At 46.3% G+C, this 144,179-nt stretch overlaps 2 protein-coding genes across 3 annotated transcripts; one reads left to right on the top strand and one right to left on the bottom strand.

Annotated features, from left to right (window-relative positions):
* Positions 1–50,122: 50,122 nt before the first annotated feature.
* On the top strand, positions 50,123–62,961 carry LOC8027782 (gastrula zinc finger protein XlCGF26.1). 2 transcript variants are annotated; one of them, XM_029972118.4, is made up of 3 exons: positions 50,123–50,530; positions 56,825–57,381; positions 58,101–62,961. In XM_029972118.4, the coding sequence occupies exons 2-3, from the start codon at positions 56,862–56,864 to the stop codon at positions 59,252–59,254; spliced, it is 1,674 nt and encodes a 557-aa protein (XP_029827978.1). In that variant the 5' UTR covers positions 50,123–50,530; positions 56,825–56,861; the 3' UTR covers positions 59,255–62,961. The 2 variants fall into 2 exon arrangements, with proteins under 2 accessions (XP_029827978.1, XP_029827977.1); XM_029972117.4 differs by lacking the exon at positions 50,123–50,530 and adding an exon at positions 56,516–56,585.
* A 2,207-nt stretch (positions 62,962–65,168) lies between these two features.
* LOC115313181 (nicastrin) lies at positions 65,169–119,576 on the bottom strand. The gene is made up of 15 exons (XM_029972116.4): positions 119,492–119,576; positions 119,072–119,185; positions 118,603–118,726; positions 110,203–110,324; positions 104,835–104,983; positions 104,397–104,541; positions 99,229–99,335; positions 98,066–98,227; positions 95,841–96,062; positions 87,232–87,410; positions 86,348–86,513; positions 84,529–84,613; positions 77,108–77,265; positions 70,131–70,236; positions 65,169–68,793 (listed from the first exon to the last, which is right to left on the bottom strand). Exons 1-15 carry the CDS (start codon positions 119,550–119,552, stop codon positions 68,588–68,590), a joined length of 2,106 nt encoding a protein of 701 aa, XP_029827976.2. The 5' UTR covers positions 119,553–119,576; the 3' UTR covers positions 65,169–68,587.
* Positions 119,577–144,179: the final 24,603 nt, after the last annotated feature.

The following is a 144,179-nucleotide window of genomic DNA, read 5'->3' as shown; positions in this document are numbered from 1 at the left end:
GAGAAACCAAAACGACAGCAATGACCGGGGCACCGAGACAATCGTAATTCACTCAAAAGAGTTATGGTAGATCTTTCCTATAGTTCCGATACTCCCGACAACGATACGATGTGTGCGCGAGGGTGGCAGCGGAGTATCGGGTATCGTTATCGGAGTTATCAGAACGATCTACCAAAACTCTATTGTTCCGTCACATAGTTACTTCTTGCTTACTGCTTGCCACGTCTTGTCAACACCACCTATGCTGTTCTGCGGCGCCATTCGGAGGGTAAAGCATTCGTATAAATAAGCCTGTATCAAGTTCCATCGAATAGTTTAGATACGTGTTTTAGGTGGTGCATTGATTATAATAAAATATCGTGATTGTAGCCTTTGAAAAAAAAAGAAAAAATTCATACGTGCGGGAGGAGAACAGAAGCCACATGTCGGTTTGACGTTGCTACTCACGTACACGGAGTTCTCGAGAAAAGAAAAGCGTGTTTTTTTAATCCGGGTAAATGAACTAGGTAACGCAGAAAGCTCAAACTTCGTAATTATGTGACGCTATGGGTTAGGATAAAACGCGGAAGTTTGAGAAGATGCACATTACCTGGTTGAAAAGATAATCGAGAAAAGAATATTGCTTTATGAGACGAAGTTCACCTAATTTTATTATCGTCAAACATGAGAGGACATTGTGGACGCCAGGAACACCTCTTTTAGTGGGGAAAAAAAACTTATGCGGGAAAGAAAATAGTGTTTCCTCTCATCTTAATATTTTTTTTACTTAAATAGCTAATCTAATGGCGCCCACAATGTCATTTCTTCTTTTGACGATGGATTAGGTGGACGTCGGCTCATATAGCAACCTCGTTTTTCTCGGGTATCTTTTGATCCTTTTGAACATCATGTTAATAAACTTTCACGTTCTATCCGAACCACTGGCGTCACATTCTCACGAAGTTCGAGCTTTCAGTGGTGCATAATTCATTTACCCCGGGCCGAAAAACATGGTTCTCCTTTCTTGGCAATTTCCTGTATATGGTGGAACACACGCTCAGTCTGCTGCTGGGCCTGCTCTAGGCTGTTAATCTCTCAAGAAGCGTTGAAGTTTTAATATATTTTCTTCTTCACCAACCGAGGGCCAGCGGGGGAGGGGGGGGGTGGGGGGGGGGGCGGGGGGGGGGGGCTCATATGGGACACGAATACTACGGAAGCGTTCGCATGAAACTTGCGTTCAGTCAGTCAGAAATTATAGAACGCGACTCCCAGCCGAATGCTCTTGCACACCACTCGCGTCCAATCTGTGACCCGCGCTAACCCTTGGTAGGTGAAGTACGAAATTCCCGGCCTCCCATCTGCACCCCGTTCATTCCTAAGCTGACGGTTTGGTGCCGGCTACGCACGTCGATGGACCAGTCATACGCCCATCTTTTGCCACGTGATCACGCTCTCGACCACGCCCACGTGCAGAAAGCGGGCTCAGGTGACGAGAAAGAGAGACGTTTGATCTGGTCCGGCGTGCGCGTAGCTCCCACCGCACTGTCAGCTTTTGAATGCTACCGTTGTGTCGTTCGGATGTCGTCAGCGACACGTGTATACTGTGGCCGGTGTCAGGTCAAAAGTGGAGTGGGAGCTCCTCCCACCTCTTACCACTTAAGCAGAGCGAAGGCTGGAGAAGAGGCCGCCTCCTCTTTAGCGTTCGTTCTGCTAAAGTGGAAACAGGTGGGAGGAGCTTCCATTCCACTCTTAACCTGTCCTCGAATAGAGCTAGATGCTGTTGACTGTTTACGACGAACTCTACTGTTGTACCGGAGACTCCGTCATTGCTGTCGTTTTGTCGCTGGGAACGCAACCAACGCAACTGTCTGCAATATTTTAACTTTTTTAATAACTACCACTTAGAATCCTTCCCTGGCATTCATAACCTATAAAATAATCGTTGTTTTGCAATACAATGGCATAAGCAGGAGAAAAAAGACATCGAGAAAAACGAGCAGCACTCACTCCCTCAGCTCGCAGCTAGAGACAAGAGGCCACGTGATCTGGAGCCGGTATGGCCGCCAATGTAGCCACGCGCTTGGGGTTGCCGAGGCACAAAGCACGCGCTGAGCTGCACATATTGCGAAGGTTCGGCTATGCCCGTCATCGCAGCGATTGGATACGAGCCACTACAGCCGAATGAATGTGGAGGTATATCGATTGTCCACGAGCCCGAATTGAATGATCACGCTATGCTCGGGTTCACTATATAAGCCGCATTCAAAATTTTCACCACTGGTATCCCCAAGCCTGATGACAAAATCCCGGGGATCGCAATTTCGACAACGCTAGCAATGCAGTCCCTAGAACTTCATCATCAAGTTTTTCTTTTTTTTTCTATTTTAAAAAAGAGGTTGAAAAAAAAAGTGAAAGCCGCTTACAACTCCGTGTAACGCCGGAATTAGAGCGCAGCTCTTGAGGAGGAGGGAGGGAAGGGGCGCTGGGGGGGGGGGGGGTTAGACTAACCAGGGGGGGTCACGTGACCTTGGGGGTCACGTGACCCCCAATGCCGATGATGTCGACTCTGGCGTCACTGATGAATGTCATCAGTGACGATGACGATGCGGGTACCGATGACGTCATTAGTGACGTCACTGATGACTTCACCAGTGATGATGACGATGACGATGCGAATGTCGGTGACGTCATCAGTGACGTCCGCTGACGACGTCATCAGTGATGATGACGATGACGATGCGGATGCCGGTGACGACATCAGTGACGTCACTGATGGCGTCATCAGTGATTATGACGATGCGGATGTCGGTAACGTCACCGGCATCCACATCGTCATCGTCATCATCACTGATGACGTCACCGGCATCCACATCGTCATCGTCATCACCACTGATGACGTCACCCGGGCATCCACATCGTCATCGTCATCATCACTGATGACGTCACCGGCATCCGCATCGTCATCGTCATCATCACTGATGACGTCATCATCACTGATGACGTCACCACCATCCATATCGTCATCGTCATCATCACTGATGACGTCACCGGCATCCACAATCGTCATCGTCACTGATGACGTCATCATCACTGATGACGTCACCGGCATCCACATCGTCATCGTCATCATCACTGATGACGTCACCGGCATCCGCATCGTCATCGTCATCATCACTGATGATGACGTCATCAGTGATGATGACGATGTGGATGCCGGGTGACGTCATCAGTGTCGATGACGTCATCGGGGGGTCACGCGACATCGGCGGGGGTCACGTGACCTCGGGGGGGTCACGTGACCTCGAGGAGGGGGTCACGTGACCTTAGGGGGAGTCATGTGACCTCGAGGAGGGGGTCACGTGACTTCGGGGGGTCACGTGACCTCGGGGGGTTCACGTGCCCCCCACGAAGTCACGTGACCCCGGTGGGGGGCTCGCGCGGTGCATTATGGGACATTCCCCATGATGCACCGCGCGGTTACGCCCGACGGCGACGCCGACGCCGCTCAAGCCGGAAACGGGCCCCTAAGAGCTGCGCCCTAAAAAAGAAACGTACAATTCTACCCTTAAAATTAGGTGGCAAATAAACAAAAAAACTTTCAGCCTTTGCACTCTGGTGAAGAAGGAAGACCAGCAAAGCTGTACTATGGTGGGAATGAAAGTAATGGCCCGCCGCGAGTCGGGAAGCCAGAGTGGGAAGGCTGGAAAGGTTGCCGCCGTCGTCAGTAGCCGTCCGGAGTGTTGTGTCCACATTTATTTGCTGGCGGTCATGATCCTGGGAAAACTAACCCTAACAACTCTGCTGTAAAAAAAAAAAAAAAAAAAAAAAAAAAAAAATTTTTTTTGTCAGTGGCGTTGAGTGCGAGCATGCCTGAGTGCTACAGAGTAATCTCATTACTCGAGATTACACGAGACGAAAGGTATTTGGTCTTTACTTCAAAAAGTAAACGTTACCTCTCCGATTACTTCAGATTTTCCAAACGACAGATTTTTTTTTTACTTTTATAAAACGAATATTTCGTACCGTGCACGATTTGATTAGAATCGCGAAATTTTAAACTGCTCATCTTCTTAATCCACCAACCTTGGCAAACCATCCTGCAGTCGGAGATTTCGTTCGAGTGTTCCTTGACAGGAAACTTAGGCGAACAAAGGGCGCCATTCGAAAGAACAAAGGGAAATCTTAACGGTTACAAGTAATTGCAGTACTTCCGAAAATAATCAAATTACTGTTGATTTTTTTTTAATAAATGTAATGAAATGATTACAAAATTACTGCAAAAAGTATAATCGATCACGAAAGTTTTAATTACTTGCAATGAGTACCGTACAAGTTCGCTGCGAAGCCTCTCGTATTTCTCCTATATTCACCACCATTTCCGAAAAAAAAACTGATCCACCCCCGATTACATCTAAGGCAACGCATACCAGTAAAGAAAAAACACTGTATAATGGAATAAAAAGGGCATCATGAAAGACTGTGTTAAAATCTACTTGAACTTTACTTTCAAAGTACATTATATTTAAACGACTTCAAGTACATTGCGGCTGTTGTACTTCAATTTACTTCAGGTACATAACCTCTCTTTTACTTTGTACTTTACTTCTGGTACTTTTTACATGTACTCGGCCCAACACTGGAATTGTTGCACACTGACTAGACACAAAGACACCAAAGAACTCCTAAGTCTAAACCAGTACCAGATGACGTTGAAGTGGAATGTAGATCAAAATTTCAAACCTTGGCAGTTTTTTGTTGTTTTTTTTGGGTGTGTGTTAGCTATTGTTTTGGGTTTCTACAGCTTCCAATAAAGGGTACGCTTTTGAAAGCGGTCCCTTGAACCTGGTCCTAGAAGTCAATCTACTTAAAGGCGCCGTGCGACGATGTTTAAGCGTACGCAGTAACTCTCTTCAACATCCTAGTGACTCAGCATTTTTTTCCAGGCGATTAGCCCTGGAAAAGTCTATGCTCGCACGTAACGCCACTAACCGAAAACTTCTTTATCGGTCGTGCAAACTTAAAAAAAAAGAAAAAAAGCGGACGTTTCTTTTCAATTTTTTTTCTTCGAAAAACTTAATGCCGAAGTCGTGGGTATCGCATTGTTAATGCTGTCAACAATGCGATCCCCATGAATCTGTCATCAAGCTTTGCGATCTGCGCGGAGACAATAGAAAGTATTCACTGGCGGCCATATCCGTGTGCGCTGCTGCTGAGCGCGTGCTGACGGCGAGCTTCCGCAGTCCTTTTGGAGCGTGCATTTAGCACCATCAAGGTTGCCGGTCTTAGCAGGGCTATAATGTGAGCTCGTTCTGAGCATCCGCTCGAAACATCGCCCTCAATATGGCGTCCAGTGAATACGTCCTATATTTCAATGCGGCTCATACAGTGAAAGAACACTGCGTAATCATTCGATTTAAATTCGTGACAATCGCTGCGAAGACGGGAATAGCCAAATCCGAGCAACGGATGGAGCTCAGCGCGTGCTCTGCGCTTGCCATCCCCAGCACGTGGTTATGATAAATACAGGCGGCATTTAACTAAAAGGAGTATTCACTAAGCGCCATATTTGTGGGTGCTGTCTAGAGCGCATGCTCAGAACGAGGCCACATCAATAGGCTGCTAAGACCGGCAATCTTGAGGGTGCGAAATGCACGTTACAAAAGAACTGTGGAAGCTCGCCATTAGCACGCCGCTCAGCAGTCGCGCACACAGCTATGGCCGCCAGTGATACTTCCTATACGTGGGCGCTTATTCTGGTTGCAAGTTGAGGAAGTGAACGCTGCTCGTTTTTTCTCGATTTCTTTCTCCAACTGCCATTGCGCAAAAAAAAAAGAAAAGATCTTGTGTTTTATAGACGTTTTGCCTATGCGCTAGATTACAGCCGCCATTGCTGACCTTCTCTTGTCTTACCCAGATGCCGTGCCAGTGAAGCGCGCGTTAACGAGCTTCTACAAAGGCGAATGCTGGGGAGAAGGACGCAGTAGAATCTAAAATGGCAATATTAAACTAACTGCCCTGCTGTGGTCGTGATAAAGTGAAGTAAACGTAATAAAAGGAAACAGAAAATTTAAAAAAGTTAATCTCAGACGAGTTGGTCTAAGTCATACATGATTATTGAAACCTGAAACTGTGGTTTGAAAAACGGAACACTCGTGAAGAAGGGAGAAAAAGGAGACATACGACTCCTTTGTCTTCCTCCTTCACGAGTGTTCTTTCTTTTTTTTTTCAGATCACAGTCTGAGGTTTCAATTATCATGAAAAAATTGAAAGTCGGTTATGGCGTCTATAGGTTATGAATGGCAAAAAAATAATTCGAAGTTACGGAAAGTGCAAATACTGTTGCATCGCTTCTTTAAAAATAGCACAGCCTTCCAGGAAAGTGCTACAAGCTGATTAATTCAGAGCGCAAAGATACCCTACTAAGAACTGTGAGTGTGCGGCAAAAGATCCGTCAGTTACTGTACCTCCATGTTGGGAGATGTCTTGACATCTTCGTGCACGATTTGCCAGACGGCCTCCAGGGCCCTTGAGATGGAAAGGACGTTGTCGTACGCAGCCAGGCTCACTTTGGAGTTGGGTGGGAAAACACGCTCCTGGAAGCACTTCTGTTGTGCCTCCATCGACTCTGTTTTCACGTCCCTCCAGTCCCCACCACCGTGATAGCCCACAGACTCGAAGAGGGCACTGGCCAAGAGCACGCCTGTCGTAGCGTAGTTCACAAACGGCTCCGCACCGGTGTAAAAACATGGGCGGATGAAGGTTGGAAGCCGATATGTATACCGAGTTCTCGTCCGAAAAGTAGGCTATTTTGGAAATGCCGTCTGCGTGCTGGCCCCGTTCTCGTTTCTTTACGATCCTTCTGATCTGAATCATCCTGAAATATTCCTGAGCCTTCAGCACGTTCAGGAACAAGTTTGATCCCATCTTGGGTACAGCGATCTCTGGAAAGACGTTCGCGAACGCCAAGTGCACATCGATGCTGTTGATTTTCGCGCTCAGTGCCTCTGTGCCGACCATTGCCGCCACCGTATTTCGAATCCCGGCTCGCATCTCGCCGGCTTCGGTGACGGTCGTCGCGTTTCGGACGACATTCACAATGGCCAGGTTTCGAAGTTCGGCAAAACCACCGGACATAAGTTTGCAAATTGTAACGCCCTTCTCGCTAGAGCCCCTTGGAAGCAGTAGGAATTGTTCCATGCTTCGGCCGATGACGTGCACCAACAGATAAGTAACCGCTTGTTTGCGTCTTCTGAAGAGCTGTCCGATGACCTCCCGCAGCGCGGCGGCACTCACTGCCTGTATACCGGAGATGCCCGCGAAAGACAGCTGCGGCGAAAGTGCTTCTGACAACTCTGCGATCAGCTTTTCTTTGGTGATAGTGGCGGGGAAGCAAGAAACAAACTCGTCTATCGTCATTGTGCTCACGTTCGTTTCCGGGAATAGATTCGGGTCGGTGGCATCTGCCACGTCTAATACGTCTTGAAGCGCAATGAGGCTCTGGCTTTTGTGTAATCTGACCGTGTTCGTCCAATTAAGAATTTGGTCTGCAATGTAGTTGAAAAACGTGCTGCCTGTCTGGAGCTTGCTGAGAAAACGCACACCTAAATTTATCACCATTAAAGGACTGTTTAGGACGATGTTACCTTGCAGTATTGTGAAATTGACCGAAATGATACTGCGGGCATCATACACGATTGCGAGGCGGATTAGAAGTCGCGCAAGCTCTTCGTCGGTGGGATTTCTGTACAGCATTCCCAATATCGATGGCTGCTCGGCTTCCCATATGTTGAAGAACTCAGCAGCCTGTGTGGCCATCTGGTTGTTTTCATCCTGTAAAGGCAAATCAATGAACCGGATTGGGTTCTCCTGCGAGCACCAGTTCACAAGTAATTATGTTTGCACCGGGTGAGAAGTGTTTTTATTACCAGGTGTATACTTTTTGTGTGAAACACCAATATCGACATGACGCGTCACTATCGTGTTATATACTAAACGGTAGACTATGTAGCGTTTGACTCGTTCTCGGTCTTAATATGGCCGGTTAGCCGTCTCGGAGCCGCCGAGGCGCCAGCCTACGAAACCCCAGTTGGCCGGTTCAAATCGAGGCCGAGGTGCCAACATTCTGACAGAGGCTTATTGCAGAAAAGGCATTGAAGGGGGGGGGGGGGGGGGGGGGGGGGGGGGGGGGGGGGTTACCGGCATTTCTGATACACGTCACAATATTCCCGGATGGTCGATCTTCAGCACTCCGCTTGGGCGTGCCAGATGCCCTTCGTTGATCTATCACGTGAAGCCCCAAAATTTTACTTTTCATATCTGGTTTTGTTTCAGTTTACTTTTATGACTCGTTAGTTTGCAATAACATATGTTGAGAAACAGTGCAAAAGGGACAGGACACAAATTTAGAAGAAGGACACAGGACATACGCTGTCCTGTGTCCTTCTTCTACGTTGTGTCCTGTTCCTTTTACGCTGTTTCTCATTATGTCGTTCAACCAACCAGCCCAGCAAGGTATCTTGTTACAGTAAATTGAAATAACAATCGCCTTTCTTCTGCATGCATTCTGAACAAATACACCCTTTTAGCGCTGCGTTACTAACACAAAACGTGTTTAAATGCAGGAGGAAAGCGACGCGTGAGGTTTCGAAAATATGTAACAAGGACAAAATTTAAAAGAACACATAATCCATATATTGGAAAGTAATAACGATACATTCAAATGGAAGAAAATGTTGTACATCCCCCAGTAAAACTCTAATCAACGAACCAAGGGTGTGCACACTACACGATTGTGCCAAGGTAAAACTTGCTTTTTCATTGTTGAATTTTGAAACAGTGCACACACCTCATTAGAGCACATCAGCTATATGATCAAAAAAATTTTATGTTTATTTCGGGGGTGAACTCTGAATCTCAACATCTGCATGAGTGAATCAGATGCCTGCCCACATTGGAACAGGCGCGTGGGCTTTAAATAGAGGCTGCAACAAAATTCTAGAGCATATTTTAATGTCGAAATGTGGGGCAGGTTCTGTACACACCACGAATTTTTGGCTCGAAAAGACATCAAGATATTATTTAAAAGGGAAAAACCGAATATCGCTACGTCACTCCGAACTAAAAAACCGCGCCGTTTCGCGGAATTACGTCGCCAAGCTGCGTTCGAGCGAGCCCTGTCCAACCGGATCTCCCTTGTCTACCGCGGCTATTCAACTTTTGCGGGGAGCGGGGAGGGGCAAAATAAAAGGGCCAGGTTCTATAACGCGTTGACTGTACCAAGTGGTGCAGCTATAGCCACGCCAACCCCCAGGCAGCTTGGCCAGTTGACGTCACGTCTGCCGTGATGCATCTCGCTTTCTAATGGCCGATCTTCGAAGCTCATTGAAATCGGTTCTTTGGAACAAAAACCAGCCATTTGTTCAAAATAAAAGCGTACGATTGTCATTAGGAGATAGAGTTAATCATGCTTAATTCATGAACGTAAGATGTATATTTTAACGAGATACTTCAACGAAATTTACAATATTACCGTCGTGTTCAGCAATAGGTTGAATATGATCCACAATATACGTAATTGACAATAGCACGTTTTTATTTCGAGCCTGATGGCTGTATTTTTGGTTATAAACGGCCCACTTTGGCAAGCGCTCGGACAGCAGCCAGTGGAGAGCACGTGACATCCGGCGCAATCGTGACGTAGACTGTCTCGGGACAACCAAAGCTGCGGCGAAGCTGACGTCGACAGGATGTCCTAGCCGTTCCACCCAACGTTCCTTTGCAGCCACCGAAGCGGCCGAAGCACACCAGCGATCGGGCAACCGCAACTAACCCCAGAGCTGATTCGGTACGAAGTTTGATTGACGGGTTAATCTTCGATAATCTTAATAACTTCGATAACGAATCGTGCGGGATAGCACCAATAAACCCTTTGCCGAGTTACGCAAGCTTCAAGGATAATGCCGGGAAGGTAAAGGTACCCTCGCTGTCCATGCTGGCGTCCGCAGCAGTAAAGTACCAACTACATGTGAGCGACTCTTCCAAGCGACGCGACGAAGCGACGCGACAAGACCCGCTGTGGCTCGGTCGGTGGAAACCACACGCAAGCTACGCACCTTGCGGTAAGAAAATCGACGCTTCCGGCCGACGCGGGAAAACGAGCGATAAACAACAAAATAAAAAAGAAAGTTCAAAAGCAATCACAATCTGGACAGGATGCAACGGAACGACACATTCTGTACCAATTTTATTCGCGGGGCTCAGGTAAATACTTTTTCTTTAAAGTATTTTTATGTCGGACAGTCTTTTATCTACACTATAGCTATGAAGCTGATTTCGATTCCTCATATTTTCATGATGGGATAAGCCCGGTATCCGACGGATTGCCACCCGTGTTCAGTGATCGTGCGGCGGAGTTGATGTATATATTTGTTTGATATATACGTGTGCGCGGCAAAAAGCGAGATTCACAGCATTTCTTAGGGACCCCGACTGAACAATTCTTATTATATGGCCTCGCAGCGGCAATTTTCAGATGGGCGGATGAATGCATGCATGCTAACGGCTGCTTTCTTTCCTTCGCCAACGTGCTTACCCTCTGCAATTTCGTAACTATCACCAGGCGGTATCGGATATCGCTGTCCCACCTGTCCCCAGTTGTGTGAGCTAGTTGTACGTCATTCAGTTCTCCCTAGACAATTTCCACCAGTCATGCAATCTCCTCTTTGTTTTTAAAATGCATTCATCATCCACTCTTCCATTCTCGTTTGCAAACCCCAGCGCTCCGGACAAATCCGTCGCCTCCTCCCGGAGGGCGGGAGCGAGCCATGAGCACCTCAACACCACACGTTCTATTGTCTCGTCTTCCCGATACGCGGTGCACATACAACACACCGCGTATCGCTTTATTCATACTTTGTCCTATATGTCCTAGTCCTCAAAGCTCCTGTTTTAGCCTCGAGAAAGAACGAGCTCCCCCAGTTTTCGTGCCCTATACATAATTAACTCTCGGCTTATTCTACTTACTTTTTCACAGAGGCAGCCTGTTCTGCACCCGCACTTGACTCTGGTATTTGAAGTTTAGTTTTCGGGTTCGGATTTTTTTTTTTTCATTATATTGTTAAAAATTGTCATGTATACAAATGCTTATATACCATTCTCACCCATCGTGTATCCTCAGATGTGTCCAGGTTTTTTTTTGTTTTTTTTTCAAATTTTATTTTACGGGTCGCCTGGTGGTGTCCCACAATATCGAGACGTCCACATCTACCACAAAGCTCTCTACTAGCATTGATTGGTAATTTCCTTCTCTCCACTCGTCTCCTCTCCAGCTTTCGCTCTGCTAAGGTGGAAAGAGTGAGGACATTGTGGGAGGAGCTTGTCCTGCTAGTTTTAACTCGCTGGCGACCATAGCTGAGTGCGCGGCTGCTGAGCGCGTGCTGACGGCGAACATCCACAGCAGAGTGTCGTACCGAAATTGTCACCAGTTTGGTTCGGGGCACGGTTTTCGGTTCAGTTCCGGCCAGTTCAAGGGAGAAAATATAACGGTTCAAACCTGTTCGAACCACTACATTGATAATACATTTTCCGTGTTGTTCTAGCAATAGGCACTGGCTGCTGAAGCCTATCTGGCTGTTGAGGTTTATTATTAAAAAAAAATGCCAGTCAATTCAATTTCCAAATGAGCAATACTCTTGCTCATTTATATATATATATTTTTTTTTAAATAGAAGAAAGTATGCTCTACTTGACGTGGCAGCCTTAATATGTCACTTTCTGACGGTCTGCATGCGTAATCGTCACAGTTCCGCCACGCGCCCGTGTGCTTTGTTTTTGTCCAGCCCAGACACATAAAATTGCTGTTCATCACATAAAAGAGAAAATGACAGACTTGTATATATCTTAGAAGATATATGTGTGTGTGTGTGTGTGTGTGTGTGTGTGTGTGTGTGTGTGTGTGTGCGTGCGTGTGTGTGTGCGCGTGTGTGCGCGTGTGCGTGTGTGTGTGCGCGTGCGTGCGTGCGTGCGTGTGTGTGTGCGTGTGCGTGCGTGTGTGTGTGTGTGTGTGTGTGTGTGTGTGTGTGTGTGTGTGTGTGTGTGTGTGTGTGTGTGTGTGTGTGTTGTGTGTCAGGAACACAGTTATTTAACTCCGCTTCAAAATTAAAAATGTGTTTAAACCTGGACCGAAATCTAGAACTCACAAAACAAGGCCGGAAAGATAGACGGGGCGCTGCAAAACCCGAAAGCATCACTCACACAGCGATATCTCTAACGGTTGGCTGTATATTTCTGGAAAAGAGGTGCGCTATTGAACACAGCCGATGAGGCCGACGATATATGTATAATGTCATAATTGTTATTCCCTCTCATATTCGCTTCGTCTCCTCAAGCAACCCTCAAGCAACCCTCAAGCAGGTGAACCGAAGCGAGCAGAGAAGCCCAACGCCGCTTTCCCTCAGTCTCAACTGTTCCAGCAGGATCGTGACGTCACAGTCCTCGCTTGATCGCGCCCTTCTTTTCCAAAAATACGGCACTCCATTTGACACATCGATATATGAGTGATGTTTTGGACTTTGTGGCGTCCCGTTCAACGCTCCTGCGGGGTTATATTGCGAAATCGAAATTCCAGTTACCGTCCCTTTCTCGCTCTTTCAAATCCCTTATACACGTGCTTATCTAGGATAAAAACGTCAAAAAACATTTGCGGAGCATTTTTCAAACAATTTGGGAATGCATTTACTTCCAGCGTAGTTCTCTAGCATGATCGGCTCTTCATTTATGTTGTCAAATCTTTTGTTAATATTTAAATACATCTTCATTACCATCAATACATTTGACAATATGAAGTTCACATAACCGCTTGAGACCGACAGGGCAAGACGATACTCGAAAAAACACTTGCTGTTAAGTCGATCGGTGGAAACGTGCTTTCCTGCTCGCTCTTTGTCAGTGAGACACCAGGTTGCGGGGGTATGCCAAAAAGGACTTTGTGCTTATATTATATATAAATTCATCAAATGAATTTGATGCGCAATGCCTTACTGCAAAAATAAATAGAGAGATGTCATAATATTTCTATTCTATATAAATAGTGCTAAGGACAGAAGAACAATCTTATAATCCTAACATAAATTATATTTGGGCATCGGTTGCATGAACCCGAAACTTGGCGAAATAGTGCCTCGGAAGGCTGTTACATTCGGTTTTACGTGCACTTGTTTTGAGGCCTTCACTTTACAAGTTTGTGCTTTATCACTCAGTCATGCGCTCTAACATTTTATTAGGCTGCCGTATATCGTCGCGAGATAGGTAAATACACCGCACAACTCAATTTGGACATCTACTTTTGCTAGTGTTGCGAACATAGCATTTCACCAAAAAACAGCTGTTTAACGTAGTTTGTACGTGACGTCATCCCACTGTGTGCTGGTCATTGCGATTTGTTCCTCTTAAAAAAAAATCAAATACAAGTGTGGGAAACGCAAGCTGCAGAAGGTTCGCATTCAGTGCAGCTAGGCCATGTATTTGAGAGACAAATTATTCTGGCGAGGTGCAGCGTCTTGAGGAACGGCGTGAGCGTCTGGCAACGCGAAAACGCAATTTCTGAAGAGCAGTTTTGCAAACAAAGCAGTTTCTGGGGCCACGCTCTCTGGTCCATGTCGTAGATGCAAGACCGAGGAACGTACTACCTTTACAACACAGTATGTTTTTTGTATCCATTCCCCCTTCTTCTTTTTTTTTTTCGTTGCTCTTCTAGTCAATATTTTCAATTCCAAAGGTACGCTTGAACCACATCCGTTTGGGGGTGTTAATTCGACAATTATATTTGTGTCACCTGTTAACAGTAATTCTCCATTGCTCTGATTTTGGTTCCGAAAACTCTGAACTTTAAATAAAATAACGAGGTGGTTGAAGGTTAGGGAAGAACTTGAGAACGAAACTCCTGTGAGAGCGGCTGCCAACGTTCGGCTGCCCCTCTGAGGCCACTAGGATATTTCTTTCTATCTACCTTTCCTGCACATACTTGTAGCTCTATGTAACTTCGGATGAATAAGTCACATTCCTGTTTTCGGGGACAACTTTCTGAGGCAGTTCAGCAACAATGAAAACATGTTTGGGTGCCTCAATAATGTGTACATGTAAAATGAGTCGTGCAACAATTTTTGTTCTTTGATATAATACCGCCAAGAACTAATCCCTGACGTTGATAACTTGCGAAAACACTTATTAGTCTTCCTCTCCACGCAGTGGCAGACGCAGAAAAAAAGAATGGAAAGAAACAGCCTTCTCCTCCTCAACTCGCAAGTAGAACAAACGGTCACATGATCTGAAGCTAATTACATACAGTCAGTGTTCATCATGGTCATGCGCTGAGGTTGGCAAAGTATTGGCGACGTGAGCGACCGAAAGCGTCGCTGTGGTCGACCCACGGCAATTAGCCGAATGCTGACTCTGACGTCAGCAAAGGACGTTTCATCGACGGAAAATGTAAGAACTTCAATTTTGGCGGTGTTGGCAGTGTTGTTTTGAGAGTGCTATGTTTTCAGGCTTCCCCCATGCCCATCACAAACACCATCAAACTTGTCGTTCACAAGGTATTGACGTCACGAAAGGTAACCGAACGAGGGCGCCACTGAGACATCTCGCCGCTAATAGAGCATGGGCTGAGCTTCAGACATTGCCATCATCATTGATTGAACGCGAGCCATTGGCCGAATGTTTGGCGATGCTGATGGTCATGAACCCGAGCACTCGACTCGGGGTTATGACAGTCGGGTACGTCATGGTGCCACAAAACTCGCGGTGTGTAGTCGTGATGTCATGTGGCATCACGGTTTCAAGAACGCTAATAACACTAGTGACGTTCTCAATTTAAATCGACTTGACGCTGTGAGTCACGTGACTACGTCGCGTGACGGGCCACGTGTCGTGACATTACTTGACAGCCCTTCTTGGTGTCCCGTGATTACGTGACACGTGATTAATCAAAGTGCCAATACAAAAGCGCCACGAAAACCCACGATTTATTACAATTTTATCAACACAAAAATTTAGCTGCAATTTTTTTTATTCTCAAATATTTATTTTGTGATACTAACAAAAAAAGAAAAGAAATGAATTACCGTGAATTGTTCCTAACCGGTTACTGTTACTTTTTTTTATTATTTTCCGGTTCAGTTCTGGTTCAGTTCCGAGATGACTGCAAAGATTTAGGTTCGGTTTGGTTCGGCTCCGATTCAATACTCGAAACCGCAGTTCTTTTTCAACGTGCTTTCTACTCCATTAAGATTGCTTGTCTTATGGCCTCCTATAAATGTGAGCTCGTTCTGAGCATGTGCATTGAACAGCGCACTCAGATATGGCGTCCAGCAAATACCTCCTACAGGCGAAGTGCGCAACCGAAAGAGTCGCTGCGGTCGGCCTTCCACGATTGGCCGAATGCTGACCATGACGTCAGCAAAACATTTCTCATCGACGAAAATAAGATTAATGGAGGAACTTCAATTTTGACGGTGTTGGCAGTGTTGGTTTCAGAGTGCTATGATTTCAAGCTATTTCCATGCTCATTACAAGCACCATAGAACTTGTTGTTCGCAAGGCAAGGACGTCACAAGAGGGAGCCATACAAGTACAGTGCCTGACAGTGTACTAGAATACTTGGGTAGTGTTGGGAGCGGATCGGCTCGCCTGAGGCGAGTGGTATTGATCGCGAGATGTGTCGACACCGGCGCGTTACCAAGGAAGGTGTGCGCATGCGCGGCTGCAGGCGCGAAAACATAAATTTTTGGTGCCGCTTTGGTGGATTGCACATAGGATTTGTGATATAACAATGACCTGCGTGCGGTCGCACCGGGGCATCAATAGACCGATCTCACAGCTAGTTTGAGTACGCCACCGCTGCGGACATGCATCGTAGGTCTTTCTGCACGCGCAACAACCCTGCTGGACGTCTGCGCGTGTAGAGCACGAGGTGGCAAGAGCTGACTCGTGAACTGGCGTCTGCCTCCTACGAACTACAGTTACGGCGGCGTCACGCATGCGTGGAACGCTTGGTGAGATCTGTCTATTAAGCGTGTTTCACATGCCGCGGTTTTGTCCCTAGAGCGGCGCGATTTCTGCCGTCGCGGCGCTCTGGCCAGCACCAGCGGTTGAGCGGCACGAGCGCCGCGACGGCAGAAATCGCGCCGCTCTAGGGCCAAAATCGCTGCATGTGAAACACGCTTTACGCTGCGGCACGACCGTCGGCAACAGGATGCTTCAATGCATTGGACGGTACAAGCTGCATTACTTTGCCTTCACGTAAGCACAATTGCGGCTTTAAAGAAGCGGATTGCGAGTTGTTTCAGCGTAGAATTAGCTGCGACTTTCGGTTCGTCGGATGGTGAGCATTTTAAATGAAATGCCCATTTCCATTTCCTTGTTTGCAAAAGACCACTCATTAGATATTTGGCGGAAATATCTAAAACTCAAAATCCGTTTTCGTTTTGTTTTTGTTCTTTGTTTTTTGTTTGCTATTTTTTGTATGGTGGAATGAAACGGCACATAATAAAGCCTGAGACTATTTTAGTGTGTTTTTAAGTAACCCAGGTTAACTTCTGTGTTCTTTTCTGCCCGTCTTCTTCTTCTTGGCCTTAATCAGCTCACTTCACTTGCCACTCAGTATTGTCTTCATTTATGCGAAAAACCACCCAAGCGACGGTCACAGAAAGATGCGAATCTTATATTTTTTCATGGCTGCCACGACCATCCGAGGACCCGACGTTCACTAGTAAGAAATTACTTTTAATCCACCGAAACGATTCTTATCACGCCTTTTAACATTAGACAGTTCAAAAACTGAGACAACGTGGGCTGAACAAGTAATGCTTTATAAGATTCAATGAAGAAAACAAGCAAATATTTCACATTATTTAAAGCAGGAAACAACAGCACACGTAAATCAGGCAAGGTAAAAGTTGTAATAGCTTACAGCACGGCATTGCAATACATGGTTACAATGTGCAGCACATTGTCCTCTTGAGGGTAAACCATCTGAAACCCACACACTCAAAACAATACATCTAACCGACAGCTGTTTTCTGACAGCCAGGTAAGTCTCCCCTGAGCTGGGTATTCGAAGTCAAAGACCCATGGTTCGACAGGGGTCGTATTTATTTATTTATTTATCTGGTTCGCGCAGACATGCAGTGTGTTTTTGTTTTATTCTTTACAGAACTTTTAAGATTTTACGAAAAAGGAGGTGGCAGATACGTGGATGCCGTCTTTACTTATATCTGTAGGGCTCGGGGGACAATAAATGGGCGAATAGCCGTTAAAATTTTTAATAATTAACCAAAATCTGTTAGTGAACTCCTTTATAAACGGTCTAATTGGCCATGTTACAATTGCATTTTTAAAGGAAGTCAATATTAAAGGCTAACACAATTTCGACAATTCGCGAAAAGGCAACGAGGTTCGCGAAATTCATCGTTCAAAAAGTTTGCCTTTCTTAGCTTTGTTCAGAAACCGTGTTATGATAATGATACGTAGAATAGTGACGTAGTCGTCTTGAGGTGTGGCGCCGGTGCGTCCACCAAAGACACGCTGTCGAGATAGTGACGAGGGCACAGAAACAACTATGTCGCTCTTCTACGCATCATTATCAGCACAGCCTCATTCGCGCCTTCAGCGCGCAATTTTTGAATTAAGCGAAGGCAAAATTAAAACGATGAATACCTCAAAGCTCGTTGTTTGTTCGCGAGCTGTCTAAATTGGGTTGGTCTTTGATAATGGCTCACTTTATAGCTGCAATTGCAGCTTGGCTCATTAAGTTGCTCAATGAGAAGTTAATTAACATATTTGGTTAAGTAGTCAAAATAATGCAACGATTATTCACCCATGTAATGTCCGCCGAGATTTATGGATGTACAGTGCAGATGACATCCACGTATCTACTACCTTCGTTTAATTCATTCTGTAAAGTACTGTTACGAACAAAAAAAAAGATATCCAACATAAACATGGACTCAGAACATCGGACATGCCTAGGACGTAGCCATTTCTTTATTTTTTTTCCCCAATTATGGGAGTTAGAAGCTTTAAGTTGTTTGCTTTAAAACTCGGATAACAATATCTGATATTCCGCTGGCCCCCTTGCACTTGCAACGTATTGATATAGGTTAACGTTATCAGAGCATAAAGCTTTCTACAAAAGTTTCCTAATAAAACAAGTATAAAATGACAAGAATTAAAGGCCTCTCACTGCATAATCAGAAAATAGAATCAAGCCAAGAACAAAGACTATTCTTCGCATGCTTCGCTTTAACGCACGTAGCGACACTGAGTTCATTCCCTTGGTAAAACTATGGATCCGATAAACACTGGAAGGCTCGAAACGACAGGTAGCTCTTTCAGTTACCCTCTACTCGTGCGACCTTCGTGAGCTTCGAGTGTGCATGCGCCGCCAAAGTATGAGGAAAGGTCACAGGCGTGTGCTGAATACGCACCCAAGCTACGATGGAAGGTCACAAGAGTGTCCATGGAGGGTGGACATTCAAAGGATGACCTGCCGTTCTCAACGCTGTCAGTGACTATAATACCAAGAAAAAAGTAAACCACGAATGCTCAGCGCAGTCAACAGCCTGTCGAAGTTTGGCACTCACAATAGACGATGTCTAACGCTGTCACTATGATGTTCTCCTGTGCTTAAATAACCAGAGAAATTACTTTCAAGTGAATCGGTAAAAAAACAAGTGATTATTGTCCACTGGGCACAAAAACACCCTCGTGTTACAGCTTTGTAGTTCCCCACTTGCTCTGCCGCGGGCACTGAAACATCGGCTGATTGCATTCAATGCATTTATGCCTTTCAAAAGACTTTCAGGATGCTTTCTTGCAATGTGCACTGCATCACGATAAATCAACCTTGCATCGATCCCTTGCGTCACACACCCCTGTACGCTCTGCACTAAATCACGAAAAACCAACCAAGAATCAGTTCGCTGCATTATATTCTCAGGCTCAGCACTTCATTACGGTGCGCCAACCTTGCATCACTCTCTTGCATCACATGCCCATCCATGCTTTGACTGCATGAGTGTGCACCAACCTAGCATCACTTTCTTGCATCACATAGCCACGCTCTGCACTGCAGCATGACAGTCCACGAACCGAACACCACTTCCTTGCATCACATACTCAAGTTACGCACTACCTGACGCTGCGCCAAACTAGCATCGCTGTCCTGTATCGCATACTATGCGCCTTCCCATCGATGCCTTAGCAAAGGTTTCCTGGCACCTCGGTGGCTCCAAGGCGAGAGCGTCGGCCTACGGATCCCCATGTGGCGGGTTCGAATCCCGGCCGAGGTGCCCGCAATCTGACGGAGGCGTATTGCGGAGGAGGCGCTGTGTAACCGAACTTTCGGTTGCATCAAAAAATCCCCAGGTGGTCCAAATTAATCCTCAGTCCTCCGCTGGGGCGTGCCAGATGCCCGTCGTTGGTTTGGCACGTAAAACCCCCGAATTTGAATTGAATTGAAAAGGTTTCCTGACAGCTTAGAGACTCTATGGTATAGCCAAGTTAATAAAAATCTCACATCCCTTCTGAGAGGTTGTCACATTTAGACAAAAATGGTGGAAAGCAAACGCAAGCGCATAAAAATTAAGAAGAGTAGAAGGTGCAATATGTTAAAGAGTGCATGGCAAGTGAGAAGCAAGAAAAATACATAGTTACACAGCGTGGCAGAATGGCGCCTCTAGAAAACAAACCCTTTAAAGAGAATAGCTCATTATAATAAACGCCATAATGACAGTTTACTTCTGCCCGCCACATAAGTTTCGTCTGCGTTATGTCTTCAAAGCACAAAAATGGCAGAAAAGTGATTGGAAATATAAACATGAAATAGAGCATCTGACATGTCTGCAACAAAGTCATGTTCCTCCACTTGATTGTGAAAGCAAAGAAAAAGGGTGGAAAAATGACAGGAAATCAACCATGTCACTGCTTAGCAAAACGCAGAAGTGAGTCATGAACAACGACTAATCCTTGTGTGCGTCGCCTTTATGCGCCTGGCGGCACTGGATCTATGCGGAGGGCAAGTTCGTCTGCTCCTTGCGCAGGGGGTAGCGGTGACGTCAGAACGCCGGGCCCTGATTGGCTGATCGCGACCCCCTATCTGAGCGTCGTCTGCTCCTTTGCAACGTCGTCTGCTCGCAACGTCGTCTGCGTCTGTCTTACCTTTCCTGCGACTTTCGAAAGTGCAGAGGTTCACAAAACGATCTTACGCCAAAAATATGCGCAAGACAAAACTTGAGAACAAATTCGTATTCACGAAACGAAATTTTCGTAAGTTTTGCGCAGGTTACGACAAAATCCTACGACAGCTCCGAAGCTGTCTTACGCACTTCTTACGATCAAATTAGCATGGCCGACAGCGTCGCGGTCGCGACGACCAACGGACGTTTATTTTCCTACGTGCGCTTCTCAGCGTCCCGACTTCAAGCAGCAAGAAAAAAGTAAAAAGTACTTGAAACAGACCACGACGAACAAAAACGCTGGATCCGCAAACACCCGGGAAAAGCTCCAACCGCCACGATTCCACCAACAACGACCAAGCGAGCACGGCAGATAGGCCTAGCAGGCACTCCGACTTGGTGACCGTCTGTCCACGACCGGCTGGCGTGATGAATGGAATATGCTCGCGCGACCCTTGTGAACCCTTCCCGCCTTATACTTTGATCGCTGACCTCAATTTTAGATTAAGAGGTCAATCTCTTCCTCTTGTCATCTCCTTTCTTTCCGAGGCAACGGTGACTCTCGCCGGTGAAAAAGCGGTGAATCTCAGACAGACACAGGAAAGGTAAAGCAGCCGTCGCTTTGACTAGCAGACGTAAAGCAGACGCCGTTAAAGAGTGAGGAGTCTCGCCGCACACGAAAGGAGGGAAAAAGTATTTGGGAGGGAACTTGCGGACACTAACCATCCTCACTCTCCGTTCTTAGCAAACAAACCTCGGCGCCTCGGGACACCTCGCCAGTGAGTCTTTTGACTTCCCTCCTTGATGCGCGTCTGCTAGTTGTTAGACAAAAACAACGTACCGCTCGAGTTATTTCGTCTGCCCTCTCTGAAAGGCGAAGTCGAGCGAGTTCGACTTCCGAAAGTCGCAGAAAAGGTAAAGGCTCGTGCACACTCTTGCAACCGAGTACACTCTCAGAAAAAAGGGTACGTATAGTCCTCCCTTACGGGAGGAACGGTCTTGTAACCTATGTTCCTTTAGAAAAGGAGAAACCTTCGTCCCTGAAGCAGGGGAGCAAAGTTCCTCCGTCGCTTGCATCTCAATATGGCGGCCCCGAATCGAGCAAATCGAGCCCAATAAGGCTTAACGAGGACGCTACGTCTCTTGTACGGGACGAGAGCAGCAGCAAATGAAAGCGTAACACGAGCTTTCCGCAAACTGTGTTTATTTCCGAAGCCAGATTCCCCCCACAGGTACAGAAATCTGCGTTTCCAAAGCAGTTACTCAGTCTTCTCGTCGACAGCACTGCGATGTTAAACGGAGACAACCGATACCCAGTTACTTCGCGCACTTTGCGTCTTACCTTTGGTGTTCCTCGAGTCACAATTCCTTCGTCAACCGCACATCACGGAGAAGGGCAAACTCACTCCGCGAAACCAAAAGCCGCTCTCGGAAGAACGAACTCGAAGCCGCTGTTTATCGCGTAGCCAGCGTAGCGGCGTAGCGTGAAAGAAGGTTAAATCGCTAGCCACCAGATGGCGGGGTCAAGCAGAGTAATTGCAAGTAGCTAGGCTAGGTGGCGCTAAGTACCGCCCAATTCATGTTCTACAAAAAATTATTTGTTTCTCTTAGGCCACTACTGTGCTTGAGGACCCTCTACTATACACACGATACACACATGACACCCATACACTTATTACAAGCATCAGGTGAACATACATTAAGCACATGCACTGCACACACAAATATCAATACAACGGAACACCACACTAACCCGAACACTACACCCGTGCTCTGCGTTTCCGTCTTTTATACTGGTCGTTTTGAACGTGCGGAACTTTTCGGTGACTCCCTAAGCAATAAAAAATATTCCCAGCATGTTGATTTTTTCCCTGCAATGTCATACCTCTGAAAGTATTTCGAATGGCTCAGGGGTTGAATCTCTTATTAAAAAGTAAACGCTCAATCATGCCGTAATTATTTGAAAGCCAATAAATCAAGCCGCTCCAATGCGGTTCGAAGCCATGAGTTTGTTTCCCCACACGGCACGTCGTAGCTTGTATTTCTATTTGTTTTTCTATTTGTGCTGTTCGCGCAAAGCTGCAATTGCCGTTTGAATTAATCTCTGTAGAGCGGATATTCAGTCAGCTGGAAGTGATGCTTCACGGACTGAGAAATTGCTTTTCGATCAACTTGAATGCGGTCAAAGCCGCGACTTGCGGCAGGTTTAAGTGTACGGAACTACGCCGTGGCGAGCCCGAAAACTTCTAGCGCTCATCCCAGCGCGCCACGGAGGGTAGTTTCTCCAGCAACCGTAGTATAATGAAACAGCGAAATAAAGGGTAGCTTTTTTTTGTTCGATTTTACCTACTATTGTTTTTAATGCCGAAATTCCATACTGTAAATATACGTACTTCACGTCACGATTTCGTACTGTTCAGTCCTTGCCCCAGAGCGCAATCGCTGTCGGGGACGAGACCATTCCGACATTCACATTGGCCACTGTACGATAGGAGCTTCTACTGTTCAGACCAGCGTTCCAACATGACTATCCGCACGTTGATCGATTGCACGTAATCCCTCAAGTGGTATTAAACTTTTTAATGTAAAGCGGAATGTCAACCTGCGACACCCCGCCCCCTCCGATCACAACCCGACCAGCGGCATCAATGCCCAACAGTTTACGATCTCATCTTCTTGTTACACCACTGATACGCGAACACATGGTCACATCGGCGATAATTCCAGTCTTCTGTTCACAACCCAACACTGTCATCACCATGTTGCAGCTATGTTGCTGACACGCACAAACACAAAACCACGTTGAACGCCGGTTGCACTCGGCATCGGAAAACAGAACTGAACTCAGGGGGGAAGGCACCCAGGCAGCCGGCAGCAAAACCTGCCTGTCTTGGACGCAGTTCCTGCGGTTTCCATAACGTCGAAAACGTCGACACAGTTCCGCGTGCTTTCGCTACTGTAGTCTGTAGTGCTGCAGCCTGCAGTGGCTGTAGTTCCGTGCCGCGCGAGTCACGTAATCCGGAGACGGCCATCCCCCAGTGTACGTGGCGCTGCTGGCACTGCTCCGGAACTTCGCTGTTTCTAGCGGCTTCGTTTGCTCGTTTGATAAAATTAGTGATAAAAATGTCATTGCAACCGAAATGTTCTGGACGTTTAAACTGGAAGACGGAATTACAGGCGGCCTTCGCTGCTGCTGAAGCTCAATCAACTCAACAGCTATTTATTAAACAACGTGCGCGACCTGCTCGAAAAACGAAACCGAAAGACGATGAGTCGGGAGGGCGAAAGCTTTCTCCCGTCTGCCTGGAGAAGGAGAAAAACATTTCGTTCCTCCCCTTTTCTCGTGTCCGCTTGGGGGCGCGTCGGTAGAAGGGAGGAAGGCGCGGCGTTGCTACTTTTTTCCTCCATTTTTTCTTAGAGTGTACGACTGAGAGAGACAAGACCGGTTTTTAATCCTCTTGCGACTTCTTAGGACGGGGCGCGCTGCTGCGGAGCTGGTTCTAAGACGTCGTAAGAGGATTAAAAACCGGTCTGGTCTCTCTCGGTTGTACTCGGTTGCAAGAGTGTGAACGGACCTTAAAAGACAGACGCAGACGACGTTGCGAGCAGACGACGTTGCAAAGGAGCAGACGACGCTCAGATAGGGGGTCGCGATCAGCCAATCAGGGCTCGGCGTTCTGACGTCACCGCTACTTCCTTTCTCATGCGCAGAAGATGAAAATGAGCCCACTTGCGAGGCGTATAACGATGTTTTGTCAGGAAGTAAAGCCTAGTGTCAACATAAAGGTCGATCAATCGTGACGTGACAGCACTCAAATGGTCGGTGCAGCCAAGTATGGAGTTGGCACATCCAAGGAGCCTAGTGCGTCGCGATCGATGCCTTATGGGATCACGGAAAGAGCTTCGCTGTTCACCACTGGCGACAACAGGTCAGTTTCCCGAGCGAGCCCCGAACGCTTTGCAACGATGGGCTCTGGTGGACTTGCCTTCCGCTTTCTTTCCTCTCTTCCTGCGGGAGGGTCACCGCCCAGGTCCTGGGGTGCCCTTGGCGGCAGAGTCGGCATCGCGTCCGGCGTAAGAGAGGGGTGTCCACGAGGAATCCTCACTTCCTTTCCGCCGATTACGTGGACGCAGTCTCGAATGATGAATCAGGGCTCGAAGTGCAGTTTGCAGACAGCGCTTGTTTCTTCAAGACACTTGTCCGATCGTTCAGATTCTTTTCCCAAAGATCTCGTGTGACTCTGTCCTTTTTGAACGTACGAAAGAGACGCCGTTTTCACGCCTTTCACTCGGATGTAGCCCGATTGGCAGCCAGGTGTGCAACAAGAGTTCTGTCTCCATTTTGAGAACGGCATTTCGGCGCTACCTTTAAGCCTGGTTCACATGCAGCGATTTTGGCCCTAGAGCGGCGCGATATCTGCCGTCGCGACGCTATGGCCAGCACCAGCGGTTCAGCGGCACGAGCGCCGCAACGCCAGAAATCGCCATCCGCGAAATCAGAACACACAAGATTCAAAACATAATTCAATCGAACACGCGGAACTATGAAATCGTGGTCGGCTTATCAACGCGTGCACCGCTCAAAGTGAAAAAAAAAAAAAGCGATAGCGTCGTCGATTCTAAACGCAATTTACGCCGAACGTAGCGGGCTGCGCGATTTTTTCCGGGTAACCAGAGCCGTATATTGGGAAAGTTTGGCCAATAGGCGGAGCAAAGGCCTCCGTCAGCGCCGAATATTACCCCCGCGGTTGGAGCGTAAACTAAATATGTGACAACGCGTCGACCAATTAGCAAACCGCGACGTCACATTATTGGAAACGACACTTAAAGCGTAAAATAGAAGCGTTCAATCTCGCAGCAGAACGACGACGACGACGACGTTTAGATGGTGCCACACCGGACGTCGGCGGTGCCTCAATCTAAGCCCTGGGTCTCGGTACCTGGGATGCGGCAGCTTTTTGCTTTGACTGGGCTACCAGCTTGAAGCCTGATGCTTCGACCCCGTGAGAGACAGCACCATCATGCTCCTGGAGTTCCTTTGTGTAACCGTGCAACGATCGAACGGCAGGCTGCAGATACCCCGGCCCGCTGCTGACCCACCTCAACGAAATCTGGACATCTTCAAATTGGACTGGCATCCTCCGTAATAGCAACAATCCATCTCGTCGTCATCTTGCATGTATACACTCATCGCATTACCATGTTCTTTAGACGCGGCACCGCGGGCCTCTATGGAACGGGTTGTTGTCTTTCCGCGGTGCCGCCGCTTTCCAGAGCCCAAATAAAGATATCATTATTATTATTAAAACAGTGCAAAGGGTGGGGCGCGCGAGCGTCTTGAGACGCGGTTTGCTCGGCTGGGGTTGAGACGGTCCCGCACGGCTCGTGCGCTAGCTTTGTCAGTGCTTCTCTTCCCCCAGTCTCAGCTGAGACGCTAATTTTAGCAAGTCAGCCCTGGTTTGGACCGCGCATTCGTTTATTCTACCGTTGAATTTGGACGTTACGAAACCCCATAAGCGCCAAGTTTTCAGTCACCGAGAGTTATACCTTCTTTTCGAGCGACGCTAAAACGGCTTAAATTAGTCGTGTCACATATTTAGAGCTCACGACCACCGCAAGAGGTCGTTTCGAGGCCTGTGGTTGGCCCCGAGATGCTCGCCTATTCAAACCAATTTATGGCCAAACTCCCAATAAACGGCTCTGCGGGTACCTCAACTATAGCGCCGCCACAAAGTGTCAATACACGCGACCTCACGAGATCCCATTGCCGAGGTGCTCCGGTCCCAACACTATACGGTGTCACAAAAAAAAAAAAATTTACACGGTCTTTTTTACCGCAAAAATAAACTAGGCATCGCCGAACGCTCATTCTCCGCCCAAAGGTAGAGCTAGAAGTCACAACCAGATGCCAAAGTTTCAGCCCGATCCGATAACTTAATCAAAAGTTATAAGTTATTTTCTGAAAATTTCAATGGGAAAATGGAGCCCATTTTTGCTCGTTTTCGGTTTCTGGTGCCATAGAGTCCCATGTATTGGAAAACTCCGTCGGCCGCCATTTTCCCATTGAAATTTTCAGAAAATCACTTATAACTTTTGATTAAGTTATCGAATCCGGCTGAAACTTTGGGATCTGGTTGTGACCTCTAGCGCTACCTTCTGGCGGAGAATGAGCGTTCGGCGATGCCTAGTTAATTTTTGCGGTAAAAAAGACCGTGTAAATTTTCTTTTGTGACACCCTGTACTTAAGTATTCTAGTATACTTTAATACGAGGGCGCCACCAAAACAACTCGCCGCTAATAGATGAGTGCAAGCAAGTTAACTGGCCGCCGCCGTCCTCTGCTCGTGCGGACAAGCCGGTACAATTTCAAGCTTGTCAAAGCTATGTTCACGCGAAAGCTGTACGTGCTTGCACTCATGGGGCACCAGCCGGGGCGCCATGCTTGCGTCGCGATTGAAATAGAGAAAAAAAGAAACTCACGCCGCGCACCGTCACGGCGCAGGAATGATAGAGCCGGCCCAGCACCGCGTAGGAATCGGGTTGTCCCTCGAAATCCCCGACGTCGACAATGCGCCCCTGGTAGACCATGCTGTGGAGGGCCGAAAGGAGGCCGTCGTACGCCTGGTAGAAGACGTTGGGTATGCCGGGCCACTTGGAGCGCTCCGTGATTGTCTGGCACACAAAGTTGTACATGTCGTCGCATGGGCTGAAGCTGTAGTTGAGCAGCGGCTGGATCATGTCCAGAATGTCAGGACAGCAGAACGGCTTGCGAACGGTTTGCTTGTTCCCGGGCATGATGCTGATCAGGCTCCGAATTAGGATGAAAGCGATGCCCACGCACAGGAAAAACATAATTATCTGGGACACCTCGAACCTCCGGTCTTTCTTGGAGACGGCGGTGGAAAGCGGAGTCGGCTGGGGCGGCGGTGTTTCTGGCATCTTTCTGTCGATAGTGGATTGTACATGAACCTGGTTACTGTCGTTTTGCTGCAATATTTACTGGTTATCGAAAATAGATATATTGTAAGGAAGACAAAGTAGAGAGATAAAATGCGCCGGCTTTACTGGTCAAACCTCGGAGCTGTACTGCCCCACGAGCTCTAGCATGAGCCACGCATCGCCGGTGCAGGCAATGCGCGGTTGTGGATGATCAATGAGAATGTGGATGTTGATGTAATGGAGTTGAGCTGTTACAATATATCCCCCGTAGGGGAAGATGAGGGCCTCCTGACCATCCTCGAGGATGGTGATGGAGTTGCGCCATGGCGAAGGGTTTCATACGGCATACATAAACGCTTTGTAGCGCCCTGCAGCGCCGATCGGTTGACGGCTTTAGCGGGGTAATGGAGTAATTGACTAGGGATGCCTGGTGAACTACAGTGTATGGTTCAAGATACTTGTGGAGAAGCTTCTCAGAGAGTCCTGGCATACGCGCGGGTGTCCAAATCAAGACGAGGTCGCCTGGACGATGCATGACGGAAGTGCGATCTTCGTCGTAGCGCTGCGTTTGTTGTCGGTTGTCAATGGTGCGAAGGCGAGCGAATTGGCGGAATTGTTCGGCACGGTAGACTGTTTGTGCAACGAAAGAGTGTTGAGAGTTGCTGTTAGCGTAAACAAAAATGCTGTCCAAAGTGCAGGACATGTCCCGACCATAAACACGGAAGAACGGAGACAATCCCGTGGTCGATTGGATAGAAGTGATTTGTAGGCAACGGTAAGGAAGGAAAGAATGGAGCGCCAATGCTTACGGTCTTTGGAGATATACTTGCTAAGCATTTTCGGTAGGGTTCGATTAAAACGTTCGGTAAGACCGCTTGTTTATGGGTAGTAGGTGGATGTGAGTTTGTAAATAACTCTAGAAGTAACAAGGACCTCTTTTACGAGAGCGGGAAAAAACATCGTTTCATTGTCACTGAGGAGAAATCGTAAAGCATCATGGCGTAAAACTAAGTAGGTAAGGAAGGACTGTGCTATTTCTTGTGCAGTAGCTGAGATAACACGAGCCATCTCGACATACCTTGTAAGATGGCCTATGGCTACCATAATCCGATCCTGGCCAGCCGAACTTTTTGGTAGAGGTCCGTAGAGGTCCGTAGAGGTCCGCAGAGGTCGATACCGACTCGGTCGAAAGGCTTCTTCGGACAAGGCAGGGGCATCAACTGTCCAAATGATGCGTGTCGCAAAGTCTTGTAGTGTTGTCAACGCATGATTGCACATACCTCTCGATCGTCCAATAATATGGCGGGCCAGAAATAGCGGGACCGCAGACGAGCGTAGGTCTTGCAGGTCCCCAGGTGACCCGCTGTGGGATTGTTACGGAAAGCGGAGAGAACGGTACCTCGTACCTGTTTCGGGATTACAAGTAGGTGCCGCGCGCCGTCAGGAAGTTAACTCGGCTTGTAAAGAAGACCATTGAGAAGGACGAAGATGCGTAGTTCCCGGCAAACCTTGGTGTCTCGAGCTGGACAAGTGAGGTAGCGAATTATCTTAGCACTCCAAGGATCTTCTACTTGGGAAGATATGAGAGTGGCTGGGGTTAGGAAACTGACGCTAGGCAAATCGTCGCCGATGTCGTCGGTGCGAAAACTCAGTGAAGAGGGCAACGAGACAGTCTGTCAGCATCCCAGTGCTTCTTTTCATTTTTATGAACGACATTTAACTGTTATTCTTAAAGGTGGAAGATCGATCTGCCTAGACGACCAGACGTTTTTTATTGAACCTAACAAAATAGGGCGTGATAGTCCGTGACAATCGCAGAAGAGCGGTCGCACAATTAGGGTATGAACCGGCCGATGGCCCATACTACTCCCAAGAACTCTTGTTCTGTTACCGTTTGTTTTTGTTTTTTGTTTGTTTATTGTATGCTTGGTAAGGGTAGCATTTGCGTAATCATTGCTGTGAGGTTCATAACCAAAAAATATTTTCGCACCTTTTTTTTTTTTTTTTCAAGTTTGGTAAGGGTAGGACTTAAGCGTTGATGTGAGGTTCACGGCCGGAAGAATTTTTTTGCAGCAGTACAGCACCCAGCCCGGTTCTATTGGCACCCGTGTGAAGTACAGTTACTACATTATCGTCGAAGTGTCTCAGTAACGTATCAGAAGTCAACGCGTTTCGAAGGGCGTTGAACGACAATAGCCTATTGATATGGCACATTGGTGGGCAAAAGTTGATGCAATGTAGAAACAATATGTGCAGAGCCACAAATAAAACGACATAAACAAGACCATCAAGCCAAAAATTAAGCTGTTTTGTGTTAGCAGGGTTGGGGAACGAGGAGATGGCTTTAACTGTTTTAGGGGTCGGGTGGTGAGCCTTCATGGGGAACACGATGTCCTAGAACAGGGGTCGGTAACTTTTTTGTTACAGCGGGCCAAATCGCCGCAAAGCGGACACTGAGCGGGATGGAATGAGAAACGGAGAAGGGGGGAAGGGGAGGGGGGGGGTACTTATAAAAATGAAAGATTTCAAAAATCACATATTAAAAGTGATACGTAAAGATGTTATCTTGATTCAGGCACATGTATTGCTTACCAAGATGAACATATTCACATTTAAACTCTTAACCGAGAGCCGTGAAACATTTTGGAGGTCATCTGTCATTCGGGGAAAACAACGTTTGACTTCACAAATATTCATCTAGAAAACGTTTGCTCGCAGATATATACGTGCTGTAGCAAAAACTTCGATCAAGGCCTCTGTAAGATTTTGTAGATTTGAATAATCCAGGGAGGCCAGCGGAAAACTTAACAAAGTCGTTCGCTACAAATGCATTCTTCAGCTTATTGCCTGTTTGGGGACTAGCTGATCAGCGAATTCTATCTGGCAAATTTCTTGCTCCGCGGGCCGCCGGTTGTCGACAACTGTTCTAGAACCTTGACTCGGGTAGCTGTGAAAGCGCGTTTCAATGAATTGAGTTGTAAGCCCGCATTTGCGATCAAAACTTTTGACAACCGGACAAGGGGTTCTTCAAATGTGGAAAAAAAAATAATTGCATCATCAAGATAACAAAGGCATGTACGCTATTTTAAGCCACGGAAGATGAAGTCGATCATTCTTTCAAAAGTCGCCGGCGCGTTACAGAGGCCAAATGGCATGACGTTCAACACAAATAGAGCGTCGGGTGTCACGAACGCCGTTTTTGGTTTGTCTGATTTTTCTCCCTGAAGAGTTTCTAAGCCGTCGTTAATACTTGATATTGGGTAGCTGTTTTTTGAGCGACGTCGTTGAGTATGCGCTAATCTACACAAAAACGAACGGACCCATCTTTCTAACCAAAACAACAGCGGAAGACCAGGAACTCTTTGAGAGTGTTATGACATCTCGTTTCAACAATTATTTTACCTGTTTCTATCTTGCGCCTTCCCACATGAGCAATGCGCGAAGGTCGATGCCGTACAGGAGGAAAGGGGGGGGGGGGGGGGGGGGGAGGGGGGGCGTTGCCGGTATCTATTGAGGTAAACAAAGTGAGGCCTACCAAGAACGTTAGTCTCTGAGTCGAATGCGTTTCAGAATGACTGGATAAAACAAAGGAAAAGTGTTTTTTGATAGTCAGAAAGGGCAGGATAGTAGAGCCTAATTCAGTGGTGTTGCTGCTCGCTTTCTTCTTCAACAGGATGGTTGAGAGCAGGAATATCCGACAGGCTGAAATTTGTCGAAGGAGTGGCAATAGCAACCAACGCATACTGTGGAACTACGATGTCCAAGTTTTTAACGCTAACCGCTAACGTTAACGTTAGTGTTAACGTTAACCGTCGGTACAGAAAAGGCCAAAAGATGCCATACAAAAAGTAACGACAATACCGTTTTGCCGGGTGTCAGGAGCAGATTCCACAAGAGCATCTTCAGTGTAGGCGTGCTCAGGTGTAATGGACATAATCAGATATTCGTGATGGCACTGGTGTCTCTCCTTACAGTGCAACGTGGACTTGAATGTGTGTTAGGTGGTTCGCTAAAACTCTGTTTTTAAAAACAATTCGGACATGCCACAATCTGTAAAAGCATTGCTTGCGGCACGAAAATCCCAGCCAAAAATAGTATCCTTACTACATGAAAGCAAATTAATAAATTGAACGTGATGGTACTTGCCCTCAATATTGATGCGAGCTGTGCACATTGCTGAAGGAGAAAACATTCGTCCCGATGCACGTTTTAAGCGGATGCCGGTATATTGTGTGGACACTTTCTTGAGTTTGCGGAAAATATTTTGCCCCATGACTGAAACTGCGGCTCCCGTGTAAATTAATTACTTTAGAGGAAGACCCTCTACATTAATACAAATTTTATTTTGCGGTGGCGTAGGGGGACTTAAAACGATGGTCGAGGTCGAAGTTGCGCCACCGGGAACTGCACTTGCCAATTTTATCCAGAGAGTCGGGGGTCCCCGGTATGAGTGGGAGTCATAGGAGACAGAGAGCTCTCCCTTGGGGATGGTGATCTACGATTAGTGGATCGTGACTTGTTCCGTTATGGACGTTTTCCCACTCCCGGGAATGGTCAACGTAAATAAAAAGCGCGGCGAGGGGCTCAGTGTGATGAGGTGAAGTGGTCGCTGGGAGCTTTCTCTTGGACACGCCGACGGCAGTTCCGCTGGAAGTGCTCGGGATGCCGCAGTAGTAGCACACTGGACGGTTGTTGGCGAAAGCTGTTGGTCGATGATGGCCCCATTCAGGTACGAATTGAGGTGAGGGGGGGGGGGGGGGGGGGGTTGCATGACCCTGGTTATTCCAAGATGACTGCACAGGTGTACGTGAGGCGACCTCGGCATACGTTGGTCGAGATGGTGGCAGAAGCTGCATTGCTGCCACGACTCCTGCTTGGATTATTTCTTTGAGTAATGAGGACTCAGCAGGTCTGGCTTGAGAGGATGCCGTGATGGACATGATTTCTTCGCGCACGAACTCGCGGATGAGACTTCTAAAAAGCGATGCATCAGATACCTGCGTTGAGTACGACTGAGCGCGAGGGTTGCTATGGTAACAGCTGCGTCGGCTCCAACAAAACCGTTAAAACCCGTTTGGCCGATGCTAACACTGCGATGGTATGTACGTAGTTACTTGTGACCTTGAAAGGAGAGGATGTAACGCGACGGGTCTTCGTTTCTTGAAGTTCAAGTCACTCCTCCGAGGAATGTGTATTTGTGCTTGGTTTGATGACGAGAAGAACACGAAAGGCCTCTTCATCGATGCCATTTAGGAGGTGTTGTAGTTTGTCTGGTTCTGGCGTGTCTTTGTCGGCAAGCTTGACAAGGGGCAGAACATTCTCGATTCAAAAGGTGTAGGTTTCTCCTTCCTGTTGTACCAACTCAAGCTTACGTTCAGTGAAATGTTTGCGTGCCAACAGGCGCGTTTTTAATGTGGGTCAGGTGTCGAATTCGAGCACGTGGTTAATGATCCACGTCTGGGTGACGTTTGTGAGGTAGAAAATGACGTTAGATAGCTTCAGATGGCCGCATCAGCGGTTGTGACGGCTAGCTTGTTCGAAGGAGTCAATCCAGCCACCAACGTCGTCGTTTCCGACGCCAGCGAAAACGGTGGGGTCGCCTTGTCTGGATGTCACAGTCAAGGCCTGTGCTGGTGGAGTGGTCGCCATAGTGGCACATCGCTGCGCTGTTCGAGGAAACCACGGAGTTGGAATTTGCAGTGGTGACGGTTATGTTGCGTTTTCGAAGCCCCAGGATTTCAAATGAAAAGAGGGGTGACAAAGCAGAGCGATAAAAAGCGCCGGCTTTACTGGCCAAGCCCTAGAGCAATACTGCCCCGCGAGCTTGAGCATGAACCACGCATTGCCCGTGCAGGAGATGTGCGGTTGTAGATGGTAATGAGTAGAGCCACTAAATAAGCTACGCCTCAGAAAAAATTTACATTTACCCATTTTGGTGCTTAAAATCAAGGTTGACAGTTAGTTGAGGCTTTATCTGAGATTACTGGAAGCGCTTTTCCGTCCCCCACAAATGTTCAAACAGTTCGCGACAGAGCAAAGCAATATTACATGCTCTTCCTAACACCGAATCTAGTGCTGAGGAAGTCGCACTTTTGAGTAATGACAATCGGCAGTTGCGTCTGCTCTGTACCAAGCGCTAAGATGGCGGCGCGCACAACAATATCGGGGAACAGTGCCAATAACGTAACAAAAAAATATGAATAATAAACCAAAAATGAAAGACGTTTACAATTCTCCGTAATGCCGAATGAGAGCGCAGCTCTTCAGGAGGGGGGAGGGGTGGTACGGAGGGGAGGGTATGCCTGTGTTACGTCATGAGGGTAACGTCACACTTGCCGTCACCCTCATGACGTCACTATGGGAAACGTCCTATAATGCAACGTGCAGTTACGCCGACGGCAACGGTGACTGCGCTCAACCCAGAAACGGGCGCATAAGAGCTGCGCTCAAAAATAAAATTAAAGACGATGATGAAAATAATCCCTGGAGAAGGGGAACAAGAGGGACAAGGGATAAACGCAAATCTCCAAACGCAGCTAGGTGACTGGTGCGCGTCTGAAAAAATCCGCCTGGTCCGGGTATCGAACCCGGGACCTCTCCATTACAAGTTGAGCGCTCTACCAACTGAGCTAACCAGGGGTTAGACGTCAGTAGAGCAAACGGGTTTTTAACAGCTGCCACCAGTCTAACACCAACAAGGGTAAAGCTTGCAATTTAAGGTTATTACTATAATGCAATTAAATGCAAAGGTGCAAGCGAGCTGGACAAGAATGATGAAAATAATCCCTGGAAAAGGGGAACAAGAGGGACAAGGGACAAACACAAATCTCCAAACACAGCTAGGTGACCGGTGCGCGTCTGAAAAAATCCGCCTGGTCCGGGTATCGAACCCGGGACCTCTCTATTACAGGTGGAGCGCTCTATCAACTGGGCGAACCAGGGGTTAGTCGTCAGTAGAGCAAACGGGTTTTTAACAGCTGCCACCAGTCTAACACCAACAAGGGTAAAGCTTGCAATTTAAGGTTATTACTATAATGCAATTAAATGCAAAGGTGCAAGCGAGCTGGACAAGAATGATGAAAATAAGCCCTGGAGAAGGGGAACAAGAGGGACAAGGGACAAACACAAATCTCCAAACACAGCTAGGTGACTGGTGCGCGTCTGAAAAAGTCCGCCTGATCTGGGTATCGAACCCGGGACCTCTCCATTACAGGTGGAGCGCTCTACCAACTGAGCTAACCAGGGGTTAGACGTCAGTAGAGCAAACGGGTTTTTAACAGCTGCCACCAGTCTAACACCAACAAGGGTAAAGCTTGCAATTTAAAGTTATAATTATAATGCAATTAAATGCAAAGGTGCAAGCGAGCTGGACAAGAATGATGAAAATAATCCCTGGAGAAGGGGAACAAGAGGGACAAGGGACAAACACAAATCTCCAAACGCAGCTAGGTGACTGGTGCGCGTCTGAAAAAATCCGCCTGGTCCGGGTATCGAACCCGGGACCTCTCCATTACAGGTGGAGCGCTCTACCAACTGAGCTAACCAGGGGTTAGACGTCAGTAGAGCAAACGGGGTTTTAACAGCTGCCACCAGTCTAACACCAACAAGGGTAAAGCTTGCAATTTAAGGTTATTACTATAATGCAGTTAAATGCAAAGGTGCAAGCGAGCTGGACAAGAAAGACCTGTAAAGGAGAGGTCCCGGGTTCGATACACGGACCAGGCGGATTTTTTCAGACGCGCACCAGTCACCCAGCTGTGTTTGGAGATTTGTGTTTGTCCTCTGTCCCTCTTGTTTTCCTTCTCCAGGAATTATTTTCATCATTCTTGTCCAGCTCGCTTGCACCTATGCATTTGATTGCATTATAGTAAAAATTAAAGACGTTCACAAATCTGTAATGCGAAATTAGAGTGAAGCTCTGGGGGAGGAGAAGGGGAGGGTACCGAGGGGAAGGCATGCCCCTGCTCCTCTCCTCCTCCTCATCCTCCATCCCCTCCTCTCCCTCCTCCTCCAATTCAGTTTCCCCGCTAAATTTCACGGGGAAATGACGTCACATGACTTGGTGTCACGTCACCTGTGAACTTCAGTTTCTCCGCTAGATTTAGCGGGAAAATTGACGTCATGTTACCTCAACACTAATTCAATTCCTTGCTAAATTAAGCGGGGGATTGAATTGGTGCTGAGGTCCGGTGACGTCAATTTTCCCGCAAAATTTAGCGGACAACTGAATTACCCCGCTAAATAGGGAGTTTTCGTAGATCGTTTTCGCCGTTCCGTAACGCTCTTTGCAACCCGCTACAATACCCGCAACACTACAGTCAAGACCGTGGGCGCACAGGCGCAGTAACGTCTTCTTCATTGCGGAGGGCTTAGCGGAAGGGGAAACGCGGTCTACAAAAACCCCTAATTTAGCGGGGAATTGAATTGGTGCTCAGGTCACGTGACGTTCATTTTCCCGCTCTAGCGGAAAAACTGGATTTGTCTGCTAAATCTAGGGGTGATATACTGAATTTGTCCGCTAAATCTAGGGGAGATACTGAATTTCCCCGCTAAATTTAGAGGGGAATTGAACTGGTGTTGAGGTCACGGAACGTGAATTTTTTCGCTAAATTTAGCGCGGTTACGCCGACGCCGACGCCGCGAAACACGGAAACGGGCGTATAGCTACGAGCTGCGATCTAGAAAAGATAACACCAATTTAGGGGGAGTGTTGTATTCGTTAGCACTTCCTCTTGGCGAAGGGAAGGAAATATGCGAGCTTGACCCTTACCTCACTTTTCCCCTGAAAGTGCTAGGAGATTTGGCCGTGCGACTTGCGAGACACCAGGAAAAAAGATTACTGCTAAATCCTTCGGGATTTCTTAGTGCGAGTGCGAGGGGCCGGGCACGTGCATTCGAATGCATGAGCACGTGCTAGGCGTCAAACGAGCATGCTCACGTAGCTCGCGCAACATGCTCAAACCAAAAAAAAAAGCTCAAACCAACGGCCCAGAACAACGGTGTAAGAAAATACTCTTGCCCAAAACGTAGGCACCCTAGGCCAAACTGTGCTAGAGCTGGCCAGAGTGAGCTTTCTGCCCTTGCTAACACAAGTGTGAACGTGCAGGCACGCGCAACCAAAGCACAGCGCAATCGTTGGCTCTGAGGAAGCCAGTGAGCCCGCGCTAAAGGCGGAACTTCCAGTCAAAGAAATCGTCGAGAACAAAAATGGCGCCGTAGCAGTCAGTGCCACAAGCGCGTGCAGGGACACGTTCTTTCACGAGCTTCAGAACAAACAAGAAAACAATTACAGGAGGACGCTTAGAGGGACACTGACAGGGTATTTATGCTTGACGAGGTTTTTAGTTGTACGTGACATATGAGCGCCCAACTACCCAGAACAGAATGTGCCTCTCGAAATTCGGTTTCTTTCCGTCTGCAAACCGCCGATCGAGAACTGGCCGGTTTGAGTCACAACCATTCTCGTTTTCGTGGTCACGGGCCGTTTCTAAGGTTTAGACACAACCACCAAATTAAGTGGTGTGTCACTGAAGGCACTCATTCAATATTAAAATAGAAAAATAAATATGAAACCCTTTTTTTTTTTGGCTTCTAAAAAGCTGCCAATACGTTGATTGAAAAAAAAAAAATTGAAAAAGACACACAGAAAGTTTCACACAGAACCGGAAGTTCTAGTTCACGTACCGGAAGCAGTCTGTGCGTTCACTGCGAAATTCTCAACACGGCGTTGTATCGCGTATCGTAGGTAGAGTGCACTAGAAAGGACAAGTGGGGCCACCGGAGTGCTATTTCTGCACCTCCGCATGTAAAAAAAAAAAAATAATAATAATAATAAAACGGCTAATTTAAGTTACGTCGCTCGAAGCGCCCGAGAGGGCGCTTCGAGCGAAGTGGTTCCGATTAGCTGTTTTTTAATGCGAAAGCATTAACTGTCTCATGGAGCGAGCTGACGTCATCCGTTTGAAGCGCGAAAACGGCTCGTAGTTTCCGCCGCGATCCAAATAGGAGCGATTCGCCTTCGCGTCGACGGGGCTCCCATTGGCAGCTGCGCCATGGTGTCATGATGTGAACTGGACATAAAAGTACTAAAATATTAAAGTGGGCTAGTTGGATATGCATTTTCGAAATAAATAGCGCGAAGGTCCAGAACAAACTGACGGTACAAGCGCTATGAAAGAAAACGAAGACAACATCGCAGATGTGACGGCTCAGGCAAGCTCGTGCAGTGCGGTTTTGAGGTTGGACACGGAAGGAACGAACACAGCTCAATGCCGTGGGCCCCAGCAGTCAAGTAATGTCCCGGAGGGACGTCTGAGGCCTGTGGGGGCACCAACCAGGCTCGCCAGGGAACCCCCGCCGGCACCGAAAACTTGTGCAGACTCTGCCGCACAATGCCACTTTTGAAGCTGCCACACCTGTGAGGCAGCTCTTCAGGCAACATCTTGGAGTCATTCTTTTCGGAGCTGATCACGGGTGTTCACCACGAGCACTCACTACTCATTTCCAACTCCTCAATGTACAAAACAACTCATCTTGAAGTGCAGAACAGCGAGCGAAACAAGCATAACTGCAACGCAATCGCACGGAAACGGTACCCGCAACGCTGTCGTCTGCAGCGCATGGCCAAAAAAAAAAAAAAAAAACCCGGTCGTGTGTAGTTACGTGGCTTCCAGCACACTCTCCTCCTCCATATTCTTCCGAACTCCGTGCGCAGGTTCTGGTTTCGGTTTCGAGCGGTTGCGTTTCTTGACTTTATTAAAAATATACGGGATTTCGTAGCAAAATATTAATTGGGTAGTTTTCTGACACCATATTAAATCGCCTGTAATATTTTTTTCTTTTTTTTTTTTGTGGGGGTAAGTGTTTTTTTAAAACTGCTTACGTGTAGGAAGGCGATTGCATTATAGTCCCGCGCGTGAAATGTTTTCGAGTAATGTTTCTACACCTACTAAAGGCTTCGCGGCTTCCGTGACGAAGCACCTGCGTTGTCGTGCACATATCGAAAACAACGTCAAGGACGGCGTCTAGGAGGACGTCGAGGACGACGTATAGGACGACGTCCTAGAGATCGACGCCAAGTACGGCGTCTAGGACGACGTCGAGAACGACGTCAAGGACGGCGTTTAGGACGACGCCGAAGACGACCTCTCGGACGACCTCAAAAATGACGTCTAGGACGACGTCGAGGGTGACGTCAAGAAAGGTATCTAGGACAACGTCAAGGATGACGTCCTAGGGAAAGTCATCTACGGCCACGTTTGCCTGCGGAAGCCGCCGTAGATGTAGACGCTGCTGCCGATGTCGAGGCCATAGATCTAGACGCGGTCGCCTCACAGTCCATCGCACGAAGCACACAACGAGCACAGCTGAAGTCCGAAAAGCACCTTTTGCACACGGCGCTCCGGAGGTGACATGACGCTCCCGCCCTTGAGCTTGAGAGTGAGCGGCGCGTGCTTGATGACGTATTTTTATGACCATCTTTCGGGCGCAACGACGCCGTTTTTTCGCGAAATGGGACAAGTAATTAAGGCTTTTGCGTTAATAAGCGTTCGGAACAAAATGGCCAGACGTCACCACCCGCGCACCTTACGTTATTAGTTCGGTCGGGACTCGGCTACACGAGTACTTGTGTACACAAATGGAGGAATACAAGAATGCCCAACGCATCACACCCGCTTTAAACAAATCTCAAAAGTTAGTTGCGCATATTTAGGCACTGTAGATCAGCACGAAGGTGCAGTTAAATAAGTATTCGTTTTCTTCTCTTTCTTTATTTTTATATCAAAGAGCAGACTTGCTTCAATGAAAGGTAGAAGTAATAAAACAAAACTTTAGAAAAACCCAATATGCAGTTGAGCCTTTTTTTTTTTTTTTGCAAACGTCAAAAAAAAACATTGTTGTGGTCGTTTAAGACGTTTGAAATTCTGAAAAAAAAAAACTAATAAGGCAAAGAAATTAGTTAGCTCTCGTTCCATGTTTTGTCTAATAAAATGCTGTAATGGCCCACAGGAATGTTCCTTGTCTTTTTTCACTTTTAGTCTAAAAATACTTAACTGTATACTCGGAGCCATAAAAAAAATTGTTGTTCCCTACAGTAATGCATTTTGCTAAAGATAAATCTGTCCTTTGATATCCAAGCACACGAAGTTGAATTGTGAAAAATTTATTTAAAGTGGGATCGATTCTCTGGTCTGTCTGTCTATGCTGGAAAAAGCGATGAAGAAACTTCATCGTGACGTCGCCGGTGGGAGGAGCCTAATCTCAATCGGCGGCGAACTCAACTGGCAGGGAACTTCATCGCGGCGCGTTGATGACGTCGACGGAGAGTGGCGATTGAGTTGAAACTTCATCGGGATTTGTCCCCAAAATATGTGCCCAGAGGGAAATGCGCAACGCCGCATCGAAGGGTCTTGTAAAAGCAACATTTTTAACTTCTGAAAATGTATAATGCGGTACAATCTAAATATAATTACCGGTGTCAAGTCTAGGTCGCATGAATCATGTCTTTTTACGTAAGTGAAACAATTTAGATGATCGCAATGCGTGAGCTGCATCGCGATCGTGATGAATCGTCATGGCCGACGGTGGATGTCGCACGTAAAGTGCTCGTGTGTCTGTACGAAGATTTGCCTCACTTTTGGAATTTTTGCTGTCAAGTCGGGCTTTTTCACGTCGCGATTACCACTCGGCAGTCTGGTGGGGGACGTGAACCAAGTGTCCTCGCTGAACTCGAGAAGTAGGACAGAATCTTGGCCCATATGAGATAGGTTCCTCGCTAAGACACGGAAGAAGGCGCATGATTTCGAGGGCGGACGCGCCTCGTCCGTCGCCACACGGCATCTCGGCTGCAGTGTCGGTAAGTAAGTGCATGGCATCTCAATGGGCGGTTTTAGCGTACCGTTGCCGTAAGCAGCGAAATTGCTACTGGGAGCTCGCGCTGTAACTTTGAAGCATGCTTTTCAGCGCGCTTAAAGCCTTACCAGCCGTACCGTGGCCACCGCAGAACACGGTAACGGTCTCCTAAAACTTGCTACTTGTAGTAAACAGACACTGTGTTGTTTTTGGTCTTATTGACTTTGCACGAGTGTGCTGCCTCGTGATGTTTCTTTGAAAGCTCGGATCGTAGCGCTCGTGCTAACGAGTTAATTTCTCTAGAGCTGTGCATGAGGCACTCCGATACCTGAATTCTTAAGTGTAGGCAATGGGCATTACATCAACGCGGAACCAGAAAGGCTGCCAATTTGTTGTGCGTTAACTTGTGTTTGATTGGATAATGCAGGACTCATCTGCTGTGGCTAAAGGTGCTAGTGAGGACCTAGCACAGATGGCAGCTCCACCACCACCAAATGGTAGGTATAAAAAACAGTCTGGATTCATCTCCGTAAACGTGGTTTGCGCCTGTGTCAGGACATATATTATGCAGTGGTTTGCGCCTGTGTCAGGACATATATTATGCATGAGTGCCGTCGGTAGCCTCATGCTGGTGGCCATTGATGTTGTGGGGTTGCAGCTTTGCTACACTGTGATCATGGTGAACTGCGCTGGCTCCAGTGGCCCAAAGTGACAGCTTTTGTACCCATCTCAGCAATTGCACAAAAGTGTGAGCATGACCTGCACTGTGCATAACTATGTAGAAGATGCTGTCGTTAACCTATTGTGCCTGGTCGGTAGCTCCCAAGGTGACTGTAGGTCCAATCGTGTTGATGTTTTTAGCAAGGTGACACCTCAGCAAGACTTACAAAAACTTAAGTGTACACATGGTGCAAAGACAATCCACACATGGTTACTTGAGTTTTGTGTCGGACAAGACACAGATCCAATTAATGAGACTGTGTCAGGAAAAAGATGGTGCCTCCGGTCCTGTTTCCCGACAGCAACCTGCTTCCACCGAACATTCCCGGCAGCACCACATCTACCCACTGCCCTGAAATTGACAAGGGAATGACACTAAGACAAAACTGGCTCACCAATTTTAAAACCGGTGTCTGCTATTTATATAAAAGGTCCACTTCTAAAAATATTTGCTGCAAAGGGCTGTGGAAGCAGGACGCACCTGGCTGGGCATTGCCCGTCGAACTCGGCAAAATCATCGGCGTGCAGTTTTGTATACTTCTCTTCATTTTTTGCACTCAGGTATTCACGTCCTCCACCTTTGGCTAGATATCACAATCTGTCACAGTTGAGAGTAAGTAGCAGATGGTTCTCACCACCACACAGAGCAATATTTTCTGCGTACTGAACTGGACAAACACGGACAAACTTTGTCATCATCACTTGACGGTTTAAACTTCTGCCTAGGCTTAGCCCAAGTGCCTGCACTAGCACATATTTCCCCGCACGTCCCCGAGCAAGCGCGCCCGTGGCCGAATGGTCACGGGCGCGCTTGCTCAAGGTTTAAAATTAAGTCAAGGTCTAAAATTGGCTGGCAAGCATTTTTTGGAGAACCGTCGAAAGAAAACCTGTGTCATATGGCACTAATGAATTATTCCAGGCCAAGTTTCTTCGTCCTTGCTTTATTGAGTTACACCCAGAGCAGCTTGGGCTCACAGTCTTTGTTGTTTGCTCAATGCAATGCGGAAGAGCTGGACTTCCACAGCACCAAAAACATTGACGGGAACAACAGTTAACTTGTCCTTGGGAATCAGTTATGACAGACAGTTATAGCATAAAGGAAAGTGAATGCAAGACTCTTCTGTTTTCGCTCCTTTTCATTTTCGGACCTTGTGTTGTGTTTCGAAGTGAGTGATTTCCAACTTTTCGCTTTCCATTTTTCATGTGATGGACAGAGCAGGCCTGTCTGCTGCAAAGTAATTGGATCATGCTAGGTGCACATTGCTCAAGGCTGCTTGCTTCATAGGTTGCGTGTTGTACTGGAAGACCCACAGCATGAGTGTGCTGGTCTGAGCAGTTCCTTGGTTAGGAAGGTGCCTGCATAAACAAAATGTTTTTCAGGAGTCTCGCATTCTTGATATTTCCAGCACTGCATGAGAGTTCTAAAAGAAGGTAAAAGCAGTGGTATGCCATACGCAACTGCTCACCACACCCCTAGGATTCTCTTGTTCTATGTAATTTGTGTAACATAGTCTTTAAAAATGCTTGTTTTTATAAACATTCACCCTTTTCGTGTACTTTGTTTGCAGGCTGTGGAGGGACGAGCAGCTGCACATACCCAGCAGTCATCTTCACTGACCACACCCGTGCTGCCCCTCATGGGGGTGCAGAATTTCCATGCACAATAAAACATGCTCACTAAGCACCATTTTGCGTCTGTCATGATTTCAGTATAGTATGGAAAAAAGATTTGCAGCACTACCTTGGTCATACCCGACAAAATAGTCATACATCGAATACAAATTTTGGGTCAGGAAATCTCCGTGCAATTGTTTATGTGCCGGGACTCGTATCTCGACTTCAGATGTCGATGTATATTTTATATACAAGAACCAGAAATTTCACAATTAATGGTGACACGGTGGTGCAAGTTCAATCGTCCAGATACCAGCAACCACACTTAATTCTTCACCTTTTCTTCCTCTATGCTTGGAACAATATACTGTTATAGCCAGAATGCTTATGCAGTCAATGGGAAACAAGATGCCACCCATGAGGAGGCCCTCTTTTATTCTCTATTCTAATGGCTCGACGTTTCGCTTATGCGGTTTGCATTTTTTCAAGGTTACCCTGCCAAAAACATTGTGTTAAAAGCTTTTTCAGAAACATCAACTTGTTACAAACTTCCATTTTTAGGTGCCATACCAAAACTCCGGTTAAACTATCTTTTAGGTAGACCACTCTGCAGCCAAAGGGACTTACCATGTCTACTTGATTTTGCAAGTTACAAAGTATGACAAAACATTGCAAGCGGATACACACAAGTATATTTCGCAGATGTGACGAGAGACAAAGCTCGTAGTAGCCTCAACAGCTGCCAGGCTTCAAGTTTGAGCAGGGAGACCCTGGTAGGCAGCACATACTTGCAGAGGTGGTCACCTCTCAGACTTTCAGCACTGCACAGCGTGTCCTCTGTTGTCAAAGCTTACACCGTCCTCGGGGTCGGACTCTTGGGGCTCAAGGAAGAGGCCCCAAAATAGAGCTATACAAGCCCGCATTGCGCAGAAAGTCAAATGATGTTGCTGTGCCTAGCACCTTTGCAACCACCGAAACCTGCTTTTCAGTATCCTATTCACTGCTCTACGACAGAATCCTAAGCATTGCTTTTTGTTAAGCTTGGCCTCAGAACAGCAGAGCATCCATTCGGGTTGCGAGGAATGGGTGTGCAAGCATGGCTTCAGGGTTTTGTCGCTGTCACCTGCACACAACAGTGAGGCGGTATCTGACATGAATGTTTCATAACCTTTTCAGTTGTCCAAAAGCACATCAAGACTAGATAGAAATTCTATATGCTAATGCAGCCTCTACTTGGAGATAGTAGTTGCATAGCATCCCAAAAAGGCTGAAAATGTAATAACAAAAAAGTTGAAAAAAGAAAAAAGTGGAGATATTCCACTTATCTTGCACAATACCCAAAATTATGCCTTCAGAGCAAAGAGGTGTCAATTGAGTTTATAATCTTTTTATTTTCCTTTATATACAAAGGTGGGAGATGGGGCATATAATGACGAGGCGCCCTACCCGGTGTGGCAGAAAAGCAGCAGAAACGTTTCAGACAACACAAGCAAAGAACAAGATACTGTACCAGCTTGAACCTGCAATTGTAAAATGAAAACGTACACAACGTGCTGCAGCAGAACAATTTCCACATGTTGAGGCCCGAGACATTTGGATGATACACATGCAATCACGAGTAAGCTTGAATCCGTGCGACTATCTCACACGACACTCATCACGGTGAACGAGGCACCCGTTTTCTGCCGAGAGCTCTCGTGCAAGCGCATTGAGAAAATGTGTATTGAGCACTTACCGACAACACCGCTGAATTCGCATCGCTGAACTTCTTGGCCGTCGTCTTTCCGTCTTCACTTGGCGCGCGAAGCCCACCCACCTTCAGCCCCGGGTTATCGATTATCGCCTCTGTAGCATCCAAAGAATGCGAATCGCAGCACACCGACGCGCGGTGACGTCTTCGTCGCAGCAAAATGTGCCGCCAGCAACGCTCAAAGAGAGCACTTGCTGCTCGGCGGTCACCATATGGGGCCCCTCGCGACGCCGCCAAAGCTTCCACGGCAAATGTCAGCACCAGCCAGTGTCAGGCAGTATTCCCCGATTACGACCCTGACGAACCTTGAACGGCGAACACATAAAAACGTAGCGATAGTCCGCTTTGGTCCGCCCCGTCCGCGAGCTTGAACGTCGCCATCTTCATTGACTTTGGCAACTTTTGCTGCCCGACTACTACAAAGTTATCTCCATCGCCAAACTCAATCGTGACGACATTTTGACGTCACCGCGAACTTCATTATTTCACCAGCATAGCTCGAACTCCATCGGAATCCGTAGGGAAAAACTCAACCGCAACGTCACATCACGTGACCAAAAGGGGCAGCCAATCAGCGACCGATTGAGTTAACTTCATCGTTGAGTTTGCGATCTAGCATAGACAGACTGGGCGAACGCTGCGGATGCACGTGGGAAGACGTACACACACAAGTTTGAGTTACATTAATGTTTCGAGAAGAGGTTCTGTTATTATTTTCGCTTGAAATTTAACTTGAAGCCAGTCAGACAAAAACGTATATGTCAAATGACATCCTAAACTACTAGATGCTACAGTTCATTGGCTAAAGAGCCAAGGAATACATTGGGTACCAAGTTTCTTCTTTATTTTCTCACAAAAACTAGGAACGTGTGTCGATTAAGAAGTTTTATCCGATTAGTAGGTGACCTGGAATCGATTAGCCAGTTCCTAATATGGAGACGGGCAGAATTATTAAAGTTCTGCCAAATTATTATACACCTAGGGAACCCAGTTTGTTTATGATTCAGTACACGTTTGAGCGAAGTAATTTCATTTCAATTATTGGTTTGTTTGGCCCACTTCCAAATGCCAGAGACTGACGACAAAAGTAAATGCGAGGATAGAAAAGAAGACATATACCACCTTACAGGCGCTAATTAACTAGAAATATTTATTATTTCACTCTAATAGAAAAGTAAACTTTAGAAGAACAAGAAAGCAGTACGGAACACACAATATATGGAATATTCTCCAACGAGAAACTGCGCGGAAGAATGATTTCGTCTAAAATAGCAAGCTTTTAATAATAAGATTCTAGATACAACATTACCATTTGGTACTAGATGGTGTCACATATGGGGAGAACAGTTTTCTGGCAATAACGCTAAAGCTTCAGGAAGTATTTCTAAAAGCACGACCAGAGACAGAAACATAAACTATACGTATATATTTTAAGGTAATTGCGTTGGCACATTGATACTTTAAACCAATGTTATTGTAAAAAAAAACTATCTTCACACACCTGTCTAAAATCATGCCATTCGTGTAAGGCTAGTCAAATCATGAGGCACTAGAGAAAACCAGCCTTGCGCGTTAAGCCCTTATTTCGAACATTTTTCATTCAGGTTCCACTGGTTGAAAAGCATGCGGAAAGGGACTCAGCACATATATCGTGTCGCTGCACCGCAGTGTTCTTCCGCAGCATAAAGGCCATCTGCTTTCACCGCCTTCAGCATGGCAACGAACGCCGATTTTCCGAACGCTCTCTGCTTGCCACAGGTTTTGTAATGAGCAGCCGCAGACTGTCGCCGCGAAGTGGCGTGAACGCGAGCTGGGAAGGGGGGGGGGGGGGGGGGGGGGGGGGTAACACTCTTCTCAGTGATACCCACGCCGTCCAAAAAGGTTATTCGGCGTTCGTTGCCATATGGCGACGGCGATGGAAGCAGACGGCCTTTATGCTGCGGAAGAACGCTGTGGTGCAGCGTTACGAGGTGCGTGCTGAAGCGCTTCCCGCATGCTTTTCAATAGGCGGAACGCGAACAAAAAGAGTTCAAAATCAGGGCTTAAAGGGGTCCTGCAATCCTATTTAAGCGTCTATCTTTTCTTTCTTTCTTTCTTTTTTTTTTCTTTTTATATTTTTTTGCGGTTTCCACATCTTTTGTGGTTCGGGCAACTCATCGTGCATGGAGAGGACTACTAAGTATCAATGCGTCATATTTTAATCGGACGACGCGGAAGCCTCCTCCACCTACGGGGGCGCCCCGTGGTACCAAACGCGCGCGGCATGTGCATGACGGCATTGTGACGCTGTCGGTCCTGGCCAGTTCCTGCCTTACGACTAATCAGAGCCGCTAAAAGTGATTTTCTTTTCGAAATACAATATATAAGTGGCTCGAACCTTTTCCATTATTTATGATGGTAGCTTTTGCTCAGTATTTTAGATCAGAAAAGGAACAAAGGCTGTTTATAAAGCATGGAAACAAGAAATGACCCGTCGAATTACCAGCCACCAAGCGGTGGAAAAGGCGGCGCATACTAGAAAGGGTTAATGGGATCAGGCAGGGCCGTAACCAGGGGGAGGGTTAGGGGGTTCTGACCCCCCCCCCCCCCCCCGCAATTTTTTTCTGGGTACGGCCCTGGTCGGTGCACTTGCAGCCAGCCGATTTTAATCTCCACCTCTGCGCGCGCGCAGTGGCGCGCCGGTCGGCTACCGGGTACCAAACCGGGACCGGTTCTCCGGTTTGCTGTAACTCTCCATTATATGCCACCGATGCACATGATTCATAGGCGAAAATAAGACAATAGACACTTTCAAAATGGCCGCCGTTGTCCCCTAAACCCCCCCCCCCCCCCCCCCCCGAAATTTTTTTCTGGGTACGGCCCTGGGATCAGGCGCCGACGCGCGCCACGCATTGCTGTGAATCGGCGAGCGTAGAAATTTACCGGATGTACGCGGCGGCGCTGCGGTCGTATGGGCTGGAGGATCCGACCGGTTTCGAGCGTTCCAAAGGCCTTCGGCGGGCAGGTTTGGCCTGCGGTTCGGCCGTTTGGCGGTTTGGCAGCGTGAGGTAGCTCCCGTTCTGAACTGATCTGATCACCCGACTTGCCGACAAAGCAGAACTTGAACTGTGCCAATGCCTTGACCATGCCTGGGATGCCTGGAAAGTGCAGACATCGACGGTACAGATCTCTGCGAGCGGCTGATCTACCTATGCAGCCTGCTGTCCACTGGATGCAGTGCTCCCTAGGACGTCCTCCAGTTCATTCTGGACAACCATGTGTATACGTGATGACTTCCCCTATATGTGGGTATCATTGAGGATCCTCCTCACTTTGCCAGTGTCAGTGGCCACCGCTGAGAGGAGTTCCTCAAAATTAAAGCTTATTAATTGTTGTTGTTGTTCACGTTTTGTTTTTATTGATGCCCTCACCACCTTGATCTCAGATCATTTGTGGGAGGAGATGAGCGATGGGGATGATGTCAGATGAAAATATGTTAAAATAGATGGCGAATGCCTGCCTCCCGAATGAATTTCAGGAGGGACTGAAGCACTGCCTCTGTCTGCTTGTTCGCCGTCGGGACTCGTCTATTCTTGGAAGTTTGTAGGACGAAGCTGATGTGGTAGTCCGCGGATGACACTTCGGCGAATATGCTCTGTCGCTGTGCATCCCCAAACAAGGTGCTCCCCCCCCTCCCCCCCAGCGTAGCTTGCTGTCCGGACTTACACCGGTCGCACTCCCCTGTGACAACGGGTGGCGGGTCGTCTGGGTGTCCTCGTCGTCTTGTGAGGAAAGCTTATTAAGAAATACCTAAGATCAACCATGGCAAATGACAGGCTATCGTCATTGGCAATTTTGTTCATTGAAAACAGGATAGCGTCTAGCCTGGATATGTCGCAACGCGAGGCCGTTCCCTCTCCTTCTCGGAGGAACACGACGTCAACATTCCTGCCAAATGCGCCTCTTTTTTTTTTTTAAATACGGTCATCCGTTCGAGATATCGCTGAAATCTGGATTCCTCAAAACACGCATTTGCCGCGTGTTTTGGGGAATCCAGATTTCGGTTCAGCATCCCTTTAAGCCTTTCGTCCCACACTGCTGCAGCTGCTCTCGTGTGTGGTTCTTTTGACACTTATTTCCTTCTTCCCGTCGTTTTTCTGTCGTCACCACAGTCTCAAATAATTTTTTTTTTTTTTTTTTTTAATACTACGGCATTTACGAGGATTCGCGGAACAAGTCCTGCTACGGTTTGAGTGACATGTGCGGCAACTAGCCAACAATGACACTGATCGATTATCGATAGACCTCTCTCTCTCTCGACAGAGAAAGACTTCTTGGTGTTTGTATTTAAATGCTTTCGTGACGGATATTGTGGGTCGTATGGATACGATCGACAGATGAGAAACAACTTATTTACGGGTTTTCTTGGTCATGTAGGACGCGAATAAAATTTTGCAGTCGTTTTTTTTTTATTATTATTATTTTGGGATAGAATGGAATTTCGTTCTTCGTCGTTATCCGTGTGCTGGTACGTCGACATTTCTAAAAAGCGTGGTAATATTCTAGTTTTTACTGGAAGGTGAATAACAAATTTGTGTTATTATTGAAAGTGTGTTGTTTGTGCTTGTGTTTATTTATACTAATGTTATTTTATTGCCTTTACCGTGTTTATACTGGAATCTTAACTGTATTAAGGTAATAGTATTATGTATTGTATACAAAATAAGTTATATCTTGTTCTAGGGCAGCTCGAGCTTATAGGGAGAAGTAAATTAGTTGACTGTAAATAGTAAGTTTAGTACCCCTGCCCCACAGAAAAGTTAATATGTTTTCATTAAATGGTGTGGGCTTTAATTAGCTCGCAGTCTTGTCGACCCCATAAGGTCATTCGATCGAAATTACATTAATTTTGCCATATGGCCACGGTATAACGCAAGAATTCAGTGACTGCACGCTATAACATCGCTTACATGATCGTAAGTGACACTTGTCTAGCCGTGTCCGCGTTGACTACGCTACTTGATTTTTAACTGTGATCTGTTTTGCTGTGTCCGATCACTGCGTGTCTCGCCATTTTGTCGAAGTATTTCTGTATGAAATATGCATTCCTACAGCAATAATTGCGTGACTCAATGTTTTCGACTTAAAATAATCAAATTTTTCTATAGACGTCTTATACGCATACCTCGTGCCATTTCGTATCGATTATTTAGCGGTGTAATATTTTGCCCGTCTAATAAAATGTTTTCTAGACCCGTTGTTCTCTGGAGCTCTCATGTGAGCTAATAACACACGCGTATGTGACTAAAAGCGCGTTACAACGGCCGATCCACGCGCGTTGCCTTCGCTTCGACGCGCGCCCCCGATGGCCTTCCTTTGCGACGTCACAAGAAGAGCGCTACGGCCTTATTTCTAGGAGGCGTTGCTCCAGCACGCGCACGTTACGTTCCATTGCTCTTTTGGCTGCGCGTGTGCGTTTGGAGCTCACGACAGGCGGGACAATTGAAGGACCTTCCTGGCGTTGTTATTCTGCCATATTCTGTCAGTGGACGATCTATCATACAGTCCTACCGCTACCGGCACTGCCATACCAGCGCTCCCAAGGGCGCAAATGCACTCGATATAACAAGCGCATGCGCAGCTGGTGCATGGGAGCTGCGCCCTCGTGAGTTAGGTTTAGTGATGTTTAATCCAGCTGCCGGACGATGGAATAAATGTGTTTATTGGACGCCAATGCTGCTTTGTATGACTCTGCTACGTAAAAACCACGCTAGGTGTCACTAGCTACCACCTAACCACGTTCAAATCATTTGGGAGAATGAATAGATCTATGTGCGTCCCCAGAGCCATGTATCCATTTATCCACGGCATGTTGACGCGCTGACGATTTAATCAGTGATATCCAATTTTCTCTCGCTGTGAAATTATTTTTAACGTATCTAGTTTTTTATTTACTCCAAGTGATTAGACAAAGATCAAGCAACACTTTTTTACCGTTACGACGGATACAGCGCCACCAGAGAGGATGCGGGAAAGAAGAGCAAGAGAGGAAGAAAAACAGAAAATGTGAGTCAGCCTCTTTCTTTTTCTTCCCTGCTCCCTTTTTTTTTCCTTTTTGTCTTGCTGGAGGGATTCGGGCGTCAGGCGCATCGTCGCTTCTGTTTTTGCAGCGTCAGTAGTTATCCGGTTGGGTCTTTATTCGAGATTACGTTCCATTTTATTGGTTTACAAGACTGAGAGGCAATTTGAAACGACCACACAGCTGTTTTTTACTCCGTGGTTCGTGGGTATTTTCGAAATTTGTTTTTGTTAATACGCCACTGCGACAAAGGGAACGGTACGGAAATTGGGGAGTAGGGACTGAAAAACTCGTCTTTGCTGATTTTCAGTGTTGTCTTGAGAGCGAACGATAGGATGAAAACACACTCCGATCCGAGCATCCTGGATTTCCTGCTTTTACATCTGAGGTATGTATCTTTTCTTTGTCCGACCCTTCAAGGAATTTCTTGAGGTCGTTACGAGTCCACTTAGACCTGACATAGTGCTTTTGCCCGCTGGCATACCACGGGTTGGCTAACAATGGGCACCTTTATTGGCGATATTTCTGGGTTTGAAACTGTTTGATTATATGCTTCGCGAATCTTCAGCCAAATAAATAAGAGAGTAATATGAGTAACCGAATCACTGTATCCGCTGTAGCTGTACGGTATGAGAAAGCGCCTTTCCGGTAGTTTAAGAATATCACACGGACAGAATTATTGGGACATTTAGCGCTTAAATCACTTCGACTATTTGACACTTTGTTTGTCTTATTGTACTACTAAAGTGTAGACATGTATTAGTTATGCACATTTTGCTTGGTGGGAGAAACGAAAAGCCCTATCTTGAGGGTTTTTGAGAAAGCTTCCATTGGTGATCTACTGCTGTTTGTTATTGAAGCCGACTAAATCGCGTAAAGGGTGCGGTTTCTTTCTTCTTTTCTTTTTTTTTTTTTTCCCCAAGGGAGGAAAAGAAATTTATATCAGGCACCTGAGGAGGGGGGGGGGGGGGGGGGAAAGGAGGAGGAAGGGGAGGGGATGGGAAACCTGATGGTTTATATTTTGTGCATAGGAGTGAAAACAGTCATATTTACCTTTTACAAAGCACCAAGTTTTCATTTTTTCGACGGGTTAGAGAGAAAAGTTATAAAACCAGAAACATTGAATTGAATTTAGGTATGTGTGGTATGCTCAAGAAAAGCTAACAACGTCTATGCTGCATAAATCACTCCCGTCATTGACATTTGCTCTCTAGGCCAAAAAACTGCCACTTCCACTGAAATAGCCTGGCCCGGCATGCAAGCTTTCCCACCTCCCACTCATGATGTCTGTGTCTGATATAGCACAGGGATGTGAAACGTCCTTAAAGTTACTGCATCTCTACTGCTTCCAAATTGATACTGACATGAAAAGTAGGGATCTGTCATTTTTAGTTAAGAAATGGCCCTTTTGTTTGGCAACTGTATAAGTAGAGATTACTATCATTTTTTCTGTCTTTCAAACCGCATCTGCCTTGTGCTATTTGGCACAATGGCAGAGGCAGTTCGAGCTTTGCACATGTTTAAGTTCTGTAACCACTTGTACAATTCAAACTAGTGCCATTTGTGGTGACGGTTAACGTCCTTACGCAAGACCAGCAAAAAGACAGTTTAATTAGCTCAAACTGAGATCTCCACATCTTCTTTGCTCAGTCTTTGCTGCTTTGTACTGGTCAAGGACTAAAAGGAACACCATCACGTTACCCAATCGTCTCTTCGTTGTATGCATGAATTCCATTGCACTTGGTTACTAGCAATGTCCAGAAGCACGTCTCATACGATTTCTAACAATTGAATGGGGCTGGGTATGAGAACCTGATTGAGGAGCTCGTCATGTAACCTGCATGGCCTCCAAGCAAGTTGTGAAAGGACACAAACTAGCAGTATGAATTGGCTATTGGGCAGGAGTTTGAACAGTCATGCTCCTAGCAGTTCACTTCAGCTGTGTTGTCAAGAAACACAAATTGCTTGCTTGTTTTAGATGCAGCATTCAGCGTGGACTTGTGTTCAATCGGTGTAGCACCTACTGAACACTAGTCCTAGCCGAACACCGACACAGCATTTATATCTAGGCTGTGCCTTGTGCTCGATCGAGATAGGTGACAAAAAAATGCATCTAGTACAGAGGCTTTATGTTGGGTAAATTCTGAGCTGTGTGGCAAACAAGCTGTACGAGGCACCCCTTAGTTCAATTTTCTGCCAAGAGCATGTGACGGAACCAAGAGCGGGCAAAGGCAGGTGCGCACCCTGATGCAACTGTGGTACCCTTTCTTTCTCTCACTCCCTTTGTCGCCACTTTGTGGATGATATGGGAATGAATACGAGCACACAGCCATAAATTGTTTGGGCACGCTTCCTTTTCAGATTTTTGCAACTGGTCTATTGACTACCTTCTAGATGCGCTGACAACTTGCAGGGGTGCTTACAGCAACGTGGGATTGCAGTTTGCCTCTATAGTCAATTGGTGTAGGTTGTGCAGGAAGAAAAGCGAAATTTCATACAAAATACAGTTTACCTAGCTGAAACTGACCAAAACCATACTTTGGTTGATGCTAATTGAAGATTGCCTCAGTGATTTGGCTTTGCTCTGCATGAAGATGGTGGTTCTTCAACTGACCATGTCGGAAGATCTAATAAGAATGCTCAACACAAGCTGGTTAAGTATGTGTTAAATATAAATATGCCTTCTCTGGAATTTAAAACTGTTCAAGGTATACTGAGTTCTCCCAAAACATTTCCTTTAATTGCCTGGATAGGACATATGTCACAAAATAAGTATTCCCTAAAAAATGATATCCTTTTAACACAATATTTAGGTTGAGAGACGAATTTTGAGTTGGGACCAATTCCGAAATGTACTTCTATTTCAAGACGTCGACCCTAAAATAGAGGCCTAGTTGGAAATCGCTTAATTAAATCAATTGTGTGAAACACATATACAGCTAAAAGTTGTGTTTTCTTTTTTTTTCGGGGCAAGTTTATTTCTTGACATACGTACATGTCCTATCTAACTGCCTAAAATATAATTTTGGGGCAGTTCAGGATCTTTTTTATAAGGACAGTTTTTGTGTGCATTCAGTGCAGGTCCAATCTTCTTTCGACAGAAGATTCGCCGCTCAAAATCGGTTCAGACGGCTTATCAACCACGCTAAGTCAGATACAGCATCAGAAAGATAGTGTGAAGGGGAAAAGGACGGAACCTAGGAAAGTTGATGTGGGGAGGAGTGACCACCTTTCCACCAAATACTTTACTAGGAAAATACAGGACACTCTCCTCATTTGCATTTGACAGAACGACGGTCATGCCGTAAACCATCCCTGGTGGAAGGGTTTTTGGCAATGCCTCTTTCCGCCACCCCCCTCTCGCCGCCAGAGCATGTCAAGGTAACGCCTTGAGATGCAGTGCAGTTGATGGGGTTGCGGATGCGAAGACAGAACCGTTGCCGCCATCAAACGTGTTTCCACGGATCTTCGTTGTCGTCTTTTTCTACGTATTCTTGGGAAGTCTCCTGTATTCCCCTATACTTCGTTTCACCTTACGCTGTACCTCAGCGAAGGCTAGAAGCGCGAGCTCATAGCCTTCGCAGCTTACCTTTATGCGCGAGAGCTTTTGCCGCCCAGATCGACCCCAGAGCAAGGTGCTCGTGCTTGTAGCCTTCCCTGCGGTACATCATAAGGTGAAATAGAGTATAGTAAAGTATTTGTTTCCACAACATCTTTTCTCGTGCGCACCTTTACCTTTTTACCTCTCGCACGGTCTTTCTTATGTTGTATCTGACCATTGGCAACGTGTGCAAACTGCAGAGGCCGCTTCTCTACCTATCATCATCATCGTTTGTGGCATCACGGATAGGACAAACTGGGACAGACCATGCAGATCTTAAATCCCTCGGCTCGTCAGCTTGCTTCATGCTCTGTTTAGGTAACGCACAGCAAAGCCTGTTTCACGCATTGTGTTTATTTGGTGAAGGAATATTTGCAGTAGGGCATTTTACCAAAGGTTGAAACTGTGGCACGGGTAGTTGCGCTAACAAACACTTTTGGCACTGAGGTGTCGAAGTGCTGGGATGGTGGGTTGTTCTCTACCCCAGTACAAAAAGCTGGGTAATGAAAAAAGAATATCTAATGCTTTACCCCCATTACAACATCTACCATGGTGAATAGGGTATATTTTTTTAAATATGATTCGGGCAAAATAAGACTGAGAAACAAATGTTTCATTCAGAGAAATTTGAGAACCTCTCGCATGTGTCGTAAACACTTCAGTGAAAGCGACTCCGTGTATCCTGTTGGTTTCAATGTGTTCTCTGAGTGCTGGCCTCTTATTAGTTTCAAATTGATTCCTTTTTGAATTATGTAAACCAGTAGATAAACATTTTCTTAAAATAACTGGCACGAAGAAGCGGTGGCTAGCTTCTGAAGTCGTGTCAGTTGAATCCCTGCTTATCCATCCGGTCAATGCGAAACATGCGAGACCCCTCGCAATCGAGGTCCTCTAAGTCTGTAACTCTTCAGCGTCCCAAGAAATGAGATATACACCTACTATGAATTGCTACCGTTTGTATGTCATTTTGCGGACACGTGTATAATGTGTGATGCGCTTCTCAGTGAGCGGTTTTAACTTTGTAAACAATCCTTAGTAAAAATAAGATAGAACAAATCAATCAATCACCTGAATTTGCCACGCCATGTCCAACAATTTAAAATTTTTTGAAAATTTCTGCTTTTCTTTTGAGCAAAAGTTGCGATGTGACAAACTTCTTTGCCACATATTCAATGCGGGAGTTAAAGGAGCTGTGCAACGATATTCAATTGGAATGTTTTTCTCTCTACACGAGCTTACTGGCACAGCTGGGACTCAAGGATACTCATACGCAATGCCATTGGCCAAGAAACTCCTTTGTTGCGGTGTAATTTCAAGGACAAAAGCGGTCATTTTCATTCAATCTCTCCCTTGCAAAATTTGATGACGTAACTCGGGGATCGCAGTACACCCAAGTGACGATATTTGAATGCGGTTCATAGATTGGACCCGAGCATTGCGTGGGCACTCGACTTGGGCTCGTGACAATTGCTAGCTCGGGAAGCATTCGGGTTGTGACCCGTGTCCAATCACTGCAACGACGACAACAGCCGAGCCATAACAATGTCTGGAACTCAGCGCGTGTCCTGTGCTTTGCCAACCCCGGCGCGTGGCTATGATCAACACTGGCGGCATATAATCGGCTCTACATCACGTGGCCGCTTGTTCTGGCTGCGAGTTGAGGGGGTGAACGCTGCTCGTTTTTCTTAAATTTTTTTCTGGGACTTCTATTGCGTGGGGTGAAAACCGAACGCGTGTTTCATAGGTCATTAACGTCAGGGATCCGTTTTAAGCGGTATTTGTGCACAGTACAAAAATTGTTGCACAGCTCCTTTAAGCGACAGTTGCTGACGAGCATTTGCTGGTCAGCAACTTTTAGTTGCACTTGAATGGAAACGTCGGTATCGGCAAGCTCAATGTAGCTAAAACAAGTGTGCCACACTTTGCAGCACAACTGTGCGTGCGTGCACACAGTTAAGATGAAAGCACGTCATTTACTCTGGTGAATACAAAACCGTTTTCTACAAAAGACTCCGCAGATCCGAAAAAACAAGAATCGGAGAAGCAGGAAGCAGTGAATAGCCCCGATGCATTCCGCACGAGCTGTAATGTGAAGCTCCAGGCTTGTTTTTGAACATTTTGAAGTTTTTTTCATATAGAAAGCAACTATGAGGTGCTTTCTATTCATTAGAATGATCATTCACAGAACCGTCATTCACGTTTCTTTAATAAATAGACTGTTTTTAAATGGCATAGATGCAAACTAACATAGCCTCTCCGTGCTTTGACAGCGCGTCGTCCGCTCGCATCCAACCAGATCCGTTGCAGGAGGGCTCCCGCGAGGTGGTGCCGCCAAAGCATCTCGTTGCCAACAGAAAGAAAGATTTTACTCTGACACTAATCCTTTTCTTCTCAACTTCCTCTCCTTCATCTCTGCCCTGTGGTGGATCTTCAATAGCAGCGGGACATGCATGCAGATAATTTATGGCTTATACTTTGTGAAGCACATCCAGAGAGTTCCCAAGAAAATAGAACCTTGTTTTTCAGCCCGCTTAAATAAACTATGCATCACAGACATTTCTAACTCCGTGAAAATGTGGCGCTAGCAGTTGGAAAAGAACGCAAAAGTTGGAAAAAAATTCATATTGTGAATGCTTGTGGGATTTATATCAATAAAAAACACTTGGCAGCAAAAAAAAAAAAAAAAAGAGATTCTATTTGTTTGTTTGTTTTTCTGAAAAGTATGTTTCACTGAAATGGATGCTACAGGCACCCATAATGTTTCTCGTTTCAAAGACATTAGGCTTAGGTGAACGTTGGCTCGTGGAATAATTTTGTTTTTCTCAATGATCTTCGGAGCCAGGTAACGTTATGTTTCCAAACTTTGGCGTTCTATTCTAACCACTAGCGTCACATTCACACGGAGCTTGAGCTTTCTGCTATGCATAGCTTATTTACCAGGGCCGAAAGACACGGTTCTCATTTCTCAGGAACTCAATGTAGATCTCTGGTTAAAGCCATGAAAACATTATCTTTTTAACGCATATGCCTTGGCCACTTAAACTAATTCTGCCACCAACACACTTTTCTTTGGGCATCCAGGAAAAAGGTCAGACGCTTCTGTCCCCCCTAGCCCAGAATGGACAGCCGCTTCCAGCTGCCGCCTTCTCCTATCGAGCAGCTGAATGGTGACCAGGAAGAAAGCTACCTCTGTCCTCTGTGTCTGTACTCTACCACCAGTGCGGCAATCCTCTTTCGGCACCTCTTCATCCACACTGGTGTCAAGCCTTACTGTTGCTTCGAGTGCGGAGAGCGCTTTGCCATTCCCGAGACTCTGAGGAGCCACCTCGCTGTGAAGCACCCTCGAAAGCTTCCGCTCCACTGCGACCGGTGCCGAAGCAGCTTCCGCTTTCGCCTGGAGCTCTGTCAACACGAAGTACTGTCGTCTTTGGAGACCCTGCACTACTGCTACTACTGTGGAAAAGGTTTTCTGTCTGCTGTGGATGTTCTCCAGCATGCCCGGACACTACATTTGCCATCTCGCAAGCACGAATGCGACGTTTGTGGAAGGTTTTTCCCATCGTTCGAAAGCATCAGCATCCACAGCGTCTTTCATTTACGGCACAGCAGCACCGAACATCTGTTGCCTCCCTTTGCAGGTTAGTGCTCCAAGTGCATGCATTGTGGTGTGAGGCAGCAATGTCTGCATGGAAGTAAAAGGATAGTTTCTAAACACACATGGGTGCTACGCATTTACGTGAACCATGGGTATCACAATGCGGGGTTGCCCCGCTGCTGACTGCTAGTGATTATGACATGACACAATGTTCAGTAAATAAAGACCATTTAAATCTATTTACACCCTAGAGCAAGGGTCTCCAAACCCTAAACCACAAATGCCTTCCAACCGGCCTAAGGCTGCCCTCAGTCCTTCCAGTACGCCCTGTCCGCGACCCGCGTTCAGCGAGCCTGCTGCTACTGACACAAAAATAAGCATGTGTATAAAGATGGCGCCGCGATGCACGCCAAACGCGCACATAGCAGAAAAGACGAGAACTACTCATTTAGTATTTTTTTTTTTACTTTACGTTTTTATATTACGGCCCTCGGGACTGCGATCGACCCCCATCCAACTCCTTGGCCAAAAAGTTTGGAGACCCCTGCCCTAGAGTCTAGATGACTCATGTACAGAGGCTACGAAGCAAATCCTGCTGTGCTGCTTGCGTGCCATGTTAACTAGGTTTCAAAGCACTCTTAATGTGGCAGCACTTAAGAATATGATCCCTTTAGCATTGATCCACTCTCCCTGGCAATAGGGAACCCACTCAGGGAGCCAGTTCTACCACCTGGGCAACTACATCTTGTTTCGTGCGCGCAGGGTTCCGTAAGGGCACCAAGTTCCATCTGCGGCGCCGGCCTCATCGCTGCCCGAGCTGCCCCAAGCACTTCCTGCACCTGCGCTCCCTCAAGAGGCACCAGCAGAGTCACAGGCGGGAGGGCTCGGTCGCGTGCCGTGTGTGTGACCGCCCCTTCACGCTGCCCTGCTCGGTGCTGAACCACGCGCGAGAGCACGAGGAGGAGCTGCGCCTGTGCTCCGAGGAGCCCCTGCACGCCCTGGGGCTCCTGCCCACGGACCCGCCGCACGAGTGCGAGCTCTGCGGCAAGACCTACTCCACGAGCAACAGTCTGCGGGCCCACCGCAAGACGCACAGCAGTGACCGGCCACACAAGTGCGACGTGTGCCAGAAGCAGTTCCTGCGCTCCTATGACCTCAAGCGCCACCTGCGCATCCACACTGGCGAGCGCCCTTTTGTATGTGATGTCTGCGGACAGGGCTTCTTCCAGTCGTCCGCCATGCGGAACCACCTGCGCACCCACACCGGCGAGCGCCCCTTTTCTTGCGAAGTCTGCGGCAAGGACTTCACCCTGGCTTCCACGCTGCGTGGGCACATGAAGATCCACACGGGCGAGCGCCCCCACCGCTGCACCCTGTGCGCCAAGTCCTTCTCGCGCCCCTACGAGCTCAAGACGCATATGCGCATCCACACTGGGGAGAGGCCCTTCGCCTGCGGCACGTGCGGGCTGGGCTTTGCGCAGGCCTCCACGCTCCGGACGCACGTCAAGATCCACGAGCAGGGGACGGCCTCCTTTGCCTGCCGCCTGTGCGGGGAGGCCTTCGACAGGGCGACGGACCTCGAGCTCCACTCCAAAGTCCACACGGGGGAGCTGAGTCCGCAAGAGTCAGCCCAGCAGCTCCCGTTCCGCTGCAGCATCTGCTCAAAAACGTTCACGAGGCAGACCCACCTCAGGAACCACATGAAGCTGCACTTGGGGCCAGAGCCCTTCAAGTGCGAGGTGTGTGGACAGGCCTTTGCGCAGTTCTCGAGCCTCAAGAGCCACCTCAAGGCCCACATGGGCGAGCCCTCGTACTCCTGCTCGGCGTGCGGGCAACACTTCCTCCAGTTCTCGGCGCTCAAGGCGCACATGGTGCTGCACACCAGTGAGAAGGCCGTCGTGGCTGTTGGGGAGTAGGCTGGGTGGCTCGTGCGCATCTCTGTCTAGTCACCTTGTTTCGTTGGTTTTGCCTGAAAAGTAAGGATCATGGAGATGAGCAAAGCGTTTGCTGCGACAGGATCGAATGCTGTGCTTTTAATTACCAGCTTTCGATTATTGCGTAAAATAAATAACGCACCTTTTTTTTATTTTTTTTTTTTTACTTAGAAGTGCACAGTTTAACGAGCAACTGTGCAAAATTTGATGAGATTACTTGGTTTATGCTTATTTCCATTCCCGAGAGAGTTCTTTAAAATTTAAAATGATGCGGATGTTATGTAAATTGTGGATTGCCCGATTCAGATATACAAACCTTAGGAAAAGTGTTAGACTTTTCGAATGCCAGCATTACTCAGGGTACTTCATGTTAAAATGTGCTCATACGTGTCTCATTTCATTGTGTGCTTTTTGTTGGAAAATGGGGAAGAAGGGGTGAATGGCTGCAAACATCCCGAGACAATGAGCTCGAGGCACTCATTAACACAGTTTGCAAAGCTTGGGTTCAGAATGTCATCATAATAACTCTTGGCAAAGTAGCGGTTAATGCTTCTGGAAGTTTCTGTGAAGAGGCGACCATTCACCACTGATTGGACAGGTGTGTTACAAAAGAGAAACCTATTTACACTCTTGTGCTCCTTCTGTGTGCTGTTTTGTATTGTTACGTGGGTGCCCCCCTAGCAAACACTTGTGTAGACGTTTGTCAGTGTCTGTATCAGTTCCTAGTCAGGTGTCACTAGTGCAACTTTCTTTTGTGCTGTTGCTACATGTGCCAAATTTATGGCATCAAGGTTAAGAATACCGACCAAAGATACAGTTCTACCTCATGAAAGTTCCGAGAAACGTGTCCCTTTTGACGCTTTAGGAATATAGTTTGTAGTGCCAAATTTTGTTCTGTCCTGTGTCTCACCTGTGTTCTTGCATGACTGTCCTGCGTGAAGTGATATTTTGCTGCTTGTCCTAGTTGTGGTTATTGAAGTGTTCCATCATTATGAATCTGTGTTATTTACTCCCTCCTGCGTGTTAGAAAATGAGAAAGCTGCCTGAAAGTGTAATACCAGCAATGTTTGTAGTACTTAGCATATTCAGAGTCCTATTTCTTATGTTTACCGAAGAGCAGTTTTGTCATTCTTTCAATGTCTTTGGAGTGCACAATCCAGATATTTGATAAATGGACTATATCAAACAAAATAAGAAAACACAAAAAAAAAGTGTCAGGGCCGAGGTAGAAACCCTGATTTCCCGATTACTGTCTCTGCCCGAGATAATCCCGCTCAGTAGTTTTATTTTATTTCAGTGATGTGGTTTATTCAGCTGCATGTTTGGACTAAGTGTCTCTACACAAATTGTAACTGCAACCTACTTGCAAAATACTTTAGAAGATAAAATAATTGGTCCTTCCTCTTAGCTTGCATTAGCAGCTTTATAAATAGGCTGCAGTTTTTTCGGGCTTTATTTCTTTCCTCAGATTTGCCTCTTTTCGATGTCGGACAAAAGATTGGCATTTATTGGGGGCTTAAGACGTGACGCTGGCATGATGTCCCCCAACCTCCAGGGAGCACGTGTGCAAACCAAACACTTGGAACATGTCCCAGTACCAGTGCAGTCACTAGGGGGGGTTGATTTCTTCAGGTGCAGCGCTCTGGAGAGTGTAGGTGGGCAGTGAAGATGGGAAAGGAAGGAAGGGCAAGGCAGGCCATTGGCCTTGAGTGCTGCTGACACTGATGATGCCACTGCTCAGTACCGAAAAGAGAAGAAACGAGACAAACAAAAAGTCCTGATGAAAGCAGCAGCCTTCAGTGCAGGCTGTGTTCCAGGCCAACACCAGATATAGCTGCAAGTTCTTTTTTTTTTTTTTCCAAATTTTAATAAAATCGGCTTGGAATTTGGTCATTTTTTTTAGGTTTGTTGGTCTATAGTGAAAACATAAAGCCCTTTGTTTTCGTGTTTTGAACTTAAAAAAACAAAAAAACTTGGGGGATGGGGGAATAGGCAGCATTTTTCAAGCTCGAAATAGGGGAGAGATCGTATTTTTTATAAGCTATTACAAAATTTGGGCTTTTCGGGTTATATATCAATATCAATAATTGACTATCAAAAATATTGATCAGCTTTAGGACATGGAATTTTTGTTTGCACAAACAAGGCATTAATATGCAGATAGTCACATTAAAAGGTGATATAAGAGCTCACATGGCCATTTCAATCTGCAACAAATATTTGTTGACGTACATAATCATCTGCATGCACAGCATTTTTGGCCCGATAGTAGACTTGTCCAGTCTTCAGACATCTTGACCAAGAGAATGTTTACTCAACATCAAAGCTTCCATTTGCAATGCACATCATCATCAGTGTGGCAGTTGGTAGCCTGAGGTACTGCTCTCATCAAAATTGCCTTCCGAAAATAAAAATTAAAAATTCCCAGAGAGCATTACTTAATCTTTTGCGTTGGTTGTGTAATGAGTACTTTCAACAAGTTTCGTTATTGAGTTCCACATTTATACTATACCAAAAGTCAAAAATGGGAAATTTTCGTTCCAAATTGGGAGAAAAATGGGTTTAACACCATTTTTGGGAAAACATGTTTGTGGGGTGTATATATGGGGCAATTTCGGGTTTTACCCAGAAATGAAGGGCCCAGTTTATACTTGGTGAATACAAGAACCAGGTATGTTATGGCACTGGGAAGGTCAATATATTTTGGCACTTTCAGGCAGGTTAATTCATATTTTGAAAACGTTTGCTGGCTATTGTTCTTTTAATGGAATGGTGCCACAAAGAATGAATTTTACTGTATGAAATGTCCCAATATCTAGAAGCCAAAAACAATACCGCTATGTTTAGCAACTTGCTTGTTTGAACAGTCCAAGGTAATAGTCTGTATCTAATCTCAATCCTATGCTGCTCAACATAGCTGTATTGTTATTTCCTGTCCGTAACCGCATTTGTAAATATTTGTTTCTTTAACTCGCTGTCTTAGTAGTGAATCATTGTGCTTTGAAATCTAGATTGAGATGCTTGCTAGTATAGAACACCAAATAAGTCTGAAAGAGCAATTTCGTGTGTTAAGAGTCTCAGGGATCCATGCTTCAGTAAATGAGTTGGTGTCCGTCTGGTGGACTGCAAACAGTCCTATTATTCAACAGTTCCTATGAAGAAGCATGGAAAGTTGTCATTTGCCTCTGTTTGGGCACCCATGAACCTCAATGTAGATGGGTATTTTTCTTATAATAATGTCAAGTGTCACCTGCATCTCCCATTGGCTTCATGTCTAGAGTAATTGACTGTCATACTTTCATATTGTGTGTCATTTGTCACAATGCAGGTCTGTCATTTGGATCTACGTGGCCTTCATTACCATTTCTGAAAAATGACTCCAGTAACTGTGTACCATGGAAACAAACTCACATTTTCATGAAAAGTAATATATAAGTTTAATCTTGTGCACAAGTCTGATATTCTAGCTCTACATCTATAATTTTTGTTGCATAAAATTTTAAAGCTCCCATTTGTAGAAGCTGTTTATAGCTGTAACTTTGGTTGCTCTTGACATTCTGGTCAACCTGTCATTGCATGTAGAGAATTTATAAAGTGTGCATGCTTTGTATCATCTGTATAGGGACTGCATCTAAAGTATGTAAGCTTATTATTTGACATATGTATCTTCACCAAATAAAAGTCAGTTTGTGCTTATGTGACATGGGAAGTGAAGTTTCTGAGCAGAAATTGTGACCAGTAGTAGATATTTTGTGAACAATAATGGTCAAAGAGGACTTTTTTGTAAGAGTTTAGTTTTAATTTCAAAAAATGGCAAGTAAACAAAATTTAGGAAAGTAAGAAATTAACACACTTAACAGCATGCTGAAAAACATTTTGAATAACCAACGCATTGCAACTTAAGTAGTTTTGAACCAATGAAGGGCAACTGGCAGACCCCAGCAGAGGATGGAATTAACTGTGACCACCTGGGGGTTTTGGTGAACTATAATATCAGTTAATTTTTGAATAGCAGACAGTTGAGCAGACATTCCACTCAAATGTTGTAAGGCTTATTGCACTGTTACATCAAATAACACTATTATAAGCCAAATGCTCAAATGTTTTCAGGAAACATTGGAAAGATTTGAGCCTTTTTAATATATATGCCCACCAATCAGCTGCTAAATCAGCTATATTCTTGTAAGTACTGCAAGCTTCGATCAAGCAACTCATGAGCTCGTACAAACAGCTCGCTCAAACAGGAAGCTCTTCAGAAATGGCGCTGATAGCCTGTACAATGAACACTTGCAACATATAATAGAGCAAATATACGGAACATAGAGTTACTGAAGCTAGTAAACCATTTCCAGCTCAAATTACTTCACCTATACAAAACTAGAATGTTTACATACACTTTGTTCACAGGAATGTTAAGGTTAAAAGGTGATGAATTTAATTGTGGCTTTACAAGGGTCCATGGGTGCTCTACGGCCAAACCCAAAACATTGTGTTAATAGATTCTTGTAGAATGGCACTAAAACATTTTTTTTAAATATGTAGCAACTGAATCTATGTCCCCCACATTCTAAAAAATTAAAAAATACAATTTTAACTTTTTTTTTTAAGTAAAGGGTTGGTTGCAATATTTTTTGTCACATTTTTAATAAAGAAAACGCCACGCATCATTGAAATATTGGGTAGACAGAGTTATCACCATAAAGGCCTTAAAATCCACTTTAAAGCTCACTACAGTACACAATGTGATACTGCTGGTGCAAAGGAGTGACGGTCAGTTTTCTTTCTCTAAAAAATTGATCAACAGCCGTAAAAGTACTGGCGTGGTGGAAAATTGTCGTTCAGGTCCATGACCTTGGTAAAGTTTAGTGCCCATCAATAGTCAATAGATTGTTCCGATACCCGATACTCCGCCGACACTTTTGCGCATGAATCATATTGTTATCGGAGGTATCCAAAAAAGTACAATAACTTCCCAATACACCGAGTGAAACAAAAAACATTGATGTCGTGTTTGCACCAACAGTGTCGTGCAGTGTGCTCAAAATTGAGTCTCAACTTAGCTTCTTTCAAGATCTAAAAATAATAGTTCTTAATAGTGCCTATATAAAGTCAAACCAAGTATTATACTGAGGTTTCATAACATAAAGATGTGTTCTGAGGCATTTGTGGAATTTTAGCTTTCACAAATGCCTCAGAACACACTCACACTGATGTTTTTGACCTACAGGCTTCACAATTAGAATTACCACAAACGTAGGAACGTGCGCAAGTATTTCTAAGGCCGAACCACATGCAAGTGATTTAGCGAGCGACGAGACGAACGACAGCGACGAATATTTCTCTGTCGATCGTCGCGTTGCTTGTTTTTGCATTTCTAGAAAATGCCGCTCATCACCTTGGTCGCTTGCTTCCATTGCTTTCATGCGGTTTGCCTCGTTGCGTGACTGACCGAGCGACAACGAAGCGGGCCACCGTTGCTTGTCTCGTCACTCACCAAATCGCTTACAAGCAGCTTATACTTTAAGCCCCCAAGTAAGCTACATCTACAATATCTTTATATCTTAAGGGTAATATAAATTTCAATTTAAAAACACCAACATTTATGATAGAAAATACATGCTTGCTTCTGTTCACAGATCATATAAGCGACAATTTAGTGAGAAAATAAATGACATCTCATCTTAGCTTGTCTAAACTGTAACAATTTTAAAAGTATTACAAGATATGCTTGCATATATATATATACATTTTTTTTTTCAAGAATTCTGAAATTAGTAGGTTGATCAAATTACAAGCATTACAAATGTTTGAAAGCTCTCAGCAAGAAAATATGGCATCATAAATAAACTCGTAAAGCATTATTGAGCTTGCCAAAGAAATAATGCTGCATGCCAGCCTCAAGTAAACATTTTTCTTTATTCAGATGTCTCGTACTATGGTATTGAAGGGAGTTGTCCCAGAAACCAAGAAACCAAGATAAGCATATTGTCTTCAGGTAAGAAGTGATGAAGGGTGTATGTTTGTGCATTGAAAATGAGGACAAAAATGTTCACATTTTTCGATCATACATAAATCATTCCAATATTCAGGTTCTGTGCACTGTCATCTTTGTCTACTAGGCTGTGGAACTTGCTCCGAGCATGTGCAGTAACTCCCTTCCACCGAATATCGGATGTTATGCATGCGGTCACGGCCCAATGACTCTGCACTTTTTGCCTGGGTGACAAGCACTGAAAAGGTGCGCATACATCGTGAAAAACAACCCAAAACTTGCTAGAATTGCATTTAACTCAAGCAAAACTCAGCATCCGAGACTAGATTTTGTTAACTTAGAAGTAGTTGCTAGCAGTGAATAAAAAAGAAAGCACTTGATTCAACAGCAAGAATAATCTTGCCACAAGGTGATCAAAGGCATGCCTATAGACTTCTGTGAACAAGTGAACTGTTCTAGTTTAGACATTTTAGTGATAGCCCAAAAAACACTGTAAAAAAAAAAAGTATACAGCCATATAGAAAAATGTACATATACAGGAACTATAAAGTAAACAGATTTGGCAGAAATCTGCCTTCTGGATGGGTGAGAATTAAAGTCCTAAAAATGTAGCTCCAACCAAATCTTGGAAAGAAACCAGACATCTCAAAAACAGCTGGGTTTCTTCTTCAAGGGTGACTGAAAGCAGGCGGAGCTGCTTTCACCACTTTCACTCAAGGGTGACTGAAAGAATGCTGCTGCTACTCCGTGTGCTTTCAGTCACCCTTGAAGAAGAAACCCAGCTAGTTTTGAAACGTCAGGATTCATTCTGAGATTTGGTTGGAGCTTCATTATTCAGACTTTAGGAACTATAAACATTCATTAATGTAAAAAGAATCTTGCAGAATCTGCACGCTCCGGTCCAAAACACTGCAAACCCCTAAGACCAAGTTTTATTTGAAATGAAAAAAAGACCTAAGTACGCAGCACACACACTGATAATTATGAAATAAATATCACACTCTCACGGAATTCTGTCATACAGACAGACAATCATCTCAAGGTAAAGTTGTATAAAAAGGAGGAAATTGAAGCATACAGGTATGATACAGTTTATACAAATAAAATCAAAATTCATTGAAAAAAAAAAAAAGCATTTCAGAAAGTGCACAAGAAAAAGTACAGCAACCTTCCTAAAATGCAGCAGTCCCTGTTATAACCACTGTGCCTTATACAATGACGTAAAAGGACTCCGTTGGACGAGTTTCTTCATTCTTCGACATTGGCAATTGGTATCTCACACAAATCACAGTATTTTGGCAGACGAAGGCACTTTGTTGCCCAGTTCCCCTGCCACCACACACCACTGGTCTGCTGCTGCATAATACTAGCCTGCTGTTGCATTGCTCCAAGAAATGCACAGCTTTCAAGTAGACCTGTCCATATTCTGACCAGTGCTGAATGATTTCGGAGCAACCAGGAAGTAAGCTTTGAGCCAAAGCACGGCAGGAGAAAGAGCCTCCCAGCCCAAAAGCAGGCACACCTCTTGGCAACTTTACCAGCACTAACATCAATGTAAGAAACACTTCTGCATATGCCTGTGGCTAACACCACAGATGAATTTGAAGAACTGCAAACACAGGAGGTGAAGGAGAGAGGTGAACTGAAATGTACACATTTTGCTCCCCATAAAGCAAACAAATGGAGGAAGCAGTACCAAATCCTGGCAACGAGATGGAGTATTGACAGCAATACAACAGCTCGCTGCCACTACTCCAGTAAACAAAAATTGTGCAACGTGCATGTGAAATAGAAGCGTTCCTTTAGGTTCCTCGAAATAAAAGGCAGCTTAAATGAGAAGGGTGAACTGAGCAGGTTTGTAGGACACTAAAAGGGGGAAGAAAACAAGAATGGACAGACTGCTGCCAGCTAAAAACGTTGATTTGTAGTTGTAAACAGCATTGCCTAACCCACTCTAGTTTTCTTCCAGATTAGATTTCGAGCCTGTTTTCAATTGACTTATTTTCACTCCCAGTAAAGGACAACCAACATTCACTTTAAATTATAAAGTCTGCCAGTTCTAGGACGGCAAGTGCAATGCAAGACCTGTATGAGACCTAGAAAAACCTATACCATGCTTGAGAACAGTTGGGCGAGTCACTATTCTTACAAAGGACAAAGTCAGAAACTGGCCATGAATAGGTACAAACTACCCAGTAATCCAAAAGTGCAACTATCCAGAGTCATGGTTCTGTTATCTCGTATGTATAACTCTTCATTAAGAACTGCAGCCACGGGCAGTTTTTAGGACGGCGCAATGACAAAAGTAACAAAAGTGCCACCAACATATTTTTACTCAACCTCAGTGCTGTCGTGAACAAGTATGGCTCATGCACAGTCTTCAATTCCACACCTCTGAAAGTTGTGAAAGCAAACCCGAGCTCACCGCACGAAAATAAGGTGCAGGGTTTCCCCGTGGCTGTGGGCTGGTACTCACAACTTCCATAGAATGCCGATTGGAATTGAGGTGAGCCTGGCTTGCCCTGACAGTGAGAAGATTGACAGTGTCTTCAATACTAATGCAGTCGCTAAAGCATAATTTTAATTTTGACACCCTTACATTATTTTTTTTAGTTTAGTTTTAACCTTCAACAACCAAATATTCCACAATAAAGCACCTGCACAGGCCTACCCGAACATTCGGTACCGGCCCTCAAACTGGGCTCCGTATCGGTAGCAAACGACCTCTCCGAGCTTGGACTGGATGACCTGCCTACTCTGCAAGCGTGGTGGATGAGCAAACAGCCGTGCTATTCTTGTCTAATCAATCAACATCCAACAATGCTGTTCTTTGTTGCTCTCTATAAGTGTCGGTGAGAGCATTATGGAAAACTGTATCTTTCTTTTCCGGCCTAATGTACTGCAGTATCAAGCTCCAAAGGGACCCAGTAGGGGGGCACACTTTGACCGTCAAACTATGAATCGGGCCTCAAGAAGTAGGCCTGTGCAGTGCTCTAGTCCAGAAACCAGGAGACTCCACTCCCCATTATCTTCCATTTAGCGCAGGAAACCAATCATTGGATGCAACAATCGAATGTCCCGGCCGTTCATCAAGCATGGCAAAGGGAGAAGGAAAAGTGTACACAGAGAAGTTGCCAGAAAAGTGCTGCCCACCAGCCAGCGTCCCTAGCACCCCTTTCCAGAGAAAAACGGTGGAAATGGAGTGTTGCCCCAAGGCAAAGTCCCCCCGAGGGACCCTAGAGGGCGACCGGTGGGGGCAGAGAGGTGCCTGCGCCTTGGCCCCGGTTCAAGTCAACCAAAGTAATGTGATTTGTGTCGTGTCCCTAGATGCCCACCAGGGCGCGTGGCGTGAACAGTAGCGCCGCCTCCTTGTTCAGGCAGAAGACCACTCCGAGAGAGACGAGGAAGACAGCGATGCCCGCAGACAGAGTGGCTGCCTCCTGCTGCCAGCTGGGCATCAGGAATATCTGCAGGGAAATCTCCTCCCACACGCTCTCTGTCCACGTTGAGTAGTTGGTCGACCCCACATCTGCCAAGGGAAACGCATTTTCCATGAAATTAGGTGAGTGCTGCATGTTGAGCAACTCTACAGATACCACACTTTCTGAACTATACATGTTTAAAAGTTTAAATGCTACGCAATGCAGACTATACGAGGGTTTGTTTTTCTAGATCCTTCATTGTGACGATACAGGATGCATTTCATGATGATGATTCTTTCTATAAGATACAAGGTTTTTTGTGCATTAATAAAGCGGGCCTTTTCCAAAGTGTGCTGGGTAGGAAAGTATGTTTATGTGCTGAATATGCACCAGGCACAAACCATGCACAGGTTGCAGACTCCGTGCTGGGTGCAAACTACCAAAGTAAATTAGTTTTTTGCTTCTCTCGGTTAAAATTTGCCCCTGCAGACTACGCACCGGGCTCGGACTAGTCCATAAACTATGGTAAAGGAGGCCTTGCCAAAGAATTCAACATTTTGGCATCGGCTGTTCGGCACTGTGCACCATTTTGCTGAACAAGCAAAACATATTGGATGGGTTCGAGAAGTTTCTTGTGCAGGAGAAAGCGCGCCCGGGACCCAAAGATAAAAGATCAACAACTGCTTCGCGCACGTCAGATTTTCTCTCACGAGTATGCTTGCCAAGCAGGCGCACAATTTTCATAGCTGCAACAATCTTTGCAGGAGTGTGTGAAAACATGTTGGCAAAGCCATCGAGGGTAACTTTGATTTGATTGCGTTTGTCGATGCGGACATTCCCGTTGTTGCTCCTGCCACGGATGCCGCGATCAGACCTTGCGTGAGGGCCAGGGTAAACACAAAGCTACGTCGGAGAGGCACCTCGGGAAACACCAACGACTGCAGAGGCGCAAAACATCCTACGGCTGCTTCGACGCAAAGTGGAGTGCAGCATCCGTGACAGTGTTTTTGCAATGCCCGGAACAGTTCGAGGAGAACTGATGCCCGGATAAAATTATCGGCAAACTCCACTTAATTATTTTTTTTACTCGGTTAAGCTGCTGCAAGATGTTCATAACCAAGGTTTGCTTGATTAAATATACGGTCAGAATGTTCCGCAGTGTTCCCATCCACCTTCAAGGCTACTGGCTTTTTTTTTCTTCTTTTTTTTTGCTCTATCACTTTTATTGAATTATTGCTTATATAAAATTTTATTGCCATCCCGTTGACTTTGTTATAACAAGGGACTACTCCATTTGCTAAGCTGGTCCCACAGGGCACAATAATCAGCTGCATGAGAAAGTAGATAAGCGGGCCTTATTTTTAAACGGTGAGACTATTCCTTAAGTAAATAAAGTCGTCGCAAATTACTATCAAAACTCAACTTTTGGAAAATTAGTACAAACCTCCAATTTCAAAGGCAGGTGACCGGGCCATTGTCAACATGGTTATGGACTTGACGCAAATCCCCGATTGGTTTTCAGTTCCGTGCATCCAGTCATAGTGGTACGGCTGGAAAGACATAGTAGTTTGGAGCAAATATTAGGGTACACAATCTACTGCAGCTTGTCTGCGACGACACGCAAGACTATGAAACAAACAAAAAAAGAAATATAATGGAATATTTCAACGTTAAGACTTGTGTTCCTGTTATCCTCCATTCTTTTCAATCCTCAATCAACCGGAAGGACTAACTGGTTGTCCCTCTTGAAAAGAAATAGAGTCGACAGATGCAGAACTTGTCGTGTTTGTGTGCTTATTTGATCCATTTTAATTTGTTTTGCCTGTTCTGCCCATTTGACCTTTGGGGTAATTTATTGGGGGTGCCAACACAAACACTCGATGGATTCTGCATAAAGCGGCTTCATATGAAGTATCAAGGTAAGTTTAATTTTTTGCGAAAAATCCTCAAACGCCGCAGCTACACTTACGGGCAACCGCCATGTCGTAAATTGTTCAGTAACTGCAATGGGCAAAAAGTAAAAACTTTATGACAAATTGCTATGCAATTGTGTTGCGTGCAGGAAAACATTCTAGCATCACAAACGTTTAGCGATACTCTGAGTTTGCAGACTATGTTCACGGCATTCCTTATCAGATAGTTTAACACGTACCATGTGTACACTTAATAGTTGTTCCTAGAATGCAGCAATACTACCGCTGATCAGGCTGATAAACCTGCCGATCTTCTAGAGCCTTCCATACTCTCAAGCTCCTCTCCCTCAGTGCGCACACGTGGTTAAGCTCCTCCTTGCCTACCTCACTCCTCTCCCACCCATCAACCAATCGTTGTCGAGCCTCGTGGCCATGCTTTTATCTGGGCTTCATGAAATGCCGAACACCTAGCCAAAGAATGTCTCACAATAAAACGAGTGACAGGGTATCAGGTTGCTATCTGCCGGATGCAGAGCAGATGATCAGCAGGGCTTTCTCGCCGAATAGCACATCTCCATTCATGGCAGTGTATCATGACATGCTGGGAAGACACTCACTTAATAATCTAAATAAGGGGTTGGCAACCTACGGCCCACGAGGCAGTTTCATGTGGCTCCCAGCACGACACTAAAAAAGGGCCCCCACCTTGTCTTTTCCTCAAACAGACTTAAAGACCACACAACAATTTTGATCTCAAATGGGGTCAGACAGAAACACAGAGAACTTCCAATCGGCACTGTCCGGCATCCCCATATTTGTCCAGAGAAAGTCTTCACTTTCTTTTTGCTTTCTCTTTTCCTGGCCCGTCCCCCTCGCAACTTTTCGTCCGGCCCCCTCTGTGTCAGCTTCGTCACAAATCGAGCCACGCTTTTATCTGAGCTTCACGGAATGCCAAACACCTAGCCAAGGAATGTTTGACGTTATCAATTCAGTGCACTGCCTAGTAAGTTCCTCTATGGATTAATTAAATGGGCATGCCATAAATAACCAAAAACTACTGAAACCGTGTAACCTTACGAATAAGCACACTACAATGCCCTCTTTCACAGTTAGACACCTTTATAACGAACGCCTCTACTACAAAAACGCTCGTTTAACGAAATAGAATAAAGTCCCGGCCAATCTCTTATGTGCTTAAGGTATTTCTCTCACACATCAAAAAATTCCTGGATAAAAAATATTTGTCAAAGCAGTCACGTGGCCCCACGAAGCAAAAATTACCTGAATTACGAATTTTCTAGCTAAAAAGTAATCTATTTTACGTGAATTGTCGCTCTCAGGTGACACGCGTAGAAAATAGATACTGCGGCAGCGGCGATGCACCACCACCGCTACGCTGCCTTTGTCGCACCCCTCTGCCATCGTCACACCGCACGTTCTCAGATCCAAATACTTTGTTAATGTGCAATCTTGAGTCTAGATAGCGCTGCATGACTATATTGCTACAGAGAAAGCCTGTATGCAGCAACATAGTCAAGTAGTGCCATCTGGACACGAGGTTACACACTAACAAACTATTTAGACCTAAAACCGTGAATGCACGGCACAGCAGATGCGGCGCCATCTCCACCACGCACTTGTGCATACTTTTATTTACTTTGGTTTTCAATGCGCCCATCGGGCAATGCGCAGACTCGTTTTCTTGTTTAGCAAGCATGTCAGTGCATTTGGAAGGACTCATGAGAGCAAGGGTGTCTGGCCGATTTCATCTCAAATCGTAAAGGCAAAAAAAGCCAAACCCTTAGTTTAAATTAAAAAAATTTTTGTTGTAGGGAATTTGCTATCTACAGTAAAACCTCGTTATAACAAAATGGGATATAACAAACTAATGGATATAACAAAGCAATCATAATTCCCCTTGCTTGCTAATAGGGGAGAAATGGACATTGGCTATAACAAACTAATGGTTATAACGAAATAATTACGATCGCTCCTTCAACTTTGTTATAACGAGGTTTTACTGTATACTCATTTTCACCTCAAGAAAAAAGGATGTTTTGCGCATTGCTCATACGCCGGGCGAAGTAGTTCTTACAAGATTTGGTTGTCGGAGGAAGAAGCGATCCTTTTGGCATTTGAAACGTATACGTCTCGATTAGATAACATATATCTAATCTAAAATGCACCTAAATATATATGAATTCTCCTCGTAAAAGGGAAAATTAGTAATGCTCCGCGAGGAGCCGGACTTTTTTTACTTCGGTTCTTGAGGTGAAAACGGGTATAGAAGGAAGGTGAAAACTGCACATTTGTTGACTTTTTTGCTTTCGAAGTACGGAGTGCAGAAGCGAACGAGGTGGAAACAAATGTTTTTCCCGACAGTCAAAGGTTGCATGTTTGCCCCCCTCTTCTCCCTTGGTTTTCGTCTCTACGTTGTTTTTGTTTCTGTCTATAACTTTGTGGACACCATGAAAAGGTCTTAATGTAAAAAAACTTTTCTGGCCGTTTTAAATTTTTTAAAGGAAAATGTCAAGCTCGCCTCCTAAGCTAATCTTTTACAAATTTTGACAGGCTATCCGCGGCCTACGTTAAGTTATATTTATAATTTTTATGTCCATATAAACCACAAAAGAGGCTCTCATAAATATATTAAGCTCACCTAAAGAAGCGCAAAAAATACAAGAATGAGGAAGTCAAGAGACAAGAGCGCATTCGCAACTGGTTTATATTTGTGAAAACAATTATATATATAGCTTCGAACTAACGCAATCTCTCTCCTAAGTTCTGTTTAAGTTCTGTTAATGATGACATGACTGGGCTTGCTTTTTGACAATATCCCTGACAGTTCCCCGATTCTTACCGGTAATTAATATTTCCCTGACAATTCCCGGCTTTCCCGGTCGCTAGACACCCTGGTTATGTATACAGGCCGTGAATAAAGCCAGCTGTGGGCCTTTGCCCATCCGGCCCAGCTGAGATTGTCTGGTCCTGGTCTCTACATGGTGTCAGAAGTGATTCGCTAGGCTGCCTTCTATGGCAGCAGCCGCGGCGAAGTTCGGAGACTATGGCTACAGGCAAGCCGGCAGGAGCCGGGATGGGACCCATAACAGTGGGCGTGCCAAGCCTACGCCCACTGCTGCAGTTTGACTTCGGTAACCCCGGAGCATGGCGACAGTGGCGGCAGCTATTCAGACTACTGCTACGCATCAGGCCTCTAAGCCGCCAGTGACTGAGTTTGAGTGCCGACATTGCTGTATTGCATGGGACCCAAGGCATGCGACATTCTGAGCTCGCTGCAAGTGGAAGAGGCAGACTTCAGTGAATTCAACCACATTGCCAAGAAGTTTGACGGCTACTTCATCCATCCTGCCAACGAACTGTACGAGAGTTCATCGGCACGCCCAACAAGCCGGTGAGTCAGCCAACTCTTTTTCCCCAGTTCTGGGAAACTTTGTAAAAAAATGTAACTATCTTTCGCGCGAAGTGGAGGAGTGTTTGATACGGGACCGCTTCGTGGTTAGCCTTCGAGATGTCAAGTCGTTAGACAGGCCTTGTCGCAATCCAAGGTTGACACTCGAAGAGGCGCCGATTCAAGTCCCTCAGGCTGAAGATGCCAAGAGTGGTGGTGTGGAATCGTATAGGAGTTACAAATTCATTGAGCGTGTTCGAAGAAAATTCATACGTGTACTTTATGATCGCTACTTTTATTTAGACTATTACTACAGTCATGATAGAATATGCAGACTGATGAAACTGGATACATTGCATAACAGAAGAATGAGACATTGAAGTTTCTGCACAAGGTTGCGAATGAAATAATTGATCCATCTGTATTACTCAGTTGCATTTAATTACGTGTTCCTCGGATTTCATGCAGTATGCATTCAATGTTTTATCCTTCCGATTTGCACAAAACAGAACCCATGACACGGCTACAATTATTGTATAACCACTGTGAACAGATGGCTTCGAATAGTAGCTTTGATATTTTTGATAACGTGCATAGATTTAAAAATTCTGTTGATTATATTGTGTTGTTCTAAAGTTTCTCTTCCTATTCATAATTTCGTTCTGCTCTTACATACGTACCTGGGAAGCGCACCACTAAAAAGGCGTCATGCTGTTTGTGGGCCACTCAAAATAAATTAATAAATGAATGAATATCCTTCCAAAAGTGGACCAGGTCTTGTTACTTCTTGGTGAAGCTCCAGTTTTTTCGAAGCTGGACGCTACATCCAGTTTCCATAAAATGAAGTTGGCCAAAGACTGCCAGGAATTCATGCCATTTATAACCCCATTCGGGCGCTACTGTTTCCACCGGTTGCCCTTCGAGACTACGTCGATGCCAGTTTTTCCAACGCCAAATGAGTTACATTCTTGAAGGTTAAAACAGCATTGTCAACATGATAGACAATGTCCTCGTCTTCAGCCGGGATAGTGCGGAAGACAATCGCCGACTGGCGGAAGCTTTGGATCATTTGACGAGGGCAGGGCAGACCTTGAGCAAGGCCAAATGCAAGTTTGGCATCACAAGCGTCCGTTTCCTAGGCATGATAGTGAGCGGAAATGGAATTGCACCAGATCCGGAGAAGGTGGCAGCCGTGCAACGTATGGAACCGCCCGTCGACGTCGGCGATGTGCGCAGGATCTTGGCATGGTCAACCATGTGGAAAGGTTTCTGCCACATCTGTCTGACGTTACAGCTCCCATCCATGAGCTACTGAACAAACAGAGTGTTTGGCTCTGGGGTCCAAGTCAGCAAGCGACATTCCAGAGAGTGAAGGACATGATTTCAGACGTCTGCATGGCTAACTACAATCCACAGTAACCAACCATCATATCTGCAGATTCCAGCTCGTTTGATCTTGAGACAGTTTGGCTGCAGAACCAACCAATGGGCAAACGCTGAGTGGTGGCCTCCGCATTCCATGCACTCACGCCAACTGAGCAAAGGTATGGGCAAACCGAAAAAGAGGCCCTGGCGGTCATTTGGGCCGTACAATGCTTCGACGAGTATGTCAGAGGTCTACAATTTACTGCGGAGGCAGACCACCAGCCTTTGACAGCCCTACTGGGAGAAATCGACGTGGACTTTATAAGGAAGTCCCACGGACTTTGTTATAAAGGCGTTTGACCGTATAATCACTAAAATTTAGCATGATACATCTGCATACTCATCACTGCATGTTTGCGTGCCTTCTATTGTCCACCTTTTGAACTTACAATAAAGTGTGATTGACTCTCGGCAAATCAGTCGCATTATTCAAATTATCAGTTAGTTCTATGATTGAAAGCGGTCCCGACAATTGTATGTGTGATGCTGTGGAAAAATATTACATGAAATCAAAAGCTACATCTCTGGACCCAACTAGTTCAGAGGTTTATTTCACGTATTGTAAATGACTTGATTTTTGTGGGCTAACTGTTTCATAAATATTACTGAGCGTCGGTTTTGCGAATATTTGGCATACTCAAAATTTTGCAGTTTGGAGTGGCGTGATAAATTATTCGCAACCTGTTTCAAGTTACAAAATTAGGTCCTCACAAAAATTAAGTTGTTTACAGTATCTCTGAGGAAGTTTACAGTATCTCTGAGGAGTAGCTCTGGGAGAATAAAAACCTTGTGGTAAAAGTTATTTTTTCCAGACAAGAATCAGCCAAAAATAAAGTGTCGTAGCTATGTTTATGCTTTTCTTTATTACGCTAAATTTGAGGCTATGTTCAAAGCAAATATACCTATAAGTACCTAATCAGAAGTTCCTTCCAACGGAACTATAAGACCTAGTATTGGGCTAGTGTCTCACTGACTAAATATTGCATAGTGGGATATAAAAGAACTAGCACACAAGTGTAAGAAGCCAGAAATTCCTGTAATAAAATTTAGAAAATAAGAGCAGGCTATTTTTTCTTTCTACCAATTGGAAAGCTTACGGAATTTACCATGAGCCACTCAGGCCTGAAAAATTCCGGGTTCATCACGGCTGAATGCGGCTGAGTGACTCAACATGAGCACTGCATCGCAAATTGGCTTGTGCTTTAACTATTAATTCATTGGCAAATAGCATCTGCGATTGCGGCTAATCACTGCAGTGACCAAGATCGCCAAACTCTGACAATATCCAAAACACAGCACATGCTCTCAGCATTGCAAGCAGCTAGATGTGTTGCTATGACGAACACTGGTGGTACAAGCCGGCAAAAGAATGCAGGGCAGCTTATTTTCTCCAAGAACTGAGGAGGTTAATTCTGCTCGATTTTTTCCAGTGTTTCCTGTAACGGTTTATAGCGTGCATTTAGCAAACAAACGTTCCTCTTATGAATATCAGAGATTACACCTATATGATTTAGCGGAATCAATACAAGTTTCACAGCCCCTTTCAAGGACTTTTTGGCAGGCCCTAGCGCTGAAAGAGATTGAGTTACGCCCTGGGTGATGCGGGCATCCCTGGTTAACGCTAAACTCGCTTAATCTAGCAGCAGCATCTGGTAAACAGCAAACGATGCCCACCTTGTCCTTTTTTGCGGCTGCCGAGCAGTCGTCCTTGGTCACATTCTCCAGGTGCGTGCCCGTCAGGTAGGCCATGAGGAGGCGGGTGGCCGTGGTGGAAGGGTTCACATTACCGCCATTTGGATCCACACCCACGTACAGGGGGTAAGACCTGGCCACTGGAAAAAGGAGAGTCACTGTAAGGCTCTGAGGCCGGTGAGGAACAAAAGACAATAATAGCATCTAGCAAAGAGCTTGAAGTCTGACTTGCAAAGTATTTTCCAGCAGGACTGGAAATTTTTTCCTTTCATACGAATTTCAGCAGACAAGCTAATCCACAATGGACAGAAAAGGGGCATCTGGAGAAACTCAAAGGAGAGTCCCTTGATTCAGCTCACTTGAAAAAAGGGAAAGTACCTGTTTTCCAACTGAAAGTCAGTTTATAACTACAGTTACAACCTCACTGATAATTTCTCAGTTCATATGTCTTGCCAGCTGTTACATTCATGAATTCCAGCCCTGTTGAACACTCAAAGCAACGTCTGTATTTCCTGTTCGCTGCTTTTGCCTTCCTGGTTCTTCAGTCCAAGAAACTGCTATTTGACACAACCGGTGCGATGCGCTCAACTGCCCTCATGCTTTCTTGCCTCTCTGCACAATACCTCTTGCCCGTTCCTGCTTGAGCATGCATGACCTTGAACCAGACTTGGAAAAGATTGAGGCTCTCGCAACAGCTCATTTGTCTTTCTTTCTTTTTACTTGGAGCACATATGCACTTCTGAAATGCTCGGTAGCTTAGTTCCAGCAGCTGCACTAGTTTCATATCACCTGAGGTTCAGAGTTCACAACCATGCACCGTGCCACTGCACATGTCATGCTTGTAGTGTGCACACATCAAATTTCACTGCTTTGCACCAGCGCACACATGGAGTGTCACTGCTCTGTGTCGGCACTATAATAGAAGCAGTGGCTGATACGGAGCAGCATCCAAGTAAGGTTGATGGGTTCAGGATGCATATATATTGAAGTTAACACATTGGAATTTATGCACCCCTAGCACATAACTTTTGACGTATTTACTTGCATAACGAAAGCACTCGCATAATGAATGCACCCCCCCTATAAGTACCAATATTTTGACTTTTTTTTTTCCCCCTCGCGTAATCAACGCACCTCCAATTTTCGGCTCCGCGAGTCTGGAATTGCGTCCAATTTAGCTAGTTACCAAGCCAATTTTCTTTCGCCACCAAGCAATCAGGTCAGGACAAGTGAAGTCAAGCGAAGCCGCTCTCGTAATGGCCGTAGGTGGCGATCTATAATATTTCTCCCCAGCATTTAGGCAGAGTACCATGATCTATAGATTATAGATCATGGTAAGTGCATAGTTGCGGTAGTTGTGGAAGTGATCAACTGTGAAACCGAGTAGCGCGCACACAGGATGAAGCTTGGGTCGAGGAATTGCCCAGCCCCGACATTCTTCGCCTATCGGATGAATTGATGTCAGCAAACACACAGTCCTCTGTGGTCCGTTTTCGGAGAGTGAAATCATGAAAGTGGTTAGGCCTAATTTCACATACACGTGTTTATTTAATCCGTAACAGAACGGCGCAGCGAGGTTAACGCTGCGTTGTAGGTAGTGTCTGGTAGCCCCTGGTAACAGCCGTCTTTGTGAACGAAACTTGACCCATGCAAGCAGGCCTTGCCCCGGTTGGACCTTGTACGAGTTCTTATGAGTTCTTATACGCGTAGTTGCAAGTATCTGGTAGCCCCTGGTAACGGCTGTCTCTGCGAACGAAACTTGACCTGTGCAAGCAGGCCTCGGCTCGGTTGGACTTCGTACGAGTTCTTATGAGTTCTTATACGCGTAGTCGCGAGTGTCTGGTAGCCCCTGGTAACAGCCGTCTTTGTGAACGAAACTTGACCCATGCAAGCAGGCCTTGGCTCGGTTGGACTTCGTACGAGTTCTTATGAGTTCTTATACGCATAGTCGCGAGTGTCTGGTAGCCCCTGGTAACAGCTGCCTCCGTGAACAAAACTTGATCCGTGCAAGCAGGCCTCGGCTTGGCTGGACTTCGTACGAGTTCTTACGAGTTCTTATACGCGTAGTCACGAGTGTCTGAAGGCCCCTGGTAACAGCCGTCTCCGTGAACGAAACTTGACTTGTGCAAGGGTGCCTCGGCTCGGTTGGACTTCGTACGAGTTCTTATACGCGTAGCCGCGAGTGTCTGGTGGCCCTGGTAACAAGCGTCTCCGTGAACGAAACTTGACCCGTGCAAGCAGGCCTCGGCTTGGTTGGACTTCGTACGAGTTGTTATACGCGTAGTCGCGAGTGTCTGGTAGTCCCTGGTAACAGGCGTCTCCGTGAACGAAACTTGACCCGTGCAAGCAGGCCTCGGCTCAGTTGGACTTTGTACAACTTCTTATACGCGTAGTCGAGAATGTCTGATAGCCGCTGGTAACAGCCGTCCCCGTGAACGAAACTTGACCCGTGCAAGCAGGCCTCGGCTCGGTTGAACTCTTCGTATGAGTTCTTACGAGTTCTTATACGCGTAGTCGCGAGTGTCTGGTGACCCCTGGTAACAGCCATCTCCGTGAACGAAACTTGACCCGTGCAAGCAGGCCTCGGCTCGGTTGGACTTCGTACAAGTTCTTATGAGTTCTTATGCGCGTAGTTGCGAGTGTCTGGTAGCCCCTGGTAACAGTCGTCTCCGTGAACAAAACTTGATCCGTGCAAGCAGGCCTCGGCTTGGTTGGACTTCGTACGAGTTCTTACGAGTTCTTATACGCGTAGTCGCGAGTGTCTGGTGGCCCTGGTAACAGGCGTCTCCGTGAACGAAACTTGACCCGTGCAAGCAGGCCTCGGCTCAGTTGGACTTCGCACGAGTTCTAATGAGTTCTTATATGCGTAGTCGCGAGTGTCTGGTAGCCCCTGGTAACAGCCGTCTTTGTGAACAAAACTTGATCCGTGCAAGCAGGCCTCGGCTCAGTTGGACTTCGTACGAGTTCTTATGAGTTCTTATACGCGTACTCTCGAGTGTCTGGTAGCCCCTGGTAACAGCCGTCTCCGTGAACGAAACTTGACCCATGCAAGCAGGCCTCGCCCCGGTTGGACCTTGTACGAGTTCTTATGAGTTCTTATACGCGTAGTCGCGAGTGTCTGGCAGCCCCTGGTAACAGCCGTCTCCGTGAACGAAACTTGATCCGTGCAAGCAGGCCTCGGCTCAGTTGGACTTCGTACGAGTTCTTATGAGTTCTTATACGCGTGTCGCGAGTGTCTGGTAGCCCCTGGTAACAGCAGTCTCTGTGAACGAAACTTGACCCATGCAAGCAGGCCTCGGCTCGGTTGGACTTCATACGACTTCTTACGTGTTCTTCTACGCGTAGTCGCGAGTGTCTGGTAGCCCCTGGTACAGCATAGACCACTTACAACGTAACCGCTTATAGTGCAGGACCGGGTATAACGCGACTTTTTTAAACCACCGGTTCGCCTCCCATAGAAGTCCATGTAATTACATACCGCTTAAAATGCAGGCGCACGAAGGGAAATACCGGTTATAGTGCGGTTTCTGCAACAGCCCGCCGACCGCGCCGACGCAGCGAGCATGCTTCCCTGTGCGACACTAGATAACGGCGCGAGCCACAAACGGCACTCGCGGGGCAAGGAGGTTGCTCGAAGAAGCGAAGAGAGAGGCTTCAGTCGCCATAGCGACGGAGGGACGCATGCACGTGCCGTTCACGTGCGTGCGTACCTCCGCTGCATTGGAAACAACCGCAACGACAGACCAATCGCAGGTGGAGGAGAAGTGTTCGCGCGCGTTGCATGCCGGTCGCGGGCCGGCTGCTTTTATCCGCAAACATGGCGTCAGTTTTGGTAGAAGCTCATCGTACCGCGTAAAAGCGCTATCCTTGACTGTGAATTTTCGTCGTGTGTCGCTATGATAACCCAGCACGTACTAGAATGGAAGATCCACATACTCGTGCGGCGATGTCGTGGCGGCGATGTCGTGGCGGCGCTCTCAAGACGGCAGAAACGCCCGTGTCGTCGTGTTTGTTTACTTCGACTCCAGTGGTGCTTCTAAGCATTTGTGCTTTTCGAACATCGCCCGGATTTCTTATTTGGAGCATTTCATGCCTGTGCTCAAGTTGAAGGTATTACTGGCGCATACCGTATAAAGGATGCAAATTTTCACGCGTTTTCATCGCCGGAGAAAAGTGATTAGGGTTAGCAATCCTGAACGCTCGCAACGTCCGTCCGCAACCCGCGACGCCGTTAAAAGGCTGCGCCAGGCAAAAGTCGCTCATTTCTTTCAAAATGCGTGACACACTTGAGAGAGAAGTGTACTAGTCTGGTGAAATAAAGACTTTCCTCAAACTAAAGGCCCGTTCACACTCTTGCGACTGCTTGCGACCTCTTAAACCTGGGTTCCTTAAAACTTCTTAAACCAGAGAACACACTGGCGCCATCTATTGGGAAGCAGTGTAAACTCGGCGGTCCGGCATATTTTTTTTTATTTCTCGCGCAATATTCTTTCTTTTTGGCTCGAAAAACTTTTGTCAATGTTATAAACGAGCCTTTCTATGGGTATTACGCACATTTGACCTCGGAAATCCCGCAAAACCTTCGCTTTTGTGAAATGCAGTTCTAGGGTCACCGCATAGATGGCGCCACAATGTCAGTGTGTTCCCTCATTCTAGAAACATTTAAGAAGTTGTAAGAGATCTCGTCTCTCTCAGTCGTACTCGGTCGCAAGAGTGTGAACGGGCCTTAAGCTTTATTTTTCATCTAACATAAAATAAATTGTTTTACAAAGTTAAGTTGTCTCATGTCATGTATTTTGGCCTGAAAAATTTATGTTTTGGTTATAGCGCAATACCGCTTATAATGCGGATTTTCGCGACTCCCGCAATATACGTTATATGCGGTCTACACTGTAGCAGCCGTCTCCATGAACAAAACTTGATCCGTGCAAGCAGGCCTCGGCTCAGTTGGACTTCGTACGAGTTCTTATACGCGTAGTCGCGAGTGTCTGGTGGCCCCTGGTAACAGCCGTCTCCGTGAACGAAACTTGACCTGTGCAAGCGGGCCTCGGCTCGGTTGAACTTCGTACGAGTTCTTATATGCGTAGTCGCGAGTGTCTGGTGGCCCTGGTAACAGGCATATCCGTGAACGAAACTTGACCCATGCAAGCAGGCCTCGGCTCAGTTGGACTTCGTACGAGTTCTTACGAGTTCTTATATGCGTAGTTGCGAGTGTCTGGTAGCCCCTGGTAACAGCCGTCTCCGTGAACAAAACTAGATCCGTGCAAGCGAGCCTGGGCTCGGATAGACTTCGGTCGGACTTCGTACGAGTTGAGTTCTTATATCCGTTCTGAGTGAGCTCCGCAGGGAGCTTTTCCTTCGGCAGAAGCATGCAGAAAGCACCCTAAAAAGGTTCACAATTTCTAAAGCATGCTTACTGTGGTGCGCCCCCGACCAGCCATGGGTTCGCCTCCATCAGTGGAGACGTGCCACAATAACTTGCCGTGTCATATTGGCACCGAATACAGTGATGTGATTGGCCTAAGCCATTTTGGCGCACGTTTTGGAGCAACCAAAACAGTGTTTTGGAGCAGCAAAAGCGGCTTTTGGAGCAGATATTTTTAGGAAAATAAAAATATTTGTTTTAAGTGCTGTACAAACGAAGGGCACTTTGTGTTGTGTTGTGTTCTGATGTGACGTTTTGTGACGGAACTCGCTGCTTCTGTTTTTACTGCTCAGACATCCCACAAGTGTATAGTGCTGTAGGCATTGCCAAGCAATTTCGAAAAACCGCTTGCCACCGTTTTACTGCTTCCCGACGTGCCAGATTTTCGTCAAAAGTAAGCAAACGTAAAACATTGAATTGCAAGCGTCCCAGCTGGTGCCGCAGTCACGCAATCATGTTCGCATGCACGTGAGGCCAACTTCGGCAGGCTTGCTGTTGGGCATGCTTCGTCGCGCGAGCGCAGACAACAGCTGTCCGATCGAAACCGAAACCATGCCCTCAGCTCGGTCGCTAACTTATCCCCAAAATTGTACACAAAATGTAACTTTCGAGCATGCGACTTAAACAGTCCAGTGGCGCGTGCTTGCCAGCAGGCCGGCAAACAAGGTACAAGCTAAACACACAAAAAATAAAGAACCTGAGTGCATCGATGCAAGACATTGCGAGCCAGCCTCGAAACGTTCTTGGAGCACTTTGTGCAACGACTGAACTTGAGACAAACAAGCGTGCTGTGCGGGTTCAGCATGCATGCACTGCCTTCTTTGCTTTAGCTCACTTCTCTTCAACTTTATTTCGCTGCAAATCTTTCACGTACCGAGGTACTTTTCGAAAGAAGACCCACCGAGAGGAATCTAGATAATCAGTACTTTGACAGAGCAGTCTTTGAATTAAAGATGTATTTTTGTAGTAACGTATGACTTAAACAAGAACAGGAATGTTGGTGAACATGCGGCGGTACTTCGTTTCATTTTAGGAAGTACCATATCTGCAGTGATGTGGGACGGCAACATTCGACGTCGCGCGACCACGGTGACTGAAAGGCAGTGACCCAATATAGTTTTCCCACGGCCGTTGCTTCAGCTTACAAAGTAACTTCTGCCGCGCAAAAACGTAGTTTCGTTTCACAACATGACGGCATAGCTGGTACCCGGAACGCTAGCATTGGAGCATCTGGACACATCCGCGTCTATCGCTGAAAATATAAAAAAAAGAGACGAGAGACGAGACCCACAAGAGAGAGTGCGAAACGCGAGACGCAGGGAAATCCATGAAAGACCGGGTGGACAATTGATGCACGGCACTTTGTGTCAGGTGGCCGCTTGCGCCACACAACACACGTCTGCTCAATTACAGTACTCAGTTTAGTTTCGGTTGCGAAAGGCAACCTAAATTGGTTCTTTGGCGCAGGCTTGGCGCAGATTACTCATATTTTTGCGAAATGTAGCAGGATGTAGCAGGGTTAGCCCCTTGGCGCAGTTTGGCGCAATTGGCGCAGCAATCACATCACTGCTAATATGATGTTTGCGCATCATATTGTGTTCATTATGTGAGTAAATACGGTACATACAATAAGCTAGAGGGAATCGTCAGGCATTTTTAATATTGTGCACATAGTGGAAACAGTGCCGAGAGATGAAATTCTGTTTTATAACTGGTGCCACGAAACCCCGCTATGTGTTGCTAATATCCAGCGGCTATGCTCAGCTATACACTGCGACTACGCATATAAGAACTCATACAATGTCCAACCGCCGAGGCCTCGCGAGCATGCACCAAGTTTCGTTCGTTTGCAGAGAACAGCCGTTACATGGGTCTTCAGACTGCGCCATTTCGTTACGCATTAAATAAATGCATTTACCGGGACTATGCGAAACCTAACATTAAGCACTTAGAAAGTCAGTAAAGACGTAACACTTACTTGTCTGCCCGGAAGGCTGGCTTCGCACTTCTTCAAACAAGGAGCAAGAGGAATTAAGGAGATAACACTCCAGGAGTTCAGCCACCTAGAAGTGCAAGAATAAGAAAATTCAATTATTTCACCTAGAAACGAAGAAGCCTCTCCCCAATAACACCTCTCTAACTGGAAGCAAAAAATCATCTTGCCTAATTTCACGAGACAAACTCCACGGAAGCTCTTGTCTCATCTACCGTATTTACACGAATGTAGGCCGGCCCTTTTTTCGATTTTTGAAAATCTAAAGTGGGGGGGTCGACTTATAATCGAACCAAAGCATTCCACCGCTGGCAAAAACGAAACAAAATCAATATCATGGACATCTCGGCTTGTTACGAGTTCAGCCGGCTGTACCTCTAGCATTACACTGTTTCGTGCACTCATTTTACAAATTAATTATTTTTTATTTGCGCGAACGAGTATTATTGGTAGCGATTCGCAAATTAACCCGAATGCACGGCGGTGAACAGAGCACGGAGCGCCCGACTCCCGGGGGTGATGGCACCTCTCGTAAGAGCCACTCCGGAGGCCGCTGGAACAGCCTCACAGCTCGCTTGGCTCGCTCGCGCCGCGGCTTTGCAGTTTTTCGCACGATTTACGGTCGCACATCGTTTGATCGAGTACGAGATCATGCCGGTGCGCTAACTATGTTCGTTTGTATTGAAACGCGTGATCCGGGCAGTTTAGGTTTTCGGTGCTTGTTTATGGCCATTCTTCCCTCAGAAGCAACCAACAACTGCGCTGTTGGACGCAAGTTCGATGACCCACTCAACTGGAGTGGGTGATGCTCCAGTTGAGTCTGCGGTGGTGCGGAATCTTAAAGTGTGACGGCAAACAAAGAAGCTTCCGAAGGCCAAAGTCTGGATAGGTGGGGATGCCTTCCGGAGTTGGGGGTCACGCTTGCAACGTACGCCGCAAACGTGCGCAATCGGTCCCTACCCGTGACGTCCGACGCGATCGCCGAGGAAGCGCGGAAGACGCGGTTGATCCTGTCATTTGCGAAGTGCGAGATTTCATTGGACGACGCCGACGACGTGCTTTGAGAACGTAGCAGTGATGATGACGGGACTGACATCACCAGTGCGGACGAGTCGTAGTCTAGTCGCGAATGGCGTGAGAACGACAGTGAGCAGCTTCAGTTGTCCCGCCTCCAGCGTGAACTTCCTAGTTCCGATAACGCCTGGCCATCTCATGCACCTTGCACCTGCATGCGCAGCCAAAGCACGCCAGAAGGCATCCATCGCGTGTTGGAGGCTCGGCTTTCGAAACAGATACTTTGCCGTTCTCTTGTGTTTGCAATAAAATGCGCACCTAAAAAAAAAAAAATTTTTTTTTTTTTTTGTTAATGTGCGATGTGGGGGGGGGGGGGGTCGACTTACAATCGAGTCGACCTACAATCGTGTAAATACGGTATGTCAATTCAACTGGGATAAAACCAGCCTTGGCAAGCTATATACCAAAATTGAGTTTTCTTTCTTTTTTTCTAAGGGGGCGGTCATCGAGATAAACATTTGAGCGAAAAAAACTTAGACTTCAAGGGGAGTTTTCCTGCACCACTTTCCTAAGTGCATAGCCTCCCGGCAAGGCAGAGTTTGTGAAGGAGGAGGCCCGACAGTCCCTCCCAGTCACCAAAGAAAAAGAGACGGCCGTAATGCGAGCGCTGCAGCATGTATGACGCTGCACTTCCATCGTAACATCTCTCCGTGTGCGTAACTCTCCCGCACGAATATGCCGCAACGAGACGGAACCAGCAGTCGAAAACAAATATCGGTCAATGTCCCACCCTGAAATCTTGCAGCTGTATTTCAGGGGCATTTTGACCGGTAACCTCCTTGAATACGGCCAAGGCAACCATTGCGGCCACCTTGGTCAGGTGGCCAGCAGTCTTCTGGATGCCCTCGTTTGTGTCATTCAGGTTCTCCCAGGTGTCAAAGAAGCTGTTGTAGTACCTGAAATTAGAGAAAGCTATTAAGTTTAGGTTGAACACGGTCAACTAACTGCTCGGCTACTTGAAATCCAAACACAGCGATATTTATTACTGTAGCATCAAATACAATGGTTTCTGACATTACAGTAATCCGAGACAAGATTATTCTGCATAGTGCACTCACCATATTTTCAAGTCTATAGAGAGTTTTAGTAGATCATTCCAATATCTCTGATAACGATACCCAACGGCAATACGATGCGCGCGCAAAGGTAGCGGCGGAGTGTCGGGTATCATTATCGGAGTTATCGGAACGGTAACTCTTACGAGTACCGTTCCGATAACACAAGCCCGCGACTATGGCTTGGTACACAAGCCATAGTCGCGGGCAAATGCCGCCATGCTTCGAACTGTCCTGGGACCATCAGAAGAGCAGGCCGTTGGTGAATGCTCTGCCATTCCTTCACTGCCATAAGATGTTGATACAGCCTACATCTCATACAGTCCAAGGTTCATACCTTACAAAAAATATGCACATAAGTCACACTTTTGTATAAAACATTACGCTAAAAAAAAACTGAAGAATAATTGCAATTTCCATATGCTGGAAAATATGGTACTCCTGAAAGTGAACAAACATTTTATTGTCATAACATACAATGCACATATGCCACTTGACTTCAATGGGACCTAATGGCGGCCTTAGAGATATGGCCCTCAACAAAAGAAAGACAGCCTACCTGTTTTCAAACTGTTTGTTGTGATTTGACAGAACCACTGCTGCAATTTGCTTGTCCTTTTTCAAAAACTGTTGCACTGACGAAGGGGGCAGAGGCTGGTCGTTGGGTGAAGCTTGCACGGGGACTTTCAGCCAATCTTCGCTTGCTGCCTTCTCGAGCTCCATGATCAACCGATTAGCCTACGATGCAACACAACCACAGTTACTGGTGTCACTGACATAAAAGTAGCTTAAGCATTTGTCGCTTGCTCCTCTAGAGATTAAAAAGAAATTACGGAGCGATTTTAAGCAACATATATGCATCTCGAACTTTCACGAATATCCCTACTTGCGAACCTCTGCCCTATGTTTTTTTATGTGCAAAGGCAATGTTTTGTGGATCACTCAACTCTTGCACTGCGATTGACTGCGGCAGTCAAAGTAATCATTGACATGAAACAGCAGGTTCACGTGCTTACATTACATCCAGTGGTCAGTTTAATAGCACTGCCAAAGAAATTCATAAAAAAAAATTCCAACTACACTTTTTAACCGCCGAGTCTCCGTTTCATACTTCAGCCAGGAGGCAATGCCAGTTTTCAATGCACATTTTGACAGACATCAGCTCTGCATTTCTATGCCTGCTATATTCACCACTTGGTGGCATTGCTTCCTAAGGAGTTGCAAGTAGCCAATACAAAGCACATCTGTTCCTTTTCCTGGCTAAGACAAAAAGTTTGGCAGGCAAATAGCATTTGAGATATAGCTATGCCTTTGTGTGAGACCTGTTGTAACTTAACTTAGTAGTATAGCCTTCCATTTCTCAACAGGTTACTGCACCTCAAGGATAGCTTTCAGCTGCTTTATTTACCACAACCAAAACGACATTATGCGGAAAAGACATGTGGCCATTCTTTGGATCACTCGTGTAATTTTTCCATACTCCCTAGAATATGATAAAATACAGGAATACTTCGTTATAATGAAAACATTTCTTTCTACGGGTGTGAATATTGAAATTTTCCAATATAAATATTTTAAAAATTAGCTTTGAATCTCAAATATGTTCTGAATATCTGGGTACCATTAAAAAATTAAAAAATAATAATTCCAATACTTTTTATATTACCTTCCAAACCAAAAATGATAACAAAATCAAGTAAAAGAAATTGCCTGACTAGGCAGCATATAAACAATCCAGTTGGTAACACAGCTATTATGCCTTCACTAGTAATCATCTGCAAACTGTACATGAAAGCGGGCAAAAGGTGCAACTGATTTCAAGTTATACAAATTTACAAAATTAAGAGTATAAAAAACTGCACGTCTAGACGGCATGTAAAAATGCAACCTCTTACGTTTTCACACAAACAACAGGTAGTGACCATTTTAAGATAATAATTGAAATTGCCCTTGACTAGCCAACAAGTTAAATATCAGCTGAAATGCAATTATTGCAAATTATCATGCGAAAAAATTAATTGTTTCAAGCGCTCAGTACTATAAGCGCTCCCTTTTCGCCTTGACAAGCCCTTGCAGCAGAAAATACCCTTCCTCCAGCAGTAGAAATGATAAGGTCACTAGAAAAATGACTCAGAATGCCAGGCTTGGCAAAATGAAAACCAAAACTGCTCCTTTGTGTCGTGAGCTAATACGTACCTGTTTGCACAATTCACGCAAACACTTTTTTCGCCAAAATCGGTGCCCAAAAATACATTCACGTTACAATTAAAACCTAAAATCGAAACTCAAAAGAAAAACGCAATACTCAGTGTAAGGTGACTAGCCCCATCGTCATAGTGACCGTTTGTTTACATTTGCCATTTTGGTATGGTGCCTGGAACGCACCCCCGACTGGAGTCTTTAACGCGACGTAAAAAAGTGGTCCCTCGATTTCTGCCTGATAACATCATAGAAGTATCATTGACGACAGTCGCAATCCTGGCGGCATCCCAACAGCTGTGGTGTATGTGGCAGATGCCTGTTCTGCAGCTGGTTGCTCTCAGGTGTAGAAGTCAACGGAAGCTTCGCCAGCCAGAAGTTGGGACGCCGTGACGACGGCGATACTCGCATTCGCTCGTGCTACTCGCAGCTTCTCGTCAGCATTTCTACGACCAACCAGCAGGATCGTGACAAGCAACAGCATGACACTTGGGCTTCTGTGACGTCGTTTGTTACTACTTCGGGACCACTTTTGATGTATGGGCAGCATAGGTCGCTAAACACAATCAGTCGAAGACGCGCTTCAGGCACCATAATTTTAGTAACCGTATCACGCAAATTCTCTTGAGTCTACGGACTTGTGTCTGCTGTTAACATAGAAAAACAAAACAAAAAGTAGAGCCTTTATTTAAACGAAAGGCCAACACGCTGGTGGGAAACTATAACAACGGAGTACACTGCGTGGCCTCGCAATCCCAGCAGCCCGACAAGCTCGCAAAGTTGTTTTGAAAGACGACCCTCCCAGAGACGGTATTTGTGCACTCATACAAGTGCAAGAAACGTGGCATCTAAAACGCTTTAGACAAAAGCAAGGATTACTTCTGTGGACAGCAAAGAGATATCGTCGAACTTCAGCAACGGCGGCTAGTGCATTAATGCGAGAGCATTAAATGTCCCATGGAGCAAGCCAACTTCATCTGCCGCGCCAAACGGCAGATAAATTTGTGAAGCCTCAATCTGAGGCATCCCAGCTTTGAAGCCGCGCAAAAAGCTAAGCAAAGCGGCAAGTAAATGAAGCCGAAGAAGGCCGCCGGGCGTCAGTTTTAATCAGCACCACCCCATGGCACTGCATGTCCATGTGCCAGCAAAAAGAATCGGCTGGCGTGCTCTGGCGGCGGCATTGCCGCCCGAGCGCACCAGCCGATCTTGTGCCATTCACAGTCGATGTCAGCAAGGCGCGGCAACTTCACAAGGATGCACGCAAGAACAACATTCATGCTTTCACATTCACAACCCATAAGAAGTACTTCGGTGTACCTCAAACCTTTTTTTGTACTGGCGTGCGTTTCATAAAGTCTGTTCTATGAGGTATGTGTTCAACCTTGATTATCTTACCTGCATGGTAAAATATCACCAGTAATTTACTTTTTGAATACCTAAAAGCTAAATGTGCCTGCACACAAGATTTGGGGGTGCATTGGATCATGCAAACACGGTATAGTCCTATGTATAATGTAAACGACAAGGGTTTACAAAAAAAAATTGCTACAGTCAAATCTTGTTGTTAATTCAAACATGCTTAATTCAAACTTTCAGTTTATTCGAACTCACGCTGTGGTCCGGACTACACTATATGTATTTGAATGGGCGAAAACGCCCGATAATTGGAACACTTAAACGCCCGCACCAGTTAATTCGAACATCCCGCGCCGCCCAGCATGCCTTCAGGAGTGGGCTAATTGGGCCTTGGGCTAACTGGGCCTTGGGCTAACTGGGCCTTAGGCTAACTCACGCGGCAGCGCCTCCAACGCCTCCAGTTCCAAATAACCATGACAACCGGTCACGTGGTGACCTTGAATGCCGCGATGAGCGGTGCGGTGCTCTCTTGCCCCGTGACGATGCTGCGCCGCTGTTCTTCGGCACGTTTTCAGCGGGAGTGCAACAGTTCCGTTTCTTGCCTTGAACTCGCGCACTACTGCGGTTCGGTGTGTTTTCGGCGGGAGCCCGACAGTTCCGTTTCTTGCCTTGAACTCGCGCACTACTGTGGTTCGGTGTGTTTTCGGCGAGAGCCCGACAGTTCCGTTTCTTGCCTTGAACTCGCGCACTACTGCGGTTCGGTGTGTTTTCGGCGGGAGCCCGACAGTTCCGTTTCTTGCCTTGAACTCGCGCACTACTGTGGTTCGGTGTGTTTTCGGCGAGAGCCCGACAGTTCCGTTTCTTGCCTTGAACTCGCGCACTACTGCGGTTCGGTGTGTTTTCGGCGGGAGCCCGACAGTTCCGTTTCTTGCCTTGAACTCGCGCACTACTGTGGTTCGGTGTGTTTTCGGCGAGAGCCCGACAGTTCCGTTTCTTGCCTTGAACTCGCGCACTACTGCGGTTCGGTGTGTTTTCGGCGGGAGCCTGACAGTTCCGTTTCTTGCCTTGCACTCGCACGTTGCTGCGGTTCGACGAGTTTTCACTGGCACGCGACTGACGTTTGCTGCGCCGCTGCTCTTCGGCGTGTTTTTGGCGGGAGTGCGACAGTTCCGTTTTTTGCCTTGCACTCTCACGTTGCTGCGGTTCGGCGTGTTTTCGGCGGGCACGCGACTGATGTTATCTGAGTCACTGTCACTGACGTTATCTCAGAAGCACATCATCATGAAGAGCACTCGAAGCGCTGGACACCACCACGCGCTACTTCTCTTGCCAGAAGACTGCGGATGCCGCATTAGAGCTCGTCTCCAAGCTCCAAGTGATCTTTGTTGATTCACGACTGAGGAACCGCGCAGAGGCAGGCATTACGGATTACTTCCCTTTGTGATCGGTGAAAACAAATGTCCTGGAACTCGCCACTCATGTGTTAGCTCAGTGAACATGCGCCGCCCAACGAAGCGCTGCACTTAAGTACTCCATTTAATCAGCTTTCGATAATTCGAACTTCGTTTAACTCAAACAAGTTTTTGGTCCCCCTCGAGTTCGAATTAATGAGATTCGACTCTACAAGCGGTTTTCTTGTTTGTAGCAATTTTTTTCTGCTTACAAAAAAATTTGCTACAAGTTGTACAGTAGAATCTCGATGATACGATTACGGATGTTACGAATTTCGGGATGATACAAATTTTTGTAGGTCCCGGCCGAGGCCCACTAGTTTTCAATCGGTTAGGGTACGGCTATTACGAATGGATTTTCGTCCCTGTTCAGTTGATACGAACAGACGCTGATAAACGTTGGCCCTGCCGACGGTCGCCGTGGAGAACGCCCGCCAGCAACTCCGCCGGAACAGACGCTGCCCCGCTGACAGCCGCCGTGGAGAACGCCCGCCAGCAACTCCGCCGGCACGCGCACGCGGCCCGCAACAGGTTTGGAGTCTTGCCAAGGTCGTCAGTCGCGCAGTGCGTTTTTTTTATTTCGCTTTGAGATGACAAATGGCGCCAGGCTCACATTTTTTTTTTTTTTCTTTTATCGCCGAGGCGGCGGAGCACCGACCGCAGCAGGCCTGGGAGCTTCATTCGAGCGTGTGTTTTGAGCGTGAGCTGGACCGCAACACGGAGCCGTTTCTGCTGCTACTGCGCTCGAGGGTGACGACCCTGAGCCAGAAAATCCGGAAATTGAGGAGTGGGACTGCCTTGATGCCAGGTGCACCGCTGATGATTTTTGCTCGGCGGATGACAACCTAGCCACTTGTGGTGCGCGCACGGTGGAGGACATTGTTGGTGAGGCCACATGCGAGGCTGCAGATTCTAGTGATGACGGCGACGGCAAAAATGAGGGTGACGACGAGCGACTACAACCACCGGCAGCTGAAACGCTGCATGCACTCGACATTCTCAGGCGCGCTATGGGCGCACAAGAAATCGGCGAGGACACAGGCACGCGTTTTTATGCGTTCAAGCGAAGTTGTTGGCAGACCTCGCGAAAAAGAAATCGCAGAAAGACATTCGAGATTTCTTTGGTAAAGAATAAATAGAGCTTTTCTGTGTGCCTAGGTAAGTTTTTCAGTGTGATTTTTTTGTTAATTTAGCTAGTTTCGGATGTTTGGGTAAAGGCCCGTTCACACTCTTGCGACCTCTTAAACCTAGGTTCCTTAAAACTTCTTAAACCAGAGAACACACTGGCGCAATCTATTGGGAAGCAGTGTAAACTCGGCGGTCCGGCATATTTTTTTTTAATTTTTCGCGCATTATCCTTTCTTTCTTAGCTCGATAAACTTTTGTCAATGTTATAAACGAGCCTTCTCGGAAATCCCACAAAACTTTCGCTCTTGTGAAATGCAGTTCCAGGGTCACCGCATGGATGGCGCCACAACACCAGTGTGTTCCCTCATTCTAAAAACATTTAAGAAGTTTTAAGAGATCCTCGTCTCTCTCAGTCGTACTCGGTCGCAAGAGTGTGAACGGGCCTTAATACGAATTTCGGCTAATACGAATATTTTTGGTGACCCCGCAAGATTCGTATATCGAAATTCTACTGTATTTAGTCGTTTAAACATGGCTTACAAGCCGTGTTTAGGCAACTAAGCACGGCTTTTAAGGAAACTCTGAATGTTCAGGGCATGTCCCATGCGCGGATTATTCACTATTTGTCCGAATATTCATAAAACGCCCGAATATTAGGCCATAACCGAATATTTGGAAATTTCTGAATATGCAAATCTTGAATCGAATACGAATCGAATAAGAAAAATATATGATTCTTATTCGAAATCTCGAATATTCGCACACCTCTACCTTTTTTCAAATTATTGCTTTTATCGAAGTTCAACGAGATTCCAAACGAAATGCACGCATTTTTAACCTAATTATTCTTTATATTAAGTGCATCGGCGGCCGACCATGCTTACTGTATTTACTCGCATAATGAACGCACTTGAATAATGAATGCACCCCCACAATCAATACCAACATTTTCTTTTTTTTTTCCCTCGTGTAATGAATGCACCTTCAATTTTCGACTCCACGAGTCTCGAATTGTGCCCAATTTAGCTAGCCATCAAGCCCAACAAGACAATTTTCTTTTGCCGCCAAGTGCTCAGGCCAAGTCAAGCCAAGCCAAGCCACTCTCGTAATGGCTGCAAGTGCGTAGTTGCAGAAGTAATCAACAGTGAAACCGAGCAGCGCGCACACTTGACGGAGCTTGGCTTGAGAAATTGTCCAGCCCCGGACATTCTTCGCCTTTGCTGCTTTCAGAGAGTGAAATCACAAAAGTGGTTAGGCCTAAGAACGGTCACATCGCGAACTTCGTAGGGCACTTTTCTCTCGGCAAAAGGCACGCCAAAAGCACCCTAAAAATGTTCGCAATTTATAAAGCATGGTTACTGTGGTGCGCCCCCGACCAGTCGTGGGTGCGCCTCCATCAGTGGAGACGTGTCACAGTACCTTGCCGGGTCCTATTGGCACCTAATATGACATTTGCATGAAGTGTCTAAATGCAAAAATGTTACCCCGTGTAATGAGCAAATATGTGTAAATTTTTTAGGAAAAAAGTGTGTTCATTATGCGAGTAAATACAGTACAATGAAGGCTTAGCTGCCAAAAGCATGCAAGCCTACAGGGAGGCACACAGAGACCCTTGTATTCCTTCCTCCTTCTCCACCGAGGCAAACGGCAAACTGGGAAAACGCAGTAAACGGGTGCCAGAGGGCACAGCACGCAGGGCTGGCAGAGCGCCGCTTCCGATGCCAATGCGCCGACGCGGGGACACAAGCAAGGAGCAGCGGGAGCGGCATCAACGTTCCGACGCTACTCATGGCACCCACGGCCGACGCTGCCCGACCCCTGTCGGAATCGGGTCAAGAGAGCGATGGAGCCCAACGGAGATCCCCTCAGAAGCGCCCAATGTGCGTGCCTGCAGCATATTACACACACACGTGCGTCGTATGGGAGATTGGGAGCAATTACCAAAAGTCACTTAGATGTTTGAGGTTGAGAAAAGTGGCCATCCCAAGTCCGAAATCACCAAAGAATACAACATTCCGGTATCGGCTGTTCGACACTGTCCACCATTTTGCAGAACGAGCAAGGTATATTGGACGGGTTCAAGAAGTTCCTCATGCAAAAGAAAGCGTGCCCGCAACCCTAAGAAGGTCGTCAATCGCTTCACACACATCGGATTTTCTTTAGCAAGCATGCTTGCCGAGCAGGCGCACGCTTTCCATAGCTGCAACGATATCTGCACGAGTGTGTAAAAACATACTAGCAAAGCCACCGAGGATAACTTTGATTCGTTCGAGCTTGTCGATGCAGACGTTCCCAATATCGCTCCCGCCACGGATGCTGCGATCGTAGGCCTTGCGTGCGGCCAGGACAAACACGAAGCGACGTCGGAGAGGCACCTCAGTAAACGCCAACGACTGCGGAGACGCGAAACATCCTACGGCTGCTTCAAAACAAAGTAAAGCGCAGCGGTGGTGACAGTGTTTTTGCGGTGCCCGGAGCAGTTCGAAGAAAACTGATGCCCAAATGAAATTATCGACAAACACCACCTAATTATTTTTTTACTTGGTAAAGCTGCCGCGAGATTTTCCGCAGTGCTCCCATCCACCTTCAAGGCTGCAGGCACTGTTTTTTTGGCTCTATCGCTTTTATAGAATTAACGCTTATATCAAATATTTTTGCCGTCCCGTTGACTTAGTTATTACGAGGGATTACTGTACCAGCTATAGAATCACCTTTGATTTTAAAGAAATGCCTTTAGTGAGCAAAAGCCCCAAATGAAGTCAGAAACCGTAAAATGTTACCAGAGAAAAAGAGGGAGGGTATGCTTCATTTGTGTCTGGTGACAAGCACAGACTCTCCTTTTGGGATGTGTATTCGGCAAAAGTAAACTCTGTGAGTTTCTTGTTCAGTGCCGTGCAATACCGATTTTTGCATGTTGAAAGTTTACCTGCGCTCGTCAGTAACTGACCTTTGTTTTCAAAGCATAAAGCATACACCAAATAGGTAGTTAGTTCCGGAGACTAGTACATGCTCCTGGCTGCCGAGTCATACTCACAGTGTCATTCACTGTTGTTGTCTTGGTGGTGATAGGGTCTGTGTGCAAGTACACTGTTGGGGTTCCTCCAAGTGGAGCCACTTGACTTAGCTCCAGAAAGTGAGAAATGTGTTCCATCTTTAGGGCTGCTGGCAGCAACACTCCAGAGTTGGGCCTCACGGGGAAGTCCCCTTTCTCCATGTCGTACGCCACCCTGCTTGATCCTATGTAGTCAAAGGCTTCCTGGAGAAGAACAAACAATTATATCTTAGCTTTCTGGCATTCACCCAAACATTTCCCTATTATAAGAGATGGGAACCCAACTGTATAATCAGACTGCTAAAAAAGTAACACAAAAATATAGAAATTTAGTTTTTGTCACTAGATAAAATGACAAGGCATACAAGCTGGTGAGTGCTTATTTCAATTGCAGAACTGTTGTACATTGGCTAAAAAAGATTCCCGAAAGGAATGAGAGAGGCGACCTCCAGCATATTTTTATTGTGTGAATCCAAATATGACAAGCACTTGCCACTAGCATATTACGTCCTACCACGTGCATGCTGCTCGTCTGCGCAAGCACATGCCACTGCAAGTCTGCGAAAGTTGTGTTCATGCTACGGCCAAGGACGTTTAAATAGGGCAAGACCCGGCATCACGTCATGCCCAGCAACGCCGGAAAAAGAACCCAATCCCAAACTGCCTTGCGCACCGAACCGCTCTCCTCCGAACTAAATCCAACTAAGCTCCCAGTGTCTGCTCGCTGCTCGGTCGACTGCGTTAGGCTTAGGCTACGTCTGCTCTGTGCCTGCAGTCTGCTTCGTCTACTCGCTGTCGCGACTGCCTTTCAATTCAACTGGTGCACCAAAAGATGTCTCGATGCGAACCCGCATTCTCATCACGGCGGAGTGAAACCAACACCTTCTGGAAGCAGGGTTTGTACGGCTTTCTCAACCCGTGGTGCCATTCTCAGCGTTCGTGCGTACGACGACTGACACGCGATCGCTTTCCAAAGCCGTACTATGACGACTCGTTCTAGACGACGCTCCAGGCGCGGTGTCGAGAGCGTTTGCTACACACCGACTTCCTACTGGTCAGGCAAGTGTCGGGCCCCAATTCTCGCCTGTTCGACACCGATTCAGTGGACGCTACCATTGATTTTTGGAGCAAACAAAGCGGGTTGCCACAGAAATGCCAAGGCAACGAGGGTTGTTTGCCCCAAAATTAATGGTGGCATCCATTGATGAGCTCCCCATTGGTTGAGAAGAGATCATGGCTTTGCTACTTCCGTTACACCTCGCTACGTGCATTGGACACAGGGACGCCACCTCCTGCCCATTATAACCTCCTTGCGCACGGCACACACGCTTGCTCGTCTGGGCCACCAGTCGAATGCCACCCGACTATTTTTGTGGCATTTATAAAAGAAGTAAATAGGCACTGTGTACAAAGCTTGATAAGCATTCAAGCTGCACGTGCCCATAAAATTTACCGGATACAAGGAGTGCATTGGGAAGCCACCCCCATGAAAGTTAGGAAATGCCATAAAATTAAAACATACCATAAACAACCGCAAAATCAAGTGCAAAGACAAACTAACTGGTACTAGCAAATGGGCGAGTCAATAAGAGAACAAAAAAGATTAACCCAAAACATATTGTTGATCACTTTGGAAAGGCTCGTGGAAGGCGCGTGAATGTTGAGATCTCTGTATAGCAGGTCACGCTCACTTCCAGATTTTATCCTTGCACTGACCGAGCAGGGATGGAGAGGCTTCAGCGTTATTTTAGAAGTGCTTTTATACGTACTTGCTGCATCAAAATGAAAAACAATTTTGATGTTCATGATACCGAAGGGCAAACGAAGACGGTTCAAGCGGTTTCCGCAAAGCCCTTCCTCATCAGTCAACCCCAACAATAAAATTGGCCTTTTTTTTTTCAGATTGAAAATAAACATTTTAATTTTCGATGAGTTTTCCCATTATGTCAATGAGAGAAATCTACTTCACACAGCCCTTAGCTATATCCAATTATTAAATCATCATCATAATTAACCTACACCTTTCCCTTCCTCTCACCACAAACGGGGTCCTCCATCTTTTCCGCCGATCCAGAAGGAGTCCGTGAAAGATCAATGGTTGAGAACCACTGGTTTAGTGAATAAAGGTGAATAATCGTGTCTGTTTCCTCCCCGTTTGTTGTCACCAAATGAGTAAGAAGAAGATGTAAAATGCCAACAGTGCTTACACCATTGAATATGAGGAAGAGAACATTCTTCTTCGGGGTCTCAGCTGGGTGAGCATCTCTAAGTTGCTTCAGCATTTGAGCCGCCACGAGGAGAGTGACCATTCCAGTCACGGAAGAATCTGCGCCTGGTGCGAGATTGTCGAACAGGGAGAAGGTGTCAATCTGTGGAGGAAGAAGTCAATGTGTGCATCTAACAGATTGCCACAATAAGAGAAGACGTTCGAGAGGCTTGTCAGTTTCTATGGCATGTTATCTTGAAAAACAAGCTCCAATGGAGAAGCAACAAATTAACAAATGAAGCCAAGAAATTTCAGCTTTTTTGGGTATCAAAGCCTTCTTCGTTTACAATTTAGCGAGAACAGTAAGTACAAAGCTTTCCAAAACCAAGTGCATGGTTTGTAGAACAAAAGCTTTAAAGGAATTCAGATTGTGGGTGGGTGTTAGATTGATAAAAATGCAACAACTGTCTTCAATTAGCATGCTCCCTAATTTAAAGAATGTTTCGACCTCATCAAGGTTCCTGACAACCTCTATCTGTTTTACCCAATTACATTTTATGCTTTGAAAGTAAAACAATCTACTAGCAAACGTTTACAAAAATCTTGTTCAAATAAAGGTGAAAAAACCAAGTTTTTTTCACCTTTATACAACACCCACAAGCTTGCCCGTAGTCATTTCAACATCTTCATTACAATAAGAACTGAGTCCCACTATACTTGGGATCAACTTTTCTGTGCTACGTTGTCAAGACAAGTGTAAGTTGCACAGTGCTGCAGCCACACACTTCTGCAAAAGTGCGTGGCTTTGTTTAGCGTCTCATTCACATCTTCTCTCATGCAAAGGAGATGACAAGCAAAGCTTAAGCACATGCACAAGTAGCTCTGACTGGCTTGGAGCACTGCAGACTTTGCAAGCCTTGTTAATTCGGCACAAGAAACTTGACGCGAAATATAGGTCAAGACTGATCGAACTCTGCTCGCATATGCAAGACAAACGCATGTGCATCTAGTGCCGAGCAATGATGCTAAAGTGTTGCGAAGGTCACAAAAAAAAGTGTTTTTCTTTTTTCTTTGAAAAGAATATGCTGAATGCTTGCCCTCTGTGGTCGGATTGCAAAAGTTTGGAAAAGAATAATCTGAACAGGCCATACAAACTGTCCTCACCCTTGCTCCCACTACAATGATGGAACGTTCGTCGACTGTCTTGTTGTTGTAAGTTGGATACAACGTTGAGTAGATGTTTCGGTCTGTTAGTGGATCACAATACCGAACTGTAGAGACAAGATAAGGAGAAAAAAGATGTAGTAGGTCGATATGTGGGACTATTTTCTCTCATGAGGTACTCTGATTACAAAATAGAGCTGATAATTAGCAAGGAGGGTATTCTGTCAACTATTTCAAGTAAGAACACGCATATCAACTCTTCGTTCCAATAAAGAAAGGGCGTTTAAATAATAGACTGGCTTTGAAAGAACTCCTGCCTAAAAAGGAGTAAGAAAAAACAGGATGCAAAGAATGAGGTGATGAAAGAATCGAGACTAAAGCATTGCAAATGTAGTTAAAAGGGGTCACTTCCATCAGCTTAAAAGTTAAGGAACATGTAAATAATCATTGGACTTTGTGGGAACCATGGGGTTCCCTCTATCTCTATCTAGGCCTAGCTTCAAGCAGGCTGTGGGAGTCGCCGTCGCCAATGGCGTCGGCCTCCCGAATACAAGGAACCACGAGGCCTAATTCCCCGAAGGGGCCGGCTCTCCCTTGCCCATTTTGGGTGAACGCGCCATCGGCACACCCTTGGGAGTGATTATGGACGCGTCCCGTTTTCGAGTGACCTTCTACTGGCCACCCTGGGCGCGTCTATTTCCCGCAGGCTACATAAGCCGGCCACCCATCTGTGGCCGGGGCTCTTGGTTAGGGGGGGCTACGCTCGACGGAGCTTTCATCGTTATTTTACTGCTCCCCCTTTTCGGTGATCCTGCCAGTTACGGCAGCGCGGACCTTTCTCCTGGTGACCCTGTCAATTAAGGCAGCGCCAACCTCATTTCTCTTTTGTTCATTCCTACGGGCGCAAAGCATGTGGCATAAGCCCAATAAACAGTTCTACGGTATCCCCGTGTTTGGTGTGGTCTCCCGTCCACCGGAGCCTAACGGCAGGCAACGGACGGACCCGGCCGCAGCTGCCATAGCAGCGAACTACGGAGTGGGTGTTGCCTCACAGCAATCAGCAAGGTAAGTCGAAACCCACTTTATTGCAACCGACCAGTTACGGAGTGGGTATTTGCCTCACTGAGGACTTTAGGGTAAACTAGAATCCCACATCTGGCGCCCAACGTGGGGCGCCAAATGTGGGATTGCCCCTCTCGGGGGGGTTACCACTTAGGAACACAAAGAAGGTTCCTGGGGTCCGGATAAAGACGTGTTTATTGACTGCAATGCCAGCACGCTTCGCTCTTAGACAGGAAAAGTCTGGGCGCTGGCTCTATTGCCAGTATCACCCGGTCGGTTTCCCGCGCTGCCGCAATAGACAGATTCACGGGAAGTCGGAGGCCCACAAAGAAAAACCGAGCTCCGTAGAGCCAGGGCCTCCGCCGACGAGAACCCCTGGCCCACCTTCGGGGCCAGCTTATGTAGCCTCGGAGAATGGACGCGCCCGGGGAGGCCACTAGCAGTCGCGTCCATCATAACTCTTCACCCAAAATGAACAAGGAACCACGAGGCCAAATTCCCCTTCGGGGAATTCGGCCTCGTGGTTCCTTGTATCTGGGAGGCCGACGCCATTGGTGACGACGACTCCCATGGCCTGCTTGAAGCTAGGCCTAGATAGGGATAGAGGGAACCCCATGGTTCCCACAATTTGACAAGCTGCAAACACCAGAAGAACTGCCAACCAAAAAGCCATACGATTAACTAGAAACATTCAATATTTACAAAACATTAAGACACTCGTTTTATCTACTGGCCAAATTTCCTGCATGCAGAATGCATTAGCGATACATGCGCAAATCAGAGCAGCATGACCTCAGATTACACACACCCAATGTTGCCAGATCTAATAACGTTTCTGAGACCGTGACATCATGTGACACCATGACCTCACACCATGAGTCACATGACCATAAGTCACATAATACTGGGTGTATCAAGGAGTGGCCAGGCTCTTTAAATCGACCGCAAAATTCGGTTTCTTAACCTATCGCGCTACGACTTTGTGCAGCGTTGCCCACAGATGGTGCATCTTTTTTGTAAAATTTGCAAAGAGCGAATTTACCCGAGGAAAAAGTAAAGAAAGAAAAAGGCTTAGCTCCTATGGAAACGCAGCGAATCCAAAGGTCGTTAAACAATACAGCGCCGTTTCGCACGAGACACAAGAGATGGCACAGGCAATCACGATGCCAACTGCACCAACGAACAAGCATACGACGCTGAGAGCCGGTGTCTTTAGCAGATGATCTTTTCGACTCAAAAGCGGAGCGCGTTCCGCAGGCAGCAACAGTCGCAGAAACAAAAACAGGCGTGATAACAACAAGGAACTGCAAAGCAGACGACATCAGTACCCCGAAAAAAAAACAGTCAAAATATCCCGACAAACCATTTTCTAATCAATTATGTGTCCATTCAATATGTTTTATCAGTAAGGATGATAAAATAATGCATTGGCAACTGATATCAGAAAAGCTCGCGCCGCTTTTGAGTCGAAAAGATAGTCTGCTAAAGACGTCGGCTCTCGGCGCCGTATGCTCGTTCGTTGGCGCAGCTGGCATCACGACCAATCGCGCCATCTTGTCTCACGTGCGAAAAGGCGCTGTATTGTTTAAAGACCTTTGGCTTCGCCGCATCTCCATAGGAGCTCAGCCTTTTTCTTTCTTTACTTTTTCCTCAGGTAAGTTCGCTCTTTGCAAAGTTTACAAAAAAAATGCATCATCTGTGGGCAACGCTGCACAAAGTCATAGCGCGATAGGTTAAGAAACCAAATTTTGCGGTCAATTTATAGAGCCTGGCCACTCCTTGATACACCCAGTACTATGACATAACATTGTGATGCCACAAGACCTGGCATGGTCTTAGGCATGTTGTCATGTGGTCAAGTGACTGCACAACCCATAGAGGCACCAACTACATGAGCCATAGTGGTGCCTCGCTGAATTCAGCAGGCTGTTAACTCACTAAATGTAGTCGACGACTGCACAATATGGCAACCATGACAAAAATGTGACTCAAATCCCTACTTTGTTTTCATTAAAATGCATTCTGCAATGAAACACACCAATGGGAATCCAACCCAGCTGCTAAGGAACAGGAAAGGGAGTGGAGAGAAGGAGGTCAACGGTACAGATCGACAGGTAAAGGTAACATGATCAGCAGAGAGGAGATTCAGAGCGACTATGAGCGACTATGTAGGTCTTAGTCACAGTCACATCTAGCTGTCTTTGGAGATGTACCTTTATGGCCACCAACACACCTTTCAGTTCCACTGGCTTATATATGCAGTTGCCTGTTTGAAGACTGACTCCCTTACCCTTTACATTAACTCTCAGTAAAAGAGTCAAAAAGAAATCCCCCAGAGAGCCCCAGGCTGGTAGCCAGTATTTGCTAAAGGTCTTAGCAAAATGTCAGCTGTGAGCCTAGTCTCCCCAAGAGTTTCTTGTCAAGGGTTTTTCCTGCCAGCTTCCGCTACCTTCATGTTTTGATTTTCTATTAATAAACCATGGGTTCCCAGGAACCCAGGGGTTTCCCAGTGTGCCCTCCAGGATTTCCCAACACAGAAATTATCTCACTGTCATTACCCCAGTAATTTCCCGGTTTAAGCAGCGCTGGACCGTGCATTGAAGCACAGCTAAACACACCCTAGCACATTCCTGATTGTTATTGAAGTCTGGAGGCCTTCGTACTGCTTAGATTTAACATTGCCAGCCATCATACAAGGCGGATAGATGTTCCAATAGATTGAAAAGTTTGAAAACCCATGCAGCAAAGAATGGAAATGAGAGCATGATAAGTCTGGACGCATCAAAAATAATTTAAACAGTTTCTGAAGGATGAAAGCTTGACGGACAATCTCTTTAGGGGTTGGCTGAAAAGTAGGGTACATGTGTTGTTTGTCTGACAACTAGAACAAAAGCCTGTTTACCCATATTTAATGCAACTATTTTATGAATAAAGACAGTAGATCACCTTTCACACATTGTACACCCAATCAATGCACTTTACCAAAGGAAACGAGCAAATAAGGGAACATTGCAAACACTTGAACTCAAAAGAGTCCTGTAATGGGTTACTGAGTGTGTGACGCATTCTGAATAAGAGCCAAATCATGATCTGTGCCTCATTCTTCACAGGACCCCTGCCATTAACCAGAATGTTTGGTAGTCTGCATACATACAGGTATGGACAAGCAGACCTGCAGGTGCATTTCATAAGATTGTACTAGATACAAGTCTACATACCGTATAAAGTGGTCCAAGTCACCAGGCTCGATCTAAAATAGACCGTAAAAATCAACGCCTGCACGGAGCGATCTAAACTTTTCGTCAAAGGTGTATTCACAGGTCGGTTTTTTCTTGTGAAAATTACAAAGCGTTGCTCTCTTTCTGTAAAAAGTAAGGCCAAGATACTTGCCAGGGTCTACGGCGGGCAGCAACGCAGACGACAGGGGCCCAGTAGCAGGTAGTGTTTGGCATTCATTTTGATAGCTGGCAATACCTCCTTATCGTGACGGCTCGCGACAACCGTGGTTTATGAAAATGAACATAATCTTTTTGAAATGTACCTTCGGTTAAAAAATAAATACGAACAATAAAAGCAAGACTTAAAGTAAAAAAAATTTGTCTACATAACGGCGGCGCTTTTGCTGCGAACGGATTTCGTCTGCGTGTCGTTTGCAATCTTTCGCTGGTCGGCTGCCCCTTCAGACGCTGCTCCCGACGCCACCTATGAATACGAACGGCAAACACATCCCGCTACTAGACTTGGTTGTCTGGGTCACCGCCCGCCGTAGACCCTGGCAAGTTTCTTGGCCCTATTCTTTTACTAAAAGAGAACTACGCTTTGTAGTTTTACGAGAAAAAACTGACCTGTGAAATACACCTTTGACAAAAAGTTCAGATGGCTACGTGCAGGCGTCGATTTTTACGGTCCATTTTAGATCGAGCCTGGTGACTTGAACCACCCTATATAGACAGAACTGATTGAAACGCATAATTTACTTCACAAGCACATTTTTTTTTCAAACTTTTGCAAGAATATGATTTGTGATTGACACAGCAATTCACACATATTCCCCTGCTATGAAAACTTTCCAGATTCGACGTTTCAGACAGCGAGTGTCGGCCTACCTGGAGTAAGAGAGCCCATAATCCCACTTCTCCTTATACATGTCACGCTGTCCTTGGCTGCATTCATTCTGGTCTTCAGCTGGGCAGCACATAGGGGCCATTTAGGCTTCGAGTCTCCTTTGGGCAGGTTGTGCTCTTTGAAGCACTGCAATGAATTAGTCATTCTTTGAAAAGAGTAGCTGTTATCCTTTCAAAACAAGGCTATTCCAATGTTCTAAAGCTTGCACTAATAGAGCCATGCTTTCATGGCCGCACTTTCGATAGTGCAGCACATGCTCTGTAAAAGGAGTGTACGGTGTTGCCACTGTATGCAGCAGATGTTCACCTTTAGCTATCATCTGCTAGCGCGAGCTAGCGGTGAAAACAATTGATGGTAGACAATTTTATTCAAAATATTTGCAAAAAAAGAAAACACGCACACTTGCAAGTATTACTCACCTTTTCCACAATGATGTCAATACTGGTCTCATTGTTGAGCAAAAAAATTGGGAAGTCCCAACGCATAAAAAACATGTCGGTAGCTGGGTTAAAAGGGTTCCACATAGCTTTCTTGCAGCTAGAGTACTCCTTGTCTTCTGCATATAAATCTGCAAGAAAACGAAATAAAAGCTTAAGCATAATATTGACATGTATGCATGGAGAGTAAATGCAATTACAGAAGCGAGGCACACACTACCAGGAAACAGAGCAACCCTGTCACATGCAATGCATTCCAGTTCGATATTTTGATAATTTCACATGTTTTCACTTTCACATGTTTTCACGATTTCGATAAACACGTGCATAAATGGTGTTATCTTTCTTGTTATGCCAAGGCATGTCTTGAAACGGTTTTAGTTTCATTTCTCTAACGCTTGTTGTTTGAATGCAGATACTGGTTTTTGTGTTTGATGTCAGTGCAGTGTGTATCACATGCGAGACCAACATGGTTGCCAGTGGGCAAAAGCAAGATGAAGCATTATTAAGGAGTTTTAGATTAGCATACGTAAGAGCTTTGCGTATGCAAGGAATGGCGGCAGCATTGCCAATTGTTAAGGGGAGACACCCCCTGGGAGGGTCAACTTTTGAACCCTTGGATTAAAATTAATGAAATTAACACTGCAGGCTGGTGGTCATGCCAGAGGGTACATAACAAAATTTCAGGTCTGTCGGTTAAGTGGGAAGCAAATTAGGGCAGCTTCTATCAGCAACACGCCTACATTGTTTAGTTAACCTATCGTTCGAAAACTATCACAATATTCAAGATTTTTATTCGCTAGATGTGTAGCAAAATGCCTAGGAGGTGCGGCTATGGAACGTTTTTTGTAAAAAGTCATTTATTGCTATCAATTTTCTCTTCTGCAAAATTGGTTAACTTTTTGGTCTTCTGTATCTTCGAAAAATGTCAACATTTTTATAAAAGACATCCGTAAAGTGACAAAAACATTCCAGAGCCGCATTCCTTATAAAATTTCAGTCAGAAAAAGTGAAGAACAAGCCTTCCCTGGTATTGCCATTATCAAACGATAGGTTGACTAAAATGGAATTTATACCAAAAAGTGAACGGAGAAAAACGCGTTCAAAGTGCTCCAAACCCTACCGTTTCTTTAGCTTCGATGGACAGAAAAGAATTTATAAGAAATTAACTATGCAGTCTAAACTAGTGAAACTTTCTGGGAATACTCTCTGGATGTTGGTGGATGTAAATATGTAATTTTTTAAAATCAGCATTTTTTGCAGAATATTTTTTTCCTGGTAGTGTCTGCATTTTGCGGGCACTATTTTTTTTGCAAACTGCGCACACACACAAAGATTCTTTGTGTTCCTCCAAGAAGGATTCGTGATACGCGAGTTGGCTAAAACCAAGGCCAAGACAAGCCTAGTTTGAAAATGGCAGCTCAAAGGACCGTGGATCCGGCCACCTTGGCGACAGTTGGGAGCCCGACGCCAGCGGCATCCTCGCAGCTACAATTTTTTAAGTAAAAAACAACATTGCATTTCTATGGGACGTGCCTGCCACAAACGGTTTGGAGGACCCAGCAAGTTGAGCAACAATCGCTGGCAACTTGCTGCTTGCGACGTGCAAACACTTCTTCGCTAAGGTTGTCAGTGCACGGGACTTCTCTTGCAGAGTCAACTCGAGCGGACACGACCGGTCCCATCGTATTTTCATATTTAAACAAGTTTAAAATGTTACCCACTCGCAGCAAAAACTTTTTTTCTCTCAAGTTACAACATTCTGTGTGCAAAATAAAAATTGGCACTGTATCTTGGCGACGACGCACGCGCGAGATGCTTGGGTTTTTGCGTTGTAGCGAAGAGACGCTATTTTAAAACTCTTTTGCCGAACATGCGCTAACGTAACGTGCTAAAGTTGCAGACCTTATTCTAAAACTCTATATTACTATTATTATTAAAGGTGTTTGAGATTAAAAAAAAATTGTTCAGCAATCAGGAAACCAGCGTGAGCACCCGGAGGCTCAAGAAACGCGATCTGCAAGATCCGCCACTCACAAGTGTTCAGAATCATTAGAAGTTCCATACCTTGGTTGTAATTGTGTTGAGCCTATTGTTAGTTTGTGCAGAGCTATACTCTTGTCTATACAGGGTGTTTGCGCTACTTCCGGTTCTCCTTTATTTTCATTGTGGTTGGGTGGGTGAGCAGTGACTCTTGGTTCACTAGCAAGCAACTGCGAGAGAGCTACGCTCTATACATGCCCCAGTCTTGTGCTTTTAAGTTGTCAACATGCACCGGCACAAACAAAGTATCACAAGTGAAGTTCTTTTGATTATCTCAAGACAAGGGACGCCACTGATGCTAAAGAGCTTTGGTGATCGCAGCTAAGCAGACGGTGCTCACATACTTTGATATGCTGCCAACAGATGGCGCAACGTGACAAACGTGAGGATGATGTGCCAGCAGCGCCTCAGCTAACCATCTCCATATAATGATAGGTGCCAACTGGACCATTACGGAACATATAAATGCAAGCTTACACGGTGGTCTGGGAAGAAACCTTGAATACCAAAGCAAGCTAGACAAAACATTAGAAGATTGGACACTACAGAGACTCGCGTCGTTCTAAAGAAAGCGTAACAAAAACTTTCGGAAGATTGTCTGCTAAACTTAAGACCCAACTCGGCGAACCCTGCGGGGAAGCTCGGCGCGTCGGCGCCTGGGGAGCTAGATGCCCATTACCGATGCCTTGTCGTTCACAAAGTAGTTGATTTAAGCATTTGTACGTAAGTAGTTTAAAGGAATCATGAAATGATTTTCCAGCTTTTTCCAAATGAAGACCTAATTAATCCTCAATGTTCATGAAACCTGGAGCAGGAATCCGTTTTCGTTTTATGAAAAAGATGAAGACTCGTGTCTGCTTTCCTCCTCGACCCCCAACCGGGCTCTGCCACCAACGTGAAATCATGTGGCTGTGACTAAAAGTGTGCGCCTCTACCAGAAAAGTTAAGTTCTCCCAGCCAAACGAGGAAGCCGCATCAGTCAAGCATCGCGCTGCATCGAAACAATGTTTTTGTGTTGAAGTTTCAATGCACGAACGTCGAAATGACATCAGCTGTTGAGGTTTCCATGACCGCCGATTGCTTCATAAGACTCAGTCTGTGACGCTAGTACGTTCAACGCCATGGCTATGGATATGACGCAGCTGAGTGAAGTGCAGCTTAAATTTTTCGATATGGTGAAAGTATGGTCCTTGTTCCATACGCCAGGACGCCCACGCGACAAAACAAGAACTCATCCGACAAAGGCCGCAGCAGTTTGGTGCCGGAACCGGCCGTGGAGGAGTGGTGATTACTCGCTACAGAATCGTAGGTTCACACTTCGATTGCGAACACAAAATGCTAGAAACAAAGTAACATATATTTCTAATGATATTCCTCGTGGAGAAACCTAAGGCGAAACCTCTCATGCACTTCCTCATGCTGCGACTTGTGCAACCGGATATTGAACTTGGTCATTTCCGTCAAGGGTATTCATTTACAATTTCAATGTTTGCGAGCACGGTTCGGGTTCAATAAAGCTTGGGTATGGGCTAATTGGTTTTTCATTATTTTTTGTTCTGCGTTCTAAAGTTTACAATATGGGATAAAGTTTACAATCTAAGAGTGTGTGAGTGTCGTCCTACTTTGTCCCAGAATCTAAACTTTAGCAGCACAGAACAAAAAATAATGGTTTGAGTGACACACTAATCGTATCCGATACAGAAGCTAAATCCAACTGACGTGCTCAGAAAAAAGAAAAAAAGACTGACACTGCGGATGTTGCGGTTACTTTGCAAGGTGGTGCAAGCTACTGCCCATTACAGAAAGCTTCTCCACAATTCATTTATTAATCCACCCATTCATGCACTCAGATTCGTTGCGAGCGTTGTAGGGAGAGAGTGTAAGATAGAGTTCGCTTTTATCTGCCAAACTTGCATGCCAAAAATTCAAACTTAGCCTTCCTATTGTCTCATGCTAGTTTTCCTTTGATCCCATAAACAATGTACAGTGAGTAAAATTCTGTCTAAAATCGTTTCGTGGTCCCTTTAACGTAGGCAGGTAGTCATAAAGATTCACCCACGACACCTTCGGCAGATGTGTCATTTCCTTGATTAACAAGTGCTATTTCTTTTCACCCAAGAGATCAGAAAGGCATGTCGGTCCCGTATAAGTAAATTTCAGGAAGTACCGCAGTTAGTCCTCGGCGGTGGAATTTTTATGCACACCTCACTGCAGGTCTTCAAGAACAAGCAAAACATTAACCAACCGGAATCAGCAACCGAACCCTGGGAAGTTCGGTCATGTTTACCTCCACACACCCTGTACAGCAGTTACAAGCTAAAGGCAGCATTTTCTAAATCTATTCTTGTCAGTCAACATTGGACATGCACATGGGTATAAAGGCCCGTTCACACTCTTGCGACCGAGTACGACCGAGAAAGACCAGACCGGTTTTTAAGCCTCTTGCGATCTCTTAGGACCAGCTCCGCTGCATCGCATCCGGTCTTAAGAAGTCGCAAAAGGCTTAAAAACCGGTATGGTCTTTCTCGGTCGCAAGAGTGTGAACGGCGCTTAAGGCTCTGAAATGCATGTCAGCATCATGGGCCTTTAAACTATAAGTGCTAACCTTCTTAAAGTTAAGGCCCGTTCACACTCTTGCGACCGAGTATGACTGAGAGGGACGAGATCTCTTACAACTTCTTAAATGTTTCTAGAATGAGGGAACACACTGACATTGTGGCGCCATCTATGCGGGGACCCTAGAACTGCATTTCACAAAAGCGAAGGTTTTGCGGGATTTCCGAGGTCAAGTGTGCGTAATACCCATAGAAAGGCTCGTTTATAACATTGACAAAAGTTTTTCGAGCCAAAAAAGAAAGGATATTGCGCGAGAAATAAAAACAAATATGCCGGACCGTCGAGTTTACACTGCTTCCCAATAGATGGCGCCAGTGTGTTCTCTGGTTTAAGAAGTTTTAAGGAACCCAGGTTTAAGAGGTCGCAAGCAGTCGCAAGAGTGTGAACGGGCCTTTAGGTATATGTGTCTCCTCACTTCCTCTGGCAGTATCACAGAGCTCTACAATCATTCTGTTTTCATCACGACAGCCTCCACCAATCACAAAATACTCCTGCAACATATGCAATGACATGGAGATGCAAACATCTATACTAGACTGTTATCTGCTCAACTAAGGAGAAAAAGGGCTGTTAAGATTGTAGTCCTGCTGGCCAGTCAGAATGAATGCCGAAATATCTCACCCGAAGTAGATGCCAACATTTCTCCCATAAGTGAAGCTACACAAACCGGGATGCCCAACACTAAACTCACCAAAATTCTGATTAGGGCAGGTCTGATCGGGTGAGAAGCCGCTAGATGGAAGAGCGTTGTCGCGCCTCAAAACAATTACTCCTGTCACCCGTTTAGAATCTTGCAAGATTGACATGTTGCCCCTGCAAGAGACCATTTGCATGACCATCACTGTATAACAACTTCAATAAAGACAATCAGAACAATTAAATCATTATTATCATGTAGAACAGCTTCAAAAAACTGGGAACACACGATCCACACAAACAGATGCACCATTCTACAAAGCTTGTAATGCCAGACTCTGGTGGGAAACCTCTGACAACTCTTTATGGCAGACACTCGGAAGATCTATTCACATGGTCAGCACACACTATTCAGGTTGCATATTTCTGGCAAATGCCCATCTTTTATTGATCCAAGCTCTATAACCAGGCCAGGGGATAACCTGACAATCTACTGTTGCCACATACAAATAAGAAAAGGAAGATCCCTGAATAAAATAATGCAGCAGCTCGATCGAGCCAGCCAGATACCTTAATTACCGTAATATGCCGAGAGATGGTCCACTTCAAATCGATAGCGAACTGGGTGAAAATAAGGGGAGAACTAACTTCCAAAAATTTGTGCGGAGCGCAAGTTCGTCTGCTTCTTTTGCAGGGGCTCTGGTGACGTCACAACGCCGAGCTCCGATTGGTTCTGATTGAAGGATTGTGGGCAAACCTCAAGGCAGCTTGCTTTGAGGTCTGCCCACTACCCTCCAATCAGAGCCAATCAGAGCTCGGTGTTGTTTTGACGTCACCGCAACTCCTGCGCAACAAGCAGATGGCTTGCTCTCTGCATAAAGAATAATGTAGACAGATCAGGAATGCAATCTTCTAAGGAATGTAAAAGAAGCCAGCTTCTTCATGGTCTATTCATGCAACTCGTCTTGCAAGCTATCGGACGTAAAAGTTGCGCTTACAGACGCAAACTGATTTTTCGGCCCTCTTGGCGGGATTATCATTCAAACCACAGAATAAATGTGTAACATCAACTGAAATTTCTGCCACTACTCGCTCAACTTGTTACTCTATTTCTTTAAACTTTGTTTGTTCTGCGTCCAAAAGGTGAACGCCGAGAACCCAGTCACCACCGTTTTGCCTTTCTGTTGTAGCCTCGATACCACATCCCACATTCTATGCCAGACTGAGGCTATAGTCAGAGTTTTGGTTCCATTATAGCCTTTATGGCTGCCAATCGTCCCCACAAGGACCATGGCACGGCTGCTGCTCTTTTCATGTTCTCTGGATGCGAGTGCTTTCTGCTGATAGGCCTAAAGCAAAGAGATCTTAGTCAACCGAACGTTGCCTTGAAGCGGTTCCAAATGGTGGCAGCAAAGGCCACGAGAAATGTGCCAAATATATCAAGATGGCAGAGGTGAGAAAGGTTGGCCCGTTACTACAAAGGTCACCTCGGCGTTGTGGCTTTTGGGAGTGTGGCATCGTTTGGTGTTCTTGCACAAACAGAAAACCATGGCGAAAATTGTGGTGGCCTATCTTTCCAAGGTGGACGTATCTTAGGATATCACGGCAATAGGAGTAGGTTAGATTGCCCCATTTGGTGCTTCATGTTTGTGATATGAAGGTCAATTGTCTCGTCATCAGCATGTCTGTTGCAATTCGAGCCGCCAGCAAGCCTTTGTCGAAAGTCAGCATGTTTAAATATAATGTTAGAGCTTAGACATGGAGACTGGGAGCCAATAAAGGTTTTAAAAAGGGCATTTAATGCCCAGCAAAAAGAATGGTGTGCCATGCGAGCGATGGCTCGTGCTTGGGGTTAGTCATCTTCTTCTGCAACGACGCTAACACTTGGCCATCTTAAAATTCAAGTGTCCTCACTTCATGTTTCTTTAATGTCAACATCACATGTTTTGAGTCGTTTCAGCTTGTTGATGAGAGCTGTCAAGGTGTAGAAACGTTGAGTCCGCTGGGGGCCAAATATACACCAACTCATGTTTACAAACAAACCGGAGCGCCCGGAGCGCCCCTAGCGGACGCCACCGGCGCCGCGCATGCGCGATGGGGGTGTGGGTAAAAAGCTCGCCGTCGCCCATAAACAAACCATTGAAATGCGGTGTTGTCAGCGGCGGTGTGAGTCCCCCTGCACTTTTTTGCGTTCGAATTGTTGGTTCTACGTCTTCCTGGCGATGTCTGACTATCTTGAGCGGCGTCAGCGAAATTACCAAGGCTCGTTACACCGCAAAACTTTGCGTGAATAATGTGACATGCGGCGATTCATTCCACGTTGACGCCGCAGATTGTACGCTAAAGCCTGATTCGCATGATGAGATTTCGCTCGGAATTTTCAGTCGCGACGGCGCTCGGGCTGCAAAAGCGTGAACCGTAGCTGAGATGGTCGACGACGATACCGAAAATCGCAAGCAGAATCGGACCAACTGAATTAGGCATAACAACAAGTCGGTGTTGGTCACTGGTAACAATGACCAACATCTCCTTGTATCTACTGTTTACATCGAGCCTGCTTACCAACCTTCAAATGTAAGTCTTTTGAGGCCTGCACTCACTTCTTATCGCAAGTACCGGGCCAACATTTGGTCTACGGACCGGCGTCGTCTAAGAGAGCAGACGACAAGCAGAAACTTTTGAAAGAGCAGACGACAATTCGAACAATCAGGCGGTCGTTTGAACTTGAAGACGCACTGAACGCAGTCCACAGGTGGTCCGCACAACTTGACAGTTTTCTGGCGTTCATGTTGAAACAAAACAAATAAACCTGACGACCACAAGTATCCGTGAATCCAACCCAAAGTGCTTCCCGTCCAAGCAATCGTTGTCCGACGGCGTCTGCTTTTCCCTTTTCACGGCACATATCCAGATTCTCGGACGAACCGAGCACGTGAAAACTGATTTTCAAACCTTTCTCGACACTTTTGGTACGGCCCCAGTCGCGGCGTTTTGACGAGAAGGCAGGTTTTCATCTGGTTCCTTTCAAAACAATGCAGGAATACACGTCTGGCATGGGGACTTCTGCCCACAGCCCCAGACCGGAAGTGCGACCGACGCGCCACCACCGCGCCATGACGTCACAGAGATGAGTTCGTGTATATCCTCGATGCAATAGGTGTCATTAGAAAGTCGCTTTGTGACTACATAGAGTTCTTCGTACTTTTCATGCAACTTGTGCGACCCTCCCTTTGAGGTCGGTACTCACTGAACCACAACTAGGGATGTCGCCTGGCTGAAACACGGGCGTTTGACGTCGCTCTTGGCTGTAGTGGCGTTTTTTCAATTCTTGATTGAGGCGGATGGCTTTAATAGCGGCCCCCCTTCGACTTGAGACGTCTTCTTTCGTTTTGTTGGAAACATCACGCAAAGCTTCGTTGAGATAATTTGCCCTCATGCTTCTTGACTCGTAGCTGAGCAGTCTGAACAATGTGCTTTCAATTGCCTTGTGATACGTGTTGTTCAGGGTCCATAACTTCATCGCAGTTGTTCCCAGTCTTGTCTCTCGTTAGAGTGGCAATTGCTAGTGTGATCATCCTATCAGAAAGTTTGACTTGGCCATTAGCTCGCAGTGTGGCCCTTTGAAGTCAAGATGTGAGTAATGTCACACTCATTACAGCACTTTTTAAATATTGAGCTTGTGTAAGCCACCCCTCTGTCTGTGATTACTCAAATCGGTAGTCCCAAAAAGTCCAACGATGTGTGGCAGAAATCGTATGGTCACTTGGGCTGCTGTGTTCCGAACAGGAGTGAGTATCATAAACTTGGTGAACTCGTCCACGGCAACAATAAGGTATGCGTTCCTGCATCTTAATCTAGGAACCGGTCCCAAGTGATCGAGATGAAGAGTATAAAACCGAACACCGATCTTGTCGATGGGATGCAGCATGCCTGATTTCCTGGGTTTTGCGTCCATTGCTAACTCTGCAGAGTCCAGAGGTTTCTGGGCACTAGTGCAGCCCAACATTGTCAGAGGATTGTTAGCATATCTGTTCTGAAAATGCGTCTTAGCATCGGGCAACGGCAGCTCACCGTCAGGGTGACAGTTTCAATACTCTCGGGTTGCGGACCGCTTTCGTTGCTCACTTATTCCTCTTCGTAACCTTCGTTCACCTTCATTCACCACAAAGGTCGCGTTGGATGCAGGTCTGTCGTACTCAGAGTTATCAAGATCCATGAAGACAATGACAGCACTGTCCGGACGCAGCTGAAGGGCTCGAGAGCAGCCCGAATCTAAGCACCTGCTGCCGTTCTCAACGGCTTTGTGCGCACTCTGAAGAGCTCAGTCTTCCTTCCAGTCCATTGGAGCGCTGCCGCCTAAATTCTCGAGCACGACTGCCTCCCGACCGCTGAGCACAGCAACCACCCCGTGTTTACTGCCACCGAGGCAGTTACCATTGGGCAGCAACTTTGTCAAGCCACGCCTATCCTCCTCTCGCTTTCAGCCTCCGTCCCCTTCGTCTGCAGGGCACAGAAAATGAGCAACCACAGCACCAGAAAAGAGCATTTTCTCATTTTCCGCGGCCTCATTGTTCCCATGCGACTCCCAAGGCATCGTCGTCTCTTTGGCGCCTTCCTTGGGCGTCGACTCCAACTTGACCCTCGGTAGTTTCAGGCCGCCTCCTCTAGAAACTGGCCTGGAATCACAGTAGACGATGCCCCAGACATTGCCATCACTAACCTGCGATCCTTCCACGCTGTCACCGCCGCCCCCAACAGGAGCAGCGTCCAGGGACCATGGCAGAGTGTGGGCCCTCATCAGGACAATCTCCTGGCGATGTTGGACCTCAGGGGGTTCGCTCAACTCGACAGTACAGAAGACCACTGGGACAGTTCTTCCTTAATGATGTCCTTCGCCGCCGATCATGTTGCCGTACCACCGGCGCCAAACATTCGTCACCTCAACGGAAGGACGACACCATTCAGCGATTCCTTTCTCTTGTTCTTGTTGAACCTGGACATGTGCAGAAACGTGCTCGTCTCCATGTTCCTCACCTTCTTGCATCCGCAACTGTGCAACAACAAAGACGTGTTCAGTGGAACCGCAACAGACTCCTTGGCCCCTATCGCCAGGGAACGTGGTGGAAGATAGGAGACTTGAACGCATCAAAGTTGTTCATCTTCATCAGTAAAGCTGACTTGTTCCTCGAAAATGTGAAGCCTGCTCCTTCTTCGCATGATTGTGACATGTGGTTGCTCTGTAATGGGTTGTCCAATAAGAAGAGGAATCACTTGCGCTTTACTTAGAATGACATAGATTGGAACGCGGGCTGTCGCTTAATTCATGACAACGCTTGCTTCCGTGATTTCACATGGTAGGACTAGACTGAAACCATAGCCTCCTATTTTACATCCTTGAGACGGCCTTGTCATAGCCGATTCTCAAATCATCGGCATCCATCTTGCACAGCGTAATGCATTGGCTTCCAAGGTTGACATAAGTTCGGACAAGCTTCCCGTCTACAAGGGCATCTTGAAAATACTTCTCATTTTGTGCATTCCCTTGTTCTGTGTTTTCGATGTGTTGATTTTCGACGGTCATACTTTCTCTGCCGCATGCTTTGCAGTCAGCTGTTTTATGTCCTATTCGGTGACATTTGCTGCAGCGTTCTCGCTTCTTCAGTTTACTGCAGTTTGCAGACATATGTCCGCATTTGTCACACTTGAGACACTGGCTCACCATAAGAGTTAAATGGCAAGTTCCATTTCTGATATCTCCGGGCATTTCGATCGCTCGAAGAAACATTCTTTACCATCCTTGAAACGGATTCCACGTCGGATCGGTGGGACACCTTCTCGACGATGGCGAGTCAGTTGTCCAAACTTTGGAGGCACTCCTGCAGAGCCTCTGAAGTAGAAAACTTAACAAGGCTCAGACTCCGAACGAGCGCTTCATCGTTGATGCCTGTAATGACATAGTTCATGATCTGATCTTCTTGAAGTTAACAAAGGCATGCCAGGCTGAGTTTCTCATGAAAATTCGGTTTGATGGTTTCGTTTGGCAGATTTCACCTCGATTCTATTTCCTGGTGTCAACGCTGTAGGCTTACGACAGGTGGAAATGCCTCTTTCAGCTCCAGCTTCCATTCCACTCCCAAGCGCTGGACGCTGACGAGGCTGTCGTACCATGTTTCGGCGATTCCTTCTAACTTCGTTAGCGCAAAACATGCTGTCTGTCTCTCGTTCTACAAGTATATCGCCAATAGTTTGTCAACTTTCCATATCCAATGTTCAACTGTCTGCACCAAATTCGTCATAGGGTTGAACACTGGTACCAGCTTACCAGAATCTGGAGGTGGTCTTGAGTCATGCATGGGCTGGATTGTGGAACGAAGCAGGTCAACCATGCTCGTGACCACTCCTCACATGGTGGCTTGTACAACAGTCTGAAGTCCAGATACGTCCCCTGTCGGTCCCTACAACCCAATCTGGAGTGTTGGCGAAACACTTGCTGGGTCTGCCACCGATGTTCATTGCTCCACGGTGTCGGTGTCAGAGCGTTCTGCATCTTGTCGGTGTCGGAGCGTTCCGAATCTTGAGCTGCCACGCCACAAGGACTTGCGGTTGCATCATTGCTACCGCCTAAGCTCGTGCTCCCTGTTCCAGTCGAGACCGTTGCTGTAAGTCAGACAGGGCCACTTGCTCCGCCACTGTCCTTCCTCATTCGCTTCAGCAATGTACAGGCTCTGATTGGTGCTGCTGCTGTGATAATTTGTGGCCACAGTAGTTGACTTACGGTGGGCTGTGGTCGCTGGATCAAGCTTGATCGATCTCACTTCTGATATGTTGGAGCTTAAATATAGAGAATGGGAACCGGAGAAGGTCTTAAAAGTGGCGTTTATTCTACGTCTGGCGGGTATGTCTACCCAACAAAAAGAATGGTGCGCCACACGAGTGATGGCTCGTGTTTGGGGTTAGTCGTCTTCTTTTGCGACGGCGCTCACAATAAGCAGGACGTGATCATTGACGCTACGGCTGGGTCGACCTTAACGCTCTTGATCACGGATTGATGTTCACCCGTTTTTAAATCCACTTGCAGACTGTTCTCTCGGTAGTGCAAATATCCCTATACTATTGCAGCATTCATGTTTAAATTTCATGAGGTTTCACATTCTCCAACCAGAAACATTTAATGACTCTTCAGTGCTCTTCAATGGTGTAAACAGGATACGTCATCACCACTTCGAATATGCTTCCCTTCCTATTAAGAAAACCGTGCCGCAGGCGTAACTTTAAATTTCCCAGGCATGCCTCTAGTGACTTTTTTCTAAGGAATACAGTCTATTTGCTGCTACTTTTTTAAACACCCTCATACTTTTAGCAAAATTGCATCTTCTTCAGGTTTAATTTCATGCAATGCAAGCGTAAAAGTCACATGCCTATACTGCGTGGCAATCCAACCAGATAAGGGGATGCTCAGGAGAAGGACTGAAGGTCTGTTCGCACAGTGTACCCTTTCGGCGAATCTAGTGTCACGAAACTATGTTTTGAGAAACAGATGTGCTATTTGAACGAGATGGCAAAAAGACGTGCACATCTGAAAAAGGATGCGCACACTCATTGCCATTGGAGCAAGGTGTTGCTGAAACTTCATTGAGGTTTGTCAATCCCCTGAAGGAGAAACAGGGACACAGCCAATGGCCACTTGATAATGCTGTGACGTCTGATCTTTGAAGCAGAGCTAGCATTTAAGGAGCCCGATTCTTGGCTGACCTCGTTACTGAGCCAAAGCCAAAAAAAAACAAAAAAACTTGGCGGTGAGCGACGAAAGGAGATGCGGTGTTTACGGGCAATATGGGTTGACAGCGCGGTGTAGAATCCTATGCAGTTGTGACGAGTGCAATCACTGCATATAAACGTGATGACCAAGGATAACAGATCTTTTAGGGGGTGCAAAAATTTCAGAAATACTTCGAGATCATTTGCCTCTTATCCAACATTTGAGGTCTTTCTCCGGTTTGGCAGGCCAAGTAAGCCAAGTAAGCCAAATCAGTTTATGGAGCAATATTAATAAAGAAGACCGTCTCTTCACATTGTGCATACTTCATATCATTTGCTGCACAATGCTTGATACTCCCAGTGTAGATGACAGGGTTTGGAGAAATTCTCTTTAGTCAATATGTCACAGTTTTAGTGTAAACAAACTCGATCAGTGAATCGGCCAACTGTGCAAAATCTGTTTCGTGAAACTATTGCACGGTGAAAACATTTAGCGTGCGATTAAACCTTAAGTGCTGAAGTCATGAGCAACATAGTGACTAAATATTTTTCCAAAGAGTGAGTGTTTGCGCACTGACAACTAGGAGTACAATTCGTAGTGCACCTGGCACTTTCGAGAAAACAAACACACTTTCATTGTAGAAACAACCCTTAAAAAATACGGAAGTCTCCCGACAAGAGTTTGTTTCCTACTCACATGTTAAAAAACTCGACTGGCAGAACAGCAACATATCGGGTGCCATCTGGGTTTCCTACGATGGTCTGTATGTCTGCTTCAGTTGACACTAGATGAACCACACCCACATTGCCCGTCCTGTCAGCTGGAAAGTAAATTCGCAGAAACACGGCAATGAGAGACCGCGCGTTGTAGAAGTGTCAGCACGACATGTATCCCTTTAACAGCATGTCAGAGAAGCAGTCTCAAACGTTTTAAAAGAAGGGAAGGGAATATACATATGAAAAAACATGCGCTACACAAAACACGCAAGAACGCGCTCTTGCGTGTTTCAGATTGTAGTTGTTAAAGATTACAGGAAACGAGAAGCAGTTGAGATGCGAAATCGAATGTCAACCGGCGTCAACTCCAACGGGCAAGCACTCTAGACATCTAAATCCAATCTATTTTAAGATTTAAAAAAAATGTATGTATATATATATATCCTTACATGAACATCCGATCTCGTGGGTGCCGTTCAATCTTCGGAAGCAGAAGTGATCGGCTTGAAGAGTTTGATAAATTTTTAAACTCGTTCGATCGGCCGCAGCTTGGTTGCAGACACCTGCAGGAAAAAGCCAAAGCGCACGAACTTCAATGATTAGTGCCATGTACTACTTCACATTATCAAGTTATCTACGAAATACTCCTAGTGCGAGCTCTTATTCCTTGGAAAATTAAATAAGTTCATAAAGAAAAAGACAAGAAAACCGCACCAAAGATGACAATGACTCATGCTGTAAAAAGGCGAACTGTCAGGCCCATTATTAAGACAAATATATCGCGGATATTGGTACTTTTAGCATTTATGGGTTCTCGGGTCAAAACCCCGGTTTTCTATCAAATTAAAGTACAAATAAAAAGAACTCACCGGCAAGGATAAGGTGTATTAGAAAGAAATTATGTATTCGCTTCCGATAAGACAGCGCCATATTTGGCAACTGCGCCTCCTTGTGTTCGTAGATGTGTACTACGTGTAAAAGAAAAAGAAGAAATATATTCACTGATCTGTGATAACGTTACATGTAACTAAAGTGTAACCAACGAGGTTGCATGTAACAAAGACCCACAAATTAGTTTTCATATAGTACAGATGCTTTATGTTCACATTATTCGCGATGGATGGATGAATAGATGGATGAATACCAGGCTCTGATGAATACGGCTGAGCCCTTTGGATCGGGCGGTAGCTTACGCCACCTAGCCATTTTGTTTTACCATTTAAGCTTAGAATATTTAAAGGGTGCGACTCCAGCAAAACGGACGCCGCCAAGCGGGAAAACCGGGAACCAGCCGGTCCAGGTCGCTCCGCGCCCCTCCAGCCCCAACGTTTACGCGAAGCCTCAGTAGATTGTTTTCTTCTATTACGTGTTTGAAAGCCCGTTTACTCCACAGCACACGGTCGCGTGCTTTCGATTTCTTGGAGCTAGGAATCACGGAAAACTTTTTGATTTCTTGTCTGTCTCGAATCACATTCAAAGTGACGACTGCTTGGTAACTGATACTGGAGGGGACATCAATGTTGCAGTCAAGTGAATGGGAAGGTTCGATAGTTTTGCACGCGCCCAGGGACCTCAATTTATTTGTGGTCCCCGGGGTTCGAAGCCTCCGCCATGTCGACGCCTACGAAGGCACAGTGTTTCTCTTTTAAAGGGACACTGACAGGGTATTTATGCTCGCCGAGGTTTTTAGTTGTACGTGACATATGAGAGCTCAACTACCCAGAACAGAATTTGCGGCTCGAAATTCGGTTTCTTTCCGCCCGAAAACCGCCGATCAAGAATTGTCCGGTTCGAGTCTCGCTCACTCTCTTTTTCCCGGTCACGGGCCGTTTTCTAAGGTATCGATGCGACCACCAAATTTAATCAAAGTCGTGGGTCACTGAAGGCACACACTCAATGTTAAAAATAGAAAAAAATATGAAACCCATTTTTTGTGGCTTCTAAAAAGCTGTAAATACGTTGATTGAAAAAAAAGTTCCACAGACAACCGGAAGCATTCTGTGCGTTCGTCGTTTCGCGTATCGTGGGACTCGCGGGGACGGCGATGGCAGCGGACGACGGGCGTGGGACCTCTGTTTCAGAACTGTCGTTCGCGGTACCGGAGAATTCTGTCTACCGTTAAAAGAGAAATTTGGGACTGATCAAAAGAATTGGTATTCATCCCGTACGACACGCCCGGCCACCAAGCCGATTTGCACGAAGACGTCGCCGAGCCGCCGCTCCCTTCTCGTGGCTGAAGACAACGCTCGCGCAAACGTCAAGCACGACGTGTCTACTTCGAGTTGAATATGCACGCGTACGATTTCTTTACTAGGTGCGAATGTCCCCAAAGCGTGGTGCTTCCCGACTTCGACCCGGGAGTGCTTTTGCTAGAGAAAAATCGACAGCAAACTTTTCCAACTTACAGTTTACCGGCTGAATTATTACTAAGGAAAGAGATCCACCAGAAACGAGATGGCCCAGTAGCTCGGAGAAAGAAGAAGAGGCCGTCTGGAACGGCTGCGAAATAATGAGTTCTGGTGGAAACACCGCATCGGCCTCTGGCCGAGGTATTATTGAATCGTCTAATGTCACCTCAAGTGAGTACAGGATCACCCTCCCTCGTCTGCCAACCGGAAACATCGTCCTCAATTCTGTATTTCTCCACGCCGACATGTCCTCCAGGCCTTATACGGCACCGGACTTTCGAGATGCTCTCAAGGAAGTAATAGACCTAAAAGACATAAAAGCCACCGGACAATTCCAAATGGGCCATGTATGGATGGTCACCTGCGTCAACGCTCTCGCCAAAGAAAAGCTTTGCCTTCGTGGTGAGCTGCTCGTCAAAGGCAAGAAGTGCCTGGTGATCGACCCAAACACTCGGGATCTCAAGATGAAGCTCCTGTGGCTTCCGGACCATCTCGAGGATAGACGCATTGTCGAAGCCCTGACACCATACGGCATAGTGCGTAGCATTCATCGAGAGAAGTGGCGCTGTCCGGAAATGGAGCACATGGACACCCTAAACAGGGAAGTAGACATCACCCTACATGAAGGAACGGCGACGGAGAAGATTCCTCACCTGCTACAGGTGTACGGAATACAAACGCTCGTCATCATCCCGGGAAGGCCTCCTTTGTGCCTCAGGTGCAACCGGGTCGGACACATTCGGCGGCAGTGCAGGACACCGCGCTGCTTCAAATGTGGCACTTACGGACACATCGCTGACGCTTGCGTTACGACTTACGCGACCAAGCTTCGTGGGAAAGTGTCCCGTGACGTGGAAGAACACTCGGAGCTCCTGATGGACATCTCCGAGGTCGTTGACGCTTCAGGCCACACTCCCTCTGCTGAAACCTTCACGGCACACATCAAGGATAACTCGCCTGCAACAGAGACAGCCTCTGGTGTCAAAGAAAACGACTCTGGAATCCTCCCAGAGCTAACGCCTGCGCCCTGCGACCACGGTGATGATGATGACGCCTCATCGACGGCAACGATTGTCGAGGAGGACGCACCATCAGACGCAGAAGACATCGCTGCTCCCGCCGAGGTCGTTCCAAAGGCCAGCGAGAAAGAGACTGTATCATCGAGGCCAGAGGTTGCCACAGAACTTGGCGACCAGAATGACCCTGTGCCAGTGGATGACGAGCCGTTTGTACGGGTTAGAAAGGACCGAAAACAGGTAGGCTTTAGGCCTAACCCATATTCCAAACAAAATAATCATAAACCGCTCAATAACAACCAGAGCGGTGACTTTAACTCACCTTAAAGCAGGCTCATGGGAGACCGCCCGCCCTTCCTTTACATTTTATCACCCTAAATGTAAGAGGCCTGAGGTCTAAAAGGAAGCAGCGCCAACTCTTAAGGCTCTTAAATTACGAGCATGTTGATATAGCCGCTGTACAGGAAACAAAATTATCATCAGATGAGGACATTGCAGAAGCCCTAGAACCCTTTCGAGATGACTTTGAAATCTGTGTGAGTCAGGCAGTGGGCCTTTCTGCTGGTTGTTTTTTGTTTCTGCGTAAGTCGCTTGGCTATCCGTCGGTTTCCTTATCCATTGACCAGGAAGGGCGTCTCATTTCATGCGACCTTTCTTTGAGGCAGAGTGAATGGAGGATTATTTGTGTATATGGTCATAATACTGTGAATGCAAGGCTCCTTTTCTTCAAATTTCTAGCCAATTTCTTGGACACCGACAAAGTGGTAGTGCTAATGGGAGATTTTAACTGTGTCTGTAATGCAGAAGACCGAGCACTACTTCAGACGCGTTATGACAGAAGCGCCTCGATTCTCAAAGACCTGCTTCAGGAGCACAACCTTGTTGATGTGGCATGTCGGAAAGATATGTCAATACGTTTTACCCACTTCCAAGGTGTTTCACACGCTCGTCTGGATAGGATATACGTGTCGGGCGAAGCATTCACTTCAATGGCGAGGTATAACGTCAAACCAATTTTCTTTTCCGACCACTGTATGGTTTCTGTTCGTTTTGGCGCCAAGGCTCCCCGTGTATTTCGACCTAAATGGGAACTATGGAAATTAAATGTGGGTATCCTAAAAGATGAAAAGTTTTCCAAGGAAGTTTTAACGATTCTGCAAAAATGCCTTGATAATCAAAATATGCATATTTTCGCCATATGGGATAGTTTCAAACAAGAGGTTAAAAATTCGGCAATTGAGCGTTCGACAACAGTATCTTATGAAAACAAACAAAAACGTCGCGAACTTTATAAAACTCTTTTAATGTTTCATGAATTAGAATGCATAAATCCTGGTTTGTACAGTGATGATATTAATGTCACCAGAGCCCAGCTTCAGGGATTCGAGACCGAAAAATATCGTGGAGCCGTTGTTCGTTCGCGCACAAAGAAGTTTTTGCTTGGTGAACAACCCACGAAGCGATCTCTGGATGACGAAAGAAGATATGCGTTGTCTAAAGAAATTTTAGAAATTGACCATAACGGCGTGACCCTTAAGGAACCGACACTGATTGTTAAAGCATTTTATAATCACTACTCGAATATCTTTGGCAAGGTTATTTCTACAGGCAGTCACACTGATGTTCAAAACTTGTTATCAAATATGCCTTTTCTTAACGACGACTCCAAAAAGATAGTAGAAGGCCCAATAACATTAGACGAAGTTAAAGCCGCAATCGACTCACTTAAGACCGGTAAAACACCTGGACCCGATGGTCTCAGTGGTGAATTTTATAAAAAGTTTAAAGAACAATTAAGCCCAGTGTTACTTAAAATTTTCCACGACTCTTACAATTGTAAGATGCTCCCCCCTTCCTTTTATGACTGTCACACCGTTCTAATACCTAAAACAAAAGACAACGAACTGCTAAAAAAAGTAGAGAATTACAGGCCGATTTCACTGTGCAACGTAGATTATAAGATCTTCGCTAAAGTAATTAATGAAAGACTTCAGATGGTAATCGAAGACCTTGTAGGTGAGCATCAAACCTGCGGTATACGCGGTAGATCCATTCAAACAAATATCCACGTTGCCCGCTCGGTCCTTGAATATGCATCAGATAGTAATGGTCAGGTTGCGCTAGTTCAAATCGATTTGGCCAAGGCTTTTGATCGCGTGAGTCACACATTTTTGCTTACAATCCTCCGTCACATTAATGTGGGCACCGCAGTTTGTGAAGGCGTTAACCTCTGTTATGAAAACAGCTCAACGAGATTAATAGTTAACAACATGCTATCTGATAAAATACCAATTAAATCGTCTGTTAGACAGGGCTGTCCCCTATCTCCTCTTCTTTTTGCCCTCTACCTAGAGCCCTTTTGCCTGAGCATACTTGAAAGCCAGAACATCCGGGGAATTTTGATTAAGAAGGCTGAAGTGAAGGTTCTCGCCTATGCTGACGATGTGGCTGTTTTCTGTACCGATAAGAAAAGTGTAAAAGAAGCCATGACCGTTACCGAAAAGTTTTGCAATATTACCGGTGCGTCCATGAACCCTGCGAAGTGTAACGGGTATTGGTATGGATCGTGGGCTACTATGCCTTCATCTTTTGCCGGTATAGCCTGGGACCGAGGCTCGCTTCAGTATCTAGGAGTTCCATTATCACATATCAGAAGCAGTAAATCATATTGGACATCGATGGCAACCACATTGAAAAGAAAAGCTGACGCTTGGAAAGAACGCAACATGCCCATGTTTACTAGAGCTAGTGTGTGCAACGTGTTTCTTGTGTCCAGGCTCATGTACGTGTTGCAGGTGATGCATTGTGCTCGCACGAACCTTCAAAAATTTCATCGTATATTCGCCACCTTTATTTGGCGTTCATCATGGGAACCTCTCAAGAGAGACAACCTTTTCCTTCCTCTTGAAGCAGGCGGCTTGAATCTGTGCCATTTATTTGTCCGGCAGTTAGTGTCACGTTTCTTTTTCTTTAAAAATGCTGAGCATCCTTTCCTGAGAACCTTTCTCCAGCTACGGCTGGCTAACAGTCTTAATTATTTAATTGTTTCTAGTGACGATACATTTGACAGGAAACCTTGGGGCTTCTTAAAGGAGGTTGTAGACACGTTGGGTTTTCTTAAAGCACGTTTCTCGTTAGAGTACCTATTCAATGTCACACGCAAGCAGCTATCAAGAGCGATAATCGATAGCATATTCCCTGTCCCACTTTATCGAAGCCGTTTCTTTATTGATCCTCAAAATGATGTCCTTAATAGGGTGACAAAGATGTCTGTACCGCCATCAACCAAGTCATTTTTCTTCAAACTACATACTTCAACGCTGCCGGTAAAGACTTGGCTCCAAAGCAGGGGAATATATGTTCCATGGTCTGTAAACTGCAGGTTATGTAATAAGCCCGAAACTATAGAACACTGTTTTATTTATTGCAATGACGCCTTTTTCTTCTGGGACGTGCTACAACGAACTTTAAAAAAGGATCTCGACATTACGGACCAAAATATCCGCTTTCTTCCATTTTCCAAGGATGAAGTAGTTCCATACGACTTGTTTGTACTATTAGGTCTCCACAGTCTATGGAAATGTAGAATGATTGATCGAAATGCTGAACCGCCTCGTACAACAAAATCTATTTTTGTGGAGCAAGTGGCTCAACTACGCAGTGCATATGCAGCGCAAAACGTTCAACCTGACTGGTTTCCACTTCTAGATGCATGCATAGGATTGCCAGATTTTTGAAAATTGGTTTGTTTGGGGCTTTATTAAGCTTAATAATTATTTATGTCAATCCTCTAGATCTTTACGGGTTGATATAGTTTGAGTTTTGTGTGTCTTTCTATTATCTGTTGGTTGTAGCGTGTACCAATATCAAACCAAATTGCCAAATGTAAAAGATGCCAAGTTTGATTGCGAGATGAATGTGCCTTGTATATATTATTTATTTGTGTAAATGTACGCAGTCTTGCCGAACGAATGTGTCTTTTGTTATATAACTTCCATGTAATAAAGATATAAAAGAAAAATGGCCCAGTAGCTCAGTGGGAAAGACGTCCGCTTCACACGCGGTAGGACCGGGTTCGATCCCCCGTGAATGTTGTTTTTTTTTTTTTGTTTTTTTTTCAAACATTTTTTGATGTTTACATATCTTTTTCGTTTTTTTTACAATCATCACTGAAGAAACGAACAAAAAAATAACAAACAAATGTTGTGGACGATACTTCACTGAATTAAACGGTATGGGATTTCCGTTTTGACACCTGCGAACTCAATGTAATCACTTTCCACAAAATGCAAGGAGCATATAAATCAGGTAGCGTCCGCTTTCCGAGGTGCCCGTATATGTTCTACAGGAATTGCAGCCAGCCATTGGTCCCGATCCCGTTGATCTTTCGGAAACTCTGTCGCACAATGCCACTTTTTTTCGGACGCAGGACATGTGAGCCAGCTCTTCACGCAACATCTTGGGTTTATTCTTTTCGGAGCCGATCATGGAAATTAACCACGGGCACTCACTACTCATCCCGAACTCCTCAATGTACAAAACAACTCATCTTGGAGTACAGAACAACGAGCGGAACAAACATAACTGCAAAAGAATCGCAGGGCAAGCAGTTCCCGCACGCCGCATCGCACGCCGAATGTCGCGTCGTCTGCTACCGGAGAAAAAAAAAAAAAGAAAAAAAACCGCACGGTCGGGTGTAGCCACGTGACTTCCGCCAGTCACTCTCTTCTCTCCACTTCTCCGACCTCCGTCGGGTTTCGGTTTCGGTTTCGAGCAGGTGCGTCTTTTGGCTTTATTAAAGAAATACGCTACTCTGTTGCAAAATATTAATTGGGTAGTCCTCCGACACCATAATAAAGCGCCTGGCAAAAAATAAAAAATTTTTTTTGGGGGGTGTCAGTGTCCCTTTAAGTTTGGTTGTGTTCGGTTAGCTTCAAGTTTGAGCCACCCACGCCGGTCGGTGCGTTGACTGTTCATCTTGACTGCTTTTCGCCGAAAAAGCCTCTGGACCACACTGAAGGAGTTGGGCTGATTTCGCAATTACTTGATTCAGGAAAACTTGCTCACTGCAAATGATGAATGAGGGAAATTATCTGTTTTCAAAAGGTTTTCAAAAGGAAATTATCTGTTTTCAAAAAGAACAAGTCTCGCAACGTTAGATGCTGTCACGGCATTTTGACATATCGCGCCTCCAATATTTATATTACGAGGACGTCGAAGCCAGCAGCAATATACATCTACATTGGTCAGGTTGACCGGCCAAAAAAAAAAAATGCTAATTTTCTCCGTTCAAGGCAGGGAGGTTCTGCGCGGATCTTCAATGATCCGCGCAGAACGGTTCTATAGCTGCCGGCTATAGAACCATTTGGCTAAGTTTAAGTAGTATGTCTCCGTCTGCCAAATATACTTTTATTCAGCAGCTCACCTAATAGCTAGTCAACTAAGCTCATATTTCAACCCGAAGGATATACTAATATCGCTTTAGTGGGACCCCCCCCCCCCCCTCCCATTGTACGTAATATAATACATAACCCGCTCGTCAAAATGACTTCTCGATTGCTACTAAAACCTGAATTGAAGTACGAGTATCAGCTGCTTAGTGGGGCGCCGGCGGGTTAACAAACTTAACATGGTCCTTGGCTCAAGAAGCGGTATTTTCCTGCAGCCTGTGTTGTTGGCCGAGCAGACGACTGGAGCTGTTTCGTAAACGCGGATACGCACAAAAAGCTCGATTTCCCAGACAGATAAGTCGCATGGTCGACGCATGCGAGTTAGCTGAAAAGTTACTCTCTGTGGAACAATTCTATAGTCATCGCCGCTTTCCTTAGATGATCAAAACTGATTAGTATATTACCATCTCTCCGGAGCCCATAGTTTCGGTTTTGAACGAAATCTCCGAAACGAAAGTTTGACACGAAAAGAACAAAAAAACACCGGCAAAACAAAACTATGCTTTGCAAGTAGGGGTGTCGCGAACCGGCCGCGGTTCGAGTTCGACCAGGTTCGACTTTTTCGAACTTTTAGTGGAAAGTTCGTCGAACCTTGTATTAAAGGGGCGGTGCAATGATTTTAACACTGAACGAATGTGCAGCTTGTATTTTTTATATTTTTTACTTCGGCATAAGTAAGAGAAAAAGTGCCACCATACCCCAAAATACCTCTATTTCGCTGCGTAATCGCAAAATAAAAAACGCTTTTTTTCCCAACCTGCGGCCACATGGTGACCGCAAATGGAACCTGTGGTGTGACGTCATTCGGAGTGGTTTTTGTAAGTGATAGTGTTAGGCATTTCTAAGCTTGATTTAAGGTTAAGTTTTAAAAAATCTTGTTGTTTAGGCATGCAGAAACGCTTCAAAAGCCTAATATTGCCGCTAAAAGGGTATGAATTATTTGTGGCGCCATCTACCGCAAGTCAACCAAACCGGCCGTCGCCGTCATCCGTCAACGCCCGAGGCGCCTACGGCGGCTACACGAGCAACCCGGACGTTTTGTCTTTCCCTCGCTCGACGGAGTGCGTTGGTCGTGGTCTGTAGTATCGTGGTATCGTTATTGTTCCTGGTGTCTCGACCTCGACTTCGACTTCGACTGCCCGCCGCGTCGCAAGCATCTTGCGCTCGACGTCGCTCAGGCTGTCCGCCCATGCCGCCATGTTGGTCGGGAATCGGCGGGAGAGCGGCGAGCCTGGCGAGCCGGCGAGCGTTGGGGAAACGGAAGCCAGAAGAACCCAACCGGAAACCAACGCCACTCCGAATGACGTCACAGGCGAAGCTGGTGCCGCTTCAATGTTGAGTTGAGGGGTGCCGGAGATACCAATTTTTTTCTTTTTTTTTTAATGAAAACTATGGCAAGTAGGAAACAATGGTTTTCGGTCCTTCGTTTCATATGTGGCCGGGATCAATTCCCGCAATTAATTAGCCAAAGTCCGCAAACTGTTGCACCGCCCCTTTAAGGTTCGACTCGTGTGCGCATGCGCGACAGGCTGGCCAGTTGGCTTCAGATTGGATGGTAATGGCTAAGAGATAAATTAAGTGCAGCGCTGATCCGCTATTTCAGTCAATACAGTACTAAAATTTAAGTTATTAACTTCTTCAGTGAATAGAATTAGTTTCTTTCAATTGCAGCTGTTCACAAAATAAAATAACTCTTTGCATAAAAAAATATTCTCCAAACCTAGACATACTTGTATCAAGGTCTGGCCACACTGTCCACAAAGTCGAACCGTTCGAATCTGGTGAAAAGTTCGAAGGTTCGTCGAACCGGTTCGACCCAGTCGAACCCCCAAAGTTCGACCAAAAAATCTGGTTCGACAAAAGTTCGCGACACCCCTATTTGCAAGTTTATCTGCACCGGCTACACTTAACCGTCTCAGTTCAAATACCTATAAAACTGGGCATTAAACAAAAGAAAATCTGTTAAATTGAACGCGCCAACTGTTCAGGCGGCCCGGCCGAGCCGCCGCGACCTGGACTCAGCCGCCATGTTTAAAGGGGCCCTGCAATGACTTTTTGACTGGTTTTAATTTGCACCGAACCTGAGCGCACTGAACGTAGTAACTTAATCAAACTTTTCTTTTCTCAAATTTTGCTTTATTTTAAAAGTTATAGGCGAATTAGAATTACAAAAACAAGCAAAAAATAACTTCCTTCATGACGTAGTAGGTCCTGGCTTGAGTGGCCGTGAACTAGAGGGGGGGTAGTGAGCTCATCGAGCGTTCGCGGTTGCCGCACTCCGGGTCAACGGCTCGAGAGGGCGCCACTAAAGCATGTGTTGGATAGGCTGTATGACGCGGGCGGCCGGGGCGGCTCGCATTGCATTTGCTGCGCGATTAAAGACTATTTCGGCATAACACTTCTTTGGCCACAAACGACAGCAAACACGGGGTAAAGATCAGTTCAGAACGGGAGCCACTTCGCGCTACCATACCGCCAAATGGCCAAATCGCCAGCAGGGCCCGCGCCGAAGGCCTTCGGGACGCTCGGTATCGGTCGGATCGTTGAGCCGGTATACGACCGCAGCGCCGCCGCGTACATCCGGGACTTTTCTACGCTGGCCGTTCGTCGTAGCCTCATCCCACTAGTTCTTTCTAGTATGCGCCGTTTTTTCCGCCGCTTGGTGCCGGATATGTCGATGGGTCTTTTCTTGTTTCCGCACTTTATAAACTGCATTTGTTTCTTTTTTGATCTAAAATACTGAACAAAAACTTCTTTTATAAATAATTGAAACGGTTCGCGCCACTTATATTTTGTATTTCGACTACGAAAAAGCTTTTAGCGGCTCTGACCAGTAGTAAGCCTAGGACCAAACACGTCACATTTTGCGCGCTTTCGGTACCGCAGGTCGCCCTCGTCGGTGGAGGTGGTTTCCGCGTCGTCCGGTTAAAATATGACGCACTGATATTTAGTTACTCTCTCCGTGCCCGCTGGCTTGCCCTGACCCCAAGAGACGTGGAAACCGCAAAAAAGGTAGTTGCTTAAATATGATTGCAGGGCCCCTTTAATGTTTGTTTGGTGGGGGCGCCCCCTATAGGTCGCTGGAGTCGCGATATCAAAAAGGTTGCGCGCACAGCTCGTTGGCGCGCACGCATGTGTGCCGAGTTACTCCGGCGGCATAGAGATCATACATACTAACTCTAGAGGAAAAGGTCCGCCATTTTCCCATGCATTCTGGCTGCCGCAAGTAAAGTGAACTAGAGGTCACTTTACCGCAAGCGGCGGAGCATGCAGGCAGACCCTCGGGGTCCCATACATGGTTACCAACTGCCTTCGACTTCACAAATATAATTATATCATCAGAGCAGTGTCATGAACTTCAACAATCCACGAACTTACCGGTGGAAAGATATTCGTGTTCCTTTCGAAGATTTCTTTTTGCATAGCGCGCAAATGTACGGCCTCGCGTCAATGCTAAACTAAACCAGACACCCGGCTTCGCCGGTAGGGCGCGGGTGGGCGCGGTTGAGGAATACGAAACCGCGCAAACATCAGATTTCCGAGATTTCGACAGAAGGGAAGTTAATGCAGCGTAATGACTATATGGCAACGTTGCTTTCTTTCTCTCGTGTTCTGTCGCTTTCTTTCGCGATCGTTCACTGGGGACCCAGGATGTCAGCGCACGGGATTCGCCACTCCTCCTCACCCACCTTTACCCCCCTGTCCGGCGGGTCGTGTCATGTGACAACACAGATTGAAAAGCGCACCCTGGAGTAGGGTCGTAGGGTGACCACCCGTCCCGCGACTCGCGGGACTGTTCCGCATATAGAGATCATACATACTAACTGTTCCGCATTGAGCAGGGGGGTAAAGGTGGGTGAGGAGGAGTGGCGAATCCCGCGCGCCGACATCCTGGGTCCCGAGTGAAAGATCGCGAAAGAGAGCGATAGAACATGGATGGATGGATGGATGGATGGATGGTAATGGCTATACCCTTTGTATCGGGCGGCAGCTTGCGCCACCTAGCCTAACATTTCGTCATCCCTTCTACTATTTTTTTTGTATGAATTTTGTTATAACAGTTCCCCCTCTCTTTTAAATTGAATTTATTTTATATGTATTTGTTTTTTTATCCTTCCCTAGATCTCTTCCGCCAATCCTCCAATCTCATCCATTCGTCCATTCATGTCCGGAAAACCCAGCGCCCCCTCCAAATCCGTAGTCATCCCCCCCAAAAGGGTGGGACGAAGCCCCGTGCACCTTAAAATTAGATGTTCTATAGTTTCCCTTTCGCGGTTGCATACGTCACACAGAGTGTCTACTTCCTGAAATTTAGCCCTATACGTTTTCGTTCGCAGCACCCCCGTTCTAGCCTCAAAAAGCAAAGAGCTCCCCACTGAATTATCATACAGCTGTTCCTTCTTTATTTCTTGTTTTTGTGCCCTGTATATTGCTAAAGCTGATTTCCCCTGCATTCTCTCTTCCCACAATTTCCTCTCTGTTTCCTTTACTCCCTTTTCCACTGTTATGCTCTGATTGGCTCCATCTCGTTGAATGTATTTAAATCTCAGCTTGCGGGTTCGGTTTGTCCACCTAGTGTTAAGACTTTTCATATATAGATACTTGTACACTTTCGCTGCCCACCGTGTATCCTCAATTTCAGCTAGTCTTTGTTCAAATTTTACTTTACTGATCGCTTCTCTACTCTCGAAAGATGCCCAACCCATATCCCCCTGTACTCCCTCATTTGGTGTATTCCCATGTGCCCCCAATGCCAACCTACCCACACTCCTTTGCTGTATCTCTAAACCTGCCTGAATTTCTGACCTCATACACAATACCGCATTCCCAAATGACAGTCCTGGCACCATGACTCCCTTCCATACACCCCTAACAACTTCATATCTATTATAGTTCCATAGTGACCTGTGTTTCATGATAGCCGAATCTCGTTTCCCCTTCTTTATTACAATATCTTCATGGTCTTTTAGATACCGTCTTCCTGCACTTAACCATACTCCCAGATATTTGTACTTTTCTACGTGTTCTATTAATGTGTCCTGTATCTCCAGGGGCTCCCCCTTCTCGTCGTTGAAAACTATTATACCAGACTTGCCCCTACTAAATTTTAGTCCTAAATTGTCCCCTTCCCTGCTGCAAATTTTAATCAGCTCCTGTATTGTCTCACGACTTTCTGATATGAGCACAATGTCGTCTGCATACATTAACCCTGGCAATACTTGATTTACTTCATGTCCTTCCTCCATGTAAGTCAGGTCAAAACCTAGGTTGCACCGTTCTAAACTTTTTTCCATCTCACTGAGGTATATCATAAAGAGCAAGGGAGACAATGGGCAACCCTGTCTAAGACCTCTTTTTATTGCTGCTGGTCTTGTAGTTTCGGCTTCCCATGTTATAACCACCCTATTCTCCCTATAAACCCGTTCTAGAAACTTAACCATGGTTCCCCCTAGCCCATATCCCTTCAGTTGGTTCCAGAGTTTTTCCTGATTCACATTGTCATATGCCCCTTTGATGTCTAAAAATGCTACCCATAATGGCCTTCGACTTGTCACTGCTACCTCTATGCACTGAGTGATTACGAATAAATTATCATCTAGTCGTCTATCTTTCCTGAAACCGTTTTGAAGCTCCCCTAGGATCTGCTTTCTCTCTGCCCATTCTTCCATTCTTCTTTTTACAATTTGCATAGCTAGCCTGTATATTACTGAAGTTACTGTGATTGGTCGGTATGATTTGATACTGTCTTTGTCTCCCCTGCCCTTATATAATAATCTCATCCTGCTCAATTTCCAGTCACTGGGTACCTCCCCTCCCATAAGTATCTGGTCAATCACCTGCCTTAGTTTCAATTTGCTTGTTTTGCCTAGCACTTTTATCAATCTCATTGGTATGCCGTCTGGACCTGTCGCAGTTCCAGCCGGAACCCTTCCTTCTGCTTTTTCCCACTCCCCAGTGGTCATTTCCTCTTCTTCGCTATGATCCTCCTCTTGTGTTGTGTAGACGCTATTATTCCCTACGGCCTGATCTGATTCTAACTCTGAAAATGCTGCTTCGATTGTGTGTCTAATGTATTCTCTTGCCTCTTCCCCCTCTACCTTTGTCCCTTCCTGTGTGGTTAGTGTCTGCTGGTACCCCTCGGTCTTTTTTCCCTGCGCACTGATGTGTTCCCAGAACCTTTTTGCCGCATTCCTATCCTTCTGGTTTATCTCCATCATCCACTGGACCCCTGCCCTCCCAATTTTGGCCTGTATTAATGCTGATGCCTCCCGCTTTCTTTCCTGAAATTCCTCCCATTTTGATGCTACTTCGTCTAGTGTGGCCCCCTTTTTCTTTGCCCATCTGTGTTCTTTAGATGCCGCCTGGCGTCTCGATTTTGCTGCCTTAACCTCTTTATCCCACCAGCTTTTCAGCTTACGTTTTAGTTTTCTACCTCCTTGTTTGATTCGATATTTCTCTAACTCTCTTTTGAAAACACTAATTAAGTCTTCATATGTCCATTCTCTTACCGGTTGCTTGGATACTATGTTCTCGATTTGCTTAGATACCTCCTGTAGTTGTTTATCATTTAAGTTATTCCTTCCTTCTTGTTTTTGATTTTGCGTTTCTAATTTTACTGTGCCGAATCTGATCTTGATTCACGAGAGAAAGAAACCAATGTTGCCAGCTGAAGGACGACAGTCGCAATGGTAATCGTGAAGACTGAAAACTCTCAGCAATATAAACAGTGATAATTTAACGTTGCAAACTAACTTCTGAGCTATTCTAAGGTTTATAAAAAGCAGCATACTCATTACGCTGCATTAACTTCCCTTCTGTCGAAATCTCGAAAATCTAGTCGTTGCACGGTTTCGTATTTCCGGGCGTGGCCACCCATCAAGGAGGATCATGGAGAATAGAAGGGTAGGAGAGGGCATGACGTCGGCCGCGTAGCCTCCACAAGCCATGCTCCCTCCTAGGAGAGGGCATGACGTCGGCCGCGTAGCCTCCACAAGCCATGCTCCCTTGACGCCTCGCCTCTTTCTCATTTTCTTCCTTACTCTCCTCACTTACGATGCCAACGTGACCACATCACGTGACCGTAGCTACTTCCATCGTAAACCGGAGACACGGAAAAATAAAAAAAACGAACAAAACAACAAGTCTCAAACACAGCTTCTAGTTTATTTGAACACCTCCGCTCTTATATATACACCACAACCACTCCTCTCCAAAGGTCGAAACACCTCCTCTCCACTCCATCAACGACATCTCAAACTGAACCAATGACACATGCTACCTCCCTTCCTTTCATACCAACCAAAACTGACCCAGACGACCGCCTTTCAAAACCATGATAACAGGCACTCAAACAACAAACCCTGCTAACGTTAAACCCCCCCCCCCCCCCCCCCCCCCCCCCCCACCACCACCAGCTCGCCTGTGCTTTTACCCTTTCACCGTAGCTAGCGTTCGTCTTGCTATAGGGTACTAGAATACACCACAGTCTAGCCTTCGATCTGATAAAACCTACCGGACGGAGCGCGCGCAAGCCTGCAAGGAGTCCTTCTACAAGCAACCACCCATCTCACACGTGACATGTCACGCGCACAAATCGGCAGACAGATCTGCGGTCACACTAAAACAAACAGCGCAAGGACAAGGACAGAGTAGAAGGCGGTAGACACACACAGCGCTGACTTACAACTGAGCTTTATTGGCACTGACAACCTGTATAAATACACAATTTGCCCTGCCCAAAAGCCAAGAAAAAAACACAAGAGGAGGACTACACGTGTTCCTAGAGTCATCTGCAGGCGCCGTTGCTCTCCGATCTGAGTAGAAAAATACACTCCTTTTCTACTTAGATCGGAGAGCAACGGCGCCTGCAGATGACTCTAGGAACACGTGTAGTCCTCCTCTTGTGTTTTTTTCTTGGCTTTTGGGCAGGGCAAATTGTGTATTTATACAGGTTGTCAGTGCCAATAAAGCTCAGTTGTAAGTCAGCGCTGTGTGTGTCTACCACCTTCTACTCTGTCCTTGTCCTTGCGCTGTTTGTTTTCCGCTAATATGAATGACCAACTAGCCCAATCGTCAACACTACTGGGCACAAAATCGTTTAAACTTTTTATGACTAGCGGTCACACTGAGCACAAAATCGTTTAAACTTTTTATGACTAGGCTTCACCAATATTGCAACGTGCCCCCTCCTAGGAGAGGGCATGACGTCGGCCGCGTAGCCTCCACAAGCCATGCTCCCTTGACGCCTCGCCTCTTTCTCATCTTCCTCCTTACTCTCCTCACTTACCATGCCAACGTGACCACATCACGTGACCGTAGCTAGCCTTCGTCTTGCTATGGGGTACTAGAGTACACCACAGTCTAGCTTTCAATCTGATAAAACCTACCGGACGGAGCGCGCGCAAGCCTGCAATGAGTCCTTCTACAATCAACCATCCATCTCACACGCGACATGTCACGCGCACCAATCGCCAGAGAGATCTGCGGTCACGCTGGGCACAAAATCGTTTAAACTTTTTATGACTAGGCTTCACCAATATTGCAACGTGCCCCCTCCTAGTACTTCTAACTAGGGTTGTCGCAAACCGGCCGAGGTTCGAGTTCGACCAGGTTCGACTTTTTCGAACTTTTAGTGGAAATTTCGACGTACCTTGTATTGAGGTTCGACTCATGTGCGCATGCGCGACAGGCTGGCTAGTTGGCTTCGGATTGGATGCTGATGGCTAAGGGATAAATTAAAAGCACCGCTGATTGGTTATTTAATTTAATACAGTAAAAAAAATTAAGTCATTAACTTCTTCAGTGATTAGAATTGATTTCTTTTAATTGCAACTGTTCATAAAATAAAATAAGCCTTTGCACAAAAAAAAGTTCTCCAAACCTAGACATGCTTGTATCAAGGCCTGGCCACACTGTCTACAAAGTCGAACCCGTCGAATGTGGTGAAAAGGTCGAAGGTTCGTCGAACCGGTTCGACCCAGTCGAATCCCGAAAGTTCGACCTAAAAATCCGGTCACCCATAGAGATCATACATACTCACTCGGCCTCCCGCGCCCGGAAATACGAAACTAAACCAGATAACCAAAGCCGGTTATCTGGTTTAGTTTAGTGTTGACGAGAGGCCGTAAATCTGCGTGCAATGCAAAAAGAAAGCTTCGAAAGTAACGCGAATATCTTTCCACCGTTAAGTTCGTGGATTATTGAAGTTCATGACACTGCTGTGATGATATATATGTGAAATCGAAGGCAGTTGGTAACGATGTGGGACCCCGAAGGTCTGCCTGCATACTCCGCCGCCCTCGGCAGCCAGAATGCATGGGAAAATGGCGGACCATTTTCCTCTAGGGTTAGTATGTATGATCTCTATGACATTGAGGGCTCGTGTCCCTCCGACTCCCGCGTCCCGCAAGAAATATCAAAATATTAAAAATGTGCCGCATTTCACACTGTCGTAAAACTCACTACGCAGCTTATGGCGCTGCCGAACAACGGGGCACAGGTACAGTGTACTAGAATACTTGGGTAGTGTTGGGACCGGAGCGGCTCGGCAACGGGAACTCGTGAAGGCGCGTGTAGTGACTAGGGGTGTCGCGAACCGGCCGCGGTTCGAGTTCGACCAGGTTCGACTTTTTCGAACTTTTAGTGGAAAGTTCGTCGAACCTTATATTGAGGTTCGACTCGTGTGCGCATGCGCGTCAGGCTGGCCAGTTGGCTTCGGATTGGATGGTAATGGCTAAGAGATGAATTAAGTGCAGCGCTGATCGGCTATTTCAGTCAATACAGTACTAAAATTTAAGTTATTAACTTCTTCAGTGAATAGAATTAGTTTCTTTTAATTGCAGTTGTTCACACAATAAAATAACCCTTTGCATAAAAAGATAAATTCTCCAAACCTAGACATGCTTGTATCAAGGTCTGGCCACACTGTCCACGAACTCGAACCGGTCGAATCTGGTGAAAAGTTCGAAGGTTCGTCGAACCGGTTCGACCCAGTCGAACCCCGAAAGTTCGACCAAAAAATCTGGTTCGACAAAGGTTCGCGACACCCCTAGACCATTTGCAGTCTCTCCCAAGCGCCCCGGCGCGCGCGCGAGGAATCTTGGGATCGGTGTTCTGTCGGCCCCCGTCGTCTGGCTGCTCTCCGTTGGAATCGCATCACCTCGCCCTAGACATACTTTTCATCTTCGTTGTTTATACTTAATAATCCTCTTTTTTATCTACTCCAGTGTATTTTTCTTGTTCATAAGTGTATCTATTTCGTTCAGCGCTTTGTATTTCTTCTGTATATTACGTGTTTTTGTGCATATTCCATCGTTTTCGACGCGGCCGTCGACGGACACCACGCCGCTTCGTTCGCCGCTCCCGGGGTGAGTACTGACTGTTGCCGTTACGCTCTATCCCGCTCCTAGGCCGTTCATTTAACTCGTGTGCGGTCGCGAGAGAGCAGTTTCGAACATCACTACAAATGTCACCGCTGTAAGCAGAGAAATAAAGTAGTCATCACGAAGCGAAGGCCGACATGCCTTCGCTTCGTGATGCGCTCGCCCTGTGAAATGTGAGCGTGGGATATCGAGTACTGCTTGCGTGCTCAACATTCGGGACGGTGCTTTGTCGTTGCGATCTTTTTGCCCTTCGGACGCTTGCGAAGCTGTACCAGCGGTCGGCGTGCCTCGGCAGCGCTCGTCAACAACCGTCCGCGCAGCATCACATCCTTCGCGTTCGGTTCTTCGTCGCGGCGGGAGAAGGGGTTCTGACTGCGTTTTATGCATAGTATGGGGGAGATTCCATTGTTTATCGAAATTACAGTTCAGCTAGCGCGCTCACTGTGGTGAGGCAAGATTGCCCCTGCGAACCGCGCTAACACAGCGTCCCGCGAGTGCATATCTTTATTGATCATCCCGTTTTCACGCAAGCGCGTGCATATGAAATGCTAGACACTTTTTAGTGGCTCTGCGAACTGCTTCTTTTGGACGAACACTGACGCATTGAAAGCTGGAGTGTCTTTGCCACTCCTGTACAACACTTCACGGTCGTGCCAGCAGCTTTATGCTGCTGGCACGAAACGGATTATGGTCAAAACGCGTTCTTCGTATTCAGAGCTGCACTATATCATGGACACTGACAGGGCAGCAGCAACAAGCAGCTCAGTGACACTGGAGATGCTTGTCCCCAATGCCAGTGCGTGGCTTGCTTTCAGAATGCTCCTTCGACTGTGTAATGTTCGAAAGTGCACAAGAAGTTGTAGATTACAAAAGCTGGCATGTTTGCCTAATAGCAAACGCTCTTTTTTTAGCACAAAGTTTACAGCAGGCTTTTTTTGAGGGGTTGTTACCCTAGATGAACTCTTACTTCGCAAGTTTAGGTTAATTCTGTCAAAACAACACCAAACCCATTAAAAAACTGTGTTGGTCAAATTTCCGTCCTCCTTTTAAAACGCTGACTGAGCTGCCTTTTTTTCAGGGAAGGCTATGGCGACACGGGATGTACCAGAGCCGCAAGAGCTACCACTTCCAGCAGGACCTTGGACCAAGCAGCTGAAGGACTTTCCTTCCGCATTCTCGGAAAGCCACATCCAAGGGCATGGCCAAGCAGCTGGAGCACAGAAGCACACAAGTTCTGGCTACAAAATGTTCAAGGCCCACAAAGTGCAGAACATCTTCCTCCACACCACAAGTGCATCAGAGACAATTGTCAAGGCTAACGTGGAGGCTTCCATGACCCTTACGAAGCGATACGCAGTGCATGCTGTGCTCTGCCAAGATGGGCAGGTCAGCAAGGCTTCCTGTTCCTGCAAGGCTGGACAAGGCGGTGTGTGCAAGCATGTGGCAGCACTGCTTTGGCACATGCTAGACCTGATAAGGGAGGGAAGGTCCTACATCCCGGATGCTCTGGCCTGCACTGAGGGAGCAAGGCAGTGGGGCCCATCTTCAAAGAGAGGTGCAAGTACGGTGTCGTTCAACGAACTAGAATTCGTCAAGCACGACTCTAGCAACAAGGCGAAGAGTGCGAGAAAAACCACGGAAGTGCATGTGGACGTGGCGCAGGCAACCGTCAAGAGGCTGCATACAGATTTCATTGAGAAGGGAATATTCCCAATGTTTGCGGACGTGATGGAAGAAGCTGCCTTCACACCCTTGCCAAGGAAGGTTCAGGAGCACTCGAACACGGATGATGGGGCCTCTGCAGCACGGATCAGCTTGCCCATAAAAGAGTGCTGGAATCACCAGATGCCACCAAGCGATCCATGCACCCTGACTCTTACACAAGCTCAGCACCTGGAGGAACAGACACGTGGCCAAAGCAGAAGTATGCTGTGGCACACGGAACGTGAGAAAAGGATCACGGCATCACAGTTCGGAGACATCGTCAAACGACAAGCACCCGTGAACGAAAAGTTTCTCAGGACGATTTTCTCGGGCGGACATGGCACGACACGTCACATGAGGGCGGGACTTCAGAATGAGGCGGCTGCTCTGAAGCGCTACAAGGCCAAGCAAAAGGTCCAAGTCTTCAGTGTTGGCCTTTGCATCAACCCTGGCCTTCCCATGCTGGGGGCATCACCAGACGGGCTGGTCTGGGACGAAGATATACAGGAGTACGGACTAGTCGAAGTGAAGACCGTGTCACGGGCGATAGATGCGAACCTGACGACCTTCGAGGAGGTGATGAGCAGAGGGTTTGTGGAGTTTATCCATGCGGACAAGAGTGTCGACAAAAAGCACAAGCACTACTACCAGGTGACAGGACAACTTGCGCTCACAGGACTGGAGTGGTGTGACCTTGTTGTTGACTGGGCGAAAGACTGCTGGGTCACACGGGTGCCCTTTGATGAGGCACTCTGGGTGAACGTTATGGTGCCACGCCTGACAGACTTTTTTTTTAAATATCGGAAAGACTGAGTGTTGATCATAAAATTGTAGTGTCTGTTGTGGGCGGTTCTAGTGCCAAGTTTGGACACTTTTGGTAATCGGGTTGCAAACACTGCCCGCGTGGGTGGGCGGCTCCGTACGTCAGCCTGCTGGTTTCGACTTTGACAACACCGGTTCTTGGCCTACCCGGTTTACGCAACTCGAGGAGTACGCTTATGCCTCCGTACTTCGCCAAGCACCACCGGACATTCAGGTGCGGACACTTCTCTACTGCATGGGCCCCGAGGCTCGGGTCCTTCTCGACATGTTCGGCTTGAACGCCGCCTCCCTGAACAACTACAACACGGTGGTCAAGCGCTTCTCGGAACACTTCCTGTACCCCGTCAACGAGGTGTAAGAGTCCTCGAGGTTCCACGAGCGGGTTCAGCAGCCGGGAGAGAGCGTCGACAGTTACTACGCCGAGCTCTGCAAGCTTGTCAAGTGGTGCAACTACCCGTCCCCCAAAGTCGAAGAACGCCTGGTTCGCGACCGGTTCGTTGTTGGTCTTTGCGACGAACGCCTGTCCGGCCAGCTCTGCTGGAAAGCCAAGCTCAGCCTCAAGGACGCGTGGACGCAGGTGAGGCAGATCGAAGACGCCGAAAAAGAAAAAAACTGCTCGCGGGAGTCGAGAGTGTCCAGGTCACCGTCAACGTTGACGCCACCAAGTCTTGTCATGGTCCGACGCACCAACGCAAGACAACAAAACGGTCAGACGACGCATCAGCAGTGTCTTCACTTGGCGATAACGACCCAGGTTCCTGCAGCTACTGCAGTCGGGCCCCCCACACACGCTCAGACTGTCCTGCTCGGCAGTCTCTGTGCAATTATTGCAAGAAGAAGGGCCACTTCGCGGACGTCTGTTGCGCTCGGAAACGAAAGCAGAGCAAGGTGGCGTTCCTTACCGCTCCACGCAATCCTCGAGACTGAGAAGGCCAAGGCCAAGTACGTTGAGGTCAATGTCGACAACTACACGGCGATATTCAAGGTAGATTCCGGCGCGGAGGCGTCTGCTGTTTCGGAAGCCTTCCCGAACTTACCTCATCATCTGGACAAGGTCGACGACCTGCTGACAGCACCAGGAGACCAGTCGCTAAAAGTCATTGGGTACTTCATGGCTACCCTCCTGTGGCGAGGCAAGACCGGTCATCAGCGTCTGTACGTGATCAAGTCCCTCTCTATGCCCCTGCTCGGGTTCCCAGCCATCCAGGCTCTGGGTGTGGTAAAGTTCTTGGACGACATGAAAGTGCCGGCACCGCAGGGACTTTTCAGAGGTCTCGGCACGCTCAAGGAGGAGTACAAGATTCGGCTACGCCCGGATGCGGTTCCGTTTTCACTTAGTGTTCCATGCCGCATACCGATACCCCTGCGCGAGGTGGTGCAAACAGAACTGGCCAAACTGGAGCAAGACGGAGCCATTCGGCGTGTCACCAACCCCACACCTCGGGACGCTGGACTGTTCATGGTTCCAAAGTCGTCGGGAGGTTACCGTGTCTGTATCGACTTTACAAAATTAAATCAAGTTGTCCCGAGAGAACGTCATGTGCTCCCCACCGTCGATCAAGTCCTGGGACTTCTGGGCGATGCGGCAGTCTTCTCGAAGCTCAAAGTTACCTCAAGCTTCCATCAGGTCAAGCTTTCCAAGGACTCTCAAGAGCTTACGATGTTCATTACGCCGTATGGGCGTTATTGCTTTTGCCGACTCCCATTTGGCATCACGTCGGCCCCTGAGTTTTTCCAGCGACAGGTGGCGTGGATCTTGGAAGTCCTAGACGGATTGGTCAACATGGTCGACGACATCCTAGTCTTCGGCAGAACGAAAAAGGAACATGACCAACGCCTGCGGCAGGTGCTGTTGTGTCTCTCCGAGGCCGGCGTCACCCCTAGCTTCCGTCGACGGTTCGGCCTCAGGTGGACCTGTCTACTCGCGTCATCGTGATGTGCCTCGTCCAGCATCACCACCACGTGTTCGTGGTGATGGTACGGGCCGACACTACTCAACCCATTCTGGAAGACAAGTGGTCGCTCCCAAGAGACTCAATCTGTAAAACTTTGTTTTTTTTCACAGCCAAGGTGTCCGATACTCTCCTTGAACATTCTAAAGGGGGGATTTTGCGGGCGGTGCTAGTGCCAAGTTTGGACACTTTCGGTAATCGGGTTGCAAACACTGTGCCCACGTCTTGTGTAAAAAGCCATTGCCTCGTGTGATAAAGGTGCCTTTTGGTTCCTAGCTCTGGACGCTCAGTTGGTTGCTTGCCGTCGCTGGTGGGCTGTGCAGTTTCACCGCCGGCCACAGCCCGGCACGGCAGTGTCACAAAGGAATCAACCTCATTTTTAATGCCAAAGACTTGGAGAACATATAATAAACCAACTTTTGTGAACTGAAAGTGGCTGTCATGACAAGTAGTTGGAATGCCTCAGACTGCTCATGTCGGCACAAGAATTTGTTGCAAACTGTAGCGCGTACCTCTGTCCGATATAGTAGTCGCAATATTTGTGTACTGAAAATAGAGTTTGTGCACTGTGCATGCTAAATTTCATACACTTTTCCATTGTTTACAAACCCACGCCCCAGCGTGTAATCTTCACAGCCTAGCATGCGCGTGGTCGTCAGTTGTGAAACCGTCCAAAGCACGCGCCATACACACAAACACTAAAGATGGTATGGGAGCGTGTGACACCTAAAGAGGGCATGATCCTCTTCTGCATTATGCGCGAAAGTTCCAACAACGACCATGTGCTGTGGCTACCAACGCCGCTTCCGGCGGCCCACCTGGGAGCAAAATTGGTTTACGGTAGTGTCGTTACTGATTTCAGCGCTATTGATGGTGAAATTTTGGTTGCACGTCAAGGTCCCCACATGTTCTTCCTCTGGGGTGACAGACATCTTCCTTTGGTTTAATCTGTAAACCCTCTAATCTTCATTTGCTGGGGCATATTGACGGAGAATTTTAGTAATTCGCACAATTTACAATGCAACAGCTTGTTTTCAACATCTTGAATTTTTGCCTGTGGCACACGCAATGGCATCTCAGTTAAAGCCCCTTCATGTTTTAAAAGTAGCGCAAAGTGCGTCGATGCACGAGGCACGTGCAACATGCAGCCCTTGGGAAGATCATGGCGACACAGCGCAGCACTGAGCTAGATTTCAGACGCCATGTCCTTCCCAGAAGTGGCACACGGTACGTGTCTCGAGAATTTCCACAACAATGAATGGCGCCACTTTTCCCAGGATAGAGGGGCTTTAATCTCAGTCTGCCTGTTGCCCCACCAAACAGTTCTGCTAGGAGTCGACTGTGGCCCCACCATTACGTCTATTTTTCTTTATTAACCACTACATTTCCGCCCTTTTTAGAGGATATGTGTGTATTAAAATAAAACATCCAAAAGTATTGAAATTAATTTAATCAGTCCTAGTTAAAAATTAAGAATAATCAAATGCTCGCTACTCTGTCGTGTAGTGTGCAACCAATCTAAAATTAAAACCTGGCAAGTTTGGACAACATTTTATTGCGTTGAGTACTTCTGACAGGAATCCTAACGTCCTTGATTTCTTTCATCATGACCATCTACCTTTGCTTTGAAACATTTATTTAACGACCAAAGAAGTGGCCACCATATCTGCCCTGCTGTTTGGGCATAAAAAGAGGAAAAGCTTTTAATCTTCTCGGGAGCTTCCAGGGCGAATGAGACAAGTGGCAGCGATCAGGGACTCCTGGGGCTTCAGTAGTCTGGAGTCACCTGGTTGATCTCGGCGAGTATGGTTTCCTTGAGTGCC

The sequence above is a fragment of the Ixodes scapularis genome, unplaced genomic scaffold (assembly GCF_016920785.2).
Source record: "Ixodes scapularis isolate PalLabHiFi unplaced genomic scaffold, ASM1692078v2 PGA_scaffold0__279_contigs__length_252992795, whole genome shotgun sequence".
Taxonomy (NCBI): Eukaryota; Metazoa; Arthropoda; class Arachnida; order Ixodida; family Ixodidae; genus Ixodes; species Ixodes scapularis.
The sequence above is the reverse complement of the archived record's forward strand: the minus strand, read 5'-3'. Positions and strand labels throughout refer to the sequence as shown.

Bases quoted from the DNA above. Each gene is read 5' to 3' on its own strand.
- LOC8027782 (XM_029972118.4), top strand. From the start codon at position 56,862: ATGGACAGCCGCTTCCAGCTGCCGCCTTCTCCTATCGAGCAGCTGAAT. The intron at 57,382-58,100 runs GTTAGTGCTCCA...TCGTGCGCGCAG, and splicing joins TCTGTTGCCTCCCTTTGCAG to GGTTCCGTAAGGGCACCAAG.
- LOC115313181 (XM_029972116.4), bottom strand. From the start codon at position 119,552: ATGGCGCTGTCTTATCGGAAGCGAATACATAATTTCTTTCTAATACAC. The intron at 104,542-104,834 runs GTGAGTAATACT...AATTCATTGCAG, and splicing joins TTGACATCATTGTGGAAAAG to TGCTTCAAAGAGCACAACCT. The intron at 98,228-99,228 runs GTGAGGACAGTT...CTTCCTCCACAG, and splicing joins TCATTGTAGTGGGAGCAAGG to ATTGACACCTTCTCCCTGTT.